Source organism: Stenella coeruleoalba, assembly GCF_951394435.1.
Source record: "Stenella coeruleoalba genome assembly, chromosome: 16".
Lineage (NCBI taxonomy): Eukaryota > Metazoa > Chordata > Mammalia > Artiodactyla > Delphinidae > Stenella > Stenella coeruleoalba.
This window is the reverse complement of record NC_137162.1, coordinates 81,622,323-81,763,454: the sequence shown is the minus strand read 5'-3', so window position 1 is coordinate 81,763,454 and position 141,132 is coordinate 81,622,323. Positions and strand designations below refer to the sequence as shown.

The 141,132-nt window shown below is 48.4% G+C and overlaps 5 protein-coding genes and 1 pseudogene across 6 annotated transcripts; 4 read left to right on the top strand and 2 right to left on the bottom strand.

The window, feature by feature from the left end:
* Positions 1–6,313: 6,313 nt before the first annotated feature.
* Positions 6,314–55,703, top strand: TRIM67 (tripartite motif containing 67). Its single transcript, XM_079899624.1, has 10 exons — positions 6,314–8,042; positions 40,615–40,710; positions 42,300–42,422; positions 43,502–43,612; positions 45,031–45,190; positions 46,691–46,836; positions 49,623–49,761; positions 50,849–51,152; positions 52,887–53,049; positions 54,197–55,703. The coding sequence occupies exons 1-10, from the start codon at positions 7,008–7,010 to the stop codon at positions 54,260–54,262; spliced, it is 2,343 nt and encodes a 780-aa protein (XP_079755750.1). The 5' UTR covers positions 6,314–7,007; the 3' UTR covers positions 54,263–55,703.
* A 7,220-nt stretch (positions 55,704–62,923) lies between these two features.
* FSAF1 (40S small subunit processome assembly factor 1) lies at positions 62,924–83,991 on the bottom strand. The gene is made up of 7 exons (XM_079900427.1): positions 83,833–83,991; positions 81,366–81,709; positions 67,107–67,163; positions 66,023–66,118; positions 65,819–65,905; positions 65,202–65,254; positions 62,924–64,160 (listed from the first exon to the last, which is right to left on the bottom strand). Exons 1-7 carry the CDS (start codon positions 83,918–83,920, stop codon positions 64,022–64,024), a joined length of 864 nt encoding a protein of 287 aa, XP_079756553.1. The 5' UTR covers positions 83,921–83,991; the 3' UTR covers positions 62,924–64,021.
* A 201-nt stretch (positions 83,992–84,192) lies between these two features.
* GNPAT (glyceronephosphate O-acyltransferase) lies at positions 84,193–115,196 on the top strand. The gene is made up of 16 exons (XM_079900426.1): positions 84,193–84,285; positions 91,946–92,128; positions 97,306–97,482; positions 99,406–99,535; positions 102,797–102,924; positions 103,620–103,695; positions 103,946–104,097; positions 104,245–104,375; positions 105,842–106,065; positions 109,415–109,657; positions 111,083–111,162; positions 112,027–112,167; positions 112,444–112,543; positions 112,628–112,721; positions 113,213–113,274; positions 114,732–115,196. Exons 1-16 carry the CDS (start codon positions 84,208–84,210, stop codon positions 114,773–114,775), a joined length of 2,043 nt encoding a protein of 680 aa, XP_079756552.1. The 5' UTR covers positions 84,193–84,207; the 3' UTR covers positions 114,776–115,196.
* A 5,043-nt stretch (positions 115,197–120,239) lies between these two features.
* On the top strand, positions 120,240–120,840 carry LOC307175129 (transmembrane emp24 domain-containing protein 2-like; annotated as a pseudogene). Its single transcript has one exon. The product of its transcript is annotated as a transmembrane emp24 domain-containing protein 2-like (transcript).
* A 4,582-nt stretch (positions 120,841–125,422) lies between these two features.
* EXOC8 (exocyst complex component 8) lies at positions 125,423–128,596 on the bottom strand. The gene has a single exon (XM_079899858.1). It carries the CDS (start codon positions 128,432–128,434, stop codon positions 126,257–126,259), a length of 2,178 nt encoding a protein of 725 aa, XP_079755984.1. The 5' UTR covers positions 128,435–128,596; the 3' UTR covers positions 125,423–126,256.
* A 107-nt stretch (positions 128,597–128,703) lies between these two features.
* Positions 128,704–140,916, top strand: SPRTN (SprT-like N-terminal domain). Its single transcript, XM_079899859.1, has 6 exons — positions 128,704–128,846; positions 128,978–129,252; positions 130,272–130,371; positions 134,243–134,371; positions 137,086–137,353; positions 138,596–140,916. Exons 1-6 carry the CDS (start codon positions 128,844–128,846, stop codon positions 139,327–139,329), a joined length of 1,509 nt encoding a protein of 502 aa, XP_079755985.1. The 5' UTR covers positions 128,704–128,843; the 3' UTR covers positions 139,330–140,916.
* The last annotated feature ends 216 nt before the right edge of the window (positions 140,917–141,132 follow it).

The window sequence follows — 141,132 nt, the reverse complement described above, 5'->3', positions numbered from 1 at the left end:
TTTATTCTTCACTCTCTGTTTCGATTGCTTTTTCTAGGACCGCAACGCTCCTTAACTCGGGTGTTAGAGGTCCATCCAGATTCTCTCTCTGGATTTCAGTTTTACATTTCAGGAAGAAAAGATTCTCCGATTGGCCTAGTCTGGTCAGGTACTACCCTTGGACTAAACAATCGTGCCTAGGTTTGGGGTCCAGTTGTAGTAGCATGGCTGGTGAGAACCTACTATGGGCGTTGGGCCCCTCCTTCAGTTTCACCATCTCCCAGGCCAGTCTGTGTTGCTGTAAGGATCAGATTAGAGAATATATATGAGAAGCTGCCATGAAAATGGAAAGTACTGTTACAATTTTCACGGCTGAAATGTGTAACCGTAAGGAAATATTTGAAGCCCAAATTGCTTTTGTGGTAATATTATTAGTTTCCATGCATTATAAAGATACCCTAGATATATAGAGTCCTGTAAATTGGAATCAATTTGCTTCTTCTGAGATTTAATTCTAAACCTTTTGCTTGCAAAGGATGCAGTGAGAGAAGGACAGGCTTTCCAAGAACAGGTCTCCTGATTTATAGAGAAGAAAAGCCTAGAATTGGAGGGAGCAGGGAGAGACACAGAGACAGTCATTATTTGGCATCCAAAAAGTTAACAGAGGAAACTGTTAAGCACCAGTCAAGGATGTGTGAAGGGGAAAGTGGCTGGATTTTAAGTTTCCTCTATAGAATCTGTCTTCTAGAAAAGAAGCTAGTTGTACCCCCTGGAGAGGATGCTTTGTGCCGCTAGTGATAATTGCTCCTCATTAACTTGGCCACAAAGAAGCCGTGTGCTGTGCATAGAGGTAGATGTGGTTGCTTTCTTCTAGTTAAATGCTAATTATTTTAGACCATACGGTTCTTGGGCTGTAGATTTTTATTATTAAATTTCCTGACTCCTCTTCCATTGTAAAAAGCAAACAAATAAACAAAAGGTAACTCAAAAGAAAAATATCATAAGCTTTCATTTAAAAATGTGCTTCAGGGATTCTTACGCTTGAGAGTACAGCATCTGTTTTTAGGTGATAAAGCTTTAAATTCCATTCTATTTCACACTTAACATTCAAAGGGCCAAGTAGATTGATTGTTTTACTTGTAACGCTGTGTTGCCCAGAGTAAATTGTTTAACCTCTCTGTGCTTTTTGAGGAGGAGAAGTAACATCTTACGTCTTGAGTGTTTCTGGGACTTTAAGCATAAAAACCATGCTAGAGCATAAAGTAAGTCATGACACAGTGTTTTTCTCTGCCTTGATGACAGTGCATCACAGAATTTTAATTATTAATGTGTTGTTCAGATGTGTCCAAATGCTTCCCTTTTAAAAGAAAAAAGGCAATGGAAAATGGAGTAACTGGGATGACACTAGAAATTAAACATAGGGCCACCTTTCTGAGATCTGTAAGTAGTTCAGAATAGAGATGGAGGTGATCAAGGAGGAAAGAACCAAGTAGGAATAATCAGGTTAAACAGTAAGAAGATCAAGAATAAATAAAAGGGACTTCCCTGGTGGCTCAGTGGATAAGAATCTGCCGGCCAATGCAGGGGACGTGAGTTTGATCCTTGGTCCGGGAAGATCTCACATGCTGCGGAACAACTAAGTTAACGAGCCACAACTACTGAGCCCATGTGCCACAACTACTGAAGCCCGCACAGCTAGAGCCCATGCTCTGCAACAAGAGAAGCCACCACAATGAGAAGCCCACGCACCGCAATGAAGAGTAGCCCCAACTCACCGCAACTAGAGAAAGCCTGTGTGCAGCAAAAAAGACTCAACACAGCCAAAAATAAATAAAATTAAATCTAAAAAAAAAAAAAAGAATAAATAAAAGATGTTAAGAGAAGACGTGCAGGGGTGTGTGTGCGTGTGCACACACGCACACACACCCCAAAGAACAAAAACTAAACATATTTGAACCTCAGAATTAAACAGAGAAAATGTCCCTGTGGATCTGTTGACATCTTCTACAGGAAAAAAAAAATTACTTCTACCAGAATTTTTCAAGGAAGTGTATGCGGATGGATATTCTTGAACTGACAACCAGTCAGTTGGTCCACAAAAATGGATAACTTAGTCAGAGCCAGACAATGGCAGAGGAAATACACCCGGGAAACAAGATAGACATGATCCCAATCCTTGAGGAGCTTCTTGTCTAAAGGAGAGAGATACATAAACAAAAATAGCAGTCAATGATAGGGCTACAGAGGAATAACACAGGGTCCGTCCAGGAGCTTATTAGAGGTGCACCTAACCTGGAGGGTGGGGGAGCCTGGGAAGGCAGAGAATTGCACGTTCAATGGTCCTGGGTGAGGAAATGCTACCGAATCCAAGCTCGCTCTGCTCGCCGCATGACAGGCCAATAATCAGAGATGAGGTGTTGAGGCAAGGAATACTACTTTATTCGGAAAGCTGGCAGACTGAGAAGATGGCAGACTAGTGTCTCAGAAGAACCATCTCATTGGCGTCTGGATGCCAGTTTCTTTTATAGAACAGAGAGGGGGAAGAAGTGAGGAAGTAAAGTAAAAAGGCCATTTGTCTTGCAAAATACCTCCTGGAATGGCCAGCCTCGAGGAGGGGATATGTTAATTTCTTCTTTCCTGCAGGCATCCGCAGGTGGACAGCGTCTGATTGTCTCCCTGTGAGCTGAACAAAGGCACTTTAGTTTAACATTCAGGTGGAGGGGCAGGGTTCCCCCGAGGCAGGCCATTATGTATGCCAATAGCTATAGACAATACCCTTTTAGTGATTATAGCAACAAAAAGCAATGAAGAGCAAAGGTTAAAGTAAAAGAAACAGATCCAACATGGAGTCAGATTTTGTTCTTCCCTGTTACAGAAAGGGAGCATGGACTTCTGCATTCCTGAGCTCCCCTAGACTGTCCACCAGTAACTGTGAGGGAAGTCCTCATTAGCAACTGTGGTTTAAAGGAAAATGTTTTGAACTTGAAGTCAGACCAGTTCTAGATCCACCATTAAAAGTTGTGAGATCCTGAGCTTCCTCATCTCAGTTTCCTTGTCTGGAAATAATAAAATATTTCCATGATTCTAAGTGACTGGAAGCTGCATTATCAATATAATAAGAAATTCTCAAGGTAAGCATGGAGAGAGAAGTATGTGTCAATTGTAGTATACCTCCCAATTTCAGCAACATTAAAATGTAAAAATACATACATCATAAAGTTAAGAAAATGTGGTGATCTTCCAGAGTTGTTGTGAGGATTAAATGAGATTATATACAAGAATATAATTTCACACTGTGCTGTGGACTGAATGTCTGCATCCCCCAAAATTCATATGTAGAAACCCTAACCACCCATGTAATATATTAGGAAGGGGGGGCCTTTGGGAGGTCCTTAGGTCATGAGGGTGGCTCCCTTGTGAGTGGGATTAGTGCCCTTGTAAGGAGAGACAGGAGAGCTTGCTCTGCCCTTCCTCTCTCCATGTGAGGATACATAAAGAAGGTAGCTGTCTGGCATGGAGGAAGTGTGTTCTCACCAGACACCAGACCTGCCAGTGCCTTGATCATAGACTTCTCAGCCTCTAGAACTGTGAGAAGTAAATTCAGTTGTTTAAGCCACCCAGTCTATGACATTTTTGTTATAGCAGCCTGAACAGACGAGGACACACTGTCAAGTCCTACAGTGGAAGTATTATTACTTGCCTCACCATCTGCATGAGACCCAGACTTTAATAAAATACTAATGACTTGAAAAAAATGGATATGCCGTTCAATCTTGGGATCAAATTTCTTCATAAGAGTCATTTTTATTAAGGACGTTATATCATTCTTAACAACTAATATGCAGAGGCTTTTAGAACTAAAAGGAAATTTAAAGTTCAATTAATTCTATCCTTAAATTTTATAATAGTAAAAAACTGAGGATCAGAGAAGTAAGATTGCTTTTCTGTATACACATGGTACATGACTCCGTTGGGACAGAAAGAGGACTTTTTATAGACGATGTTGACAACCGTTAGTGATTATGGCTATGGTGAACTCTTGGAATCGCTGTGTAACCTCAGCTCCTACACAGCAGCTGAAGGATGCCAATCCCCCCAGTAAGCAATGCCTTAGCAACAGTGCGGTACAAGGTTAAGCTGATTTAGGGGGATGGGATTGGGGGGGATGGGATGGGGGCAGGTGGGAAAGGCATAGGTGGAGAATTCTGAAGTATGAGATGAGCTTCCTCCCCATGGGAAACAAAATCATGCTCAGTCTGAGGGACAGAGTTGCTGGAATTGTCGGTCCTTCTGTACAGGGGTGTTTCCATACCCCTCCAGGAGCCCTCCCCCCCCCCCCCCCCCCGCCCCCGGCAAGCCGTCTGAAAATGACAAAGCAGAGGAGGTCTCTCAGACACATGACCACTGGTTGGGGTGGGGAGTGAGGCATGTCTGTTCACACTAGAACCGTAAGAGGTTATTATTTTCTTTGTAGTCACCAGGAAGGCTGCGTTGGGTTGGGGTGAGTGATGACATTGCTAGCATCCCAGGAAGTGCATTTGCGAATGATTCAATCACATACCTACCTACACCCATGTCCCCCCGCCCCGGCCCCCCTCAGCAGCGTAGCAACGCTATAGCAACTCTCTTATCAAAGCACTGCAGGCAGGACGCAGCACTTTGTGCCTCTATCTATAGAAGGCAGATGAGGATGGGGTTGTCACCATCCCCCATCTGGGGATACTGACGCCTGGTTACATCATTGTTCTAAGCTCCCTGCAGATGACGAGAAGTCCAGTCTGTTGTTTTAACTCTGTGTTGCTCTATCTGGCACGCGGTTGGCCTGCTCTTCAACTTCAAGACAAACTGGAAACAGGCTGCCCGACAGTGGGCAAAGCTGAACTGGAGAGTCACAGGATTTTAGAGCAGGAAGTCGGGTATGCAATCTGTGTTTACCTACAACGACTTCCTTGAGTTCTCAACACAGAAGTATCATTGCAACCGTCGCTGACAGATGCAGGATCAGAGACTAGGAAAGCGTAGTCAGACCGCTCAGGGTGGGGGGACTGGTTCGTAAAGGAGCTGAGATTCCCACCCGGGATCCTGACTCGCAGAGTTCTGTCAGGGCCGCGTCAGCACGCCTCCCCCCCCAGGGGTCCCCCTGCGCGCGGCCCCGTCCCCAGGCACCGGGCCTGCCCAGGGCTTCGGCTCCGCGCCCGGCGCTGCGGCGCCTCCCCAGCCTTTGTTTGAGTGCCGGAGAGCCCGGAAACAGAGAGAGGCGTGACTTCAATATTCCTGTGGTTTTTGAGCAAGCGATTGCCTAACCTGTGTCTGTCTCACGCCGGCGTGAAGCGTAGGCAGAGCCGGCTGCGCTGCGAGCGCTTCCCTGGGCGCGCGCGGGCTCCCCACCCATCCTTCCCCGTACACCAAGCAGCCAGGGCCGCGGGTGGGAGGCTCTCCTCGTGGCTGGCGTGGCGGAGCGTGGAGATCTTTTTCATTCATAAAACGAACATCCCCGCTCGCTGCCTTCCCGCCGGCCTCATGCCGCGCCATCCGCGGCCGGGCAGGCCTGGGTCCCGAGGAATCTGCTCCGAGGGCCAAGGGACCTAAAGTGGCCCTTTGCGCGTTCCGCCGGGAAGCCCCATTTTATAAACCCCGTGTCGTGTCCTCCCGCTGCAGAGACGACTGACATGGATCGCGGAGGGACACTCGCGACTGAAGAGACGAGATGGCTTGTGGTTCAACTCACAAGTAAAACCTCACCCTTTGACTTCAGGCTGTCCGACATTTTGTGGCTTGCATTTTTTGGAGCGACGGTCAACTGGGCTACCTCTCCATTTGTAAACAACCGGCTTTCTAGGTCCCTGTTGTCCCCCTTTTATGGCGGCAGGTGGGATCAGGGGAGTGGGCGGGAAGGATGCTGGCAGGGGCGGGGCGGGCCAGGTCGCTGCGCTAATTCAAGATGCGCCCTCCATCCAGATAAGAGCTTGCTGTTAACAGCGGTTTTCTCTGCGAACCCTTAAAATTGCCCCAGGACTCCCCTAGCAGCGAGAGGCGAGCCCTCATTCGCCGAGCGGGCCCCCCTCGCCCCTCCTTTGCCCCCTCCCTGCCGCTCCTCTCGGCCCTGGAAATTACAACTCCTCGGCGCGCGGCGCCGGCAGGAGGCGGCGGCGGCACGGAGACCGGAGGGGATTCCCGAGCCAGCCGGGCGCTCGCCCTCCACCCGCGGGCCGCCGCGTCGTACGGCCAAGGTCACAGGCGCCGCAGGAGCAGCGGCGGCGAACCGGAGCAGCAGGGCCGTGCTGGCCGCGTAAAGAAGGCCCCGGGGCGCGTTCGGCCCGCGTCGGCAGCGGCCGCAGAGAGAGGCGAGAGAAGGTCTCCGGGCCGGCGGGGCCCCCCGAGGTAGTCGCGGGCGCAGAGGCCCGGCAGCTGAAGGCCCCCGGGTCGGCGAGAGCGGAGCTCGGGCTCCAGCGTCGGCTCCCGGGCGCTGTCCGCCGCCTCGTGGTGCTGAACCCAGCCGCGGGCCAAGAGGCCTGCTCGCCCGCCTTCTCACCTACAGATCGCCCGGACTGGCGGTGGCCACCGGCCAGGGCAAAAGGGGCCCCTGGGCAGCTGCCCACTGCACCCGAGGGGCTGAAACAGGAGAGCCAGCGAACCTCAGCCCGGCAGCCGGTCCTCATGTGGAGAGGAGAGGCGCGCAGCCGCCGGTGGCGGCGCTACTGCTGATTCATCCCCTAGAGCGTCTCGCAGGCCACCGCGAGGGCAGCCGACGAGCTCCGGATTCTGGCCGCAGGTTGCAGCCGCTGGTGCAGGAGCCTCGCGGGCAGCAGGTGAGGACCCGCTCTCCTTCCTCTTGCCCCCAGTCATCCGTGGGCGGTGGCCACAGGACTGAGAGAGGGGCGTGCCCCCGGCTTGCAAAGCAGTCATGCCCGTGTGACGCGCCCGCCTCCCCCTCACTGGTGCTAGCCACGCTTGCTCGCCTCTGCCCGTCTCCGGGGCTTGGGCCGTTCCACCCTCCGCGCCGAGCCGCTCTCTCCGCCGGCGCAGCGATGGAGGAGGAGCTGAAGTGCCCCGTGTGCGGCTCGCTGTTTCGGGAGCCCATCATCTTGCCATGTTCCCACAACGTCTGCCTGCCTTGCGCCCGAACCATCGCGGTGCAGACCCCGGACGGCGAGCAGCACCTGCCCCCGCCGCTCCTGCACTCCCGGGGCTCAGGGCTGCCCGCAGGCGCCGCCGCCGCCGCCGCGCCCCCTCCGGACCACGAGACGCCGGCTGGCCCGGCCTGCGGCGGCGGCGGCGGCGGCGGCGGGAGCGCGGCCGGCGGCGACCACGCGGACAAGCTGAGCTTGTACAGTGAGACAGACAGCGGTTACGGCTCTTACACCCCGAGCCTCAAGTCCCCCAACGGGGTTCGCGTGCTGCCCACGGTGCCTGCGCCGCCCGGCTCCTCGGCCGCCGCCGCCCGGGGCGCCGCCTGCTGCTCGCTGCCCTCGGCCTCCTCGAGCTCCATCACGTGCCCGCAGTGCCACCGCAGCGCCTCCCTGGACCACCGCGGCCTACGCGGCTTCCGGCGCAACCGACTGCTAGAGGCCATCGTGCAGCGCCATCAGCAGGGCCGCGGGGCCGCGCACGGGGCGTCCGCAGCCGCTGCCGTGGCCGTGTGCCAGTTGTGCGACCGCACCCCGCCCGAGCCGGCCGCCACGCTCTGCGAGCAGTGCGACGTGCTCTACTGCGCTGCCTGCCAGCTCAAGTGCCATCCATCCCGGGGACCCTTCGCCAAGCACCGCCTGGTGTCGCCGCCGCCGCCGCCGCGCGCGCCTGCCGAGGCCGCCTCTGCGTCTCCAGGCGCCGCCCAGGGCGCCCCCAGCGCAGGCGGAAGCTGCAAGAGCCCGGGTGCCACCGGCGCCGGAGCGGCGGGGGGCGGCGCGGCCCGCAAGTACCCTACGTGCCCTGACCACGAAATGGAGAACTACAGCAGGTACTGCGTGAGCTGCCGCGCCCCGGTGTGCTGTTTGTGCCTGGAGGAGGGCCGGCACGGCAAGCACGAGGTGAAGCCGCTGGGGGCCGTGTGGAAACAGCACAAGGTGAGCGCCCGCGGGCAGGGCACGGGGCGCGGACGCCAAGAAAAGGGCGCTCCCCTTCGTTAAATGAGCTGCAAGTGCTCTGAGCTGAGTGTTGGAGATGGGAAGGGCACGGAAGGACGACACCCTAGGTCCCCTCGCGCCTGAGGCTTTATGATTCCACCCAAAAGTCGTCTAGAATGCAGAAGCAGGACTCGTTCACTCCCCAAATTGACGAATAAATTACCTTGATGGCCCCTCTGGGTTTATGACACCTAGGGCCCCCTTCCTCCCTCTAAAAAGTTCATATTTTTTTTTCTTTTCTTTTTTTCTTTCTTTCTTTTTTAAAGTACAAGTGTTACCACCTGCTTGCAGGAAAATGTCTGATGCCACCCGTGCTTGGTTAATCTTCTCTGAAGGCAGGAAGGATTCTATCCCAACCCTCAGTGAGGGATACACTATCTCCCTTAGAGCAGAATTCCCATCAGCTTCTAGAGCAGAAAGTTTCCTACTCTCTCAGCTAGTCTCCAGCACTTTCTAACCCCAGAATGCCTCTCAGCTTACAGGGAAGATGTAATTCTTCATGCGCTTTATTTGAGACTTCGGGCGTGTGCCCTGTTAAGGAGGGAACCCACTGAGAGACCTTCTCTTCCTGGGACTCCAGGTGGCAGGAGTGCGGTGGAGTAAGCACTTAGTAGGACAGCCAGGCGCACTCATCGGCAGGCTGCTGAGGGCCATCTTTCCGGGGACTTGCCTGCAGGTGCCACCTCCCAAGTGGGAAGGAACAGCCGCTACAGGCAACTCGCACACACTTGTGGTGGCCAGTGTATCCTCATAGCTGACACCGAAGGAGAGAAGCCTTCAAACTCAGGGCAGGCCCTCGATCAGACCCCAGGGCAAGAGTGGGGTCAGCTTTTCTAACATTCACCTTAATTTCCTACTCAAAGGCCAGGCCGTGCAACTGGACTCACTGCCGTGGTCAGTGATCCGGGTCCTTTGTTCAAGGACTCCAGCTGCAAATTTGGACGTTTATCATTCAGTATCCTCTTTCCAGTAAACTCTTACCCCACAAAGAGGCAGGAGATCTCCAACTAGCCCAACAGGAAGTATGTATTCTGACTGAGGAGGAAAAACACGGGAAAGTAAGGCAGCTTGCCATGGTCCTCTCATATCATCCAACTGGAAATGGACAAAAAGGGGAGCATAGATGGGAGGAGAAGAAGGGACCAACCATTCATACTATAGATTTATTACATACAGTTCCTGTATAATTTCTGCTACAACATGCCAGTTGTTACTGTAACTCAACATTTTCAAACAAAAAAATTAGGCAAGAACAAATGAGGAACACTTCAGAAATCCACCTCGGAAAGGGAAATTTGCATAGTAGTTCAGAAAAGGGCGATCTGGAGTCAAATCCCTAATTCTAGAGCAGCGGTTCTGATTTGGGAACAGTTTCACTCCCCCTCCAGGACATTGCCAGTGTCTGGAGACAACCCTGGTTATCCCACTTAGGAGCTGCTACTGGCATCTAGGGGTAGAGGCCAAGGAGGCTGCTGAACAGGCTACAGGGCACAGAAAACCTCCCGCAAAACAATAACCCAGAAAAATATCAACAGTGCCTCTGAGAGAAACCCTGTTGTAAGTTACACAGACCTGGATCCAAATCTCAGCATTTGTAATTGACTGGCTGTAAGCGTTAGGCACAGTTTGAAGCCCACTGAATAATATCTAACTCAGATAATTGTTGTTGGGAGTAAGTATAATGCTGTACGTTTGGGCTCTAGCACAGTACCCAGCTCACAGTAACCGATATGTATTATTTATCATTATCGTTATTATAGTGCTAATACCACCAAACTTGCAGAAAGCTATAGGGCAGCAGCAAAGAGTACTTCTTTGACCTCAGTGACTTGGTAACCTGGTGAACACATGAGCTGGTAGTGTTTATGTTGAGTCCTAAAATAGCTTGGAGCTAAACGAGAATGTCTGCTGAGTGAGTTATTCATGTGATATGTTGTTGCATATTGCTTCAGGGTAATTGTAGCTGCCTTGCTTATTTCATCTTTCAAGTGAAGAGAGTCCTTTTACAAATAAAGAACTCTTTTGCAAAGTGGCTGTGATCAATTACCAAGACAAGGTTCACATTCAGATGTTCGGAGCTGGTAAATTTTCGCAGCCTAGAAGGCTAGAACGAATTCTGGCCGTTGCCAGCCAAACTTTTAGACTTAGTGAAGAGTGGAAACCAAAACGCGTTGAGATGAGTTTGCAGTCTTAAAAGAGATTAAGCCTCTTACCTGGAAAAGCGAGTTGGATAATGACCAAATGGCTTCAAGAACCAAGATCAGGCAGGGAAAACATTGGTCATCCTTGATTTGGTGTCCACAGCAGTTTTATAACATTTCTATCTGAGGAAATATGGAAAGAATATGTGATATTTGCTCAATAGAGTGGGACAGTTATCTGTGGGAAACACAGCTAAGCAGAATCTAAATGTCTCGATTTAATGCCACGTCTTCAGGGAACTAAGACATCCTCTTAAGTCCAGAAGGAATTCTCTGAGATAGTTTTGTGAAAAGCTGTTTTCAAGAATGAGAAGAAGGTCTGCTGTTCTCTTTCAGCAGGTGCTGTTTTTCTACAGAAAGGGCAATCATTCAGTGCTTCTTATGAGCATCTCAACTAGGGGCTGGAGATCAAAAGATAACAGAGGGAGCCTTGATGGACCGTTTGGTCTTGCTTTGTGGGCAGGCGTCTAGACCACCACTGTGAGCTGTGAAGGTGATTACTTTTGAAAGATAAACTAGTGCACTCAATTTCACACTCCCACCAGGGCAGTCTAAGTTCTTTAGTAAAACTTAAAAGTCTCTGGATTTTGTCGTTCTTGTCATCGTCGTCGTCTAAAAATCCCAGGAGCCATGACAAAGCTTGGTACACTACCAGAACGAGAATCAGGACAGAAATATTTCCCTAACATCCCTGGCTGGAGAAGCCTTAAACAAAGCTTTAATTCCTCTCTAGCACGACTGGAGCTTGCCATCTAATTAGTGATTCTTAGGGAGAGAGACATGTAAGTGACACTGAAATCTACTTTGAAACAAGATTGATTATCACTTTTCAAAAAAAGTGTAAACACACTGCTATATTTAAAATGGATAATCAACAAGGACCTACTGTACAGCAGAAGGAACTCTGCTCAATGTTATGTGGCAGCCTGGATGGGAGGGGAGTCAGGGGGAGAATGGATACATGTATAGGTATGGCCGAGTCCCTTTGCTGTGCACCTGAAACTATCACATTGTTAATTAGCTATACTCCAATATAAAATAAAAAGTTAAAAGAAAAAACAACAGTGTAAACACTTTAGGTCTTGGCCAAACACATTTTTAGATGATTCTCCTGGAAGAGGATTAATAATTTCAAAGAACTTCTGATGTGAAGAAACTATATGTTGTGAAAGATAGGACAGGGAAGGGAAGCTTTCCATGAGTGCTTTTGTCTTTTTGCCTATTGATTGTGGAATTCCAATTTTCCTGAAGGAAAGGGTCCAGAAGGAGAGGGTCACTGTGGGATGTACCTCTTACTAGTGTGACATGTCACAGAATGTCGGCAACCACTGTAATTCCTGCTGGGTGCAGGACTCTGAATTAAAAGTGCTTAAAAGTTGATTCTGGAACTGAGGAAGGGACCGCTGGATAAGCCCTTCCTCAGAAGTCTTTTGAGAACCATGGACAATAGAATAGAATCAAAACAAAAATCTCATTGTACCCCAGGATTACTGTTCCCAATGAGTCAGCACTTCACAAGAGCAAAGGAGATAGTGAGGTCTAGAAATCACAGGAAAGCCAGGACTTCCTGTTACTCCCATGCCCCAAGGACCTGCCAAAGGATACTTGGCTTCTCAGAAGCCTGGTCCTACCTTATTTTATCAGAGAGACAAAGAAAGGCTTTTAGTCTTTAAAGCCTCAGAGGAAAGACTTCCTCCATTAAAAGAGATAACACGTGAATGCCCAAAGCAGAACGTGTAATCATAACTGTATACGATCATAAGTATACTTATTCGAACATTTGTAGTACATCATAACACAGGGAATAGATGCGCTTTGTTAAGAATTAGAATTACAGAGGTAGAGATGTAGAAATTAAATACCAACCCCAAATTCCAGTTTGCAGAGAAAAAACATTTCTAACATTTTGGAGTTTTTTCTTCTAGAATTCTATTGTATATTTATTTTGTAACTGTCTTTCTTTTTTTTCGTCTAATCATACCGTACAAATATCTTTCCTGTCAGTTAATGAACATCACTTTTCCGTTGTAAGGATTTATTATGTTGCTTGATCCACACCCTGATGCTGGGCTCATCTAGGTGTTTTCAGTCTTTTGCTGTTAGGAACATTTTTCAAGTTAAATCTATGCCTTTCTTCTTAATAATCTCCTCAGGTTACGTTTCTAAATATGGAGTTGCTGTATCAAAGGAGAACTGTCTTCCAGACATCTGATGAACGTTGCCAAATTGCCTTGCAAAACGTTTATACCTATTTTTTCTCCCAACAGCAAAATTATATAAAAAATTAAAAATTCATGTAAACAGTGACCATTGGGGAAAACAATAAGGTGGATTGCCTTGTTTCTAGTAATAACTGTTGGCTACTTTCATTACATTATTGTTAGAACTACTTTTTAAAAGGGGATCACAAGTATCTAGATTTTTATATTTTTAACTACCAGTTAGTGATCTGCCTTCCCTCAAAAACTGCTTTAATAGGCATAACTAGTGCCTAAATAGCCCCTTTTGGATTTTAAGGCCCCTGAAAAGACCAAACCTTCGGGGCCCATCTAAGGCTCTTTAAAAAGAAATTTTTTATTTCTTTATTTTTATTTTTGGCTGCATTGGATCTTCATTGCTGTAAACAGGCTGTCTCTAGTTGCGTCGAGCAGGGGTGCGCGGGCTTCTCATTGCGGTGGCTTCTCTTGTTGCGGAGCACGGGCTCTAGGAGCACAGGCTTCAGTAGGTGTGGCATGTGGGCTCAGTAGTGGTGGCTCGCGGGCTCTAGAGCACAGGCTCAGTAGTTGTGGCGTGTGGGCTTAGTTGCTCCTCGGCATGTGGGATCTTCCCAGACCAGGGCTCGAGCCCGTGTGCCCTGCATTGGCAGGCGGATTCGTAATCACTGCGCCACCAGGGAAGGCCCTAAGGCACTTTTGAGTGGGGTCTGAACAGGGAAAAAGAGGGTTGGGTAGAGAGAAATGCTTGGCAGAAATCTTCTGGGAGGTCTGAAGTCTCTATCTCTGTGGCTAATCGCTGCAAGCCGAGAGTTGCTAAACAAATCCATCGGGGCCCTCAGAGCATGCGGCATGGAAGTATGCACCATCTGAGTGCAAGCCTGGATTTTTTGAGATGTTGAGTCCTTCACCAACTCTGAAGCTCTGGGAAATGAAGTGCATAGGCTGGCTTCTGTTCCATCTGCCGCAGACTGACAGAACCAATGGCAAGTCTGCTTAGACCCCTGGAAACGTGCGCTGACTCCAATAAGTAGTGGCTGCCGCGTCTTCTGAAACTACCCTGTGTTAACATCACCACTGTCTTTAAAGCCACTGGGGCTGTAGCCTGCCTTGTGCTTGGATTTAATTCCAAGGAGCTCAGTAATTCAGGAACAACTATTAGAAAGAACCCCTGTGTTACAAGCTTTGAAGTACATGCTTTCCTCATCATTCCACACATCTGGAAAACAAAAAGTGGGTTTGACAGAAGGCAAGAACCCATAACTTGAATTGCTTTTCTCTTCTCTTTGAAGATTATTTATGGAGTATCAGGGTTCCGAATTGAGGAGGACCTTAGAGACTGTGAAAGGACAACCCCACGTGACTACTGCAGGATGTGTTTCCTAGTGTACGCTCTGGTGGTCACTCCGTGGCTAAGCTGTTCTATTTTTAGCCTGCAGTGGGAGGTCCTTTATCTGGGTCGAGATTCTTGGTGGATGGGACCTTACTTGTGGATGTCAGTGAAACGGACTGTCCTAGAGGAGAGGGATCTCTCAATCTCTGAGACTGCCTAGAGGGGTCAGCAAGCTGGCACACCGCCTGCTTCTGTAAATAAAGTTTTACTGGAACGCAGCCATCCTCCTTTGTTTACCTTTGGCCCATGGCTGCTTTGGGCTCTAACGGTTGCTTTTGGTAGAGTTGAGTACTTGTGACCAGAGATCGGCAGCCTGCAAAGCCGAAAATATTTACTCTCTGGTTCTTTATGGGGAAAAAAATAAAAATAAAAGTGCCGGCTTCTAGACTAGGACCTCGCGACTCAAAGCGAGGTCCGAAGAGTAACAGAAGCAGTGCCGGGAGCTCGCTGCAGATGCGGACTCTTGAGACCCGCCACAGCCCTACCGACTCATGGTTTGAATTTAGCAAGATCCCTAGTTGATTCAGATGGACGTTCAAGTTTGAGAAACCTTAACGGGAATGCTTTGGGGGCTCCAGGGCGCTGGGCCCAACACTGTAACTGTGCAAGTCATCTCCAGCAGTGGGAAGTGGACTCTAGGGGGTCCTGGAGGTTTGAACCAGTCTTAATTACTCTGGGAATCTTCAGGTTCACCAGATTCTGGGTGCTGGGAGGCAATATGGTGCTCAAAGACCACCTGACCCAGAGGTGGGCGGGAGCCTCTGAGGGGTGGTGGTGCTGTCTGAGCCCTCCTGGGCCAGAGCGTAGGTGACTCATGAGAAGGGAATTCTGGGCAGACGCTCTTTGCTGCTTCCCTGGGTTTGAACAGAAACGTATATACTGCTGTTCGTATCTCTGGGTTTCCTTTGGGTTGTGTCTTCGTCGTTCTATAAAGGAGCAAAGCGGGCGCTCTGTCCACTCTTTAGGCAGTTTTAAAGGTCCTGGCCAGAGGGTGGAGGAGGTTGGAACTCTCAGAGCCGTGAGGCCTGAAGGAGCAGGAGAGAAGCAGGCAGGTATTGCGGGGCTCTCATGAGTTCACCCCTCCCCGCCTGGCATTGCGCCTTCCTAGGGTAGCCCGGTTCCTAACAGAGACCATAAACCCAACATCCTCCTTTTGCAGATGAGGAACGTGAGGCCGAGGGGCTTGCCACAGTTGCACAGCAATTTGTGAAATGATTCTGGAAAAACATGATCGATTCCTCCCTTGTACATTTTGATGAACTATAAAAATAACAGGATGCTCTGTGTATCTGAACAAAAACAGGTGCCTAGAGCATTCCCTAAAGAGTAATGAGGTATGGAAAAAATACAGGGTTAGCGGACACCTAGTCTAGACAGTGGGGACAGAGAGTAGGGCAACAGCCCCTCCCTTATTCAACGGATACGGGCAGCAGAAAAGGGAGATGAAAGGTTGAGGAGGACACAGTTCATCCTGTTCGGAGCAAAGAGGATAAAAGAACTTGAGTGCTGGAGGGAATCTCAAAGATCAGATAGCTCTGTCTCTTCATTTTTCATGTGGCTGCAGAGGGAAGAAGTGGTTTGCAGGGAAGGGTAGTCAAAGGATCCACAAGGGACAGAAACAGGTGAGGGAGTTGGAAGGGGTCTAAATGACAGATGTAACAGACGGGAACCTGGACCCCTCCACAGGAGGGTCTGGGCCTTGGTCACATGTCCTCTGAAAAGTCTATCCAGGCTGTGCATAGTTTAAAAAACACAGGTCAGGGTTGTGTTAGGAAAGTTTGGCAAATGTTTGTACTTATCCAATCTCCCAGTTCTTCCTTGTCGTTTGATTCTGGGTGGTAATCCATAAAACCAAGAAACCAATAAAACATGAGTCATCATAAGTGACAGTCCTCTTTAAAACAGAGGGTTGTGGCTTACATCACTCCATAAATAACGCGTCACCAAATGTCTGGCTACCTATCCGCTGAGCTGTGTACCCACAGGACCAAAAGTCAGCTCTGGCACTCACTGAGGATAACTTAAAAACTGATGATGCCTCTTGACCTGTAAGTCGTTTCCCTGAGCTTATGCCGCGAATGAGTACTTATTCTTCAAGCGACCTAATTCCTTATTCAGTCAACACGTAAGTCTTCAGTGCCGGTATCCTACCAGGCACCACTGTAAGCACCAAGGCCATGGAAGGGCATGTTCTTTTCCCTCAAAGAACAGAGATCCAGTCACAGGAGAGAGAAAATCAACACATGCATAAACAAGTAAATAAATTGGAGAATTTCGGATAGTAGTAAGTACTAGGATGGAAGTACAATAATGTGATGAAAAGCAGTTGGGCAGACTTCTTCAGGGCGAAGGTTGGAAAAGCAAGACTTGACGATTGGCTGAGAAGTAACCAGCCCAGCACACTTCTGAAGGCAGCTCGCTTCACAGGGACAGGAAGAGCCGAAGAACCGAGAACGGGAGTTGGGGGACCCCCACTGCGTCTGAAGGACAGAAACGTGCCTTTGCAGTACAGTGAAAAAGGTGGATAAGGTACAGGAGCAGAGACACAGGGAGGGTACAGATGACGCAGGGCCTGGCAGCCCACAGGGAACAGATGGGATTTTATGGTAAATGCAAAGAGAGGTGACTAGAGGACTTTAACCTGGGGAGTGATGTTTATTTTTTTAAATATATACGTATTTTAAATGTATTTATTTGGTTGCACTGGGTCTTAGTTGTGGCACGTGGGCTCCTTAGTTGTGGCACACAAACTCTTCGTTGCAGCACGCACGTGGAATCTAGTTCCCTGACCAGGGATGGAACCTGGGCCCCCAGCATTGGAAGCGTGGAGTCTTAAGCACTGTGCAACCAGGGAAGTCCCCTATTTTTTAAAAGATCTTTCTGACTGCAGTTGGGAAATGTGTGGTAGGGGGACGAGAGTAGGGGAAGGAAGACCACTTCCGAGGCTGTGAGAGTCACTTGGGCTGTAAATATGGGGGCTTGAACTCGGAGGGAGGCAGCAGGAATGGAGAGAAGTGTATGCATTCACATGCTGCCTGGGGTTCTCTGAGCTTCTTGGACTCGTGGTCTGATGTCTTTTATTATTTTTGGAAACTTTTTGTCTATTATCTCTCTCGATGATTCTTTTGCTCTGCCCTCTGTCTCTCATACTTCTGGGATTCCAATTACATGTGTGTTACGTTGTTTGATATTGTTCCACCGTTCTTGGATGCTCTCTTCTTTTTCCCGTAGTCATTCTTTTTGTCTCTGTTACAGTTTCATTCATTTCTGTGGACCTCTCTTTTAAGTTCACTGATTCTTTCCTAGGCTGTGTCAAGTCAACAGATTAGTCCCTTTCCATCTTCTCAGTTGTCCTGACCCTTCCCCAGCAATAGGAAGCCTTGAATGGTCTGGACCCAGGCCTGTTTCCTGCATCTTCTCCAGGAAGATTGGGTTTTTTCTTTTCCGTATCTCCAGCCACGTGGGATCTTCACTTTGCTCGGGGGGGAGGGGAGGAGTGGCTTAAGGTTTTTTTCTGGCGGGGATAAGGGTCCTGGTAGGGCTTTGTACTTTCCTGTGGTGACTGTCACATCTCTCCTTCAAGCCAGCTCTGCGGTGCAAATGTTTCCCTTTTTTAATCTAGTAGGCACTTTAGATTGTGCAAATGGTCAGGTTCCACTTTTCTCTTTGGTCGCTAAAATGCTTAGAGCCAAATATTTTGTGTGTACACAATGGATGTAATTATGTTATAAACTTTGAGCCTCATTTCTGGCTCCATTTTCTGCTCCCACCCTTGGTTTTCTTTCTTTTAAGTTATGCAACCTTGAATTCTGTAGACCCTTGCAAGCTGCCTTAAATCCCTTCTGAACTAACTAGGTTAATAAATAAATGAGTCGCCTGCTTGAATAAAACCACAGGGAACAAGAAACTTCTGGAAAACCTCATTAAAGTAGTCCCCTACTGGGACTTCCATGTTGATCCAGTGGGTAAGACTCTGCCCTCCCAATGCAGGGGGCCTGGGTTTGATCCCTGGTTGAGGAACTAGATCCCACACGCATGCCGCAGCTAAGAGTCCGCATGCTGCAACGAAAATCCTGAGTGCCGCAACTAAGACCCGGCGCAGCCAAAATAAATAAATAAATATTTAAAAAGAGGGGAAAAAAAAGATAGTTCCCTGCTTCTGAGCAGTGCCCAGTCACTGTTACAAAAGCTAAATACTGTTTGAAATGTTCAGATCAAGAAACAGGGACTTGCCCAGTCACTGGGACACATGACTGTTCCCTTCTCCCTGTTAGTCCCTTGTAATAAAGAAACTCCAAAATGACTGGTGTTGACAGCAGGATCATGTGTCCGGGTTCACATCCTTCATGTGAATATCACCACATACCTCCGTTCGTTTTGAGGGTGTGATTATCACCTCTCAAACTGGCTTCCTGTACGCGGATTTGCAGCTTATCACTGATGAATACTTGTCCTCCACACAGCCAGGCAGGGTTCCACCCCTCTAGCTTGTTGGGAGTATGAAGACGTTCAGAGGGGAAGTCAGGGCACGTTAAGGCCAGAAGACCCTGCCGAGGGGTGTCAGGAACCACGAGAGCTTTGAGATTTTTGCCTGTGTACAAGCTAACATATGCTCTTGCCGCGGTTCATGGATGTGGGCAGATGTGAGACTCCTGGGTCAGAGTTGGAAAACAGTCTTATCACTCACGGCAGCAGCAGCAGTCAGAGAATCGGCATGTCTGTGCCATTTGCCGGAGCCCAGTTCCCCCAGGGTGATGTGAAGAGAGCCAGATGACACCCCCACACACAGTAGGTTGCATTACAGAAGAGAGGAAGCTCAGCTCAGGGAGGCTGAATCTTCTGTAACATGCAGTGAGCACTGAGCTCTTCGCTCCAGAGGGAGACAGCAAGTCCAGTTCCCAAAGTTGTTTCTGCAGACATCCTTGGAAAGGTAGCCAGAACAAAGAGCAATCAGTGCCTCGCTGACGACACTTGTAAAAACCAAGAGAGCAAAGTTATCTTCCAACAGGAAGATTAAGTCAAAACGCAGGTAGTTCCTCAAGTGATTTCTGCTTGTATACATTATGGGTAACGTCTCCAAGCTCCTCTGGTTCTCCGAACTCCTCGCTTCGGTTGGGGTACCCAGACCTCGGGGTTTTTTCTGGATGGTGTGATGGCGATGGTGGTGAGGAAGGTGGTGGAATGTCTGTGGTGTGGGCCACAGGAAGTCTGAGGACAGCTAAGGTGGCTTTCATTCCTGAGTCCATTTGTCTCCTCTGGCACGTGAAGGACAAACAGCATCTCATGACTCTGTATGATGCAACTGAAACGTTCCACTGGACGAGCATGCCTTGGGCACCTGCTGTAACCCACAGGCTGTGCCGAGGGCTGTGGATGCACTTGAAACAGGCTGCAGGGAGCTCACAGACGCCTGGAAGAGGGGATGACTTTACTCCAACCTAATGTTTGCACAAACAATATAAAAAAGTGGAATAAGTGCCACAGTTGTCACGTGAATAAACTGATGAGGGACGAGACGGGAGAAGGAAGTTAATCCCGCCTGGAGATTTGCAAGGGGAAGGGGAAGGGGTAGTGAGCGGGAGGTTAAGCAGGAGATGGTGTGTGAGCTGGGGTCGTGAATGATGGGTAGGAGTTTTATTAGTTGGGAAAGAAAGGAGAGACTTCAATATACAGCACTGTGTGAGATGTTAAAAAAGATACTGAAAATCGAGTTCCTACTTCAAATAGCTTCTTATCTGCTGGTCGAGCACCAGGGATGAACGTACATTCACACGAAGCAGAGGGACCTTGAGAACCACGACACCACTTCTGATAAAAGTGAGGGAACTTGAAATACCCATCTTTTAGCATCTGAGACTCACAGACAACATTCGGGATCTGGAGAGAGTGGTGAGAGAACGATGGGAGAAATGGATTCCAGAAGCCACATGTAAAGGGACAGCTAGCTTGAGAGTCTAAGGAAGATTTAAACGTTGGCTTCATTTAAATTTCAGGGAAGAACTGGGGTAGGCTGGCTATAATCCCTTTGAAGGTTCTTGTAAATTTGCTTTCTTTTCCCAGGTTGTTATATTTATCCTGTTTGCCAGTAAAACCTGGCAGCAAAACCCTTTTGAACATCTCGATTTGCTTTGCTGAGTTAAGAGGAGAAGGGGGCCAGAAAAGAAGTGAGGGAACTGTATGGGAAAAGAAGGAGTAAGGCAACGGCGGAAGGAACTTGGGAAAAGGTTGATAAAGACGGCGATCTTGCACTGGTCATTAGCTCGAGCCTTTCAGAGGGACAGGAGGGCCCGTCTCTCCATTTCCTCACAAGAAATAAAGAGCAGTAGCAGAGCGCAGATAACTGGGGCTAAACCCTAAGTGTTAATGGGCGCAGAGCAGAGTCAGATCGATGGCAGACTGCAGGGAAGGCTGTATGGAGGGGACTGGAGCTGAGCTGGGTTTCAAAGTGCTGGGAGGATTTGGAGAGGTGAAAGGAAGGAGGTATCCAGACAGGAAAGGAGCGTGTCCTTTTTGTGTAATTTGATCATGGATAGAAAGCTCTAAGACACGTCCTCATGATCGTCACAAAAACCATCCTATTATGGTTGCCGGTGACTGGAGTTGGCCTGATCCCAGTGAAGAGGCAGTTTGGGTTACGGGTGATAAAAAACATCACCTGGCTTTGCCCCGTGTATGGCCTTTGTACAAGTACAAAGTCAGGATTCTGGTCTGGGGAATTTGTGCGCCCACCATCCTATCCCAGGCTGGTTTGCTACCACTGGAACATGATCTGAATGACTCTTTTTTTTTTTTTTTCTTGCAAATACCTCTTTGAGATCCTGCTTTCAGTTTCTTTTTTTTTATAAACGTATTTTGTTTATTTATTTTTGGCTGCGTTGGGTCTTCGTTGCTGCACGCAGGCTTTCTCTAGTTGTGGCGAGCGGGGGCTACTCTTCATTGCGGTGCGTGGGCTTCTCACTGCGGTGGCTTCTCTTGTTGCGGAGCACGGGCTCTAGGCGTGCGGGCTTCAGTAGTTGTGGCATGCAGGCTCAGTAGTTGTGGCTCACGGGCTCTAGAGCGCAGGCTCAGTAGTTGTAGCACACGGGCTTATTTGCTCCGCGGCATGTGAGATCCTCCCGGACCAGAGCTCCAACCCACGTCCCCTGCATTGGCAGGCGGATTCTTAACCACTGCGCCACCAGGGAAGCCTTTGTACTCCCAGTACCCAGCAGAGCAGCTGGAACCCAGTAAGCCACGAGAAGCATCAATTTAATAAGTGAATGGTGACAACACCAAAATGTATTCTAATATCAGCACCGTAAATGACTATTCCAGTGGGGTCCCTTTTAGCTTCATGGAACAGAGTGATTCATGCAGGAGGGGGCACTCCAGGGAACAGTGTGGAAAATGAGGGCAGGAGGAATTACGCATTTTTCTGGGCCCCTTATTGAAGAGAGCCATTCACGCTCATTAGCATAGCACACCCCTCCCCCATTAGATGAGCTAACGGTTTTGGAAACAATCAGCTGATCTAGTGGGACGACAGAAGCCAGCTGGAAATATCGGTGGGATTTTTCCCAGATGTTAGCTGTTACATCTTGTCCGGAGAACAGATCGAGTCTCAGTTTACTAGACTGCCATTCCCGAACTCTTTCGTGCTCCCGAGGTAGCAGGATGCGTCGAATAAGAACGTTCGTTTTAGAGACGACTCTCCTAAAACTCTACCGCTTGCCAGGGAGTGAGATCGTGCATTTTGAGAACTCATGACAGGGGACTTCCCTGGTGGCACAGTGGTTAAGACTCCGCGCTCCCAAGGCAGGGGGCCCGGGTTCGATCCCTGGTCAGGGAACTAGAGTCCACACGCATGCCGCCACCAAGAGTTTGCGTGACGAAGAAGCCCGCGAGCTGCAGCTAGGGAGCCCACCTGCCACAGCTAAGACCCAGCGCAACCAAATAAATAAATAAAAGGAGCTCGTGGCAGCGCACACCACAGAGTACGTGCTCGGTGAAAGAAAGCCAGAATCATAATCGGCCCCACATCGTGATTACTGTGAGTGTCAAGGCCAAGCACGGTGGGAAAGAAGAGGCGACTGTTTCAGGGTCTGAGGTTGTTCCCAAGAGCCCTCTTGTGGGAGGGCTGAGACGCAGCCGTCACCCTAATGACGCAGTTGTCCCTTGCTGGGCCTCTTCACCACACCACATGAACAGGTGCCACAGAGATCTATCCTAGGACTGCCCGGACCAACCTTCTGGTCGCCACTGACTGATATCATGGGAAGGATCTGGATTGAAATCAAGAGCTCTGGGTTCAGTTTGGAGCTGTGTCTCGAGATAGGTCTCTTAATGTCTCTCAGCCTCAGTTTCCACACTTGAAAGGTATGAGGACGAAGCGAGATGAAGTAAAGGTTCGCATGGCAGCTGCAGGGCACTCAGTTTATTGTAACCCCCGACCTCTTTCCTGAAGGAATAAGCAGCTTGGCCGCGTCCCCTCTTCTCTAAAGAACCCAAAGCCCACTTTATGGTGTAGAGAAAGACTGTGTGTAATATGATTCCATTTAGTGAATATATATGAAAAACATGTGTTAGAATAGGAGTAAAAACTGTGCATAGGGTACTAGTTTCCTGGGGCTGCTGTAACAAATTATCACAACCTGGGTGGCTTGAAACAACCAAAATTTATTGGCTCACAGCTCTGGAGGCTGCAAGTCAGAGATCAAGGTGTCACAGGGCCACGCTCCCTCTGAAGGCTCTGGGAAGCCTTGATCCAGGCCTCTCTCCTGGCTTCAGGGGGTGCCTTGGCCTGTGGCCACATAACTCCAGTCTTGCCCCTGTGTGTGTGTGTGTGTGTCTGTGTCCAAATTTCCCTTTTTCTAAAAACATCAGTCATACTGGATGAGGGGCCAGTCTACCCCACTATGACCTCATCTTAGCTAACTACACCTGCAGTGACCCTGTAAGTCACATTCGGAGGCACTAAGGATCAAGACAGTGAAAGACAATCGCAAGTTACCAACCAGGCAGAGGAAGCCGGCTGTCTCCTCGTACCCTGTGAAAATGCTTGGCTGGATTGAATTTGAATTGTTTTCGAGCAGAGACTAGGCACTCTAAGGCGAGTGGGAGTTCAGATTCCGGTCGTGGGTCGGGGAGAATGAAGGTTTTGAGGTGGGAGAGGGGCTGTGGTGTTGGGTGGACAGCGAGGGCCCTGGAGACTCTGGGTGGAGAGCAGGAGAGGGGATGGAGGAGAGAGGGGGCTCTCAAAGGGAGCCTTGGCATCCTGGCGACTTTTCCCTGAGCCCTTATGAAGATCACCACAGTCAATTATGTTGAAAATATTAGCCATCCAGGGTTATAGTAAGAAATGGTATTTTTGCATCAAGACATTGTTCTGGAGTTCAAATGTCCTGAATCAGAGGGCATTTGGGGAAAGAGCAAGTGACTCTCTTCAGTTGTAAAATTGCTTAGCTGCCCAGGGTAGAAATTTCAAATGAGATCTTAGTAACATATGAATTTTTTTAATGAAAGTAACTTTATTGTTTTGTCTAATTATAAAAGAATAATATGCATTATTTTTAAACATTCAGACAATACAGAGGAGATGCAAAGAAACATGTGAAAAATCACCTCTACTCTTACAATTCTTACATGTGTGATACACACACACATTTATATAATTACCTTAATAGCGATCATATATATGTATATAATTTTTAAATAAATGAGCTCTTCTTACATGTGCTTTTGGAATAATGTTTTTCTTTCCGTTGAACAATCTGTTATGGAGATTGTCCTACATCGATATAGAAACACGTTGCCATTTTAATGGATGTTGGGTATTCATTCATGTGGATAAAACATCACTGATTTAATCATTATTCCTGAACATTTAAGATCATGTACGAAGTTTTACTATTTTTAGTAATGCGATGACCGCTCTTGTACATACATCTCTGGATGCTTTTATCCTAGTATTCCCTTTAGGATAAAGTCCTATACAAACATTAAAACATTTTAGGGATTTATTTCTTACCTTTCCCTGAAATATGAAGCCAGGATCTTGTCTTTAAGGAGCAATTCTTGGGACTTCCCTGGTGGTCCAGTGGCTAGGACTCCACGCTCCCAATGCAGGGGGCCTGGGTTCGATCCCTGGTCAGGGAACCAGATCCCACATGCTGCAACTAAGAGTTCGCAAGTTGCAACTAAGAGTTCGCATGCCGCAACTGAAGATCCCAAGTGCTGCAACTAAAGACCAGCGCAGCCAAATGAATAAATAAGAAGCAATTCTCAACCGCTCTGTGTCTCCCCGGGTGCCATCTTCCTCTCCTGCCCCTCTCGCAAACGCTCTTCTGCCAAACCTATCGCACTGGTGTCGGCAGCAGGACGGAGAGAGAAGGCAATGGTAGAAGGAGGGGTTTGGTGACCCAGGGGAAGGAAGAAAAAAGTCACGTGTTTTAATGTGTTATTTGATTTTAATTGTCACAGCTAAGTAGGTAGTATAATCCCCAGCATGTAGATTCTAATAAGAGAGGAAGAACTTGCCCAAGAGCATATGGCTAGTAAAGGAAAGCCAAAGTCTGCCTGACTCCAGAGACCGTTTTGCTAGATTTAATTATTTGTTCAAAATATTTTCTGCTCTCCTTGTGGGAAAGCTGTACTTCTTTCTCCATTGATATAAGGCTGGGCCGTGTAACTTGCTCGGGCAAATGAATGATAGAGGAAGTGATGTGTGCTACCTCCCAGGAGAAGCTTTAACAACCAAGGTGTGTTTCTGCTATAGCTCCTTTTCCTCTGCTATGAGGTTAAGATGTCTCAAATATGGGATACGCTCCTCTAGCTTGGATCCTGAAACAAAGAGGGCATGTGACCTGCAATGCGCATCCAGTGTGAGCAAGAAGTAAACCTTCATTGTTGGAAGCTTCTGAGTTGGTGGGGGATGTTTGTTACTGCAGCTTACCAAGCTGAGGCTATCTAATACAACCACACTGTTTCCATTTCACTTTCTTGTGTCTCTTGCCTGAGCTAGGCCCTGGTTATTGGTCAAAATATTTCTATCTTTTCCTTTGGTTGCAGAAGAATGAGGACACGGTTTTTTGTTTTTTTAATTTATTTATCTTTGGCTGCTTTGGGTCTTTGTTGCTGCACACGGGCTTTTGCTAGTTGCAGCGAGCGGGGGCTACTCTTTGTTGTGGTGCGTGGGCTTCTCATTGTGGTGGCTTCTCTTGTTGCGGAGCCACAAGAGCAGGAGAGGAGTCTGCAAAGGCTTCTGGGGATGCCAACGTAGGGAGATTTCTGCAGACAGAGACAAGCAGAGGGAGCTGTGGGTCCCATGGAGCAGTCTTCTCCTTGCAAATGTCCAGGAGAAAGCAACACCTAGAGAACAGCGATTTATAAGAAATAAAAGACCAGTGTGTCTTCTCTTTTTACAACCAGACCAGCACTGCTGGCCTTGCTTTATACAACTTCCAGGAACCAAATAAATCGCTTTTGCATTTTTGGCCTCTTCATGGAGATTAAGGCAGATTGTCCCAGCCCTGATGGAAGATGGAGGCCAGGGCTGTGAGCTGAAGGAAGTAGCCCACCTGGAGGCAGGGAGAGGAGTGTCTTCCTGGGGACTGGGTAGGGGATGGGCATGGGGTGTGGTGCTTGTGGGCTGTGTTGTGGAGCCAAAGAATACTGGTTGGGAAGGACACCAGCTTCCTTTAGAGGATGCTGAAGGTCTCTGGGTCTCTTGGTCCATGGAGCAGACTTTTGGGAGGAATGTCTCAGAACGCACCTGGAGCAGCCCTGCCTGACAGACAGGAGGACTAGCCCTCACCATAAGCTCATGGGCTTCAGTAGTTGCGGCACACGGGCTCAGTAGTTGTGGCTCACGGGCTCAGTTGCTCTGCGGCATGTGGGATCTTCCCGGACCAGGGCTCGAACCCGTGTCCCCTGCGTTGGCAGGCGGATTCTTAACCACTGCGCCACCAGGGAAGCCCCAAAACACTTTTTTAAATTTAGCAGTGTTCTCTACCAAATCCATACCTAGACTTCTTTCATACTTGATTTTTATTTTTTAATGTGGGCTTTTTTCCGTGATCCCTCAACCATAGAGAGACAGGCGTTCCCTGTCACACATACAGCTCCTGGAATCGGGCATGCTGTCTGGAGGTGACTAAAGGATGCCTTTTTGATTACTTGGATCTTCTCTGAACTTCTTGTCTTTACCCTGAACCTTTTTCTGGATAGTTTCATTTCGCTTAAAATCCATGTGTTCTCTTTTGAGAGAAACATAAATCTAGCACTTCCTGAGCGAGTTTGAAATGACAGTATGAGACACGTAGTGTACCTCGCAAGCTTGTTTTCCTCCTAATATCTCTACGTGGTTAGTGACAAATGAGGGCTGTATAATCCTTTTTGATAGTGAGTTACCCCCAAAGTGTAAGAAGTGAAGTTCCATGACCAGTCTGACGTTACATTGCATGTCGGATGCAAAGCAGAAATGGAGCTCTGGTACTTGCTTCTGATCCTTGGTTCATTTTATAACTTCTCCGCCATATTGTCCAATAAAAAAATAACTAATTAATGCATCTGTTCAGCAAATACTTATTGACTATACACCGATAGCTCATACAGAGATGAAGCAGACCAGGGTACCCATCCTGTAAGACCACACAGCTGAGCAGAAGAAAGGGTAAATGCATGATGGCAGTCCAGTATAATGAGGTGTGGGGTGGCATGGGGGCCCAGAAAAGGAGCATCTCCACCGGCCTTCAGGGGGTGGCATGGAGGGGAAGCAGCATGAGAGAGGGACGTCTGAGCTGAGTTTTGAATGATGACTTGTGGGTGCTGGCAAAGCAAGGGGGAGACCACATCAGGCAGGTGAACAGAGATGCAAGGGTGTCGAGGGATGGAGCAGACTGGCAGGTCGTGCCGAGGTGGCTTGTGTCTTGAAGGTGGTACAGGCTGCTGCCCTTGCCTGTTCACTCCTACAGGAACTGACAAGCCCACGCTCTGGGGGGGACATGGAATTTCCAATTATTCTGGATCTGGTTCCTGCATGTGTGAGCTCTTGAGGGTCATTTGTAAATTTATTTATTTATTTATTCATTTATTTATTTATTTTTGGCTGTGTTGGGTCTTCACTGCTGCGCGCGGGCTTCTCATTGACGGGCTCTAGGAGCACAGGCTCAGTAGCTGTGGCTCACGGGCTCATTAGTTGTGGCACACGGGCTTAGTTGCTCTGCGGCATGTGGGATCTTCCCGGACCAGGGCTCGAACCCGTGTCCCCTGCGTTGGCAGGCGGATTCTTAACCACTGTGCCACCAGGGAAGTCCCTCTTGAGGGTCATTTGGCACTAACTGACTCTCTTATCAGAATGGGATGCAACCGTGTGCGCATGGGTACATGCAGTGAGGTAGCCAGTTCCCTTCAGGCCTGCCTCATTCTTGACCTCAGCGTTAAGTCCTAACCAGAGAAGTTTGGTTGGTGGCTCTGAAAGATCAATACTGGCAGCTTAAAGGTCCCTGTTGACGAGCTGAACTGCTCCCCCTGCACACCTGGGGCAGGAGCTCACCGAGAACCTCTGAGCTGTCAGCATTTTGGGGAATCGGAGTCTGAAGCCGAGCTGTGGTCAGGGCGGAGGAGAGGCCTCTCGCCATCAACCGTCTCCAGAGGGACTGAGCTTATGCAGCTGCAGCATGAATCACTAATTACAACATAGATATCTTTGTGTTTGTTTAGCCTTCTAGCCAGTTAGAGCGAAAGAAACCAACTGTGGTTCACTTGAATTGAAGAAAATTTACTGGAAAAATAACATGCTTGTTTCTAAGCATTTCCAGAATCCGAGGGAGCTTTGAGAGCCATGTTCAAAATTACAACAGGGACCACATACAGCCCTGCGTGTTTGCTAGCCTCTGTTCTCAGCACCTCACAGGTAGCGGCTCAATCCCACGATAACACCACAAGGTACCTCCTGCAGGAAGAGACTAAACAATTCACCCAAGGGCACAGAGGATGTGAGCTGGGATCCAAAGCTGGCATTCAGGTTCCAAAGGCCTTCTCGAGCCCTAAGAAGCAGGAGCTACAAGAATGGTCTCCTCCCGGGAGTCTGGTCAGGGACCTGTAGAACAAGTGCCTGTATTTCTGCGTTCCTTTGCCCCTTTCTCAGTTTTGAGTTCCAAGGAGCTGACATACTCCCAGCTAGAGCAGGGCATGTGCCTGCCCCTTGTTGGGTGACGACAGTGGGACTGGGGCCATGATCCCAGTCCTACCAGATGGTACCTGGAGGGAAAGAGGCAATTTCTCAAGGCAAAACAAAAGTATCGTTAGGAAGGTTAATGGACGGCCAACAGCAGGGAAGCAGCGGTGCCTGCGATGGTCTGGAGAAGCCCTGTCTGGGATCTCATTATGCTCAGAACCCCCGTCCCTAGAGTGTCAGCCCCTGAGCCCAGGGCTCTCCACGCAGGCTCTCTCTTAAACCTTGGAATAGCCCTTGGGGTGCACATCACTGCCCCCATTTCCAGTGAGGACACAAAGGCTCACACAGAAACTTGGTCACATAGAACCAGGCTTAGAGTTCAGCCCTTGACTCCATAGTCCAGTCCACGCATGGCGAGGCTCCTGGGCACGCGGCTGGCAGGTCCAGGAGCTTAGTCCGCTCTCCGGCCTGGTTAGCGTGAGGCTGAGCCGAGCTTCTGGGGAGCTTTGCCCCCGTCACCACCTCCCGTCCGCCAAAGCCTGAGTGGCTGGCTCGGCGGTGGGAACGGGGGATGTCAAACCAGCCACCTTGTGGTCACACCTCAGCCACTCCTGGCCTTTTCCCCCCGTTGTCAGGGTTCACAGCTCTGTGATCTCAAACCTCTGGGAGGGAAGAGCCCTCCATCCCCTGGGCCACCCTGCATCCCACCCGCCACTTTGGAGGGACCGAGGGAGGAAAGTCAGAAGGTATCCAGCTCTAGTTTTACTCAAGTCAAGTGGGGAAGGAGTGGTGCTCAGGAGATCCCACCAGGGCGGGCCCCCCAGGGAGAAGCCCCGGGAAGAGGCCCCGGGCCCAGCAGGATGGGCAGGACGGGCCAGGCGGTGAGGCGGGGTCGCCACAGCCGTCGGAGCCCCCGGAAGTCAACCTAGACACCTCCCGCTGCACACCGGGGCCCCGCCCGGGGGAGCCAAGACTCACCCCTGCTTCTCTGCTGCCCCAGAGCACAGAGCACTAAACTCAGTCAATCCACAAGCCACGCGAGCGAGCGCCTGTTGTGTGCAGGCCCCGCGCTGGGCACACGGATGAATTCACGTCTCACTGGAGGAGCCTCGCTCCACTGAGGGCCAGGGGACAAGTAACTAGATACCAGACAGACGGTGACAAGGACTAAAATTGGGGGTAAGCAGGAGGCCAAGGGGGAGCAGAGGGGAGGAGGACCCCACAGACTCATGGAGTCCGGGAAGACTTCATGGATAAGGAGAAGTGCACCTGGCCTTGGGCAGGCTGATCCAGGGCTCCAGGTGGGCGTTGTGAGGGCAAGGGACGGCTGGGACAAGGCTCACAATGCAGGGGGGGAAGCGAGGGGAGCGGATCTGCTGGAAGCCAGGGTCTGGGTTCAAAAGCCCCAGGGAGGGCGGAGGTGCTGACCCCCCACCAGCACACCACTGGGCCTCCTCAGCTGTAGGTGGCCGACGGGTGCCTGTTGACGAATCAGCCAGTGACTGGGTGAAGGTCTCGACGGCCAGGCTGCAGGGTTCCCCTCTTGCTCAGCAAGAGCCACAGGAGAGGAGACCTTGAGCCCCAAGGGCCAGGAGGAGAGAGAGTCCAGCAAAGACGCCATTTCTTACTGAAGGAGGAGTGCATTTCCAGGCAGGACAGAACAGATCGGGGTCTACCCTGGTTTATGATTTAAGCAGGACAGCTGTGAACCTCCCACTTTAAACCCTTTTGTATTAGTGTGTGATGTGAGTGTATCAAGGTACAGTCGCCCCGCTGTATCTGAGGATTCAACCATCTGTGGATCAAAATTAGTTGAGGAAAAAAATTCCAGAAAGTTCCAAAAAGCAAAATTTGAGTTAGCCACATGTTGGCAACTCTTTTCATAACATTTACATGGTATTAGGTGTTTTAAGTAATCTAGAGATGGTTTAAAGTATGTAAAAGGCTGTGTGTGGGTTACATGCAAATACTACCCATTTTATGAGGGACAGTTCTGGAGGCCAAGTCTGAGATCAGGGTGTCACACGGCCCTGAAGTCTCTAGGGAAGGATCTATTCCAGGCCTCTCTCCCAGCCTCTGGCAGTTGCTTGCTTTGTGGTAGCATAACTCCGATCTCCACGTGGCGTTTTCCCTCTGTGTACATCTGTCTCTGTGTCCACATTTCCCCTTTTTATAAGGACACCAGCCACATTGGATTAGGACCCACCCTAATGACCAAATTTTAACTTGCGTACCTCTGTAAAGACACCGTCTCCAAATAAGGTCACATTCTGAGGTCCTAAGAGTTGGGACGCGGACACATCTTTTTAGGCGGCCATAATTCAACCCATAACACCTCCCCTTGAGGCTGCCCAGGGTGCAGCCTTGAGTCGGGAAGGGCCGCGTGATGGAGAGGTGGCGCTCTGGCCGTGTTGCTTCTCTCCTGCTGCCAGAGGCCTGTACCTACACACGCCCACGAGGCCCATGTCTGCCGAATCCGCAAGGCCAATTGGGCTGCTCATCTTACCGGGCATATGAGTCTTAAACAGAAGATAAACCCAAGAGAGGAAAGTTCCGAAGCTCCCCAGGCAAGTGACAAGGCCAGGAGGTCACCGCTGTGTTAGCTGTTGGTGTCCCAGGGGCTGGGTCCTTGGGACCCCCTGGCAGGAGGGAGCATTTGAGAGGAGGCGGGGAGGGGGCCTTACCATGGGAGGGTGCGGGGCCACCTGCCTGGGCGGAAAGTCAGTGGCCACAAGTGCCCAAGCCTCTCAGGAGGGTGCTTCGAAGGTAGTTTCTCTGCTTGTCCAGGAGCCCCTGACGTTTGATTTTCTTAGACGAGCTCTCCACATCGCTCTTTTATTACTGCTGTTCTGTCAAAGGATTAGGACACTTTTAACTCATTTTAGGGATCATCGTCACCCACGAATTTGAAAAGCCAGCACCTGTTAGTGAGTGGAGGAGGAAAAGGGGGAGGAAACGTGCCTTGGCCCCATTTCACAGCCTCTTCCTCTGTGCTGAGTGAGCGTGCCAGACACTCGGTGAAAATTCGGCTGTCCTTGACCGTGTGCCCCAGAAGCGCGGGAGCAGGGCGGCTAGCTCTCCTAGCGCAGAGGCTCTATGCCCAGTGGCTCCTAATCGCTCCCCCCAGAGCCCCGGGAAGGCAGTTAGGCTGAGGGCCAAGGAATCTAGCTTTAGGGACAGCGGAGTGAATCGCTGGCCGTACCCTCCGCAGATAAAAGCAAATCCTCCTTTTATTCTCCCCCAGAGTGCAGCTGCTTACGTGTTCCGCCGACCTCTCCATTCTTGCATTACACAGCCTCCCGGTGTAATAGTGTCATACTGTGATTTATAATAAGATATATATTTGGTCTTCATCTCGGTTCCTGGCACAGAGCTCCTAAACCTCTAGGAATTTCCTAAGTGATGAGGGTGATAAAGTATCTTTCATGATGAGGTGATTGTTGGAAACCCTCAGGTAACAGAAGGATGGACTGGTTGCCAGGGGAACGACCGTGTGAGTAGGGGCTGTAGCTGTCAATCCCCCACTCGGCCCTCCTCCCAGCCTCTGGGGAGGAGAGATGGGCTGGCACTTCCATCAATCACCGATGACCAACGACTTAATCACGCCTGTGTAATGAAGCCTCCATAAAACCCCGAAGGGATGGGGTCCTGAGAGCTTCCGGGCTGGGAACACGCGGAGATGTGGGGCGAGGGCATTGAAGCTCTGTGCCCTTCCCCAGACCTTGCCCCCTGCATCTCCTCTGTCTGGTCGTTCCTAGTTACATCCTTTTATGATAAACTGGTGATCTAGTAAGTAAAGCGTTTCTGAGTTCTGGGAAAGTAATCAAACCCAAGGAGGAGGTGTGGGAACGTCCTATCTCTGGGCGCTCGGCGGGAAGCACAGGTGATAACCTGGAGTTGCGATTGGCTGAAGGCGAGACAGACCTGCGGGCTGAGCCCTTAACCTGCGGGATCTGGCGCTCTTTGCAGATAGAAAGTGTCCGAGCTGAGTTGAATTGTAGGACAGCCGGCTGGCACCGGAGAATCGCTTGGTGTGGGGAAAGAACCCACACGTTGAAACTGGCGTCAGACTCATAAAGAGAAACGTCTTTTTGAGCGCTGTGTCCTGTGACTGTCCACATAAACCCCTTCCACCCCTCCCACCCCTCAACTGCATCAGGACGCGCCCTCCGGGTCCTGCGGTCCCCAGCTGGTTGCCTCTGCGCAGGGCTGGAGTGGGAGTCCTGACAGCGCCTCCTGCTTGCGGGCAGGGGCGGGGCGCTACGCCTCACTGCTGTGCCGCCACGTCACCAGGCTGAAGGGGGCCTTGCTTTGACACTTCGGAAGTTGCTGTGGTTCCCTAGGCAGCTGCACGTTTGAAACGTTAATGGAGGGGAGATGGAGAAAGTCACTCGACGGACAGGCAGCCTCACCTGAACAGGAAGAATGTGAGTAAAGATGCCGCCAGGAGAGGACGGACTGTCCCTCCCCATCAGCCCGCCTACGGACGGTTTGGCTGGAAATCAGGGTTTCTCCTTCCTCTGTCTTGCTTGAGTATCTGAAAGGCAGCCCAGTGCTAGGAGCAATGGCTTTGGGTTCGGAGAAACCTTGGTCGGAGCCTTAGCTCCATCCATCAGCTTCTAGCTGTGTGACTTTGAGCCTCGGTCCCCTCTTCTGTAAAATGAGGAAAATGCTAGCACCCCCCTGGTGGGTTGTGAGAAACCAACAAAATTAGACACGTTATTTGGTGTCGGCATTCAGTGAACGCTGTCTGCCGTCATCACCGTAGCTACTGACCCAGGTCATGAGCGTCAGAGAGCTGTACCGGGGCAAGAGAGGGGAGGCCACAACACCAGGGGGCAGCCGGGTCCAGGCAGCCTGCATTTTACCCTGTGGCACGAGAAGCACCCTCTTCTGGCCTTAGGGGAGGGTCTTCGTGGGGTAGATGTTAGTTCTCTGGGTGGGTCCTATCCTGGTACCTGTCCTGCATCCTCAGTAAGGAGCTGAGGACCCAGGTGGGATCAGACCTTCAGAGGGGTGTGCCTTCTGGTCCCTCCGTGTGCTTGGCACCTGGCCCAAGCTGGGAGTACGGCACTGCATACGCCCAATACGACTCCATCCAGCACACAGGCCTCTGAAGTAGCAGACGTTGAACAGTTCATCTGTCACATGGGAAAGGAGACTAGAAGAGATCAATTCAGTTGCCAGGTATGGCAGGCTGCATAAAGGCCCCCAAGGATGTGCACGTCCCAACCTCCAGAATTTGTGACCATGGCACCTTACATGGCAAAATGGACTTTGCAGGTGTAATTAGATTAAGGATCTTGAGGGGAGGAGCTTATCCTTAATTGCTCAGCTGGTTTAAGGTCATCACAGGGGCCCTTGTAAGAGGGAGACAGGAAGGCCACAGTCAAAGGAGATAGGAGGACAGAAGTGAGAGGCTGAGTGATGCAAGGAAGGGGCCACCAGCCAAGGGATGTGGGTAACCTCTAGAAGACGGAAAAGACAAGAAAAAAGGTCTCTCGGGGTTTCCCTGGTGGTCCAGTGTGTAAGACTCCACACTTCCAATGCAGGGGTGCCTGGGTTCAATCCCTGGTCGGGGACCTAGGATCCCGCATGCAAGCCACAACTAGGAAGCCCACCTGTGGCAACAAAGATCCCACGTGCCACAGCTGAGACCCGGTGGAGCCAAAATAAATAAATATTTTAAAAATAAATGAATAAATAAAGCCAAGGGCATGTTTTTAAAAAAAAAAAAAAGAAAGAAAGAAAAGGGGTCCCTCCCTAGAGCCTCCAGAAGGAAGCTGACAGCTTGACTTTGGCCTGTAAGACTCACTTCGGACTTCTGGCCTCCAGGACTATAAAAGAATAAACCAGTGTTGCTTAGGTCCCTGAGTTTATCGTAATTCTTGATAGCAGCAACAAGAAGCCAATATACAGTGAGAACCCACAACACGAGGGGCTGAATAAGTCTGCGGAGTCAAGGGAGGGTAGAGCCCCTCGGAGTATCAGTCCTGGGTGGGGACTGTCGGGGACCATGGAGGCTTCGTAGACGGCATGTCTCCATATAGAGGTTCTGGGGGTTGGAGGTGGCTTCAGTGCACAGAACAGCGCACTAGATTAGCATCTGGAGACCCCCATTCAAAGCCACCTCTCGTTACTGGCTCAGTGGCCAGAAACACAGTGAGCCAGTGGGGACAGGAGCGGATCCTCTGAGCTGTTTTGCCTACGGGGACTCCCCCCGAATCTGGGTCACATCCACTGAAGAGAGGGGCTGCCTGCATCGCCCCTGGAGCCTCGTTCTCCTGCCAAAAACCCTTTCTGCTTCTGGGGGACCCTCAGTCTACCATGGAAGGGGCCTGCCACCCGGCAAATATTCATCTGATCGCTCTCTAGGTAGACGTCTACCCGAGGCCCACCCTGCTCCGCTGGACCCCTAGCATCAGTCCTTCACACCTGTGTGACACATCCTTTACAGCCTGGACCCTTGGATGGGGGCAGGCTGGGAAGGGGGATCCTGTAGGGCTGGGGTCTCACGCACCCTGTATGGGTCGTGTCCTCACCCCCTCCAGAGCCTCCATGTGCCTGTCTCACCCACCTTCTCCTGTTCCCAGGTGTGGTCCCTGTGGGTGGGATAGTACCCTCTCACGCAGTCTCCAGCTTTGTCACTGCATCTGCTTCAGTAGTAAGGGCACCCGAGGCCCCCTGCCGTGTCGCTGCACCTCGGTTTAGGCTGACCACCAGGGCAGTCGTATTTATCTTGGTTCCTGGCCTCTTGGCGAAGGGCTTTTCCAGGGCTTCAGCGGGGCTTTTGCAGCCATTTGTGGTAGCAGGTGGATCAGGAAAGGGGAAGCAGGCCTAGGTGGAACCCTCTGGTCTTCCAGAAGAGGCAGGGAGAGGGAGGGCGTCGGAGGTTCTGTCAAGTAGGACTAAACTGGGGCAGGATCCGTGCCAGCGGTTAACTAGAAACAGTTAATACCCAGAAGTCGTGAAAAGAGCTCTGATCCGCAGGGCAGGGTTGGACTGCCAGTGCCCAGGACCAGATGGGGCTTCATACCCTAGAAATGGCGGGTCCAGAGTGGCCACATGGCCGTTTTAATTAAGCCCAGCGTGTAAGGGGATTGAGACGTGACTAGCTCGGGGCAGCTAGTCAGACAAAATCTAGAACAGAATCCATCCACTGACTGGATCTCTGCGGAGCACATTCTAGGTGTGAGGCCCGTGCTGCCTGTGCAGAGGTGCACAGGACAAGCTTGCAGGGTGGCCGACAGGACAGGGGAGCAGACGCGTTTCCCCTGGGCTGCCCATCTCAAGGAGAGTGAGACACGCCCTGGAAGGAGTGCCAAGGGCACGTTCCGTTTGGGGAGGGAAGCAGAGCATCAGAGGAGGTGGCATTTGGTAGCCATCTCTAGATCCTTGGTGCCTAACGTCTGCACTTCTACTGGGTAATCCTGATGTCAGAGAACAAAGACGAAGTTTAAAAGGAGGCAACTTGGGACTTGCCTGGTGGCGCAGTGGTTAAGAATCCACCTGCCAATGCAGGGGCCACTGGTTCAAGCCCTGGTCTGGGAAGATCCCACATGCCGCGGAGCAACTAAACCCGTGCGCCACAACTACTGAGCCTGCGCTCTAGAGCCCGCAAGCCACAACTACTGAGCCCGCGTGCCGCAACTACTGAAGACCGCGCACCTAGAGCCTGTGCTCCACAACAAGAGAAGCCACCGCAGTGAGAAGCCCACTTACTGCACTGAAGAGCAGACCCCGCTCGCCACAACTAGAGAAAGCCCGCACGCAGCAGTGAAGACCCAACGCAGCCACAGATTAATTAATTAATTAATTTTTAAAAATAAATAAAAGGAGACAACTTAGGGGCTTCTCCACAGAGTCTGTTTCAAACATGAGAATTATTTCTGAAAGGTCCTAGTTGGGTAATTTAGATAATTCATGTCTTGGTCTGTTTGGGCTGCTATAAGCAAATCCCATAAAACAACAGAGATTTATTTCTCACAGTTCTGAAAGCTGGACATCCAAGATCCGGCTGCCGGCCAACTTAGTTCCTGCTGAGGCTCTCTTCGGGCCTTTGCAGACAGCCACCTTCTCACTGTGTCCTCACGTGGCCTTTCCTCAGTGCAGTGGAAGGAGAGGGGGAAAGCGCTCTCCCATGTCTTTTCTTTAAGGGCACTGATCCCATCATGGGGCCTCCACCTATGTGACCTAATTGCCTCCCAAAGGTCCCATCTCCTAATACCATCATACTGCAGGTTAAGGCTTGAACATGTGGATTTGGGGAGGACACATTCAGTCCGTAACAACCCATATATGATGGGTTGAACAATTGAGAGGATTTCGGGAAAGCTTGGGCTATATTTCTAAGCATAATAGTAAGAACTCGTATGAGGTAGGGGTTGTTATTCCCACCTTACAGGGGAGGACCCTATAGAACAAAGAGATGAAGCATCTTCCCAAGATGCACAGCTAATGAATGACAGCGCCAAGATTTGACTGTACTGGCCCAGAGTTCTCTTGCTTAATGCAGTATGAGGCCCTCTAACACCATCCAGAATGGGAGGGAGAAGGGAGAAAGCTACCCCACGTACCTAGAAGCTACTCTTTCGGGATGCAGGCAAAGATGTGATGCTAGGCCAGGAAGCAGGTGGTTTGGCCCACTTGGAAATACATTTTTAAGCTGTCTGTCTAAACTTAGAGACTCTGCAGCAATGTAGTTCTAACCTTAGAGGAATAAAAAGGCATAAAATACAATGTTTGATTCAAGTTAAAATCCATTCAGTCATTTAAAAAAATTTATCTTCGGTCTGGATACTTCCTTTCTTTCCAAGAGGATAGTATAACCAACATCCACAGAGACAGAGCAATCCATTCTCATTTCTCAGACAGCAGGCTCTTCTCTCAGACCAGAAAGACACAATTTTCAGTGTCCCCTGCTGGCCCCAAGGTGGTCCCTGTGGAAAAGAGGAAGAGCATGTTTCAAAACACTGAAGCCAAATACGGTATGCTGTGAACCCATAACACGTTGCCAATAAGTGAACCACTTGTCCCTTGAGAAATGGTTTCCACCTTCGCCGCCCAAACCCGGACCCCTTTGCCACTAGAATAACCAGGTCCAGTTTCCACAGTGCTGTCACCTGGGCAAGGAGAGGTGTCTCGTGGCCACATCACACAGGAAGGAACTGGGGTCAAGAAAGGGTCAAGTGTGTGCTTGTCGGGACATCCCTCGACGGCGACCGGACCTCACATGGGTGTCCGGGCTCTTCCCGGAGACCAGCAGACCGGGCACAGGTCTCTGTGCAGGCGAGCACCCTGCTGGGCCGGGGCCAGACAGCGTCAAGAGAAAGCAGAGGGCACGTCTGGTGGGCCTGGAGCCGTGTCTACTGAGCTGTGAGATCATTCCCCTTTCAGCTGGGCGTTTGCCTAAGGTCCCTGGAGGCCTTCAAAGATCACTCTGTTCTGGGCTCCTTGCCAAGGTCCTGGGTCTACTTGCCAAGCAGGAAGCAGGTCCACAGGCCCTGGGGTGGGACGTGCTGCGGGGAGGCCAGGGCTGGCGGGGACAGAGCCCCGCTGGCTCCAGTTCCCCGGGTGAAGGGAAGGGGACTCTCACTAATGCAGCCTCTCGCCGGAAAAGGTGGTCGCCGTGGCGATGGATCTGCAGGGACCTGTCTTAGCTTAGCATCCGCTTCTAGTGGAGCAATTGCTTTGCTTTGTATTCAGCCAGTGAGCAGTTTTTGAGCCCCTGCTTTGTGCCAGTGCCTGGCTAGAAAGACAAAGACAAAAAACAAAGTCCCCGCCATGAAGGATTGTATAGGTTCCTGGGAATCGGTCCCTCCTTGGGGAGGGAAGGGGTGCAGCCTCAGTGGGCCCTCTGCTCTGGGTGACTGTGGTGGGGAGGGAGGTGCCCTTCTTTTCTGGGCACTGATGATGGGCCTGAGGGATGCCGGCCTCTCCGGCTCCTGCTGGGCACGGTTATCAGGGACAGGCTGAGCTGCCCGAGGACCTGGACCCCTCTAAGGACGGGTGCAAAGATCTGTGCTACCCAGGGACTTCCCTGGTGGTCCAGTGGTTGAGAATCTGCCTCCCAGTGCAGGGGACGGGGGTTCAATCCCTGGTCAGGGAACTAAGATCCCACACGCCACAGGGCAACAGCCCACGCGCTGCAACTAAGACCCAACGCAGCCAAATAAATATTAAAAATAAAAATTAGGGCTTCCCTGGTGGCACAGTGGTTGAGAGTCCGCCTGCTGATGCAGGGGACGCGGGTTCATGCCCCGGTCCGAGAAGATCCCACATGCCGCGGAGCGGCTGGGCCCGTGAGCCGTGGCCGCTGAGCCTGCGTGTCCGGAGCCTGTGCTCCACAACGGGAGAGGCCACAGCAGTGAGAGGCCCGCGTACCGCAAAAAAAAAAAAAAATTAAAATTAAAAAAAGATCTGTGCGGCCCAGAACAGCAGCCACTGGCCAAACATGGTGGCTAAAAACTTTAAATAAAATTTAAATCCAGTCCCTCAGTTACATTAGCCACCTTCAAGTGCTCAGAGCCACCCATGCTGGTGGCAGCTGGATTAGAGCAGACACAGAACACGCTGCTGTTCCTGTAAGGTCTACTGGATATTCTTCCTGCGTGGATAATTGCAGCAGAAAGTGGTCCACGCCGGGTGCCCGTGGAGGGAGGGGCCTACACCAGCTGAGGTGGGGGGCATGGGGAAGCCAGTGGAAGAAGGAAGAGCTTCTCCGGAAGCCGCCTCTCCGCTGAGCCACACCTGAGGCTCCCAGCTGTCTCCCAGCAGGACAGAGCCCAGACCTCACTTGACCTCACCTTGAACGCTGGTGACCCTGGTCTGAGGCCCCTTCCTTCTCCCTGTGTCTCCGCATCCACTCCGTGGCTATGTTTGTACCATCCAGCGGATCGCAAACTGCATCAGAAACCCCTGGAGAGCTTGTTAAAAGACAGATTCCTGGGCTTCACCCCCAGTTTCTGATCAGTAAGACAGGGGTGAGGCTGGAGAACTTGCGTTTCTAACAAATTCCTGGATGATGCTGATGCTGTCAGTCTGAGAACCACACTTTGAAAACCATGGAGATGGTCCAAAGAATCACATTCATTGACTCAGTCATTCAACCAATATTTGTTTCATGCTGCCATGGGCACGGTGCTCTTTCTGTATGTGAGCAACCAGGCAAGGTCCTTGTTCTGGGGAGCCTACATTTTCAGGAGGAGAGACAGACAGGAAGCAAACCTGTGTTAGGTGGTGATGAACATTATGAAGAATAAAGCAGGGCAAAGGAAGAGGCCCCGCTGACAGATCGTATCTGAGCAGAGACCTAATGGAATATTACTCAGCCATGAAAAGGAACAAAATGGGGTCATTTGTAGAGATGTCGATGGACCTAGAGTCTGTCATACAGCGTGAGGTAAGTCAGAAAGAGAAAAACAAATATTGTATATTAACGTATATATGTGGAATCTAGAAAAAGCGGAACAGATGAACCTATTTGCAGGGCAGGAGTAGAAATGCAGACGTAGTGAACGGATGTGTGGACACAGCGGGGAAGGGGAGGGTGGGGCGAATTGGGAGATTAGGTTTGACATAAATACACTACCATGTGTAAAACAGATAGCTAGTGGGAACCTGCTGTATAGCTCAGGGAGCTCAGCTCTGTGCTCTGTGATGACCCAGATGGGTGGGATGCGGGGTGGGAGGGAGGGAAGTCCCTGAGGGAGGGCATATATGTATACATACAGCTGATTCACTTCATTGTACAGCAGAAACAACATTGTAAAGCTATTATACTCTAATTTTTTTAAAAAAGAAAAGAAAGTGGAGAGCAGGTATGACCCAGCCTTTCTGGCCCCGTTTTTGCTCTGCCCTCAGCTTTTTACTCTGAAACATGAGTCGTGTTAAAAATCAAGGGCACCAGTCTATTCAATAGCAAGATTTTGAAGACAAATTCGATGGTGTGTGTATGTGTTTCATTCAAAAGAAGCCTGAGGCTAACAACTGGGCAGGGTAAGGAGTCCCTAGCGCTAAGGAGGAGGCCACCATCATCCCCTTCCACGTGATGTCTTGGGACCCCCAGTCCATATGGCTCAGGCTCACTTCCAGTTCCTTTCCCCGCCCATCCCGCTCAGGCCAAAAGGCGCCTGTGCAGGGGTGGGGTGGGCAGAGCGTGGCCTGGGACCTGGGATTCCCTCACATAGGCGTCTGAGTTCCTACTGATGGGGGGGCAAAACTGCTACAGCGGGGAGGGGGCCAGACCCAGCCAAGGCTCTGCTTGCCTTCTTGTCCTGGGTCCTGTCAGCCTGAACCAATTAGCTGAATGCTCCTTACTTCTACCCAGCTTTTGGGGTCCAGACAGAAGAGTGTTGGTCAACCAACACTTTATCAACGATTGCTGGAAAAATGAACACATGCAATAGAGTCCAGGAGTCAATAGCGGTCCCTTCGTAAGTGAGGACGGTTCCTGGGTTCTACCCTCTTATAAACACAAGCCTTCATGAGGAAGTGCAGACCAAGTGCCTTTAACACCTAATTTTCCTTTTCAACCTGTGATATCTTTTAGGCCCAACTGTCTCAGGCCTTAAATGGAGTTTCCGATAAGGCAAAAGAAGCCAAGGAGTTCCTAGTTCAGCTGAAGAACATTCTGCAGCAGATCCAGGTGAGCATAGCTCCGGCTGGGAGGGGAGTCCCTGCAGGAGGTACGTGAAGTTTAGCAGAGGAGAGGAAAGGCCCCGTGGCAGGCGCTTTTCAGTGCTGAACATGAGAAGGCCTAATTGTCCCACTGCACGCCTCAGATGTTGCGGACATCACACACTCAATCCACTGACACCCCTGTGACATCTGATAGGAAAGGGATTTTGCATGAACTCAGAGAGAATCCTAGAAAGAGAACTGGGCAGAAATAATGCAGCACTCTGCGTGGCCACGTAGCCCTAGGCGGTATCTGTATGCGGTGCTTTTGTATCAACGCATCAAAATATAAAAGCATCATTTACTAAACAAATGTATTTACTGAGCGCCCATGCTGCGTCACACGCAAGCCCGACGCAGATCAATGAGGCACAGCCTCTGTCCCCAGGAGCTCTGTCTGTCGGGGAGACAGCGTATAAATAAATGCACGCGTGGGGGAACTTTCCCACAGATCACGAACCGTAGAGCATTCCGGTGTCTGGATGGGAAAAAGGACTGAGGGCACTGAATTCCTAAGCAGCCAATAAAAACCATTCTTCCTAATAAGTGAAAGCACAGAATTCCGCTGCCAGGCATTTCCTGTCCTGGTTCTGATGTTTCAGGGACACCGGAGGTATCCGTTGGGTGGGGCAGCTGTAACAAGGTACCATCGATTGAGTGGCTTCAACAACAGTAACTTATTTTCTCATGGTTCTGGAGGCTGAAGTCCAAGATCAAGGTGTCAGCAGGGATGGCTCCTCCCAGGGCCTCTCTCCTTGGTGTACAGATGGCCATCTTCTCCCTGTGTCCTCACACCGTCCTCCCTCTGTGTGTGTCTGTGTCCTGATCTCCTCTTGTAAGGACGCCAGTCAGGCTGGATCAGGGCCCAGCCTGATGACCTCATTTAACTTACTTCTTTCATGGCCCTGTCTCCAAACACAGCCCCATTCTGAGGTCCTGGGGGTTAGGACTTCAAATAGGCACTTGGGGCAGGGGTGGGAGAGAACACCACCAGCCCATGACACGAGGTCTGAATCCAGGCTGACCTGAGTGATGTTGAAAGTTTTTTGTTTTTTTTTTTTTTAAACTGAGAGAGTCAGATCCTACAGCAAGAACAGTGGGTTTTGTTTGTTTTACTGTTTTCTGATTAGAGAAAGCAAAAGTATGTTATAGAAATTTTGAAAAGTAGAGAATAACAGACAGAAGTAAGAAAAGTTCACCAATATCTCAGCCCCTGAGGTGACGCCCTTGCCGTTTTGACATGTTGCTCCAGTGCTTTACACGCACACATGCACGTGCAGTGTGCGGTTACGCTGCACACGCTTGCAGCTGCTCTTCTGCTTCTTCGGTCTCTCTCATGAGCTTTTCCCGTGGCGTTGAAAACCCTCACAAACCCTCATGGTTTGGATGACTCTGATTCACTCCATCCTGTAGATGTGCTGAGACTCACATGTGCACTGTTTCCAGTTCAATAACGGGACAGCTCACCCCGGGACGAGCTTGCTGGTGTGCCCCTGTGTCTCTCGTGCTGGCCACGTTTCCGCGTGTCTTCTCCCTAAAGCTCTGTGCATCCCGCAGGAGAACGGCCTGGACCACGAGGCCTGCCTGGTGGCTCAGTGTGACGCGCTGGTTGATGCTCTAACCCGGCAGAAAGCCAAGCTGCTTACCAAGATTACCAAAGAGAGGGAGAACAAGCTGAAGGTGGGTCCCCGGGCGGCCGATGCCCTCGGTCCCATCACGGCCTCTGAGCCGAGCTCGGGGGAGCACGCAGTGTAGGCTCTGGGTCAGTGTTAGTTGAGTGAACAAACTAATGAATGAACGAACGAACAAACGAATGAGTGAACAAATGAAGGAATGAACAAACGAATGAATGAATGCATGAACGAACGAACGAATTAATGAATGAACGAACGAATGAATGAACGAGCGAATGAATAAACGAACGAATGAATGAATGAATGGGGAGAGGAAGGGCTGAGCAAGTTGGCCCGGGACCTACATACACTTGTGTCACTTTCCCTGAAGCGATCAGCACCCCTGCTCTCCCTCCAAAGCTGGAGGGAGATGCCTGAATCCTGCTGTTTTCAGTCAGAAGGCCACTCTCTCCCATCTTCTCCCGGCCCCTGTTTTCTGTCGAAGGGACACTGCCTGTTCTCATCTTGCAGAGCAGAGGTGGCCACGGCGGGTGACAAGGCTCCGGCTCTCCCCCTTCTTCGGGCTTTCTGATGTCTGGTGCTCGCAGTGGTCAGCAGGGACACCACAGCCAGTGGCCACCGCGGCAGGGGGAGGCTTCCCCCACTCGGCACTGGGTCCCCGGGCCAGGCAGGTGCCCCGTGAACACCCTGCCTTGACAGAAACTACTCACCTCATTGTCTGGGCTCGATCTGTTCTACAGACATTTCCCAACTGAATCAGGAAATGTTACTTTCAAGGAAAGGAGTGTGTGTTGGGGACGATCCATGGTTTACATGCAAAGCAGCCGAGCCCCTTGAGTTTCCACCCAACGCGTGAGACTGGGGCATCGGTCACTAGGAGGGTTTCAGGGGGTGCACGTTCTCTGCTTCTCTAGCCAGAGTTCAGGAAGTTTGCTCTGTGGGGTGTGGCGACCCTGCTTGTTGGGAAGTGGGTCCATTTACCGCCCACGTAACGAGGGCACGTGGAGCTCAGGAACACAGCAGCAGCAGGAGAGGGTGCAAGGCAGCCGGGACCCATGCGCTTGCCGCTGCAGCCAGGCTGCTGTTCCTCGATGGGACAGTTACTAGGGATACTTCTCGTGGCAGATGGTTTGGGACCAGATCAATCACTGCACGCTGAAGCTGCGCCAGTCCACGGGGCTGATGGAGTACTGCCTGGAGGTGATCAAGGAGAACGACCCGTCCGGGTTTCTGCAGGTGAGCGGGCTGGGCATCGTTCCTCCAAATCCACTGCCATGCCCCAGACTAGCCGAGGTTCTAGGAAGGTCCCTCCCACCGGCTTGGAGTTGAGCAGAATCTCCTGTGCTCAGCGATTCCAGAAGACCTAGGTTCTCTTCTTAGCTCTGCGTCTCACTAGCTGTGACCCTGGCTCTGTGTCATCCTTAAATGAGGAGATCAAACATCATAATCCCTAGGGCTGAAATGCCGTGCTTTCGTGCCTCGACTTGAAACCCCAGTTCAACATTTTCCCCACAGATGAGAAAAGACAGTCTTTGCCAATCAAGCTGGAAAGATTGCACAGGACGAAGTGAGTCAGAAGAATCCACGTGACCCGTTCCCTCAGGGTGCGGAGTCCTGCAGGTCTGGGCACGTGACCGCTGCCTGCAAAGCCGGTGCAGCCTCGCTGGGCATCCTTCCAGCAGCCAGTCTGACTCGGGGTCACGAACACCTCTTGGGATCATGTGTGTGATTCAGACGGAAGCTCTGTCCTCCGTCTCTGGGGGACATGATGAATCTCCTGGACTGGTCCCCAGCAAGGGTGCATGGAGCCATGGCTCTACAGGGACACGTGCAAATGTCTGAATGAGCAGGACTTGCCAGCAGAGGAGAACAGAGCTGTGGGTTTGATGCAGTGAGAGTTTGGAGCAGAAGCTGCAGCACAACGTGGAGGAAACACAGAGGGAGGGAGGGAGCTTCACGCTCCTGGGGATGAACGAGCTGCTTTCAGACCCTGGGACAAACCACTAGTATGTTTCAATTTGCAAAGTGCTGGATCTAGCAAAAGAGGTAGAGTGAAGACTGTTTTTGTATATTTTAAAAGTACTGGGCTTCCCTGGTGGTGCAGTGGTTGAGAGTCTGCCTGCCGATGCAGGGGATACGGGGTCATGCCCCAGTCCAGGAAGATCCCACATGCCGTGGAGAGGCTGGGCCCGTGAGCCATGGCCGCTGAGCCTGCGCGTCCGGAGCCTGTGCTCCGCAACGAGAGAGGCCATAGCAGTGAGGGGCCCGCGTACCGCAAAAAAAAAAAAAGTACTGGACTTCCCTAGCGGTCCGCTGGTTAGAACTCCGCGCTTCCACTGCAGGGGGCGTGGTTTTGATCCCTGGTCGGGAATGACCACGCATGACGCGCAGTGCGGCCAAAATAAATAAATAAAGTAAAAGAATTCTTTTAAAAAGTATCATTTGCTTCGCAAAAGTGTTTAGCCTGAAACAGCAAGTGCTTCTTTACGTTTAACATGACTAAGCTGTTAAAAGATGATCTCTGCCAGGGCGTGAGTGGGCGTGCTTAACCACCGCAGCCCCCTGCGCCCACAAAGTCCCTGTCCCTTCCTTACCCCCTGCTACGTTATTTTCCCTTTGCACGTGGAAACCCTAAACTCTGTGCTTCCTTTAAGATCTCGGACGCCCTGATCAAGCGTGTCCAGGTGTCTCAAGAGCAGTGGGTCAAAGGTGCCCTGGAGCCGAAGGTGTCTGCAGAGTTTGAACTGACCTTGGACAGCGGGCCACTGCTGCAGGCCATCCACCAGCTGGACTTCATTCAGATGAAATGTAGGGGTGAGCCGTGGTTGGCCCAGTTCAGGTGATGCTGCTTCTGGAAGAGGCATCCACTCTGCAGCACAGCTTAGTGCCCTCAGAAGACTTGGGACACTGGTGTGACCCAGAGTGGGAGGGAGGGACGCCTGAGTCACAGACCTGGGTTCACATCCCAGCTCAGCAACCCTCGAGCTGGGTGACCTCTGTGGGTAGCACCCAGCCTGGGCCAAACTTTTCCCATTTGTGAAAGAGGATCATTTGTTCATTCTGAGACACCTGTTGAGTGTCTACCACGTGCCGGGCACCATCCCAGGTGCTCAGGACACAGCCGTGAGCAAGTGTACAGACTCCCTCACTAGACGGAGCTGATAGTCAGAGAAAGAAATAGACAACACATCGATAATACAATACAACAGGTAGTGTAATGTAAACTGATAGTGGCAGGTGGGACAAACAAGGTGCCTTTTGAGAAGGGGGCATTAGTAGACATGGGTGTGGGGGGGAGATATTTTGAGGTGAGGAGGAAAGAAATGTAAGGGAAGAACATTCCAGAAGGCCGAGGGGTGGTGAGTGCAAAGGCCCCGAGGCAGGTATAAGTGTTCTGTGTTCCAAGAAGAGCGAGAAGGTCAGAGGTGAGAGCAGACGGGAGAACGTGGTGGATCGTAGCGGTGAGTTCAGAGACCCACAGGGGACACGAGCTAAGGGTTAAGTAAAGTTTGCATAGCTTTCCCCAGGTTACAAAATTAGCAAGTGACGTCCCCCTGCCTCTCCAGAGACGTTAAGGGTACCTTCAGGAGGGGGAATGAAGCTCTTTGGTTTTTTTAGACCCATATGTCCAAGGGCTGAGTGCCACACCTACAGAATCTGTGAACTCAGGAAAATCCTTACTTCAAGATGCACGGCCATTTTTAAACCAGAGACACCCAGTCTCTTGTGCATCTCTGTGCTTTCTCCCATACTCAGTTTGCACCTCCCAGTCTCACCTTAATCGAACTTAGGATACACTTGACTCAAATCCCTAATTCCACGGGTTGACTGCCTGATACTGTAAGATGGCCTCTCCTTCCGGGATCTAGTTCCCTGGGCCTTTAAAACGCTTCCAGACAAAGGTCTCAGTGGGTCTTTGCATTTTGCCCTTCCCGCCCCCGAGAGCATCTTCCGGGCCCCAGGTATGAGCTGCTTGCCGCCCTGTGCAGAGGGTCCGCAGAGGCCGGGCTGCAAGTCCTCACCAGCTGCTCATGGGGCCGAGCCAAAACCAGTGGTTCTTAGTGGGCAGGTGGGCAAGGGGCAGCTCTTCCTCGGGGCTCCAGACCCAGAGGGGTGGAGGCACCTGCCAGGCCTCTCCCTGCCCCAGATCCCAGGAGCCCCGTCCAGGGTTGAGAAGCACACTGAGCTGCGCCCACGAGCAGCCAGGAGGGACGCAGGGTGGCCACCTTTCCTCCTGGGGTGCGGCCGGGTCCACGCGGCCTCCCTGTGCCCTGCAGGGGTTTGTGCACTAAAGCCCACCTGTCCCCGTCACAGTGCCGCCCGTGCCCCTGCTGCAGCTGGAGAAGTGCTGCACCCGGAACAACAGCGTCACGCTGGCCTGGAGGACGCCGCCCTTCACCCACAGCACCGTGGACGGCTACATCCTGGAGCTGGACGACGGAGACGGGGGCCAGTTCCGGGTGAGGCCCCGCTGCTTGCCGGGGGGAACTTGCGCTGTCCCAGCCTCTGCACCAGCCCAGGGGGCTGCCCTTAGCTCTGATGCCACCAGCGAGGGCATCGGCCCCCAGGACGCAGAGCAAGTGGGCCCGGGCTCATGGGATGTGGGGCTTCTCTACCGAGGGCTGGGTCTGGGCAGGCAGAGGCGGCGGCCACAGAAAGTTCTGGATGGTTTTTCTGTGAAGACTGACACAGGTCGGAGGCCGAGGTAGAGCTCCAAAAAGGTGTCCCCCGCGGTACCCACGTCCCAGTCGGCCCAGCAGCACAGTGGTATCTGGTCAGCACCCTCCCACCCAGCACCCCGAAGCCTCTCCCCACCCCCTCGAGGTTCCTTCACACCTGCCTTGCCCAGTTCAGTGATTAGTTCACCTGGCAAGGTGGGAAGACACCTGAGAAATATTTGTTGGGTTGGGGTGACCGTCTACGTTCATGTCCCAAATGATGAAATCTGTGTGGACAGTAAATACGCTTAGCGAGTCACAAGTGCGTCTTCTAGTCTCGGCCCGTGGTAGCAAACCTGGACGGCTCCCCACCCCAAGCCAGCGCCCTAACGCATCTCTACCGCGAGACGGCACACAGTGAAGTTCAGGCTCCCGTCCAGTCGTTGTGCTGACAGGAACACCAGGGCGTACAAACTCGGGGTCTGCTGAGAGCTCCACCTTTCTGTCCCCGAGAGACTAAATAAAGACTCGTTCTAACAAACCAGCGCAGTCATAACAATTCTCACACTTCTTCTCCTGGGAAGTGGCACCCATTCAACGTCTCTTGCCAACGGTCAATATTCTCTTTGTTTCCCTCAACTGGATTGATGCCTATGTCTTGTCTTGTCTTATTTCAAGAATTTCAGAGTTGGGGAAATCACTGCAGTACTCCCTTGGGAATAATTGAGTCCCTGGAGATATGGGCTCTTTAGTGAGAAGCTGAGGTTGCTTTGGCCAGGAATAGTGGGTCACAAACCGGGTCCAGAACCTCAGCCGTTCCGGTCGTGCAAATGAGCTAGGAACTGACAGAGCTCCCTGACTAACCAGAAACCGGGAGGAGAGCTTATGGTTTTGAAACGGGAAGAAAGAGGAGACTGTTTGAGATATTAAAAGAAGCAGCCAGGACTTCCCTGGTGGCGCAGTGGTTAAGGATCCGCCTGCCAATGGGAAGATCCCACATGCTGTGGAGCAACTAAGCCCTCTAGAGCCCGCGAGCCACACTCCTGAGCCCGCGTGCCACAACAACTGAAGTCCGCACACCTAGAGCCCGTGCCCCACAATAAAAGAAGCCACTGCAATGAGAAGCCCGCGCACCGCAACGAAGAGTAGCCCCCACTCGCCACAACTAGAGAAAGCCCGCACGCTGCAACGAAGACCCAATGCAGCCAAAACTAAATATAAAATAAATAAATAAATCTTTAAAAAATAAAAATCAAAGAAGCAGCCACAGGGCTGAACTGAAGATGGCTTCTCTCCTTTGAAGCATGACCACTAACAAAAGCTCCACCCGAGGGCTAGAATTTATGAGAAACCATGGGTTATAGTGGGAAAAGTGTGGACGCTGAATGCAGACAGACCTGGATTTGAACGCTGGCTTCTAAACGGATTAACTGTGATCTTGGGCAAGTTGCCTACCTTCTCTGAGTATCCGTGAATAAAATAATGAAAATAATAGCAATGTCCCAGGGTTGTATGAGGATGAAGATGTCTTATACAGGAACTTTCCTGGCGGTCCAGCGGGTAAGACTCCGTGCTCCCAGTGCAGGGGTCCCGGGTTCCATCCTTAGATCCTGCATGCATGCCGCAACTGAGAAGTCCGCAGGCCGCAATGAAGGTCCTGCGTGCCACAACTAAGACCCTGCTGCAGCCAAAATAATAATAACATAAATAAATAAACGTTTTTTGAAAAGATGCCTTATACAATGCCTGGCACACAGCTACTATTATCAATAACTTGGAAAAACAAATGAAGAGAAACACCCCTAAGTAATCAAGCAGACGTTTTAGACTAAGCTGATGTAATGCCTTAGGTGAGGTGCAAGGCCATGCATCTGGGGGAAGTTAATAGGACAGAGTAAGTGTGAAGGAAACGGGAAACAAAGTAAATGTTCTAGAAAAGGATCTTTGGGGGCCGATGCAGAAATGTCCCACCCTCTGGGGAGGCCAGGAAAAAAGCAGCTCCAGGAGTCCCAAAAGGAGGAGGAAGGTGGCAGCCTCAGCAGTGGGAGAAGCGGGGAAGGAGGTGGAGTGCCCGTCTGACTCCAGAAACGGCCAAGTCAACTTGAACCACCTGCGCCTGGCCACGCCCTTCCTCCATCTGCTTTTTCCCATCATGTGTGATGACCCTTCCCTTTCAAATATCTTTTGTTTTGTTTTATTTAGATGCTTAGCCCATGTTTTTTCTAACTTAATTTCCCACTGGAAACCAATAATCCCCTCTTACTCCAATCGAGAAGGAAGTGGGGTTTTCAGCAGCCCCACTCCCGGGCTCCGGAGTCCTGTCCATCCGGCCTCTCCTCTGCGGAGGCAGGACGGTCTCAGGCAGCATCCCGGCTACCGTGCCTCATACCTTCGCAGGAGAGGGCCTATCAGCCAATAGGAAGAGTTTGTGTCCAACTTGGACGTGGCCTGAGACTCAGCCACCACGTGTCCAAAATCTCCTTATTAATAACTCTTTGGGGATGCTAGCACTCTTGATGTCACCGTGCGGCTAAGAGAAATTTTCCACATAACGGAGGCGCCTGACGAGCCGTCTGGGTCTCTTCCAGGAGGTGTACGTCGGCAAGGAGACCCTGTGCACCATCGACGGCCTTCACTTCAACAGCACCTACAATGCCAGGGTCAAGGCTTTCAACTCCTCTGGCGTCGGGCCCTACAGTAAGACCGTCGTCCTGCAGACGTCCGACGGTGAGCCCTGGGGTGTCTCGGGGAAAACAGATTCAGGCCCAACCCACACAGACGGGCAGACAGACAAGGGAAATCTGTGAGCTGCTCAAGAGGGAGCGTGAGGGAGTGGCGGAAACAGGCGAGTCTGTCTCTTCCAGCCCCGCCCCTGCTCCACTCACTTGGCTCCATGTGCCTCACCTCCCTGCCCCCCAGCCACGAAGGAAAGAGACACTCCTTCACCCCATTTGCTGGAGCTGGGAAGGGAAGCTAGGAGTTGAGAGGCACAGGGAGGCTAAACTCCCACTTCCGAGGGGCCGAGAGCGGGTAGGACGGTCCCAGAGAAGAGAAGGCACGCGGCTGCCAGGGAGGAACCTACCCCTCGAATACCCAGCGCGAGAGCTCAGATCTGAGGCATGCCCACTGCGCTTCATCCTTTCAGGTTTCAGGCAACAAGAGCACGTCGGCGTTCCGCGGGATTTTGATCATCTAAGTCCTTAGCGTCGAGGGATGATGTAGGGGTCCCAGGACGGTGCCAGCCCTGTGTTTAGTGTCATTGTTTATCCCAGCACGTCCTCTGGGGAACACGTGACAGCCTGGACTGTCTCCCAGGGACAGGAGCAGATGATGCTTCCCCCCCCCCAGATGGGTTCACCAGCTGTGTGCCCACGGGGGCCCTCGCCTGCCAGCGGGCTGTGAAGCGGAGCCTGGAGCTCTGGGGCTTTGGTGACCTCATTTCACCTCTCTGCGTCTCAAATCCCCCTCCCACGAGGTGGGGTCTGGATATCTACTCCCCCTCACTCATAACAGTGCCCGAAGCGTGCAGAAGGGGCTTAGAAACCAAGATTCCACGAGAGCATTTAGACTGGGGGCCTGAATGTCTGTGTTCCTTGGCAAGGTTGGGCTCATGGGATTGGGATCTTGGATGAACACAGAGGAGGGAACGTGAGAGTGTGTGTGTGTGTGTATGTGTGTGTGTGTGTGTGAATCGCACAGGGAAGAACATTCGACACTGGGTGCCCGCTTCCTGAGAGATGCCAGCGGGTCTGTGTCTCCGAGCCCAGGTCACAGGCTGCCACTCACCCTGCGCCTCTTGCCCCTTCCTTTGCAGTGGCCTGGTTCACGTTTGACCCCAACTCTGGGCACCGGGACATCATTTTATCCAACGACAACCAGACGGCCACCTGCAGCAGCTACGATGACCGGGTGGTGCTGGGCACGGCGGCCTTCTCCAAGGGCGTGCATTACTGGGAGCTGCACGTGGACCGCTACGACAACCACCCGGACCCCGCCTTCGGGGTGGCCAGGGCCAGCGTGGGCAAGGACATGATGCTGGGCAAGGACGACAAGGCCTGGGCCATGTACGTGGACAGCAACCGCAGCTGGTTCATGCACTGCAGCTCCCACACCAACAGGTGCGTGGGCGCCCGGCCTCCCTGTCGCGGGGCTTAGGGATGAGAGCCCTCCTGCTGTTCCCACGTTCCAGGGTCGGGAATGGCGGGCGGTGTTTTCGGCCACTTTGGCGTCCAGCTTCCAGGGAGAAGCGAGCGCTGGCCCGCAGCGCAGGGGGCGGATCGGACAGAGTCTAGAGCACAGCAGAGCCAGCGGGGGTGCAGGCCGCTCAGCGAGCCCCGCGCCTGGGTTCCGCCGCCCCTCCCCTCTGCTTTCCTCCACACCCGTCAGCCCAGCAGGGATGTGAATCAGCCCGGCGGGAGGTGCGGCACCCTTGGGGCACTCCTTGCTGGTGGCTCTGTCCCGGGCACCCCCAGCACTGCCTCACCCTGAGCCCGGCCCCGGCAGTGGTGTCACCAGGCTGGACACGGGAAACTCCCACGCTGGGGGGACGGGCCCTCTGGGGCTGCCCTGGCCAAGGAACCCACAAGTGGAGGGTTGTGACCCTCAGAGCTGCCTGCTTGCTGTGGGGTTGCCTTCCCAGTCTGCTGAGGGCCTTCTCCCCAGCGGCAGAGGCGAGGGGCCCCGAGAGGCCGACCTCCCTGCACGCCAGCGCTGGGCAAGGTCAGCTCTGGGGGCTCTCGGTGCTCTGGGCCCACCTGCAGCTCTGCAAATGGCCCCAGGGGTCCTGGTCTGGGGCAGGGACTTGCCCGAGGATCCTCGGGGCGGGGTTGGGGGGGGTGGAGGCCGATCGGACCCTCCCACCTGCCTTTTCACTGGCAGTGACCGTCTCTCCAGAGGCAGCCGTGCGCGGGCGCTAAGGACGGCCTGCTAACAGACCGTGCAGGGGCCGAGTCTGGGCCCAGCAGCTCCGTCTCTACTTGCTTAGGCCACGCAGGCGCCCAGATACACTGGGACGGGCGTAACAAGAGAGAGCAGGTGCGGAGCTTTCTTTGTGCCCCATGCTGTGGGAAGCCCCTGGCTCCTACGGTTCCATCTGGGCCCTGGGAAAATGCGACTGTGATCGCCATTTTGCAGATTATGAGATTGGGGCGTAAGGTTGATGCTCAAGTCACAGGACTCATTAGAGGCGGTGTCAGGGTTTAACTCAGGATGCCGGCTCCAGTTCCGGGGGGCAGGGGCGGGGCGGAACGGTCGGGGCTGGGCCGGGGGACCCCGGGGGAGGCTGCCGCTTGGGCGGGTCATTACCGCCACCTGGTGGTCAGCATCTGAACAGCACCAACAGGCCCGCTGCCAGTTCCCTTCCCCACCGGCGGGCTCCTGCCCTGGGGGGCCCGGCTCACCCTCCGGGAAACCTGCCCTCTGAAAACTCCCAGCGAGCGCTGCTCGCCGTTTCCCGTGCTCCCAGCCCACCATCAGCCTCCAGCTGACCAGCTCATTCCCAGTCAGGAAAGGACAAGGATGGTTTGGTGATCCGAGCAGAGCAGCCAGTGGCAAGGCCGGCCGACCTCAGCCCCAGCCAAGGGAGGGGACGGTCCGACGGCCTCGGCCCGCCCGCCCCGGTGCTGCCCGCCTAAGGACCGGCCCCGCCCGGTGGAGGCGAATCCCAGCCACCACGAAATGGAGCCTCGCAGCAGGTGTCAGGAGCGTCACGACGCACGCCCTGTGCCGCGGGTCACCGTGGGATGGCCAGAGCCCTGCCCCGCCGCGGGGGCTGTGTTTTTAGGCGAGGGTACCCACAGCATCCTTTCGGGGATCCTCCCGTCCTCACCTACGTGCCGGGCTCCTCTTCCCAGGACGGAAGGCGGCGTGTGCAAGGGGGCCACCGTGGGCGTGCTACTGGACCTGAACGAGCACACCCTGACTTTCTTCATCAACGGGCAGCAGCAGGGCCCTACGGCCTTCAGCCACGTGGACGGGGTCTTCATGCCGGCCCTCAGCCTCAACCGCAACGTGCAGGTACCGCGCACCCTCCAGGCCAGGGCCCGTCTGCTGCCCCCGGCCCCGGCCCCGCTGCCCGTGGGCCTCCAAAGTGCGCTGGGCAAAGGGGGCTCTAAAGAAGCCGCCCGCGGTGCCGTCCAGGCAGGGAGCTTACCCACCGGCCCACCTGGGCATCCCCTGGAGACGCTCCTCTCCCGCGTGATGTTTTCTTGCTTGTCCGCTTGAAAGGAGCAGAGGCTCTAGGTGGCGGCTTCGGGGCGGGGTGTGGAGGGGGCGGGTGACAGGCAGGGTGGAGAGGGCCAGGGAGGGTGAAGGAGGGAGGCAAGTCCTGCTTCCATGTTCTGGGAGAGAGGAAAGTCGATGCCCCTGCCCGGTGTGGGCCCCGATGGCCCGGGGTGTGCCGGGCCTCCACGTGGCTTTCCCCCGAGAGGAGAGACCGAACTGAGGCGGGACCTCTCCTAAGGGTTCCCTCTCACCCTCCCTGTCCCTCTGGCTCCTGCGTGAAGCAGGCAGCCCCTCAGGGCCAGGCCCAGTCCTGGGGGCTGCGGGGGTACCGCCGGCCCAGGAGGCCCGACACACCCAGAGGCAAAATGGGAGCCCGGTGAGGGGGTGAGGGAAGCTTGGAGAGCAGCGTGGAGCAGGGTGCCAGCCTTTGTTCCCGGCACACTGCTCCTCCCCCCGGGAGGTATATGGGGTGGGGGGCAGGCCTGCTTCGCGGTGCCCACTGACCCTGAATACTGTCACCTACTGATTGATTTGTACCTCCAGTCCTTGCAAAAGGGCTTTGAGGCAGCCTGAAATATGGGCTGTTCTTCCACAGCATTCATAGAACAGATGTAGGGGAGGAAAGAGGGCCATGGAAAGAAAGCAGAAACACATGTAAACCCGGAGCCCCAGTCCCCCGACTGTAAGAGAGCATCAGCCTTGCTGGGGCTCCCGGCAGCGGGGGCGGCGTGAAAGAGGCAACGACCAGCTCCTGGGGCAGACTCCCGGGCCCGATGTCAGTGAGGACGAGCCTGATAAACAGCTGACTCCACAGCACAGAGGAGGCGGGCTGCCGCCCGTGGGGATCCCGGGGCAGAGGGCGGCACAGCTGCTGAGCTGTCTGCGCTCAGGGTTCACGGGCGGCAGCTCCCGCCCTCGCTCACCGCATCTTCTTTTCCAGGTCACCCTGCACACGGGATTGGAAGTGCCAACCAACCTGGGGCGGCCAAAGCTGCCGGGCAACTAGCCTCCCAGGCCCTGCTCTGCACGGCTGCCCCTCACTGCACTCACATAACCCTGAGGGCAGCACAGCCACATCCTGGGTGCAGCCCAGCAGCCACGGAGCATCTCAGAGACCCGCTTTCTTTGGGGGACGGAGAACGATCTGCAGGCTGTGCGCACGGAGGCCCCAGTCAGTGGTGAACACGGGAGTGTGTTTCCCCTCGTTCCACCGGCCGTTACAAATACGAAGAGGGACCTTTCTCAAGGGAGCAAGGAAGTGTTCGGGGTTTCATTTTGTTTCCTGCCCTCCGATTTAGAAGCTTGTCTTTTTGGGGGGCAAGAGGAGAGCAGGCTCTGAGACGTGAATCCTGAGAGCAGGAGGCGGCGGGAGGCGCTCGGGAATCTCGTGGCCTCAGTGTCAAGTCTTTGCTGGACTCCGCTCCTTCAGAGAACCAAGGGTGCAGGTTCCCTTCTCTGCCAGGAAACGTTGTTATCCTTTAGCTTTTCGGTTCTGGAGTCTTCAGTACGTTATGCCACTTGCAGGCCTGATCCAGGATGGATAGAGAGGGATGTTAATCATTCTTCATGATCTTTGCCGCTCTCGTTGAACTGTTGAGAACTTTTCAAAATAGTTTCCTTAGGTCCTTCATTAGTCCACCAACCTCTCTCTCTCTCTTACACACACACACACACACACACACACACACACACACACACACACACACACACACACACACACACACACACACACACACACCAGTCTGCTACAATTCACTCAGTTCTTAAACACAAAAGAAAACACTGGAATCTGAATCACTATGTGAAGAGTCTCCACCTGGTGATGGCTTTTTCGGGAGCTGGCTTCCCACGACGTTCGCTGCAAACCTGTTAACTCTTCCGAGCTCGGAGGCTCTCAGACTCATGAGCGTATGAGATGGGAGTCCCTGGGGAAGTCTCTTATACTCAGTCCACCTTCACTTTGAGACCATCTACTGTCAACGTGAACGCATCATGAGAGCAAAAGGTGGCCCCGATGGCAGGGGAGGCTCTGCCCTGACGGGGCGGCGGGCAGGACTCTGCAGGAGGCAGGAAACAGATGACGTCATGTTCCTGGTCTCCCTGCTTGCCCGCCAGCCCGGGTGTGCGGAGTCCACGTGGCCAGGGCAGGGCTCTGGGGTGAGCCCTCCCCTGCCTGCTGGGAACACTAACCTCCCTTGAGTCCGCAGCCCGCTGCAGGGTCTGAGCCCGGAGCCGGCCGCCGTCCTGGCCCCGGAGCCCCTCCCCCTCCTCCTGGGTCTCTTCTTCCTTGACCTCCACCGCCTCCATCTCCAACTGGTAGTACGCCGTTCTCTCTCCTTTTTGAAAGAATATATTTTATCAAGCATTCTTTTGAGGTCGAGGGGTAACTTGTCTATTTGCTGGATTGGATTTTTATAAAACTTAGCCCGGAAACCGGCACCAACTGTGTTTACTCAGTTCACTCACTTCTACCTGCTAGTTTAGACGCTGCACTTGCTTTCTGAGTCAGCCCGGCCAGTGCTGTGCAAATCCTACCCTCTATTCAGCAGATCCGACAATCCTACCTCAAGCTCCCGCTCCCAGATGGGGGGTGGCCTGCGAGGCCGGCTGCCCCGCGTCTGCAGGAGCCGCCTGGTGCTGTGTTCAAGCCCCCGCCGCCCAGGCCCTGGCAACCACCTGCTCGGTGGAGTCGAGGTCTTGCCCCGTCCTCGTCGTCCGGCAGGTGGCTCCCAGGGCACTCCCGCATCCCGCCCCGAAGCCCTGGCCAGAGCCCAGCAGGTGATGCGCATGGCCCGGCGCCCCGGCCGCCTGCCCCGTCTCCGCTTCCACTGCCCTTCCGTCTCACTCCTGGGCCACGGCCACGGCAGCCTCGGCTTGGAGGGTATGGAAGGTTCCTGAAGGTTGGAGGAACCAGAGGAGGCACAGCCTTCCCGGGGCCAAGGGAGCCGTGGCCGGCAGGGCCAGAGGTCGGCTTTGGGATGTGTCTTTTGGGAAAGATGAGCTTGTCGGTCCCGAGGCGGGCCGGGCCGGTGGAATTGGCTCTTTTCGGTGGAGTCTGGGTGAAAGCCTGGGGAGCTCCCAGGATCATGGAAGCCGTGTGACCATGCGGCCCTGGCCCTGCTTCTTCGGGGAGGAGCTGCTGGGCATCAGCCTGGACTTGGTACCAGCCTTCGGAAAGCCAGCACCTCGGTCAGAGGGAGAATGGGAAAGGGAGAAGGGAAGCCTCTTTAGGGAGAACATGACCTGCGGCTCAGAGAGAAGCCACCGGGACTCTCTCCCCACGGCCGCGGCGGCCAGAGGGGCTGTGAGTGGGGAGCCGGTGAGCACGTGCCTTTCCCAACTCCTCCAGGGGCCCAGAAGCAATACGGCGGATACTGGGGACCGCGTCAGGCTGTCCTACAGCCACCTCTCCTGTCCTCAGCACAAAACACCTTCTAGGAACCAGAACGGACCTCGGGGAGAAGGCAGGTCCGTGCGGCACACCCGTGTTCTTGAGGAACCAGCAGACTGAACAAGGGACTCGTCAACAACTCATGGCCTTGGGTCACCCTCTCGAGAAGCCTGGGATTCAGAGTAGAAGCGACAGGTCACGGGCTTCTCATCTGCCATCGAATTCCCTGTTCCTTTACAATGCGGTGACATGTTTGTACATGAAAAACGATATCAAGATGATGCTTTGGTCGGGCTGGCTGACGGATAACTTGGTATTCGTCTATCAAGCAGTTTCGGTGAGAAAGGAATTCAAAGTAATTTACAGTGTCAAGTTCCCTTATATTGTAAATAACGCCTCCCCCCCCCAAGCAACGTAGTTCTGCAGTTTGTTCTTTGCTAGTGAGCCAGTGTGGTCCAAGTGTACGCCTTTCCTTTTAGAATTAATCTCTTTAAAAATTGTCCAATAGCATTTCACTGCATAGCATCCTAGCTCCTAATTCAAAGCAAGGTAAGACATTACACACAGCCCGGCTTCCTCCTCTGTCCTGTTTGGGAAAATAACGATTCCAATTAAAGTGGGCATCAGTCATCCTGACCCACAAAGGGACTCACCTAAAAACTATAAAACTGTAGATAGTTATAGGCTGAGTCTTCAGCCCTATACGTACGTATCTGTAGTTTCGACAGCAACCTCAGGCGCCCTGTGGCCCACCGACACTGGGGAGGGTCATGCGTACAGCGCAAGCCTGGGCAGAACAGGGGTTCAGAGAGCCATGGGGACAGGCCCATCCTCCTTGCTCTTAGCGCCCAGGACTGCCCCGTCTCTGGTGCCCCTGCCCTCTGCCTACCAGAGCACTCTCAGGAAAGGACCAGGATGCAGGATCTATGTGTACTTCTTCCAGGGATATTTGCTTTTAAGCCTTAATTCTAGTTGCAACTGAAAGGCTTGGTCCCCTGAGAAGGCGGGTTGTACAGGAAGCTGCTGCTGGCCCCAGGGCGCCTGCTGGCCCCAGGGCGCCTGCTGGCTGTGAGGTCCGGAGGGTGGATACAGCCCCAGGGCACTCAGCCTGTGAATGCTGAAACACACTATCACGAGACCCTGGGCGATGCCAGGAGTTCTCAGCCTCAGCACTACTGACATTCGGCAAGGTGGGCGAGAGCGGGAGGGATATTCCTCTGTTGTGGGATCCTGCCCTGTGCACTACAGGACGTTGAGAAGCGTCCCTGACTCACTAGATGCCAGTAGCGCCCCAAATTAGTTGTGACAGGTAGAAGTGTCTGCAGACTCCCTGGCTGAGAACCACCGGGTTATGCTGGCAGTCTGTCACGTGTCCATACGTACAGTGATGCGTGAGGCGTCCACGCTGTGGTCCCCGGAAAGCCTGTACCGCGAGGCTGCGGGCTTCATCTTGACACCCACGAGCAGGCTTTCCCAGGTCTGCAGTGTCCTGCCAGATGGGGCAGGTCGGTAAAAGGAGGGGAGCCTCTCACAGAAGCCAATCCGTCAGGTCTCACTCTGTACTCCCCAAATGTCCCCAACCCACCCCCATTCCTAGAAAGCAAAACTCCTTACCCGTGTTTTTGCCTGCCCACTTTTTGTCTTCCACTTTTGACTGGAAGCAACAGGAACTTCTTCGGAGGGGTGTGGCCTTCAGCTGGTCAAAGAAATCTAATCAGGTATCATCAAAAAGCTATTCAAGGCCTCTGCGGATCCTGGGAAATCTCGGCTTTTCTTTTGCAAGTGAGCCAGGAGCTATTCATTGGTCACGTTCCTTGATCCACGGCTCTAACTTTAAATGGACTGTAAGACAGTGAAGAGTAGGTTTGGGGCAGGAGACCAGGCTCAGCCCCCAGAAACGCCTCTCCTTGAACCTGGTACCGGTGCGGCCAAATCTCTTCAGTGTTTCCGTGCCTCAGTCTCCCCGCCTGAACGTGGGAGCGGCCACACTAACCTACCTCGTCTGGTGTGCTGTGAGGAACACAGGATAACGCTCCTTAGAGAAGAAAGTGGCGCATTTCATCTGTGGAGGTCCAGGCTAACAGCTCACATTCAGAGGACGTGCGGCGACTTTCCCAAGCTTTCTCTGACCAGTGTCTTCCATCCAAGCCTCTTGCGACCAGGAGCACGTGCTGACTACACAGCCGCCTGGCCGCGAGGGGGCAAAACCGGCTTCACGTGAGCAAAGAGGGCAACACAGCAGCTGTTCCCACCGTCAGAGCAGAAGAGCCGTCAGCAGGCTACGCGTCAGTGTTCCCAAAGGCGTCTGCAGGCAGAAACCCCCTTGAAACATGGAAGGAGAGTGACCGCCTTCCTGCCTCCTTGGTTATCTTAGTTCTGGTATCTAAGGGGTCTCCCAGCCGATGATGTGTCTCCTCTGTTTCCAAAGATCTCAGCAGAGGGAGCGGCTTTGAAAACCAGCGTCTAAGTGTGGAAGGCGGGTTAGGCAGAGGGGCTGCTGTCATCACAGGCTGGGACTCACTTGCACTACCTGGCAAGGGGGGGCTCCTGGCTTTCGCGATGAACCATGCCGACTTGAGTCAGGAGGTGGGAGCTGAGAGTCCAGGCAAATCTCTACGCCGCGGGAGGCATCGCCTTCTCTCAAAGGGCACGGCTCCCACAGGGCAGGGGCTGCCTGCCCGGGTCCCGGGAGACCCAGGGGACTCTCGGGCCAGCAAGGTGGGCGCTGGTCCCCAGGCCAGGCCCTCAGGAAGCCTCTGAGGAGAGTCCAAGACAGGCTTCAGGTGTGGAAAAGTGACTGCTTGTGGCTGTGGACGCAGGAGCGTGGCGGATGCTTCCTGGGGGAGGCTGCAGCCTGGGGAGGGCCTTTCCGACTCCTCACCTGGTGGCCCGGCGGCCCAGACCCCGGGGTTGCTCAGCACCAACTGGAAGTGCAGAGTGAGCAAGGCAGAAAACGTGAAATGCATGATGTAGAATTGCTGCTTTCACACTAAGCTGTTGTATCAAGCATGAGAGATGTGTGTCTAACGTTGGCAAAGGAATTTTAAGAGTAACAGAAAGCGTTGTGTCCTTGTTTCGGCTGTCGACAGAACCTGCGTCTTCCTGTCTGTGTTTGCCCCGCTCTCTCCCTCCCCCCCCTCCCCCACCGGGCCCGCTTTCTGTTGGGAGCTGTCGGCATTTGGCGGCAGCTCTTGGTCCCGTCGGTGTTCACGTTCCACTGGAAGCACGGAGGGGGGAAGTGGGGGGAGGTAGGCAACTTTTTTCTAATTTTTGTATTGGTATTCCAAGCGTTTGTATTTTTGAATTGCAGACACTGTGTCTCTGGTCCTTGGGGGTTGGCTGAACTTCGTGTATTGCCTTTTGGAAAACCTGAGTTTTACCGCAGTCGTAAGCAGATTTGAAATAAATTCTTTTGACACTGCCAACAGCTGAAAGACAAGGTATGGTCTGTGATTACTGCTCAGCGGCAAGGTCTGCCTCTCTCCAAAGCGGCCTAAGTGCCAGCTGGATGGGGCAGAGACTGTGGGGCGGGGTGGAGGGACCCCAAGGTCAATGTGCTTCTGCGGCGTGCGCCCGGGAAATCGTGAAGGGATCACATTTGACTCTCTTCTATAAGGTACCATCTCAAGCAGTCCATGGAAGTCATTTTTGCAAGAGGTAATAAGGCTGGAAATTGATAACAGTTAACATATGGTTAAAGATAAATTCACATATGAAAAATCGATCATGGGTTCCAGTGGAAGGTAAGACTTGGGGGAAACGTCCTAAGTGACCTGGGAGCATGAAGGAGACTGACCGGCCCCTTCACCCAGACCGAGCCTGGTGTCTGACTGCAAACTCTGTGCCGCCTTCACTTCCCTCAAATTATGCTCCCCAAGAGCAGCCATCTCCAGTGCCCCCCCCAGCCCAGGACCTGGCCTCAGCCCTCAGCCACCTGCCAGACCACCGAGTGCTTCAGCAGGGTCAGGGGCAGTCGCAGACTCTGAGAGCGGAGGGCAGGACGCCCCTGAGAGAGAGCTCAGTGCCCCCCCAGCCCAGGACCTGGCCTCAGCCCTCAGTCACCTGCCAGACCACCAAGTGGTTCAGCAGGGTCGGGGGCAGTTGCAGACTCTGAGAGCGGAGGGCAGGACGCCCCTTAGAGAGAGCTCTTGGCATCAACACAAAGAGAAGGAAGCAGAATCAGGCCAAGGGAGACTCAGCGAGGGCCTCACACAACTGGAGTCGTTCAGAGCTGGGATGACAAGCCCCTCACATCAGGACTTCCCTGGTGGCCCAGTGGCTAGGACTCTGCGCTCCCAATGCAGGGGAGCCCGGTTCAATCCCTGGTCGGGGAACTAGATCCCACATGCATGCCGTAACTAGGAGTCTGCATGCCACAACTAAGACCCCGTGCAGCCAAATAAATAAAAAATATTTAAAAATAAGAAAAAATAATACCCTGTCTGGGCGCTGCCCAGACACTCACCATTAGCGCCCTTTCCTCCTTACCCTAGACTCCCTCCGCCGTCACCCAGCACCTGATTCAGACCCTCATCTCCTGCGGGCCCCTGGACCCTTCGCAGTCCAGGGTTCCGGCACTTGTGTGTTTGCCACCCACACTGGGGACAGGGAGTACGAGAGACACATGGGTGACCACCTGGGCGCAGACAGACCCCTCCCTGGCCCCTGGGTGCCGGCAGCCCCACCGGCTCTTGCTGGTCAGGCTCAATCACCCCTGTGGGGTGGTGTCTTCTCGTGCAGGCAACAGCCTCGGTTCAGTGGGACACAGCTGTGCTCTCTGCTTCCCTCTTTGCAAAGTAGGGGCGCTAGGTCCACAAGGCCAAGAGTTTTGGGGACGGGAACCTTGAGTTCCCTAAGCGGGTCTCCGGGAGCAAGGGCAGGCGGGAGTGTCGTGTGGCACCAGGACCGATCCACGCGATGTGCCCACGACCGGGGAGACGCTCTGCGACGGGGGGAGGGCGGTGAGTATGGAAGAGACCGTGCGCGAGGAAGCTCTTACCCAGCGCACCCAGGCCAGGGCTCCTCCCTCTGTGGCTGCTGCCAGACGACCCTTGTCTTCCACGGAGAACCGTTTTCCACTGTCACTTCTCTCTGCTGCTAACCTTGCTGGAAGGAGGCTCACCAACAGGGAGATAAAAGCACAGTCTTATGCGTGATCATCAGTCCTTACCGTGCAGGTTGCTCGTAGCCTCTAGACCTCTGAGTGGTTCCAGAGCGCCCCGTGGTCACAAAACTGCTCTGTAAGTATTTAAGAGGTGAAACAAAAACAAGGAAAGCAATTTGTACTAGGAATTTGCGTGCTTTTCCAGAATTGACTAGCCTGGGGCTCTGGTCCTGAGTCCGGCCAAGTGCTCAGTTATCTGAGCCACTGAAGCTCATGGGCGGTGAGGTGAGGTATCCCGGCTCCCTGCAGATAAAGAGAGGGCGTTACACTGGGCCGGTGCCCACTCCACTAGGTTATTTCCAGCTCCTGAGATTTTTCCTAGGGCTTCTGCCATATTTAGGATCTTCTACACCTTCTTAAAAAGTCCCTCTTGGGCTTCCCTGGTGGCGCAGTGGTTAAGGATCCGCCTGCCGATGCAGGGGACACGGGTTCGAGCCCCGGTCCGGGAAGATCCCACATGCCACGGAGCAACTAGGCCCGTGAGCCATGACCGCTGAGCCTGCACGTCTGGAGCCTGTGCTCCGCAACAAGAGAGGCCGCGATAGTGAGAGGCCCACGTACCACGATGAAGAGTGGCCCCCTGCTTGCCGCAACTAGAGAAAGCCCTCGCACAGAAACAAAGACCCAACACAGCCAAAAGTAAATATAAATTTTTTTTTAAAAAAGTCCCTCTTAAAAACTGCCAGAATATACACCCTAACGAACACTGCCTTTCAAAGTGAACCTGAAAAATAAAACAGTGACAGTGTTTCACTTAATAAAACATTTCCAATCTTGCTTCAATTCAAAGCATGTTTTGAACAATGGCAATGCCTTCAGAGTCAATGTATGAGTCGCTTGAGAAAGTCAGCCAGCAGTGAAAAGTACCCCTCTGTTTTCACCAAAACTTTATTATTTGTTAGGCTTGGATCTCAATTTTTGGCACTGAAAACAAAAAAAATTGAAGACCTTTTTTTTTTAAAGTTCCACAAGCTTTGAGAAGTTCCAGACACTTTCAACAAGGGCAATATTATTTTAAAATATATATATGATTACCCCAGGTGATGACTTAGAAGCAGATAACATTTGCTTAACTCATCTGTTGTGTTATTTAATAGTCATGGTCATTTTTACCACAAAAGTTGTATTTTATTTATACGAGTTCTTACAAAATAGAGTTTATACACTTTGGCTGAAAATCGAAAATGCTTTTCCCAAAAAACAACTGACATATGATCACATTCTTAGTTCTTTGATGATATAGTAACATTAAATCATTTTTAGAAAATTAAAAAGCAATTTTAAGCTAATTATTAGCATCTACAAATCCGTAAAATTATGAAATATCTACAAGCAAATGCACAAAACACCAGTGAAAGTGAAACTCGAGTGAACCTTGATGGAGAATATTAAAACATTCTTCTCAATAGTTTTGAAACAGGAGGGAAGGGGGCAGGGCACAACCTTTAAAAGAATGACATAGCCCGAGGACACGATATAAACTGATTAGAACCAAATGGGTCCAAGATGGCGGACGAGTCGACTTCCACTAGACCTTGAGCCTCAGTATACGCTCACTGTAACACATCAGCAAGCTAAATGACACACCCACAGGCGCCATGACAGTTCCAAGAGCGACCACAAGGGTCAAAAAGAGGGCGGCGGCCCAGTTCCTGGAAATCCCCGCCCCTTCCCCCAAACAGCTGGAATACTCCTACCACTCATTAGCCTATGAAATGACCCACCCCTATAAAAACGGACAACCCCAGACCCTGGTGCCACTCTCGCCTTCTGAGATGGCCAATGCTCTGTGGGTGGAGTGTGTGTCTCTCTAAATAAATCCACTTCTTACCTATCTCTTTGTCTCTCGCTGAATTCTTTCTGCGATGAGACACCAAGACCCTGAGCTTCATGAAGTCCTGAGACCAGGTGTGTGACCTCAGCTGGAAGCCTGTGGGTTCAAGTCCCAGTCTGAGTTACACGGTTTCAGTTTTACTTCAGATTCACATTACAGTTGTGGCCCAACATGGTTATCACCAAAAAAAAAAAAAAAAAAAAAATCAGACACTTCAGCAGATAGAAATTTTATTATTTCAATTTGATTCTGTTCCCTAAAATAAAAGAGCAGTCTATGAAATATGAAATAAATAAGAATAATCTGGAAGTCGTGTAGGGGTCCAGTTTCAGTACACTGGCACTTTCCCATTTCTCTCTTTATTTTATAAAGTACTTCATTTAGCCACTCTGGAAGAATTTATTTTTTTGATATCAACTTGGCTCAGAATCAGTGTCCCATTTTTGAATTTTCCAACCTGTCCAATCCGTCCACTTGACAAAATACTGGGAGCCGATTTCTTCTTTTTGGATTTCCTACATTTAAAGTGAGAGGAAGGTACTATAGTTAAGCTTATACAAAAGGATTTCAGCACCACCAACCAGGCCACCGAGGTCTGGCCCTGCAACCTCCTGGCCCCTCCCATGCAAGGCCCCCACCCCACTGCAGCACCACTAGCTTCCTGCGTCCCTGAACATGCCAACTGCCTCCTGCCCTAGGGCCTTTGCACTGGTTTCTTCCACGTTGAATATTCAGCTACCAGATCTTTCCGGATCTTCCCCACTCAGTTCTCGACTCAGATGCGGCCTCCTTAGAATGACACACCAGCCCACCCTCAGTGACGTTCTCTCACGATGCACTATTTCAACCTCCTCACAAAACCTGCCAGGACCTGACATGCCCTTACTTATCTGTTTAGATGTTTTGCTGTGTTTCTCTCCCTAAAATATAAGCTCCTCCAGGGCGGGGACTCTCAGTGTGATCATGGCTGTGCGCCCAACACCTAGACACCTATGTGCCGGCGCACAGTGGGCCCTTGACAGACCACACAACCAGAAGAGATGACCACCTTCCAGCATGTGCAAGCTCGCTAGGGGTCCAAGAAAAAGCTCAAGACAAAAGTGGATTTCGAAACAGTAATTTGAGGAGAGAGAAAAAGGTACTTGAACAAAAGCTAAGAAGCAAGCAGAAAGGCACAAAATCAACACCCCATTGCTCAGACCACGGCGCTCTGCCTCATGTGGCCATGCAAGTGCGGGCAGCACAGGCTCTCTTAGGAGGGGACAGAGGTCTTGCTGGAAACGTCAGCCTCAGCTTTTCCACTAGTCACTGCACATGTCTGGTCTTTGAAAATGGGAGACTGGAGAAGGTTCCTAGTTCAATCCTGAGGGAGTTGTCTGATCTTGGACAATTTACTGAATCCTGTCTCCCCCCTCAAGGGCTGACTTAGGATCAGGAGAGACAGTGCACCACTGTATCAGGCTAGAAACACCACATCAGTTCAAGGTATCATGTTCAGAACTAACCAATGGATTTATCCACATCATTCCACCCGAGTACCTGATGGTATCACTCACCTGTCTTCCTGTCCTTTCCTCTTCTTTTTCTTGAAGATATCTGTGTCCTGGGCCTGATTTCACAATTAAAGAAAACATATGTATCAGTAATGGAGATTCAAAAAAAAGGCAAGAGGTTTGTGACCAAAAGCCACAGAGATATCATTTATTTTTAATATTTTTTCAAGTAGGCATGTTAATTATACAAAGTTTCATCCTAAAACCCTTTCAAGACTGTGAAAGGCCATTCAGAGAAAACAGACAGGAGAAATGTCAAATCTTCCATTTTAGGCGAAAGGGAGGGAGCGTAACATCTATTCCCCTTGTGGTTTTTCAGAAGCCCGTGTGTTCTATACAATGTAAAAGGCAAAAAAAAAAAAAAAAAAGACTGCATATAGGGAAAAGGTCAAAGTAGCTCCCAGTACCTGAACAGGAGTTTGCTATTTCAAAGCAAACCTTTCAGGTAAATAAGTCAGATTATGTGGCTGGTATCACAAAATGTAGCTGACTTGAAGAGAGGGTAAGAACAGTCATCTAACTCTAGATTTGTTGCTGTCTAGACTGCTTTCCAAGCAGCGGGGTCCAGCAAATTGCAACCACCTTTCTGTTCTAGTTTAAGAAAAGGCTATCACACCTACCGTTCTCTTTACTTTTTCCTTTGCAGACTTTTTTTCTTTGATTTGCTCCTGCAAAACCTTGTAATTCACATAACTATTTTTGGGAGGCTGAAATGAGAAAGGACACCAAGCATCATTTCTGACTTGGCCTTTGCCCCCGCCCTGCCCGGGGCGCCCCCCTTTGCTGCACCCCGTCTGCGGGTGGGAGGCAGAAGCAGCCCTCACCTTAGCGCCCAGCATAATGGCGCGTCCCTGCTCCAGGACTCTCTCCTTTCCTTTTCCATAACCTGTGATCCCAAACCGGTGCACTTCCAAACGAGCCTGCAGACACAAAGCACAGTCAGGCCCAAGTGCCTTCCAGAAACTCCACAGAGGAAACACAGCCCTAGGAGTGCTGCCTGCCAGACACGATGGGCTACATGCCCAGCACTTTATGGAGGACCTGCAGGGGCTACACCTCGCAAGAGTGCTGTCACGGTGTGGTTTAAGCAGCCTTGTGGAGTCTCTCACAAAGGTCCATAGCCTCCCCACGCCATTCTCCCACACTGAACGCAGGCAGTCGAAGCAAAGACTTATCTCCACACAAATTAGTGACAAAACGAGGGTGACCCGCAGAGCTCTGCTGTACTTTAGGATGTGCCCTAAAACAATACTACCCATAAAGGCAACAACTAAAAGTACCTTCCCAAATACATCTACTCACACGTGGAAACCCTTTATCACAGCAGCTTCAAACACAGGTCCATGTTCTTTCTTTAAAAACATATTGTAGAAGAGAAAACGTCACCAATACCCATTCTCGGCAGCTGGATTACTTCCTGTCTTTTTTCTCACACATTATTTTTAAATTTTTATTACTATTATTTATTTATTTATGTATTATTTTGGCTGCGCCAGGTCTTAGTTGCGGCATGTGGGACCTTCATTGCGGCACGTGGGACCTTCATTGCAGCACATGGACTCTTAGTTGTGAAATGCATGTGGGATCTAGTTCCCCGACCAGGGATCGAACCCGGGCCCCCTGCATTGGGAGGGTGGAGTCTTAACCACTGGACCACCAGGGAAGTCTCTCCCACACATTTTTAAAGCCTAGTCACAACCACAGAACACACACATCCTTGCTTTTCCTACTTACCATTGTATCATTGACACTGTAGTCACAAAGCCGACATGTTTTAAACGACTGCACAATGTTGAATCAAGTAAATGTAGTGTGATGTGCTTCGCCATTTCCCCAACCATTGGACAACATGTAAACATATGCATTTTTGTTACAAAGCTGAAAAATTAAGAATTTCAAAGCACGTACCTTTTCTAAGTTAAATTCTTGCACATCCACATCTTTCTCGAGGATACTAGTTTTGGTCTGAAAAGGAAAAGAAAACATTCTTATTAAGGTCGTCTGTTCCTTACAGCATCCATCACACCAAGAGCATACTCACGTTTTTAAAAGCCTTGGAACTGGCCCAGATGCCTAAATAGCAAACAATAGTACCTGCTTGTTGCACAGAAGCCTGATTAACAGCTAATGGAAGACAAATGGAGAAAATAAATGTAAGGTTTCAAAGTTTAAGAAAAGACTGACGAGAAACTAAAAAAGAAAAGAGAGTAAGAGAGAGACCAATGTCTGTATCTCACACACCAAATGTGGGAAACTCTGTATGGTGGGGGGTTTAGAAAAGGATAACTCAGCAGAATTTTAGAGGGTAAAAAGGTCATATTTAAATAATTCTCAGGAATTCCCTCGCGGTCCAGTGGTTAGGACTTAGCGCTTTCTCTGCCATGGCCCGGGGTTCAATCCCTGGTCGGGGAACTAAGATCCCACAAGCTGGGAGGGGAAGGGAGGGAGGGAGGGAGGGAGAAAGAATTCCCTCTTTTCTTCCCTCCTATCCAGCCATTGGAATAATGGCTAACTCTCTTAAACTCTCTTGAGTTGAAATTTTCTTTCAGGAACATCAGATTTCTAGAAATGATGGAGACTGGGTTTATAATTCCCCACAGAAAATAATGATACTGGAAATGCCATCAAAATATGTGACTCTTTGCATCAATATATCCCCTGGCTGTGGTTACCAATCCATAGAATTGACCAGAAGTTTGAGACTCAAGGAAACTATTGTCAAATCTGGCCAAGGACAGCGGTCTCTACTCAACCTCAGGCCATCCCAGCCATGCAGCATCTAGAAAAGCAGTCCTGGCCTCTGGCTCGGAGGAGCAGGGTCTGTGCGGAGAGCAATAGACAGGGGAATGGCTTGTTAAAACCCTTCTGCTTGTAACCTGCCTTCACTGGTTAAGCTCGTTTTAGTTATTTTGTTCTTTCCTTTCCCCTCTCTTTAACTGCATACCTACCCAGCTTCTCGTAGCCTAGTTGTTTTGCAGGAATTTGGAGTCAGCTCCTGCCAGGGCGAGCTGGCTAAGGATGGCCAGGTCATCAGCCCTAAAATGGGCCTGCGCAGGTGTCCGAGGAAGGGCCTTTTGAGGTCAGAGGCCAGAAAGCTCCGATCACGCTGAGCACCTCCATTCTGAACACAGACGCCTGTGACCCAGATACGCCTGCACAGAACACCGATTACCTCACCTTTTCCCCTTCCTCCGATCACCCTTCCCCACTCCTAAGACCACCATGCTTATCCCATAAAGACCCCAGCCCCCTCGCTGTTGGGAGGCGGATCTCAGACTTGTTCTCCCATCTCCTCACTTGGCTGCCTCCTGAATAAACTGTAAACCTCAGCATCTACGCGTCTGGCTTGCTGCACGTCGGGCAAATGGACCTGGTTCGGCAACAGATCCTTCTTTACAGAAAAAAATTCTTGGATAATTATCATGATGCTGAGTCTATTAGCATGATCCCCACCACTACCTTAACTTTAATTTCTACTTTTAGCTTTGAAACCACTTTAGTACAGTATTCACAATGCAGCACCTGCATTTAGAAATAATCAGTGGTCTCCCCTGTCTTCTTTCCCCTACCCTTACTGTGGTAGGGGGCACTAGTGCCTACAGGTAATACTGGGTCCTCCTCCACTTCTAGGCTCACAGGAGAACTGGGCTTTGCTGCCTACCTGAAGTTAGGCACGGCTACATGACTTGTTTTGGCCAAAGTGTGAGCAGACGGAAGCATGCCCCTTCCACATGAAACCTCTAAGAGCCTTCATCGGGACTTCCCTGGTGGTGCAGTGGTTAAGAATCCGCCTGCCAGTGCAGGGGACACGGGTTCGAGCCCTGGTCTGGGAAGATCCCACATGCTGTGGAGCAACTAAGCCCGTGAGCCACAACTACTGAGCCCGTGAGCCACAACTACTGAAGCCCACATGCCCTAGAGCCCGTGCTCCACAACAAGAGAAACCACTGCACTGAGAAGCCCATGCACCGCAACAAAGAGTAGCCCCCGCTCGCCACAACTACAGAAAGCCCGCGCGCATCAACAAAGACCCAGCACAGCCAAAAAATAAAAAATAAATTAAAAAACAAAAGGCTTCATCAACTCCCCTTCTCCACCAAATGGTGGAGCCCCTATCACCCTGGGCCCCTAGAACAGGACGGCATGGATCATAGCCGTCTGCCCTGACAATCCTGATGAACACGTAACATGAGAACAAGATGAACTTTTGCCTTTAAACCACTGAGATGTAGGGACTACTTGTTACGGAACCACTGTCTCACCTATCTTGACTGATAAAGCCTCACTGTCCCATACACGAGAGAGAGAAACGTTTGGAGATTGTGAGAACTTGTCTGTCAGGTAGTGAAGAAGAAAGCAAGCTATAAGAAGCAGACTCAGACTGAGTACCAGACTCAGTGAACTTTCTCATGGGCTGACTTGCTGACCAAAAGTATTTTCTCCTGCACTGGTAAGATTTTTCTTCTATTAGTTACCCTGTCCAAACTTTGTCCAATTAGAGAAGAGTTGGGTAAATAAACACTCTCTTTTTAATTATGCCAGCAGTTCTGGGAATATTGAGAAATTTTTTCATATCTTCTTGAGCGTAAATTATTTCAATTAGATTACTTTCTTCTTAATACCTATCTGACACTCGATATACTAAACACTAGGGGACATGGTACAGCTAAAGGGTGATGGACTTCAGGGCAGCCCTGGGGTACGGCAGAGATTATGAGGGCAGTAAGAACCCGGGGCAGGGACTTCCCTGACAGTCCAGTGGTTAACACTCCATGCTTCCAACGCAGAGGGCGCAGGCTGGATCCCTGGTCGGGGAACTAAGATCCCATGTGCCATGGGGCGTGGCCAAAAATAAATAAATAAATAATATAAAATAAACATTAAAAAAAAAAACAAGAACCTGGGGCAATAACTTGACAGAATGTCTTTATGTCTAGTGACGCTTCTGGTGCAGTACACTTGTGTTCCTCAAGAAACAAACAGCGTAACTAACCTACATTCCCTCTTGCTTGTGTAGTAGCTGGGCACACAGCTTTTAAGCCAGAAAGTCTGGGGTCTGAACCTGAGCTCTAGCACTTATTTCACATCCACAATCCTTCATCTGGAACCCTGAGACAATTCAGATGGTGATGCTGTGAATATACTGAATACTGTCCAAGACAGCAACCCGTAATTAAGCGCATTCACGTTTCTGCAGCAATGCCCATGAATATTCACGCCCCATGGAACCAACAGAAATAACTCTTAAGCCTCACTTCAGTTCAGGTCGGGTTTTACTGCCAAATAAATTTGCACCAAACTTAAAAAAACAACCTAGCTTGTGCTTTCCAAAGCTCTGGGGTTTTGGAACTGCAGATATGGGATGGTGGGGTACCTGCTTAAATGCAGGCAAAGAGCTCAACCTCTCTAGGCGTCAACCTCTTCTGCGAAATGAAGACAGGTCACGCTGTGAAGACCTAATGAGATACCGAACGAGTTAATGAATGTAAATAATCACGGTTAGTACACAGTAAGCACTCAGGAAATACTGGTAACTCTTTACTCAGCAATTCCTTACATGTTCAGAAGCAGCGTATGCGTACCTCAGTCCAGGCCACAGGATCCAGGCGTCCCTTCTGACCTACAGTACACTGTTCTATTATTTCTACTATATCTTTCTTGTCTCTTTTCTGTGGAGGCCATAAGGTTCATGAGATGGACCAGTGTTAGGGGTGGAACAATCACATCGATCAGACACACCTCTGAAGGCCAGACAATACTTGGATCATTTTAAGCTACACTTGACCCTTTCATTTCTTAAGAGCACAGGAATTTTCTTCCTTATAGGCAGCCTTGCACTCATTAAAGAGTGAGTTCATCCACTCAATCCTCAAATCACAAGTCCAGGCCACCCCATTTTGAACCTGGACCCCTGCAGTAATCCTCACTCGGTCCCCTCATGCCTCTGGCTACTGCTCACCTATGATCCATTTACCACGCAGGGGCCAGAGCCATCTTTTTAAAATATAAATCAGATCACTTCATGCCCTTGCTTAAATCCTTTGGTGGCTTTCCATGTGCTTTAAACTAACTCCAAAGGCCCCATGTCTCCGAGGCCTGGTGCGGGCTGGCCTCAGCCTGTCTCTCCAACAGCCCACACCTTCCCCCCTCCGTCCCCCTCCCCCTTGTCTTCTGGCTCCTGGAACCCCGCAGGCCTCTCTACAGCTCAGGGCATTTGCAAGGCAGCTTCCCTCCCCTGCATTACTCTGCTCCCTCCTTCCCCAGCACCCTGCAACAGAGCATCAGCCTCAAGTCACCTCCTCGGACACCTCTGACCACTGGCTCTAAAGGAAGTTCTGCCTGTTACTCTCAGGACCCTGTATCTTTCCTTCAGAGGGTTTATAGCTCTTTTTAAGTATATTATTGATATTAATTTATCCAGGGTTTGCCCAACCCACCAGTAAACCATACACTCCATGAGAGAAGAGGGCTGTACCTTGTTTACTGTGGGATCTCCTAGGCCTGGCAAGGAGTAAGCACCCAATTATTTGTGGAATAAATGAATGAATAAGATTTCTGGGCAGACTACATCTATAGAGCTTTACAAATGGGACATGATCAGGAAGTTCACTTGTAGGTCAGCTATCTGGAATGGGTAAAATATTAAACAAATGGTGACCAAGTTCCCAGATAACTCCATTAAAAGGGGTTCTGGTCAACAACTCCGATGCAGGGGGAAGGGTTTCCCACACATGGGAGCAACGGTCCCACACAGTCAGGTGTCCTACAGTTCAGTGCTACTCTGACACTATCTACCAGAGACGGCACAGGTTCCGCAGGTGAAGGGGCTCAGTCCTACAATACCGTCCCCACTTCAGAGGCCAAATGCAAGCCCAGGTTGTTACCTGTAGTACTTCTAACAGACCGCCTACAGACTGGAAGTTCTCATGACCCCCTCCTTGGGTTCAACTAATCTGCTAGAGTGGATCATAGAACTCAAGAAACCCGTTTACCTCCTAGATCACCAGCTTATTCTAAAAGGACATAACTCAGGGACAACCAGATGGAGGAGATGCAGAGGGCAAGGCTCGTGGGAAGGGCGAGGAACTTCCACACCCTCTCCAGGTTCCACTCTCCCAACCTGGAAGCTCTCCAAACCGAACCCCGTCCTTCTGGAGTCTCAGAGGTTTCATCACATAGGCATAATTGAGTAAATCGTTGGCCACTGGCAACTAGCCCCTTTGCCCTCCCCAGAAGTCAGGGCATAGGTTCTCTAATCACAAGGTTGGTTCTCCTGGCAACCAGTCCCCATTCAAGGACGCTTTCCAAGTCATTTCACTAACACAACAAAAGACACCTTTACTGTTCTCATCGCTTAAGAAATTCCAAGGGTTTTAGCTCTGTGCCAGAAACAGGGACAAATATTTAATATTTCTTATTATAAATCGTCATATCACACCTACGAAAACCTGTTTCAACACACTATGTAGTTTAATCATTGTTTATTGCACAAGCCTAAATTCTGGGAAAAGAAGGTCATTTACTTGCCAGCACCTCTTGTGTTCTCGAGAATACTTCAGACAACAGAGGGCAACAGGAACTCACATGGAGACTCGACTAGTGGGGGGAGCCACATAAATGGAGAAATAAAAGGAAAACAGAAATAAAAAGAAAACTTCAAAGATGGAGGCTGTCATTATTTGATCACGTATTTTTGCGGACCCCATGTCTGCACTGTCCTACGGTGACTTGTAAGTCTTCAGAGAGCAGGGGCCACGTGTACCTGTTCCCATGTTGCACAAACTCTTAGCAGAGCACTATGTGTCTTAATTACTCCAATGGTCTATCCTTTGCCTGACATGCCCTATACCCAGGATATGCCATAACAACTAGCCCTATATTAATTTGCAGTTATTTATATGTTGCAATGTCAACATTCTAAAGTCTTTTTATGGGCGTATGTGTTTTTACTGTGTTCACATATACTGTCTCCTTAGCCAGACACATTCACATTTTCAGAAGATAAACTTTAAAAAGGAGAAAAGGGTCAAGATGGCGTACTAGGAGGACGCGGGGTTTGTGTCTCCGCACAACTAGGGCACCTACCAGGCAACGGTGGGGGACCAAGGACACCTAAGGGGACAGGAGGAACTCCCAGCAACCGGGCAGAACGTGGGGCATGCGGGGAAGTGAAGGGGGAGGAGAAGTGGAGGCGGGACTGGACTCGAGGGGCAGCTGGGGGAGGGGAAGGGATCCCACGCCCGGAGGGGAAAGGGGAGGGACGGTTGGGTGGGCAGAGGATCAAAAGGGAGCGTGGCCAGGCTTCCTCTGCCCACTTGGGCCCCGGGGAGCCAGCTGAGATCCCGGGCCTGATCCTCTGCCCACCGAGGCCCCCTCCAGCCGCACGGGTCCTGAGGGAGTTGGGGGGGAAGGGGGAGCAGAAGTAAAGGCCGGACCTCCAGGACCGGCACCCCTGAGGGGCAGCTGGAGGAGGGAAGGAGTTCTCATACCTTCTCCCCTCCCCGCCTCCACGGAGCCCACCCACGGTTAGGGGTTCAGCACTGACAGGGGAGACCCTCAGGGGAGCGGAGGAACGGAAGGGAGCGCGGCCAGCGCTCTCCCTGCCCACTCGGGCGCCAAGGAGCCTGTTGGGCTCCAGGGCCTAATCCCCCGCCCTCCCTCGGCAGCACAGAGCCCAAGCCCCGCCCCTGCCCCCCACCCGGGGCCCCGCCTCTACACCCACTCCAAGACGCCCTCCAGCTATGCTGAGCCTAAGCGCCACCCACACACCGTTACCGAGGGCCCGACCTCCAAACCCCAGAACTGCACACTCCGGAGGCCCCCTAGGGCCACGCTGCCTCTCCCCCAGCAGAGTTCAGGTGCGAAGCCTGAGGCTCCGGCCCGCCCTAAACCCCTCCCCCACCTAAGGTCCACCTCCCACCACCCCTCCCCCCCTAAGCTCTGCCCCCCCCATAGCCAAGGCCCTTCCCGGCCTTTCTGTTTTTCCTCTTTGTTTTTTCTTTTTTCTCTTGTGGTTCTGTTTTACCTTGTTGTAGCTGTTTCAATTCTATTTTTATTTTTCCTAATGTATTTTTTAGCTTTCTAATTTTATTTTCTTTTTTATGCTTTGTTATTGTACCACTCCTTTTTTTTTCTTTTCTTTTGCCGTGCCACACTGCTTGCAGGATCTTGGTTCCCAGGCTGCGGGTCAGGCCTGAGTTCCTGTGGTGGGAGGGCCGAGTCCAAACCGCTGGACTAACAGAGAACCTCAGACCCCAGGGAATATTAATTGGAGTGAAGCCTCCCGGAGACAGGAGGTCCTCATCTCGGCACCGAGACCCAGCTCTACCCAACTACCTGCAAACTCCAGGGCTGGACGCCTCAGGTGAAACAACCAGTAAGACAGGAACACAGCCCCACCCACAAATAAAAATGAGACAACAAAAACTATGTTACAGGTGAAGGCGCAAGGTAAGAACCTCGAAGACCAAATAAATGAAGAGGAAATAGGCTACCTATCTGAAAAAGAATACAGAGTAATGATAGTAAAGATGATCCAAAATCTCGGAAACAGAATGGAGAAAATACAAGAAACTTTTAACAAGGACCCAGAAGAACTAAAGAGCAAACAAACAGTGATGAACAGCAAAATAACTGAAATTTAAAATACTCTAGAAGGAATCAATAGCAGAATAACTGAGGCAGAAGAACAGATAAGTGACCTGGAAGATGAAATGGTGGAAATAACTGCCAGGGAGCAGAAGAAAGAAAAAAGAATGAAAAGAACTGAGGACAGTCTCAGAGACCTGTGGACAACATTAAATGCACCAGCAATCGAATTACAGGGGTCCCAGAAGAAGAAGAGGAAGAGAAAGGGTCTGAGAAAATATCTGAAGAGATTATAGCCAAAAACTTCCCTAACATGGGAAACAAAATAGTCACCCAAGTCCAGGAAACACAGAGGGTTGCATACAGGATAAACCCTAGGAGAAACACACATATTAAGCACACAAAGAAAAATTAAATTCAAAGAAAAAATATTACAGCAGCAACGAAAAGCAACAAATAACATACAAGGGAATCCCCATAAGGTTATCAGCTGATTTCACAGCAGAAACTCTGCAGGCCAGAAGGGAGTGGCAGGATATATTTACAGTGATGAAAGGGAAAAACCTACAACCAAGACTACTCTACCTAGCAAGGATCTCATTCAGATTTCACAGAGAACTCAAAAGCTTTACAAACGAGCAAAAGCTATGAGAATTCAACACCAAACCGGCTTAACAACAAATGCTAAAGGGACTTCTCTAAGCAGGAAACACAAGAGAAGAAAAAGACCCACAAAAACAAACCCAAATCAATTAAGAAAATGGTAATAGGAACATACATATCGATAATCACCTTCAATATAAATGGATTAAATGCTCCAACCAAAAGACACAGACTGGCTGAACGGATACAAAAACAAGACCCACATATATGCTGTCTACAAGAAACCCACTTCAGACTTAGGGACACATACAGACTGAAAGTGAGGGGATGGAAAAAGAAATTGCATGCAAATGGAAATCACAAGAAAGCTGGAGTAGCAATACTCATATCAGATAAAATAGACTTTAAAATAAAGACTGTTACAAGAGATAAGGAAGGACACTACACAATGATCAAGGGATCAATGCAAGAAGAAAACAAGTATATATATTTATGCACTGAACATAGGAGCACCTCAATACATAAGGCAAATGCTAACAGCCATAATAGGGGAAATCAACCGTAACAAAGTAATAGTGGGGAGACTTTAACACCCCACTTACACCAATAGACAGATCATCCAGACAGAAAATAAATAAGGAAACACAAGCTTTAAATGACACAAGAGACCAGACAGACTTAATTGATACTTATAATAGGATATTCCACCCAAAAGCGGAAGAATACACTTTCTTCTCAAGTGCACACCGAACGTTCTCCAGAATAGATCACACCTTGGGTCATAAATCAAGCCTTGGAAAATTTAAGAAAACTGAAATCGTATCAACCATCTTTTCCGACGAACTCTACGAGATCAGAAATCAGTTACAGGAAAAAGAACTGTAAAAAACACAAACACATGGAAGCTAAATATTGCGCTGCTAAATAACCAAGAGATCACAGAAGAAATCGAAGGAAAATTAAAAAATACCTAGAAACAAATGACAATGAACACGACGATCCAAAATCTATGGGAGGCAGCAAAAGTAGTTCTAAGAGGGAAGCTTATAGCAATTCAAGCTCACCTCAGGAAACAAGAAAAATCTCAAATAAACAATCTAACCTTACATCTAAAGCAACTAGAAAAAGAAGAACAAAGAAAACCCAAAGTTAGTAGAAGGAAAGAAATCATAAAGATCAGAGCAGAAATAAATGAAATAGAAACGAAGAAAACAATAGCAAAGATCTATGAAACTAAAAGTTGGTTCTTTGAGAAGATAAACAAAATTGATAAACCTTTAGCCAGACTCATCAAGAAAAAAAAGGGAGAGGACTCACATCAATAAAATTAGAAATGAGAAAGGAGAGATTACAACTGACACCGCAGAACTACAAAGGATCATAAGAGACTACTACAAGCAACTCTATGCCAATAAAATGGACAACCTGGAAGAAATGGACAAATTCTTGGAAGGTACAACTTTCCAAGACTGAACCAGGAAGAATCAGAAAATATAAACAGACCAATGAACAGGTAATGAAATTGAAACTGTAATTAAAAATCTTCCAACAAACAAAAGTCAGGACCAGATGGTTTCACAGGTGAATTCTATCAAACATTTAGAGAAGAGTTAACACCTATGCTTCTCAATCTCTTCCAAAAAACTGCAGAGGGAGGAACATTCCCAAACTCGTTCTACAAGGCCACCATCACCCTGATACCAAAACCAGGCAAAGATGTCACAAAAAAGAAAATTACAGACCAATATCACTGATGAACATAGATTCAAGAATCCTCAACAAAGTACTAGCAAACAGAATCCAACAACACATTAAAAGGATCATACACCATGATCAAGTGGGATTTATCCCAGGGCTGGAAGGATTCTTCAATATACGCAAATCAATCAACGTGATACAGCATATAACAAACTGAAGAATAAAAACCATATGATCATCTCCATAGATGCAAAACAAGCTTTTGAAAAAATTCAACACCCATTTATGATAAAAAACTCTCCAGAAAATGGGGACAGAGGGAACCTACCTCAACATAATAAAGGCCATATATGACAAACCCACAGCAAACATCATTCTCAATGGTGAAAAACTGAAAGCATTTCCTCTAAGATCAGGAACAAGACAAGGATGTCCACTCTCGCCCCTATTATTCAAGATGGTATTGGAAATCCTAGCCATGGCAATCAGAGAAGAAAAAGAAATAAAAAGAATACAAATTGGAAAAGAAGAAGTAAAACTGTCACTGTTTGCAGATGACATGATACTATACATAGAGAATCCTAAAGATGCCACCAAAAAACTACTAGAACAATCAATGAATCTCGTAAGGTAGCAGAATACAAAATTAACGTACAGAAATCTCTTGCATTCCTATACACTAACAACGAAATATGAGAAAGAGAAATTAAGGAAACAATCCCATTTATCATCACAACAAAAAGAATGAAATATCTAAGAATAAACTTACCTAAGGAGGCAAAAGACCTGTACTCAGAAAACTATAAAACAATGATGAAAGAAATCAAAGATGACACAAATAGATGGAGAGATATACCATGCCCCTGGATTGGAAGAATTGAGACTGTGAAAATGACTATACTACCCAAAGCAGTCTACAGGTTCAATGCAATCCCTGTCAAATTACCAATGGCATTTTTCACAGAATCAGAACAAAAATTATACAATTTGTGTGGCAACACAAAAGACCCCGCACAGCCAAAGCAATGTTGAGAAAGAAAAACAGAGCTGGAGAAATCAAGCTCCCCTATTTCAGACTATACTACAAAGCTACAGTAATCAAGACAATATGGTACTGGCACAAAAACAGAAATATAGATCAATGGTACAGGACAGAAGGCCCAGAGATAAACCCACGCACCTATGGTCACCTAATCTATGACAAAGGGATATACAATGGAGACAAGACAGCCTCTTCAATAAATGGTGCTGGGAAAACTGGACAACTACATGTAAAAGAATGAAATTAGAACACTCCCTAACACCATACACAAAAATAAACTCAAAATGGATTAAAGACCTAAATGTAAGACTGGACATTATGAAACTCTTAGAGGAAAACATAGGAAAAACACTCTTTGACATAAATCACAGCAAGATCTTTTATGACCCACCTCCTAGAGCACTGAAAATAAAAACAAAAATAAGCAAATTGGACCTAATTAAATTTAAAAGCTTTTGCACAGCAAAGGAAACCATAAACGAGATGAAAAGACAACCCACGGAATGGGAGAAAATATTTGCAAATCAAGCAACAGACAAAGGATTAATCTCCAAAATATACAAACAGCTCATGCAGCTCAATATCAAAGAACCCAATCAAAAAATAGGTGGAAGATCTAAATAGACATTTCAGCAAAGAAGACATACAGATGGTCAAGAGGCACATGAAAAGATGCTCAACATCCCTAATTATCAGAGAAATGCAAATCAAAACTACAATGAGGTATCACCTCACACTGGTCAGAATGACCATCATCAAAAAATATACAAGCAACAAATGCTGGAGAGGGTGTGGAGAAAAGGGAACCCTCTTGCACTGTTGGGAATGTAAATTGATACAGCCACTGTGGAGAACAGTATGGAGGTTCCTTAAGAAACTAAAAATAGAACTAGCATATGACCTAGCGATCCCACTACTGAGAAACCGTAACTCAAAAAGACACATGTAGGGACTTCCCTGGTGGCGCGGTGGTTGGGAGTCCGCCTGCCGATGTGGGGGACAAGGGTTCGTGCCCCGGTCCGGGAAGATCCCACATGCCACGGAGCGGCTGGGCCCGTGAGCCATGGCCGATGAGCCTGCACGTCCGGAGCCTGTGCTCCGCAACAGGAGAGGCCACAACAGTGAGAGGCCCGCGTACCGCCAAAAAAAAAAAAAAAGACACATGTACCCCCATGTTCACTACAGCACTATTTACAACAGCCAGGACATGGAAACAACCTAAGTGTCCATCAAGAGATGAATGGATAAAGAAGATGTGGTACATGTATACAATGGAATATTACTCAGCCATAAAAGAAATGAAATTGGGTCATTTGTAGAGATGTGGATGGACCTAGTGTCTGTCATACAGAGTGAAGTTAAGTCAGAAAGAGAAAAACAAATACCGTATATTAATGCATATATGTGGAATCTAGAAAAATGGTACAGATGAGCCTAGTTGCAGGGCAGGAATAGAAAGGGAGACGTAGAGAACGGACATGTGGACATATGGGGGGAAAGAGATGGTAGGACGAATCGAGAGATTAGGTTTGACAATAAGTACACTACCATGTGTAAAATAGCTAGCTAGTGGGAACCTGCTGTAAGGCACTGGGAGCTCAGACCGGTGCTCTCTGATGGCCTAGTGTGGTGGGATGGCTGGGGGGAGGAGGTCCAAGAGGCAGGGGATGTGTGTATGCGTATGGCTGATTCACTTGGCTGTGCAGCAGAAACTAACACAACATTGTAAAGCAATCATACTCCAATTAAAAAAAAAAAAAAAAGAAAGAAAGAAAAGGGGAGAACCACCAAGGAAGCTAAAAATTTCATCAAGTTGAGGAAGTCCAAAATGTAAAACGAGTTGAGGTTCCTGAGAAAAGCCAACTACAATGAAAAGGGATTCTTTGGAGCAGAAAGAAGAATAACAGCCTGCTACACATGTTCCATTATTAAGAGATAGGGAGATGCAGACTCATTCAATGACAACTTTTTTGTCCTTTCTATAAGAAAGAAAACTCTCTATTCCAGAAAGATGAACACGAGTTGAGTCTAAGCAGAAAGTGAAGACCGAGACCTTTGAGGAAACAAGGGAGGGTGCCTAGATGCTTTATGTCGGTTAAATTCTCCAAACACATAATTGTATTGCACAACAGTGCTTTCCAACCTTCTTCACATCATGGCACACAGAGAAAATACTAGTATGTCTGGCTCACTGCGGTACTCTGTGGTAATACCAATCTTTCTGGAAGCTCCCTGGCTGGCCGGCTTGGGGGCTCTGGCTGCAAGGGCCAAAGGAATCCATTTCTTGGTCTGCCTGTAACAGTTCCCATTGCCCCAGTATTTGGATACTGTAAGAATTGGAAAGCTGACCTAGAATCCTAAAATAAAGGTAGATATGGTTACAGAATGTATTAATAATCTTTGAGGAAGAGATGCTGGTGAGCTTGACATAAAGTACTAACTAAATTCTAGAAAAGATGTGGTAAACACCAGTCACTAGCACGTGTTCACATGTTCATCAAGAATACGCAAGCCTAACTGTCTTTGTAGTGGGTTGAATCGTGGTCTCCAAAAAGAAATGTCCATGCACTAATCCCCGGGAATCTGCAAATGTGACCTTATTTGGAAAAAGCATCTTTGGAGTGTAATTAAGTTAAGGATCTCACGATAAGATCCATCCTAGATTTAGGGTGGCCCTAAATCCAATGACGGGTGTCCTTCTAAGAGAAAGGCAGGAGAGTTGAGACTCAGACACCAGGAAGAAGTCCATGTGAAGACAGAGGAAGAGCCCAGAGCTCTGCAGCCGCCAGAAGCTGGAAGAAGCAAGGAAGGACCGTCCCCCAGCAGAGGGAGCGTGGCCCAGCCAACAACATGATTTGGACTTCTGGCCTCCAGAACTGTGAAAGAATACATTTCTGTACAGCAGCCCCAGGAAACTAAGACAATCCTCTTTCTTTTTATGACAGACAAAAGTGTACAGGACATGGGGAAAGCAACAGATATGTGACGTCTGGATTTTTGCAATGAATTGGACAAAAACTTGTGAAGAAAGTTTGGATAAGCAGCCATGCCTCTCTCAGAGACTGAATTCTGAGTCAGACTTACAAGTTCAGCCTGAGATTGCTGCTCAGCAGTCACACTGCTTTCCATCAGAATGCAAGTTCCTTGAGAGAAAGCAGTTTTTGCCTTTTGTTCCCAGGGCCTAGAACAGTGGCAGGACAGCATCAGGGTTTTCACCACGAAGGCCAGCTCATTACCTTTGTGTTCTCGTCTTGATCGGGCTTCTGTTTTCTTTTTCTACTTCTGCTGTGAAATTCCACCACTTCTACTGGTTCCCTGTCGTTCCTCAGGGGAGAGGGGGCTACTGCAGAACTAGAGACTACAGGTCCTGAAGGGAGACCACCAGGGGTCACGGCGGGAACACCCTGCAGCTCTTCCTGGAGTTCCTGGAAGAAGCTGGAAGCGCTCTTCCTCTGGCCTCTGACAAGAGATCCAGGTTGGAGATCTGGCTCTGCAACCAAGGCCCCTGGGGTCCCCATATCTCTTTTCTTCTCTCTTTTCTTTCTGATCCTTTTCTGCTCTGCTTCATCTTCCGTCTCTCCTGTTCGTTCAAACACAAAAGGAAAAATAAGCATTTTGTGTTTCAGCTATCACTAATACCAAATCACGCGAATGCACGTGTACAGGTGCCACAGCTATAAACATGCAGAAATACACACAAAGACAAAAACTATTTTTCTTCCAAGAGGGTCGTATTTGCACAATTTATAGAATCCAAAGTGCACAGTCAGCTTTTCCCAGGGAACTATATTTACGTCTTTGACTCTTACTAGCACAATTACTTTAGTCCTCACCTTGGTCCTGACTGTACGTGTCATCATCACAATACCCCAGAAACTGGTAATCCCTGTTGGCTCACACTTTGTAATAAAAATGTTAGTACATCTGCCAACTGCAGCCAGTGTTTCTTTTTTTTTTTTTTTTGCGGTACGCGGGCCTCTCACTGTTGTGGCCTCTCCCGTTGCGGAGCACAGGCTCCGGACGCACAGGCTCAGCGGCCATGGCTCACAGGCCCAGCCGCTCCGCGGCATGTGGGATCGTCCCAAACCGGGGCACAAACCCGTGTCCCCTGCGTCGGCAGGCGGACTCTCAACCACTGCGCCAACAGGGAAGCCCCAGTGTTTCTTTTTAACACTTTCTAGGGTTACAGGTGGGGACCGCGGTTTTCCTATTTCCTTTCACGGTTATGAATTAAGATGAACCTAAGACAACTGGCTTAATTCGAATGCCTTTACTTTCAACTAAATCTCCACACCTCCCCTTTGTTTCAGCTGCTCAAACTCTGACCAGTCACCTGAAGGTTCTGACAAGAACTCTAGGCCTAACGACTCACCGACAGTATGACTATTACAGAGCTCTCCAAACATTAGCTATTTATGTTTGTCTATTTTCTCAGTCTTTTATTCAGTATATATGTATTAAGAGTCGACTAACCTTTGGCATTAGGCATATACAAATGAGTAGATACAGCCCATGCCTTCAGAGCTCCAAGCATAATTTCCAGGCTGTGTTAACACGACCTATATTTAGGATTTTGCAGAATAGTCCTTTCCTCTAGGACTTCTCAAGGTCAGAGGCTAAGTCTTCTCTGTCTTCCGACATTCCCAAGGGCACAGAGATGCCCTGTCCACAGTTCAAGTCGATAACAAGTGCAGGGGTTGGAGCCAGAGAGTGTAGGGCTTGGAACCCAAGCTCTGAAAATTACTAACTGGGTGAACTTCAAGTTTTTTAACCTTTAGTGCTTGTTTCTACAATAATGGGATCTGTCTTGTAATAATGGTATTAATGACAACATCTATTTCATAGGATTGTTGTGAAAATTAAACGAGTATATACCTGCAAAGCATGGAGTGTATGGTAAGTTCTCAATACGATTTTAGCTATTATTTTTACTGTGTAATGAGCTTAGAATTTTGAGCAATGGCTCCAAAATAAAACAGCAACATCACGCTACAAAGTTAAGAAATACGTTTGGCCTTTAAAGGCACTAATGCCTAACGATTATCTTTGGTGCAGGAACAAAGGATGTCACCTTCCCTGGGGCAAATTCTTCAGAGTGTGTGTAACGGTCTCCCTACCCAAGTGCCAGGAGTTGCCAATCTTTAACGATAAGCTCTTTTATCTTCCTCTTCCCCAGTCAAGATAAAAGAAGGAGAACATAAGTCAGCCAACTTAGGGATGACAGGTCATGAAGAGCTTCCTGTGAAACCGCCCCCCGAAGTCCTTGGCAGGGGACACACTGAAGGATGAGATCTCCACATGACAAGGTGGCACCAATGCCCGAGGGTCAGGCGAGTCTGGGGGGTGCGTGGGGAAAGGGGGCTTCCCGGAGGAAAGCGATTCAGGGGAAAGGGGTGCTATTTCGAGAGCCCGAGGTCCTGCGAACACCTCCCCGGTAAGTCTGAAAGCCTTGGTGCTTCCGACACGCAAGCCGGTCCCCACCGAAGGACGAGCTAGGAGGTTTAATTCATAAAAAACGCTCAACAGACTCCGGTCGCGGGTGAGGGTGATCTCCGACAGAAGCGAGTGGGGGACCCACTGTCAGAACCGGGTCGGACGAGCTGAGAGGTGCTCGACGTTCAAGAACCTTTAGTCGCGGAGGTCGGCCCAGTTCCGGGCTGCTCAAGTCCGCTCTCCACGTGGGCTCCGAAGGCCCGTACTCACCAAAGTCGTAGAGGTTCTGGAGCAGAACGTCCAGAAGGGCCTGAGAACCGGGAGGAGCGGTGGCGTCTAGCGCTGGCTGCTGCGCCATCGTGGGGCCCAGCCGGTCGTAGCGGGACAGCGCAGAGCGCGCGGGACTCCGGGGGCCCGGCGCCCGCTTCCGGGTTCCGATATGCCGCGCACGCGCGCGCTGCAGGTCCCCGCGCGGCTTCCGTCCTGGTTAAGATGGCGACGCCCGGGGTCCTGCGGAGGGGCCGCGGAGGGTGCTGCCGCCCTAGGCGAGGTCGGGCCGCCCCGCGCGGAAGAACCGCCCCCAGCAGCACCCCAACCACCGCTTAGCTAAGAATCCCAGGCCACGCCCGAGACAGCGGCCGCAGCATGGATTCTTCCAGTTCGTCTAGCTCTTGCTTCTCCGTCGGCTCCACCAGTCCCGGCGCTGTCGTGCTCCTCTACTCGGTATGCGCCCGGGGGAGCGAGGCCGGGGCGGGGCCGCGGGAGAGGACCCCCTTCTCCTGGTCCCGGGTTCCTCCGGGCCGCGACCCAGGGCCCAGAAGAGTGGGTCCGAGCCTCCTCCCCACCCCCGCAGGAGGGGTTAGGTGCTTGATTTGGTTTCTAGGGCAACGGGTATCGCTGCGTGTGGGAATGTCCGTGTGCTTTTAGAAGTTTCTCCTGGTGATGGTTCCGCTGGTTCCCTCCCGCTCGTTCCTTCCCTTCCCCTCCACCAGGCGTTGGGCCTTCAGAACGCCCCTGACACGGGAACGAGGCGGGGAGAATTGGAGTGTCTCCATCTCTTGCGAGGCGTGTCGGGCTACTTTTCGGTCGAACCCGAGGAACCTGCGGGTCTGACTCAGCTTGAGGTAGCCCGTGGCTCCCCACCCCGCTCTTTTGCAGCTGTGATATTCCCGGGAAAAAAAGTATTTGGCTTGTCTGTGGGCATTGAGTTTCTAAGACTTTACGTTTATCATCTAAGAAGATTTGGAGTTCTGGAAATTTGTATTGTGTTTCTGTTCTCTGCCCATCATTGTACTTTTTCCACAAGTCATTTTGGAAGAGAGCTAATGCCCCCCGGCCTCTCTCCAGTTCACCCCCCAACCGCCTCTTCTGATTTTAACCGGTCTTTTTTGCCGACGGAATGTTGGTCACTCAGAATTGTCATGAAGAAATTACGAGGTGGAAGCTTTGTAGCCCTCAGTATTTCACAACCCTGGGGCAATTGACTTTTTTTTTTTTTTAAACCAAATTAAGCTTTATCTACCTTAGGAGGAAATAAAAGAATGCATTTTAAAGTCATGTTACCAGTGTTTTGGCTTAAATATAATGTTAATTTATGTAGGAGGGTCATAACAGGGAAAACACAAGAGCAAGATAAACAAAAAACTCAGTTTCAGAAAAGAATGTATATACCTATGGCTACCTTCAAATTGGGAGACCAGTGGAGCATGGGGAAACTTCTGTTCCCTTGCTGTCAAGAGCTCTGGGCTTATGATGGCTGCTAATTGCCCACTTTCCCAAGGTTTATCACTTGGACCTCTCTCTTCGTTGACCTCACCGCACAGTGCAGTGGTGAAATAGTTCGACCTCAAAACGTAGGGAAAGAGGGTTGCTGTGTAGCTCTGACTTCCCATGGGTAGTTTTTTTCAGCCCTCAACTGGTTTGTGAATTACAGCAATTTTCCACGTGTGTATTAAAGGAAAGAGTTGGTTTTTTTATTGCCCCATTCACCAATGATAAGACTTTGGTCACCTTTTTCACGTGAAAAACTAAAGCAGTTAATTGCATGTAAGCCGTTACTGCTTCTGAAGCTGGATAGCCGCCCTCACTCCTCTTGTGACAGCAGTCTTTTAACTTTCATGTTAACCTGAACTTTTTCTTACTGTTTCAGACTGTCCTTATTTCATTCCTCGGCCACACTCTTATTGTGCAATAGTCTAGTCTTGGAGATATTTAAGATACTGCTGCTTGCAGCAGACATTGCAGCTGTAGGTACTTACAGTGTCCTAGTCAGTATTCTCAGTGTGCAAGATATGGAGGTTAAAGATCCAGCCCTTGCCTTTAAGGACCTCAAAGGATGTCATGAGAATAAAGGAGTAATCGCAGCTAAGTGAGATAAGCCCAGTGATTGAAGCATGCACAGTATATTGTGGGACGGCTGGGAAGGAGGGCCTGAGCTGTCTGGGGACTTGGAGAAGGCTTCTCAGAGAATGTGACACCTGAGTTGAGATTTTGAGGTATGAATGGGAGGTGAGGGAGAGGAAGACTGTCGTAGGCATCAGTGTAAGAAGACCACTCCTTGGCATGTGTGGGGGAACCAAGATAGGTAAGGGTAGAATAAAGGGGACGTGAGAAACGAAACTAAGGAAGTAGGCAGAGGATATTTCCTAAAGGAATTTTATATGTTTAAACGCCTTTCAGGATAAAATTTTCATTCTATGGGACACCATTTAAGGATGATTGGATTTGTATTTTTGAAAGTCTAAGAAGACTACTAGGTTTCTGGCATGATTATGTGGGTAACCTCTATTATTGATACTTAAGCAGAGGCTGTAGAAAGGGAATTCGTTGGAGAAAGGAATCTGATACCGGAGGAATCTGAAGCGTGGAGGTCAGTTAGGACGCTGTTGCAGTAATCCAGGGAGGTGACGAAAGCCTGCAGTGAGGCAGTGGCCGTGAGTCTGGGGAGGAGGGAGACGGGTGAGTTAGTGTGTTATTCAGGACAGTTGAATGTGGTAGCTAAGGAAGAGGCCACAGTCTGAACTTGACTCCCGTCTCTGCGATCTGGCAACTGGGCGGATGCCTTTCACTGATAAAGAGGAAGAGGATGGGCTTCCCTGGTGGCGCAGTGGTTGAGAGTCCGCCTGCCAATGCAGGGGACACGGGTTCGTGCCCCGGTCTGGGAAGATCCCACGTGCCGCAGAGTGGCTGGGCCCGTGAGCCATGGCCACTGAGCCTGCAGATCCGGAGCCTGTGCTCCGCGACGGGAGAGGCCACAACAGTGAGAGGCCTGCGTACCGCAAAAAAAAAAAAAAAAAAGAATACTCAGAACTCAGCACTTCCTAATTATTTTACTAAATTTTCCTGTTATCCATGCTCTTGAAGTTATTTCCATCTGTCACGCTGTAAGGTGGAAATCCTAGAGAACGGTGGCTCCTTGCATCTCCTCCCAGCTCCACATTCAGTGAGGTCATATTGGTAGCTTGAAATCTGCCACGGTGGGAGCGTGTATACCCCAGAAACTGGCAGATGCTATAAATCAGGGCTCTCCCATAGTTGCACGTTACCAGCATGCTACTGGTGGTGTCCCTAAGTGAACTTACCTTGTGTATTTGTTGTCCATCTTTCCTTCAGCTCCCTCAGGGTTCCTTGTCCACCTTGTTCATGCCGTGTTCTTAGGCTGTAGAACAGTGCCCTGTATGTTTGGGGCTGTCAGTAACTGTTGAATGAATGGATCCACCAGAGCAGTTGAAAGGGAGGTACAAGGAGAGGCCTGTTTAACTAGCAATAAGGAGAGGCCCACTCTGCAAAGTAAGATAGGGGGACAATCGTTCACGTCATTCTTCTCACTTGGCCTCCTCATTGTATCGTGCTCCTGGGTGAGTATTTATTTTATGATGGTAAATACTTCTCCAGCACGGCGTAGGGAATGCCAGTTAATGAGCAGTAACGCTCAACCCTGGCTGCATGTAGGAATCGCTTAGAGTACTTTCAAAAATACTTTTGATAACCCAGGTACCACTCCCAGACCAAATTAATCAAGAATCTTTAGGGGGGCCTGGGCATCAATATTTTAAGTTCCCCGAGTTATTTTAATGTGAAGCCTGGGTTAAAAACCACTGGATTAGACATTGAGTTAGACCAGATTGGGAGAAGTTGGAGCTTTAGACTGTGAATATTGGAGAGCTGTCATCAACAGGGCTCAAGAAGTAGCTTCATTTAGTAAGTTATTTTTTCACTCCACAAACAATGATTGAAGGACTGGGAATACGAAAATGTGTAAGACACATGACAGGGAGCTCACAATCTTGTAGGGGAGACACCAAAGACAAGTTTATTGACGTATTCTAGATGAAAATGTGATGAGGATTCCCTAAAGGCTTAGCGGAGAAGGTGACCGTTTTGGTCCTGCGTTAAAGGGAGAATCTGGACATGGTACACAGAGGAGGTGTACAGAAGCTGTGGTTGATGGCCGAGGGTTTTCCAGGTGAACGGTGGCGAACGGCCATTTGTAAGTGCCCCGTCTCAACAACTGGTACCACCATGCACAGGGTTACGGACAAAAGAGGGTGTGTCTGTCTTGGTTAGACAAGGCATATCCCCAACACATACCACAATAGCACGCATACAACAGATGCTCCGGTGTTTGATAGGAATGCCATTCTTAGAGGTGACTTGAACAAAGCTGCGGGAGCCATGAGATGTCATAGCTTGTTGAGGCAACTAGGTCTTTGTACGGCTGGCTCGTGTGTTAAGAAGTGTGAGCTTGATCCTGCAGTTACAGAACCGTGGAGGGATTGCAGATGATCGCAGCTGGCAAGGTTTTCAAAGGACACATACGTGCTGCTCTGCCTTGCAGGTTCTTGTTCTGAGGACGCCCCCCCTCCCCTCTCCCCCTTTCCTCTCTCCTCCCCTTCCGTACTCCCCCCCCCCCCCCCCCCCCCCGCCTCCACACCACAGACACCTCCCCAGCTGATTCTGATCCTTTTCTGTTCCCACACCCAGGACGGCTAAATGGGAAGTCTCTGAGATCTTTCTTGTCCCTAAAATTATATCATTTACAATGGTAATTTGTGGCATTCTACCAAGTCTGAGCCTGTGTAACTTATGCTATTACTTCATTAATGAGAACTGTGAAATTTGAGGTTCTTCAGCCTTAGAAGCAGGAGTATGCAATATGTTACAGCGACTGCAGTTTTACACCAGAATTCCAAGCTCGAATATTTTCCCCTCATATATTCTCTATACTTATATACGTGGGCATAAAAATGTTCACATTTGCGTATTTTACATGTTTTACATGCTACCCTTTTATACTTAAGCTCCTTATAAATGCTCTTTGCTTCTGTCTGTATTCTCGTTGTGCCCTAACGGTGGTCTCAGTTTTTCTGGGTTTTTTTATTACCTTAACATTTAGTCGGTCAGTTATTGATCAATTGTGCTATATTCCAAACACAGCTAGATGATGGAAATGCAAAGAGGACACAAACCGTCCTGCCCTCAAGGTAATTGCATTTTAGTAGGGAGACAGACATGCAAACGATTACATGTTATGGGACACATACCACAATAGACGTATGTAGAAGGTAACGAAGTCCTGATGAGGAAGGGAGAGTAATTCCATCAGGGGAACTCAAGGAGAGCTGTCACAGCAGAGTGATGCCAAGGCAAGGGTGACAGGAACAGAAGGGCGTTCCAGGCAGAGATGGACACGTGCAAAGGCCCAAAGGCATATCAACGAGGGACTGTGTTAGGGAAATCAAATCACTCACTGTTGAGTGGACCATGAGTGTGGTGGGAAGGAAAAGCCAGGTCATAGAGGTTCTCATATGACGCCAGAAGTGGCTTAGGTCTTGTTCTGAAGGAGGTGAGGGGTGTCATGTAAATATTTTAAGCCAGAATTGTGTTTTAAAAAGGGCACATGGTGGCATGGAAGACTGATTCAAAGGGACAAAACGTAGGCAAGGAGACCAGTGAGGAGGCTGTCGTGATAAAGAGCACAGGCTGGACATGTGAACGAGGAGTAGACATGATGGATACTTAAAGGCCGTGTTAGCAGGATGGAACGGATTGCATGTAAGGGATGAGGGAGGAAAGGTCTAGAATGATGTAAACACAGGGATGTAGATGGTGTGGGGTTATTGATTGAGATTTCAGGAAAGTAATCAGCTTGTAGGACTGTGCAGAGGAGAGATGAGTTCAGTTTTGGAAAAGCTGGATGCGAGAGGAGGACAGGGCAAGGGATTCAGAAGCATAAATATTTGAAACCAGTTGAGTAGGTGAGAGTACTCAGCACTGTGTGGAGTGAAGAAAGGAGGGATGGAGATGTTAACATATACTAAAGGAAGTGGGAGGAAAGAAGACATATTTGTAATTGGGGGAGGAAAATTTCCCCCAGGTTGAGAATCTCTGGATTAGAGAAATGAGGTGGGGTTTTTGCTGTGACAGAGTCATGAATTAAAAACCACAGTAGGAACATTTCAGAATAGCTGTAGGTAATGAAAGGAGGGAGTGCTTGAGAACGGTGTCCCACGGTGCGGAGGTCTAGGAGGAACGAAGACTTGAAAGAGGCCAGGGTCTAACGATTAGATTTGAAAGAAATATTAATGTCTGTTACGCTCTTTATAGTAGCAATGAATGAAAAAAAGAGTCCAAACATCCAACATTAAAAGTAATATCATGGGAGAAACTTAAATGACATGGAGGAGTGTTTATAACATTAAGTAAAAAGAAAATCAGGAGACAAATCAAAATGTACGTGTGGTGAGGGAGGGACTCTTCACAGGCACAGAAAAAAGCATTCACTGAAATGGTCTCTGGCTCATTGGGAGACAGTTGATTTTAATTTTCTTCTTTGTGCTTTTCTGTATCTCCTCAGTTTTTATAATGAACATGTATCACTTTGGTAATTAAAACATTACATTAAGAAATTAGGGAATACAAAGGTGACGGTGCAGCCACTAAAATATTTTAAAACAATATTTAATATAGGGAAGTATTCAGAATACAGTTGATAAGGCAAGATAAACTATATTTGGTAGGGTCCATGTTTTAAATTTAAAAATATGTATTTTTATATCTATGAATGGAAAAAATAAGGGAACTAGTAAGTGTTACGAGTAGTTATTCCCAGGGTGTAACACTGTGGGCAGTTTATCTTTGCTTGTATGTTTCCACGTTTCCAAATCTTCCATAATCAGCATGCTGAGTAGTATAGGGTAGTGGTTAGGAACAGGGTCTGTGAAGCGATAAGGCTTCAGCTTGAATCCTGTCTCTGTCCTCTGAGAGCTGTGGGACCTTGGCTGAGTTATTTCACTTCTCTGTGCCCTGGTCTCCCCACTGTGAAACGTGGTAGTGATGATAACTCCCTCACAGGTTTGTTGTGAGGATTGACCCTTCGTATAGGTAAAGTTCTTAGGACAGTGCCTGACGCTTAGGAAGCAACGACGCATGTTAGCTGTACTTATTATTACTACTATTACTTTTATCATCAGAAAAACAAACTTTTAAGAATTAAGAATTCAGAAGTCGTTGGTAGCCTAATAACGAGCAGTTTCAGGGGCTGGTTGGATAGAAGCTGAATTTCAGTCGGTTGAAAGGAGAAAAGAAAGTAACACAGCAAAATACAGACTGCACCGTAGTAGCTTATATGGGAGCACTTTGGTCTTGAGTTTGCACCCATGTAGTTTTATTTGATTTGACATAATCTTGACTCTGATGTACGCTTTAATTTTTAAAACTAAGAGAGGCAGACAGAACAAGTTTATTGGTGTGATTGACGAAATCTGTAAAGTTGATCAGATTCTCTAGAGCCTAACGTCCCACCTTTGCTATATTTGTTAACTTTCATAAAGGGGCACTGGCTTTATAAAGGTAGCAATCAGAAATATGATAATAAAATATTATAATTCAACATCAATTCATTGATCCTAATAATAGCTACATTTCTTTTTCTTTTTGGTAATTTTATTCTTTTTTTTTAATTTTTATTTTTGGCTGCGTTGGGTCTTCGTTGCTGCGCACGGGCTTTCTCTAGTTGTGGTGAGTGGCAGGCTCCTCTTCGTTGCGGTGCGCGGGCTTCTCATTGCGGTGGCTTCTCTTGTTGCGGAGCATGGGCTCTAGAGCGCAGCCTCAGTAGTTGTGGCGCGCGGGCTTAGTTGCTCCGCAGCATGTGGGATCTTCCCGGACCAGGGATCGAACCCGTGTCCCCTGCATTGGCAGGCAGATTCTCATCCACCGGGGAAATCCAATAGCTACATTTCTTTTTCTTACTATGTGAAAACCTAACATCGGAACACTCTGCTCTTGTTCTATGTCATAGAATAAAAATTTTGGCTAAGATGAAACCTTACCAATGTAGTTTTACAGCATGTGCATTACTTTCTTTCATTTGCCTCATCCACAGAAGGAACTCAAAAAGTGGGATCCGTTTGAAGATGCTTTGGAGGAGAGGAGGCATGTCAGTGACCTGAAATTTGCCATGAAATGCTACACACCTCTTGTCTACAAGGGAATTACTCCTTGCAAGCCAAGTGACATTAAATGTAGTGTTCTCAATTCTGAAGAGATTCATTATGTCATTAAACAGGTAAGTGATTTCCTCTTCAGCCATAGCCAGATTTGTTCATTGTCAGCAAGTTCTCTTCTTGATTCTATGAATTTATTTTGCTATTTTTAATGTATCTTTTTAGATTCTGCTATATTCAGCACATTCATCAAATGTTTATTGTACCCATAATGCATCTTAGCCCCTTTGCTAGACATTCTGCCTAATAGCTAGTTGAGCAGCGTTCTTGACCTCATAAGTGTATAGTCTAATAGGGAATGATGACAGTTGTGCAGGCAATTACAGTGAAATATGATACAAGACATGCTAATGGGAGGCCAGTGTACAGGGGCATTAATTAGTTATAAGAGCAACTAATTTTGTGTAGGGAGTTAGAGAAGTGACTTTATAAATGAGGCCTGAAAGATGTTTGGGGGTTTTCCAAGTGAAATGGGTGAAGAAGAGTGTTCCTAGCAGGGCAAATAACTTTTTCCCTGTGGTTTTGAAACCTCGTGGCACATTAGAATTATTCGGGGAGGGGCTTCCCTGGTGGCACAGTGGTTAAGAATCCGCCTGCCAATGCAGGGGACACGGGTTTGAGCCCTGGTCTGGGAAGATCCCACATGCCGCAGAACAGCTGGGCCCGTGCACTACAGCTAGTGAGCCCGCGAGCCACAACTACTGAGCCCGCGTGCCACAACTACTGAAGCCCGCGCACCTAGAGCCCGTGCTCCACAACAAGAGAAGCCACCGCGATGAGAAGCCCGTGCACCGCAGCAAAGAGTAGCCCCCACTCGCCACAACTAGAGAAAGCCCGCACACAGCAATGAAGACCCAACAAAGCCAAAAATAAAAAAATAAATAAATTTTTTAAAAAATAGAACGTTTAAAAAAAAAATTATTCTGGGAGCTTTTAAAAATCCCTGTGCCTACGTCTCACCCTCATACCAATTAAATCATAATGTCAGGAGTGAGAAACCAGGCATCCGAAGTTTTTTAAAAGCCCAGTCAATTCCAAAGTGTGGTGAGGTATGGGAACCACCAGCTTATTTTAAGGCAAAGAGCACATGTGTGTTCGTGGTATTGAGAGGTGTTCAGTGGAACCAAGACTGAAGAGAGCAGAGGAGGGTGATGACAGGAACTGGGCTGGAGAGGAGAGCAGGCCACGTCGCGAAGGGCTTTGTGAACCGTCTGAAGGAATTGGATTTATCCTACACACAGTGCAAAGCCATGGAAGGGGTTCAGGTTGCAGTGTGGCGTGATCAGTTTATGTTTTAGAAACACCGTTGTGCTGAAGGAGACGGGAAGGCTGTGTGTGGTGCTCCTGCAGCAGTCCCTTTGTAGGATCGTAGCTGCCTGGACTGGTACGTGGTTATAGAAACAGAGAAATGGTCAGGTTTAAGAAATGACCAGTTGGGTGAATGAAGTGAAGGAAAGGAAGAATCAAGGCTGATAGAGCCATTCACTGAGATAGGGACTTAGAAGAGGGCTTAGGAGAGAAGCTGTGCTCTATTTTGCACACGTCATTTGAGGACATCCAGATAGAGGTCCTTGGCAGGCATGATCGGAGCTCCCCGACGGCGGGCTCTTCTATCATATCGTGCTCCTGTGCCTTGAGGTTCACAGAGAGATCCTGCTTCTTTGACTTTTCACTGGAGGTTAGTCCGGTTTGTGGCCTTGGGAAGATTCTTCATTTTGCAGCGGCACTGGGGTTGGGGGCTGCGTCACACGGCTTGCGGGATATTAGTTCCCTGACCAGGGATGGCACCCAGGCCCAGACATGACAACGTGGTGTCCTAGCCCCTGGACAGGGATGAAACCCGGGCCCAGACACTAACAGCGCGGTGTCCTAGCCCCTGGACAGGGATGAAACCCGGGCCCAGACACTGACAGCGTGGTGTCCTAGCCACTGGACCAGGGATGGAACCCGGGCCCAGACACTGACAGCGCGGTGTCCTAGCCCCTGGACAGGGATGAAACCCGGGCCCAGACACTAACAGCGCGGTGTCCTAGCCACTGGACCAGGGATGGAACCCGGGCCCAGACACTGACAGCGCAGTGTCCTAGCCACTGGACAGGGATGGAACCCGGGCCCAGACACTGACAGCGCAGTGTCCTAGCCACTGAACCAGGGATGGAACCCGGGCCCAGACACTGACAGCGCAGTGTCCTAGCCGCTGGACAGGGATGGAACCTGTGCCCAGACACTGACAGCGCGGTGTCCTAGCCACTGGACCAGGGACGGAACCTGGGCCCAGACACTGACAGTGCGGAGCCCTAGCCACTGGACCGCCGGGGAGCTCCCAGGAAAATTATTTGTTATCTTTATTATTTGCTGTCTCTTTTATTCTGATTCGGACATATGACCTATGCTCTTAATCGTATTGTTGTGATCTGTCTTGGGGAATCTATTAATCTTGTCTGACTGAACTTATTTCATAAGTGAAGTCAAATTCTCTCTCTCTCTTTTTTAAATTGCTGTATTTCTGGTGCCTAGCACATAGTACACATTCAATAAATATTTCTTGAATTAATGAATGGAAAAAAAATACTTTGGTCCTATCCCCAGAGATTCTGGTGTAATTGGTCTAGGTTAGGACCCAGGCATTTCTCTTTTCTTCTTCTTCTTCTTTTTTTTTAAGTTTCCCCATGTAATTCTAATGCACAGCCAGGTTAAGTGTGACTGATTTAAGCCAGTGTTTTTCAGACTTGAACGTACTGCTGAGAAAAATCATATAATCGAGGTAGATTGGAATTATTATAAATTCTTGATTACGCAGCACACTTGGGCCCTCTTTGTTACCCAGTCATTGATTGTTTCCCTAGGAAACTCTCTCCCTTTCTCCAAAGTGGCAGTTTCAGTTGCCCCATTCTCCTTGAACCTCCAACCCTACCTTCTCCACTTACTCTGGACAGATGACTTTTCTTCCTACTTCACAAAGAAAATTTAAGCCATTATATAAGTGAGAGCTGTTTCAGCTCTCTGAGATCAGGCCCCTAATTTACCTGCATCTAACACCCGTGATTTTCTTCTTCCCTCCTACTAGAATGGAACAGGGATCCCTTCTGTTCGAGTTTAATCCCTACCCTACTCCTTTGCTCCGAATTCCACCTCCCCCCTCCTCCTTGGGAACTTTGCTTGTCGTCTGTCCCCTCAGTTGTCTCAACTTCTTCCTGTTATCAGCTCTTTACCCTCAGCATTTAACATGCTCACTTCTCTTCCAACTTAATTAGACTTCCTTTGACCACATTCCTTCTCTACTTACTACGCATCTCTTCCTTTCCCACTTCTGCTCTGCTCTTTGAAGAAGTTGGCTGTGTTTTCTATGCTTGTTGCCCTACTTTCTCACCCTTCATGTACCGCTCAGCTCACCGGAATCTGATTTCCAACCCTCTGTAGGAGCTCTTCGCAAGATGGTGAATGACCTCCTTCTTCCTCGTGGCAAAAATCAACCTCATTCAAATCCTGGATAGCTTTTGGTACACGCTCTCTCCATTCCAGGACACCACACTCTCCCACTTACCCACCACATCTTTTTGATTATTTCCCAGTTGTCTTTATGGGCTTCTCTTCTTTGCCTGTCTCTTTAAATGCTGCAGTTCCTCAAGATTTTGTTCTAGCCCCTTCTTATCTACCCACTCACTGGGAGTTTTATTTATTGCCAGAATTTTAAGTACCCTCCTTATGCTAATATCTCCATATTATAATATTACTATATAAAAATAATATATTATCATAAGTAATATAGATAATTAGTATCTATTGCTTCAGCCCAGATCTCTTTTGAGTTTCATACATATATTTTTACAGTTTATTGGGTATCCACTTGGAAATTCCAGAAGCACTCCGAAAGCATTCAAGATGTCTACCTCAAAGTCTTGGATCCACCGCACCCCTGTACTGTGTGTATTCCCCCCTCCCACCCAGATTGTCCTGTCTCTAAGAATGCCCCCCCCCACATATGCTAGTTGCTCAAACGAAAAATCTGGATGCCGTCTTCAGCTTCTTACTTTCCTCTCACACGCTCCCAGGCACTAAGAGCTGCTGATGTGCTCTGCTGAAAATGATGTACCCTCCTAAAAATAGCGCTGGTCTACCTCCGTCCACCCCTGCTGCCACTTCTCCAGCTGAGGCTGCCTTAACTTGCAGAGTGCAGTAGCAGCCATTGAGGGGGCTTTAGCCAAGGAAGGATGTGATGACTTCTGCGTATAAGAGACTGCTCAGGCTTGTGACATGGACAAGAGACTGAAGAGGGGCATCACTGGGGACAAGGAGTTGTAAGACCGCTGCTTCTCTCAGGTTTCCAGGGAGAGGGGTCTGTAGGGACAGCACATCAGTCGGGCAAATGAGAAGCCCAGGTGCACAGAATAAGAGGCCAGGCCATTCTCTTCTCTGCTTTCCTCCAGTGCCTTCTGAACAAGCCGGCCTTTTCACCTGTGTTCTTCACCTATCCAAGTCCTTCCTGTCCCCAGGGGTCTTGGCTTTCCCACTCCCCAGCCTTCTCAACCGGCTCAAACTGGCATGAGCATTTTCTGTCTCGAGGAAGGTCCTCTCCTGGCAATGTATTCTTTCTTTTTAATGCTCCAGTTCTCTCTTTCCCTTCTGATCCTGATTCCTCAGATGTGTAGGCTGTGCGACTTCCCTGGTGGTGCAGTGGTGAAGAATCTGCCTGCCAATGCAGGGGACACAGGTTTGATCCCTGCTCAGAGAAGATCCCACATGCCGCAGAGCAACTAAGCCTGTGCGCCACAACTACTGAGCCTGCACTGTGGACCCTGCGAGCCACAACTACTGAGCCTGCGTGCCTAGAGCCCATGCTCCGCAACAAGAGAAGCCACCGCAATGAGAAGCCCGTGCACCGCAAGAAAGAGCAGCCCCCGTTCGCCGCAACTAGAGAAAGCCCGCGTGCAGCAACGAAGACACAACGCAACCAAAAATCAATCAGTCAAATACATAAATTTTAAAAAAGACAGTTGCAACAATGTACTGAAAGTAACTACTAAGTGTATGCTCTCAGACACTAGATCTTGAGCAACAACTTATTTTAGAGAATTTGGATGTAAGCTTAAACTATATCAATTTAAATTAAGAAAAGAACATACCATTTTGAGTTATATAATAACATTGGTCCATTTGGAACTGGTCCTACTGATTTGAGCAAAAAGAATTTTGACTTTTTTTTTTCAGAAATTTATCCCTGCTTTCCCTTTTCTTGTAGCTTTCCAGGGAATCCCTTCAATCTGCCGAGGTCCTGCGAGAGGAAGCCTGTGGCATCCTGGATGAAATGAACCACAAACTGCGTCTGGGAGCCATTCGGTTCTGTGCCTTTGCCCTGAGCAAAATATTTAAACAAATTTTCTCGAAAGTGTGTGTAAATGAAGAAGGTATTCAGAAAGTGAGTATTGCTTGTAGAAAAGCAATCTCTTCTTCAATCCCTCACAATTCATTCAGCTCAAAGGCATCCCGCTTTGCACTCGATGAGCAGGCCCTGGTTAGCAGGTGGCCTCCAGCCTGAGCAGAAGAGACTCCGCCTCTCCGCGGGGTGTTTTTTCCTTTTACCTTCAGATCTGCAGGCTTCAGACAAACTAACGTAGTCACTTAGTTACAGACTTTACAGACTAACCTAATGTCAGATGTTCATAGAGTTACAGAAGTCGTACAAAGAAGTTCCACATATTCTTCACCAAGATTCCCCTACAACATGTTCTCTTTCCTTTCCTCACACACCTTTCTGGTGTGTTTTCCCTATAAACAAGGACATTCTCTTATGGTGTAATTATCAAAATAAGCAAATTAACATTGACACAGTGCTGGTAATACAGATCTTATTCATGTTTCACCAGCCGTCCCAGCTGTGTCCTGTATAGGCCAAAGAAAGTCCTGCATCGTGTGTTACAGTCAGCTCCCATATCTCTTTAGACTCTTTCAATCTAGAACAATTACTTAGGCTTTGTTTGTGTTTCACGATATTACTTTTGAAGAAATCAGGCCAGTTATATTCTAGTGTCCCTTGATTTGGGTTTGAGATGCTTTTTCGATTAGGCTCAGGGCGTGTCCTTCTCAGTGTATCAGCCCAGAAGCACGTGGCCTCCGTTTGCCTGTTCCTGGTGATGGTCACGTTCGTCACTTGGCTACCGTGCTCCTCGCCAGGCTCTTCGCCCCTGTAGAGTTACTCTTTGTGCCCCTGTAATTAATAAGTATCTTGGGACAAGACACTTGAAGGATGCTTCAGTACCCTGTTTTTCATCATACTTTCCTCCACGCGTTTTTACAGCCACTGATGTTTTTTGCTTGAATCAGTTATTACTCTTACGATTGCCAAGTGGTGATTTTTCTAATTCTGTCACTCCTGTCATTTAATTGTTTACTTTTTTCTGAAAGTAAGAGCTTTCCCTATGAAGATTATTTTTATTCATTTGTTTTTAATACCTTTCTTCTCTTACTAGGAAGCTCTTACCTTCACCGGCCTTCCTCCTCATACCTTTTAATGCTTTGTTTTTATTCAGTCATTTATTTTGCTTCCAAGTATTTCTTCCTGCTGTGACTGATTTCTAGATTGCTGACTTACGTCTGCACCTCTGTCGGAGAACGTTTGATACGGTGTTGGGAACGGGGACTGTTGCTGGCTATGTCTTGTTTGTCGGTAGGTTATGTATTTAGATTTCAGGAAAACAGACACACGTTGACACAGTGGGTATTTTTGAGACTGACAGCCCGAGGAATGGATCGGGAAGCTCGGATGCATCCCTCCCTGCTACAAGGCGCCCCCTCTCCCTGACAGTAAACCCAGTGCATAAATAGAGAAATACTATCCCTTTCCTTGGTCCTAACAATTTGTAATTTTCTTTAATCTCCCTGAGAGAAGTTTTGTTTTCTCTTCCTACGAACTACCAGTCAGTCTAGAGCGGTGGCTGACAGTTGACTTTTTAGTTCAGGCTGACAGATGCAGTCGTAGCTCCACCGTGTATTAGAGGCATGACTATGTCACAAATGAGGAAGCTAAGGCTTAGGCCTTATGTACAAATACGTGGTATTAAACAGTGCATGTAAAATGCTTAATATGCTTCTCAACTAATAGCTGTTAGTGATCATCACCATTATTATCATGATCCGTAAAATTTATTTTTGCTGTCCTTGCGTTATGGGAGATTATTTAACTAGAACTCTGAAATTAGTTTTGTGCACGTGGTCGGGAGACAGAAAAGCATTACTCGTATTCCCTCTGTGCATACGCACAGTCTTCCGTTTTCTGATTTAAGATAGCGATTTTAATAATATGAAAGCTGAAATTATTCAAAGTGTAACATTTGTTTTAAAGCTACAGCGAGCCATCCAGGAGCATCCTGTTGTTCTGTTGCCCAGTCACCGAAGTTACATTGACTTTCTGATGCTGTCTTTTCTTTTATACAACTACGACTTACCTGTGCCGGTCATAGCAGCAGGAATGGGTATGCATTGGTTTTTTCCCTTTTTTTAATTATAAAAATTAAGGCATTCACGGGAATGATTTTAACAGTGCCGAGGTTATTTGAAGAAAATGATGAGAATAGCTTCTCCCTTCTTTCATTTATTTATTTATTTTTGGCTGTGTTGGGTCTTGGTTGCTGCGTGCGGGCTCTCTCTAGTTGGGGTGAGTGGGGGCTGCTCTTTGTTGCGGTGTGCAGGCTTCTCATGGCGGTGGCTTCTCTTGTTGCAGGGAACAGGCTCTAGGCACGCGAGCTTCAGTAGTTGTGGCACGCGGGCTCAGTAGTTGTGGCGCACGGGCTTAGCTGCTCCGCAGCACGTGGGATCTTCCCAGACCAGGGCTCCAACCCGTGTCCCCTGCATTGGCAGGTGGATTCCCAACCACTGTGCCACCAGGGAAGTCCCTCTCCCTTCTTTCTACAAGTCCCAGTGTTTAATAGGTTGGATTCTGTTCTCTGCACTGTGCTTTACTGTGCCTACCCAGACATCAGGAAGCATATATGCACATAGGGTTTTTGGTCCAGGTTGAAAAATGAGATTATACGACCTGGATGTATTACCTGCTGTTGTTTTTGTTTTTTTTTTTTTTTTTTTTTGCGGCACGCGGGCCTCTGTTGTGGCCTCTCCCGTTGCGGAGCACAGGCTCCAGATGCGCAGGCTCAGCGGCCATGGCTCACGGGCCCAGCCACTCCGCGGCATGTGGGATCTTCCCGGACCGGGGCACGAACCCGCGTCCCCTGCATCGGTAGGCGGACTCTCAACCACTGTGCCACCAGGGAAGCCCTGTTGTTATTTTTATTTGGTAATATATCAGTGGCTATCTCTGTAGGTCAATAAATAGATCTAAATTCTTTTAACATGGTTTTCAATTGTGGTCAAATGCACAAAACGTAAAATTCACCATCTTCAGCAGTTTCAAGTGCACATTCAGTAGCATTAAGTTCACACTGTTGTACTGTCATCCATCCACCTTGCAAAACTGAAATTCTGTCCCCATTAAACGCTTAACTCCTCATTCTGTTCTCCCTCCAGCCCCTGGCACCCAGCACTCTCCTTTCTATTTCTGTGAACCTGACGGCTCCAGATACCTCCTGTAAATGGAGTCAAACAGGATTTGTCCTTCTGTTGCTGGCTTATTTCACTCAGCGTGATGTCCTCAGGGTTCATCCATATTGTAGTGTCTGTCGGAATTTTCCCTTTTTCAAGGCTGAATAATATTCCACTGTATGTATATACCATATTTTGTTGATGCATTGATCCATCCCTGGACACTTGGGTTGCTTCCACTTTTTGGCTCTTGTGATTAGTGCTGCGGTGAGCATAGGTGAACAAATACCTGTTTGAGTCTCTGCTTTCAATTCTTCCAGGTGTACACCCAGAAGTAGAATTGCTGGGTTAGATGGTAATTTTATTTTTAACTTTTTGAGGAACTGCCATACTGTTTTCCACATGCAGTCACTGCACCATGTTACACTCCCACCAGCAGGGCACAAGTGTTCAGTTTCTCCACATCCTCTCCAACACTTGTTATTTTCTGTTTTTTTAGGTTTTTTGTTTTTCTGTTTTTAATAATAGCCGTCCTAATGGGTGTGAAGTGGCAGCTCATCGTGCTCTTGATTTGCATTTCCCTGGTGATTAGTGATGTTGAGCATCTTTTCATGTGCTTTTTGGCCAATTCTATATCTCCTTTAGAGGAGTATTCAAGTCCTCTTGGTTGTTTGTTTTCTTTGTTGTTGAATTGAAGGAGTTCTTTATATGTTCTGGATATTAACCCCTTATCAGATATGTGATTTATAAATATTGTCTCCCATTTCACTCTGTTGATTGTACCATTTGATGAGCAGAAGTTTTTAATTTTGGTATACAGTCGGCCCTCTGTATCCACGGGTTCCGCCTCCATGGATTCAACCAGCCATTGATCAAAAATATTCAGGAAAAAAAAACTCCAGAAAGTTCCAAAAAGCAATACTTGAATTTGCCATTCACAGGAAACTATTTGCATAGCAGTTACATTGTATTTACGACTGTTTACATAGCAATTGTATTAGGAATTATAAGTAATCTGGAGATGATTTAAAGTGTATGAGGATGTGCCAGGTGATATACAAATACTCTGCCCTTTTATATAAAGGACTTGAACATCCAGGTGTTTTGGTATCCATGGAGAGTCCTGGAACTAATGCCCCACAGATTCCCCCAACCCCAGGGGCAGCTGTAGTCCAGTTTATCTGTTGTTTGTTTTATCTTCTGTGCTTTTGGTGTCATATCCAAGAAATCATTGCCAAATCCAATGTCATGAAGTTTTTCCCCTATATTTTCTTCTAAGAGTTTTATTGTCTTGGGTCTTATATTTAGGTCCTTGATCCATTTTGAGTTAATCTTTGTATGTGGTGTGATTTTTTTTGGTAAGGTTCCACCTTCACGTCTAACATTGTTACTGCTGTATAATATTCAGGAGTGTATATGTATCATAATGTGGTAGTTTTGCTGTTACAAACAAGCTTTCAATATGTTTTCATATTAGTGCTTTTATTTCTGTAGGATTGATTCCAAAAAAGTAGGATTGCTAAGGCGAATAAATCGTTTATCATCTCCTTTCTGAGCTAGCCAGGAAAGCTGGGGTCCAAGCCTGCACCTTTGCTAATAGACACAGTAAGCAGTAAAGTAGAAACTGCCAGGACCTTAAGCACTTAGAAAGCGTTTCCATCTATATAGACACGTGAGGACGTTATTGGAAAATTAGGGGAAAATGAAAAGAACTGTTCTAAAACAGGTGGTAGAACTCTTTCTCTCATTCTGGACTTGCTTTTCTTTTCTAATCTGTGCCACTGAAAGAAGCGTGGTATTTTCACCTGATGGTTAAAAAGGAAAGGTGAGAGCTGGTTTGGCCTGACTGTGCAGAGCAGGGAGGAGGCACGTTGATCTGTCACTGAGGTCAGCGGCACTGCTGACTAAGGCAGTTGGCATGGTGGCATAGTTGAGGCTGTCCCATTGCCTGCTGCTGCCCCACCTCTAGCTGGTCTGGTTGTAAATGCAGAGGTGCGTGGGGAGTGGGGTGCACAAGGTAACCTCCCAGCCAGCACCTGCCGACAGAGTCCCTTCTTTCCTTAATTCCATTAGATGCTTCTTCTTAAGATTAGGGGTGTCTTACATACATGAAATCTATCTTAATAGAATCTGAGCTGAGATATTCATAGAAAGCTTCAAGGTCTGCAAATCAACATTAACCGTTGTTTCTTTCGTAGACTTCCTAGGAATGAAGATGGTTGGTGAGCTGCTGCGAATGTCGGGGGCGTTCTTTATGCGGCGGACCTTCGGTGGCGATCAGCTCTACTGGGCGGTGTTCTCTGAATATGTGAAAACTATGTTACGGGTAATGCAAATAATAACCGACTACTTGCAAGCTGTGTTTTCTTTTCACTGAAGTTTGCTCTAAGATCTTACTTAAATTTGTGACTTTTTCTTCGTTTTTGTTTTTTCTTTTGTTGCAATAGAGACTTTTTTAATATAAATTTATTTAGTTATTTTTGGCTGCGTTGGGTTTTCGTTGCTGCGCATGGGCCTTCTTTTTAGTTGCAGCGAGCGGGGGCTGCTCTTCGTTGCGGTGCGCGGGCTTCTCGTTGCAGTGGCTTCTCTCATCACAGAGCACGGGCTGTAGGCGTGCGGGCTTCAGTAGTTGTGGCTCACGGGCTGTAGAGCGCAGGCTCAGTAGTTACAGCACACGGGCTTAGTTGCTGCGCGGCATGTGGGATCTCCCCGGACCAGGGCTCGAACCTGTGTCCCTTGCATTGGCAGGCGGATTCTTATCCGCTGCGCCACCAGGGAGGCCCTAAATTCGTAACTTCTGAATGGACTGCTTAGCTGGTTTTTCCCCCTCGAGGAATGTGCATAACCTCCGCAATCTGTTTCCTCTGTGTGACTCTCTTGTCTAAGTTTCACTGTGAGCAGTGTTTGCTCGGAGGGCTGGGGAGGGAACTCAGGAAAAGGAATCAAAAGAAGCATTTATCACTTTGAGAGTAGGCAATGGGTTTTGTGTTTGTTTTGTTGGTTTGTGTTTTCTCTTTACAGAATGGTTATGCTCCTGTTGAATTTTTCCTCGAAGGGACAAGAAGCCGCTCCGCCAAGACACTGACTCCAAAATTTGGTAGGTTCCTTACAGACTGAGGGAAAACACAAGCCCAGAGGCTCCAGGCGTGGTGTCATCGTAGCTGCTGAATAGAACTTGACACTTTGTTTGCAAGATGTTCTTTACTTCATAAGTGTAACTGTTTCTTTAAGTTCAACTGTTTATATTTCTGGGCTTGGTATATAATGTATTCTTTTAGTATCTTCCTGCGGCCTTGTTTGCTTTCCTTTTCAATATGTTTGAACATCATTTCTCCGTCCGTTTACAGGTCTTCTGAATATTGTGATGGAACCGTTTTTTAAAAGAGAAGTTTTTGATACCTACCTTGTTCCAATCAGCATCAGTTACGATAGGATATTGGAAGAAACTCTGTATGCTTATGAGCTCCTAGGGGTTCCTAAGCCGAAAGAATCTACAACTGTACGTAAAGGATAGCCAAGCTTGATCGTACTGGAATTTAAAGAAATTAAATTTCTTTAAATTTATATTTATTTATGATGTACTTTATACACCAACTGATTTCTGAATGTATTCCTGTTTTCTTTTCCCCTGTTGTGATACTCTCAGGGATTGTTGAAAGCCAGGAGGATTCTCTCTGAAAAGTTTGGAAACATTCATGTGTACTTCGGAGACCCTGTGTCACTTCGATCTCTGGCAGCTGGGAGGATGGGTCGGAGCCCGTATAACTTGGTTCCAAGGTGCAAGGCCTGTGTTTTCATAACTGACATAGAAACAAGGATGAATATCTGAAAGTGTAAACTGTGATTCTTGAGTTGACCGCTTCCAGCACTGAAACTTGGTTATCTGAGATCACACCCCGGAGAAGCAGAAAGCTTCAATTAATATGTTCGCCGGACACTTAACTGCAGGATATGTACATTAAACATTGCAAAGCCAGACAGTGCTCAAACAAACAAAACAAAACACAAAACCCATTGCCTGCTCTCAAAGTAATAGATGCTTCTTTTGATTCCTTCTCCCCAGGCTCCCTCCCTAGTACCCTACTGACTTAAAAGTGTGAAGAAATAAGCCGTTGTTAACAAGTGCATGTATGGGAATTGCTGAGCACTATTGGTAGGCCAGCCAAAGTATCTACTAAGTATTGTTTTTGATCCTAGAAAGGATTGTTTAATAACGAATGGGAGTGAGTGCCTGTTCTCAAGAAGGTTATAGTTTTGTGGCAGGGAAATGTGTTAGCTTCTTCCAGCGTGCAGCGTGCAGGTACACATACACATGTGGGTTTTCTCAATGTAGAGAAACACACCCGCAGGAGTAAAGGAGACCGATCGCCTGCCCAGCCGGGCTTCCGTGACCGCAGCATCATTCATGATTCATCTGTAGCGCCAGTGGTCCCACGGCAGCTGGCAGCCTTGCTCGCAGCCTCATCAGCTGTCAGAGGCAGATGTTAGCTTTCGGCAGCCACAAGCTTTCACTTGGTCCATCTCAAGTTGGCCAGTTGTATCCATTACCAGGGAGTCCTCATTGGCTACAGCTTTCACGCTAAGCCACCTTATGTGCCTGCTGTTAGGTCCTATGCATATATCCTTGCTCCAGCCAGCTCTGGGTAGGTTCTGGATATCATCTGACTCAACGCTGGGTGATTCACGCATGAGGGCTCTGTCAGGCAAGGACCGAGACGGTGCCTAGCAGGTGCCCTGAAGCTTCTCAGAAGGGCGGTGTAGCAGTCAGGCCAGCGGTACAGCCTGTCGGTACAGGCATGAGCAGTTGCCAGGCATATCATATCATCACCTGTTAGGCGTGTTCTACAAGAGCCGTGTTCAAAGCCCTGTGGATTCTCAGGAGACAGAGCAGTTCAGTCCGCGGGAGGAGGCATCGGTTTTCACAGAAGAAGTGATGTAGCCCACTGACAAAGCAGCAGCAAGTGTTTTTTGTCTGTTTGCTTTGGCCTGGAACCAGGGGTAATAAAACCAACCCTCTTGCCTTGAGTATTTTTAATCACCTCTCAAGAGCATAGCCCAGAGACGAATGGACAGATCCCACTCTAGTAAAGTGAAAGTATATTTTTGCAGCGTGACCTGAGAGAGTTCAGTTGGCAGAAAGTATGAGAAACCTTCTAAAGGGTCTGTCTTCTCCCATTCCCTTCTCCACTCACATTGTCTAAGTAGCAGAACTGTAATGGGTTGTTCTGTATTCTTCCTTTTAGATATATTCCTCAGAAACAGTCGGAGGACATGCATGCCTTTGTCACTGAAGTTGCCTACAAAATGCAACTCCTGCAAATTCAAAACCTGGTTCTGAGCCCGTGGCCACTAATAGTTGCTGTTCTGCTTCAGAACCGGCCATCCATGGACTTTGATGCCCTATTGGAAAAGACTTTATGGCTGAAAGGCTTAGCCCAGGCCTTCGGGGGCTTTCTCACTTGGCCTGGTATGTATGTGGGACATATGTGGTGATAATGCTTGCTTTTTTTATTTCTTAATTTGGAAAAGTTGTAGCCTAGACGTGAAAAAAAACCCATATAGGACTTTAAGCAAAGCATTGCTCAGAGAAAGCAAGCCTAATCTGTTTTTATCGCTCTAGGACATTGAACGTAGCATATCAATTATTTGAGAAGAATTGTTTACACGTCATTTCTCCCTAAGGAGGCTCTGAGTAGACAGAGGACCAGAACACCCTCCCTTGCTTCCTAGCAGAGTGGAGAATAAATAATGACTCTCTGTGCTCCACATATTCTTCCCTCTACACCCACCTCTTTCTTTTTCTTCTTTTAAATTTTTTTTTAAATTTTTATTTATTTATTTTATTTATTTTTGGCTGCGTTGGGTCTTCGTTGCTGCACGCGGGCTTTCTCTAGTTGCGGCGAGCGGAGGCTACCCTTCGTTGTGTGTGGGCTTCTCATTCTGGTGACTTCTCTTGTTGTGGAGCACGGGCTCTAAACTCGTGGGGTTTAGAGTGCAGGCTCAGTAGTTGTGGCGCACGGGCTTAGTCACTCCGCGGCATGTGGGATCTTCCCAGACCAGGGCTCAAACCTGTGTCCCCTGCATTGGCAGGTGGATTCTCAACCACTGTGCCACCAGGGAAGCCCCTACACCCATCTCTTTCTACCACATTATATTTGCAACCCATTTGCCTCACTGGATTGTAAGGATTAAAGGGCTGGTCTTAGAGAACTGTATACAATTCTCTGATAGTAACAACTTTGTAGAAACCTCACTGGAGTTATGAAGACTATGCCGGGAGTTTGGGATGTATATGACAATAGTTAGCTTAAGTTGTTTTCAATCTCTGCTTTAAAATTGTAGAGACTGCAATTGGAAATGCAGTCTTCTTAAGACCGGATAATTATTTATAGTCAGGTATTTACTGTCCACTCATTAAACCCATACTGAGTACCTAGTGGGTGCTGGGAACTCCCAGGGGTACAAAGATGAACTAGATGCAACCCTTGTTCTGGAGGTTCTGCTGGTGTGTAGAAGACAGGGTGGGTAGTAATGTGTAAACTAGTAGAGAGGGCTCAATGACATAAAGACAAAGAGCTACGGACAGATTGCTGGGGCTTACTGAGACTGCTGTGTAGGAAAGGGCCCACGCGCAGGGAAGATTTCATAGAAGCTACTTGAGCCCATCTTGGTGGGACGGTAGGAGCTCTTCAGGAAGACAGATGGAGAGGAGCGTTGTTAATGTAAGGATCAGGAAACATGTGATGGCGGGTGTGACAGCCCCGGGCATCCCTTGAGCTGCTGGCGGTTGGTAACATTAGAACATTGGCTCTGGGAAGGGAGTGATGGAGGCGGAGATGTGGACAGAGGCTGGATCATAGAGGCCTGCTGCCTGGGATCTAGACTGGAGTCTGTAGGTCACAGGACGCAGACGTGGGTTTTAGGCAGCAAAGTGTGAGGGATTGGCCTTTAGCAAGCAGCCCGGTGTCAGGTTTTTTGTTTTTTTTATAGGGTGGTATGTTTTTGTTCTTTTATTTTGGCTGCACTGAGTCTTAGTTGCGGCATGCAGGGTCTTAGTTGCAGCTCCTGTGCTCGGTAGTTGTGGTGCAAGGGCTTAGTTGCCCCGTGGCATGCGGGATCTGGTTCCCCGACCGGGAATCGGACCCAGGGCCCCTGCATTGGGAGCATGGAGTTTTACCCACTGGACCCCCAGGGAAGCCCCCTGATGTCAGTTTTAAAGATGGACCACAGTGGGGAGAAACCGGTGGCAGGGAGACAATTGAGCAGGTTGCCGTGCGTAGATAAGAACTCAGGAAGCCGAGCCAGGCAGCGGCAGAGGGCGGTGTGGCTGAGAGAGGCTGGGAGGAATTGCCAACAGGAGTGCCGGCCAGTTGAGTGTTGGTCACCGGGAGGGAAGTAAAGATGAGTCCGAATCCCAGTATTGTTAACGGTCTGATGGGAAGCAAAGGACATGTGGACTGCAATACAAGGCAGAAAGTCGTGAAAGACGAATGTTCGGCCCAGAAACGTGTGAAAGCAGAGGCACCTGTCTTTCTAAGGTGTTGGTTTTTCAAGAGGGGATAAATATGTGGCCAGTTCACGGCGAAAAGTACCTGTGCAGCTGCCACGACAACTCCAGTTGTTACAAAGTGAGAGCCGCTTGGTATCCAAGTACCAGAAGTCACGTAGTTATCAAACACTATTCCTAATCTAGAACATGGTATGTATATTCGGTTCCTTTTTGCTTTTTTACCCAGATTATCCCATATATTCTTAAGCATTCTGCCTAGGCCTTTTTATGATATACATGTCATTATATGTACCTGTCACATAAATCATCTTGTATTATATGTATGATGTCATGTGCTGCACCCTTACCTCGAGCCAGCTGAGACAAGGCAGGTTAGCCCAGAGCGGATGTGACGAGTCCGAAAGGAGAACCGCAGCTCCCCCTTGTCCCTTCCGTGACACACGAGCAGCGCCCCTGCCTGGCACACCTGTCAGCCAGCTGAGACAAGGCAGGTTAGCCCAGAGCGGATGTGATGAGTCCGAAAGGAGAACCGCAGCTCCCCCTTGTCCCTTCCGTGACACACGAGCAGCGCCCCTGCCTTTGGCTCGGGTGAGCAATAAAGGTATTTCCCTTATCAAGAGTGTTGTTAAATATCACCGTCTCTTTATTAGACTTGTCATTCTAACTCCTTGGCTATCTCTAGGCCAGTGTAGTGTCAGGTGATGACTTACCGGGAACTGTTACGAGCCTGCCTCTTCAGTTATCTTTGATGTAGGAAAACCAGAAAAATCTCCTCAGCGTCCCTCTGTGCTCAGAGAGACCTGAAGCTAGAAGAGTGCCTCTCTGGGCTGCCCTCGGGTTTACCTGCAAAGTTGTAAAGCGATATCCTTGCCGTCTCGGAATTGGTCTAAGCGAGGTGTGTGTATGTGTGTGTGAAGCATGTCTTCCTGTCTTAGTGTTCTTAAATTCCCATATATGTGATTTTCTTGTCCTGTACCTTGCAATTACAAAACCTTGGTTCCTGAGGAAGTGTTGGTTTTCAGAGTGGGAAGTGATGTGCATTTCAGAATGGCTGACAGATTGGGGGTAGATAAGAAAGCATGTTACATGTCCTCAGAGAGAGCTGATTTATGAAAGAGTGCTTTTAAAATATCCTTCACATATGGTATCATTAGCCCAATTGCTGGAGCCTAAAACCCGTACCTGGCACTCGAAAATAAACGTGTCGGGTTAGTAGCGTTGATTCGTACTGAGCCTAAGACTCCCAGCAGTAACCTTCCCATTTCTGTGCCATTTGCCTGAATGAATTGTCTGTGTGTGCGTGTAGATAATGAACTTGCTGAAGAAGTGGTCCAGTCCAGCCTTCTTCTGCATTCCAACATCGTCAGCCTCATCAAAGACCGGGTGACTCTGAAAGTGGACTCTGGAGGCCCAGAAGTGGTCGATGGGCTTGTCTTCCAGCACGTCACTCTGCTCGTGTGCTCGGCTTACAGGAACCAGCTGCTCAACGTTTTTGTCCGTCCTTCCTTAGTAGCTGTGGCATTGCAGATGACGCCTGGGTTCAGGAAAGGTAACCTTCGGGAAGGTGGTCTTGAGTTTTGGAAGAGACCTGGCCGTTGAGTTCCGTATAGAGAGCAACGTTTGAGGCCTTCTGTTACAATGCTCTGCCACATGCCTGCAGCCCACACACCAGCAAGGGATGGGACCTCTTCTCAGAGCTCATTAGGTTTTTTTTCCCCTACATACCTGGCCATAGAATTTGGGAATTGCAAGGGACCTAAGAAATCATCTCATCTCAACCTCTCCTTTTATAAATAAGGAAAGTGAGGCCAGGGATTCCTGATCCCTTAAGGATCTGGGACTAGAGCACAGCTCCCCACTTGCTGGTCTGATGCTCTTTTTCTGACGTCACTTCCCGCATCTGACAGAAGCAGACAGGGCGGGTAAACGGTCCAGCGGTGTGTGAGTGCTCAGCACACGGTGGCATTCTGGTCGCACCGAGGAGTGTAATAATGAGTAGAACTTTTTTTCACAGAAACCTGTAGTCAAGGCCAGGGGTTTTCTCCCCGGGCTGCACCTCAGAATTTTTGGAGGCTGAGTCCCATCCCCAAAGGTTTCTGATGCAACTGGCGGGGGTGTGGGCCAGAAATCGATGTTTTTGTTTTTGGCTTTTCAAAGCTCTGTAGATAATTATAAGGAAAAGCCAGAGTAGAGAAACACTGAGCTCAGCCACAGACCTTTAGCCTTGGAAGGAACCTCAGAGGTCCGGCGTTCATGCCCTCATTTTATGTATGAGGAAACTGGGTCCCAGAGACGTCAGACAGCTTAGTTCAGGACACAGAAAGCTCAAAGCTTGATCTTAGTTCTGTCTGAGGCTTCTTACGTTGGGATTTGTCCACAACTGCGGGGCACATATGTGGTCTTCTAGAGTGTTTCAGTGTGAACACCCTGAAATTGGAGGCAACCGTTTGTGTCCATATGGATGTATATTTTTCTAATGAGAAAATTCACGTCAGAAAGCTGGTCTGTAGCCGACGGTCAGGGCAGACCTACACGCCCGAGGGATAAGACAGTAGTCTCTATGATTGTGTGCCAGTGTGTCCTAGCGCTAAAGGTACAGTAGAGACATCAGCAGATATGAGTGTGGAAGGGAATGAAGGAAGCCATTCCTTTCCTTCTCTGCTAGGGAACCACGTACAGGGGAAATGAAGTGCCCTGGCTTCTGCGGAATGTGGCCTCTCGCTCGTTACCAGACTGACTGGTTAGAGACCTGGTTGTAATTCAGTCTCAGCCATTGAAACTACGCTAGCCTGTAGTTTCTCTGTAGGTAAAATTTGGATTGGCTATAGCTTCCTTTGGGGGCCTTAATTCTTGTCCCTGGTATATGAATAATATGCCTTTAAAATACTGCATTTTGGAGTATCATGGACTTCTTGGTACTCCCTGAATGTTTAAAGAGCAGAGTTGTAATTTTATGTAATGAATTTATTTCCAGAGGATGTCTACAGTTGCTTTCGCTTCCTATGCAATGTTTTTTCAGATGAGTTCATCTTTCTTCCAGGAAATGCGCTAAAGGTAAATCCTTCCTGCCAAAGAGCAGGTGTGTTTGCGGAGTGAGTTCTGGAAACGTTAGGCTTGGATTCACGGGGGTGTCTTCCCTGCCTTCAAGGCTACGTGCAGCAGAACAAAAGAGAAACATGGACACTCACAGTTCAGCAAACTCTGTTTTAATTCTTGGTCAGGCTTAATCAGTAATTTAGGGATTATTTGGTGAGAGGAACCAACTCTTTGAAGCATCGGCGCAGCCACTGTAAATAGACCAACAACTCTATTTCGTTAGCACATTTAGCAACCCGCACACTTTCCCAGCACCGCTTGTTAGGGTGAGTAGGCCCTTTCGCTTTGCCATTAGAGAACAGTGGTCCTGCCTGGTGGTGCAGACAGCAAGTGAAGGATCGGGCTCCCAGAGCTGGACTTCTGGCTTGCTGGGCTGGGGGCAGTGCCAGCATTGACAAGTGGGTTAAGTGTCTGTCCGTTAGGCTGAGGGCCACAGGTTTTATTCAGTAGGAAATGAGGGCAGCCGTTCTCAGCATAACATGACTCTCAGTACTTTTTGGACTTGCTACATGCACTTCTATTCAAGAGCAAGGAGTATGCTCGTCAGTGCAAAGCGAAGGAGAATCTGTGGCCCAGGTGATGATTTCTGAGGCTCATCAGGTTTTCGGTGTTTGCTGTATTTGAGGTTCAGCATTGTGAGTGTTGGAACACTGCTGCTCTCCTCCTGTCTGACAGCCACAGCAGTCCGGGAAGGCTTGCAGAATTGGCTGGTATTTCCCTTGTTCTGAGGGCACAGGGCTGCACATGCTGAGCCCAGCAGTGGATCGTTGACCTAAGTTAGAAATTAGAGGGTGCATTCTGTCTTCTCCCCTCCCCTTGCAGGACTTTGAAGAAGGCTGTTACCTGCTTTGTAAAAGTGAGGCCACACAGGTGACGACAAGGGACATCCTAGTTACAGAAAAAGGAAATACTGTGCTAGAGTTTTTAATAGGACTCTTTAAACCTTTTGTGGAATCTTACCAGGTGTGTAAATCTTTCGCAAGTTCTCCTTCATCCTCCCATAGCAAATATAACTAAGACTTTCCTACCCTGTACTTGTTTCTGGTCTGAAGAGCAAGTGTCTTCCCCAGGTGAAAGGTAGAACTTTTTTTGGTGGGGATCAGGGGGAGGTCTTAATTCTGCTCTAATATAAAGTATCGTTCTGTCAAGAGCGGCAGGTGTAAAGTTATTTACTCTTCTCCGGTATTTGGCTGCTCTGTTTCACTTTCTGTTCCTCTCATCCTCCCTCTTAAAAATCAGATAATTTGCAAATACCTCTTGAACGAAGAAGAAGGCCACTTCACTGAGAAACAGTACTTGGTGAACGTTAGAAAATTCACAGGTCAGCTTCTCCATCAAGGTGAGTCACACCTCTGTGGGTGGTAACTTCTGTTAGTTGAGCACAGAAAGGAAGCCACTAACTCTCCCTTTCCCTCTCTTTTAGGTGCCTCACAGTGTTACGATGTATTATCCTCCGATGTACAAAAGAATGCCTTAGCAGCTTTTGTGAGGCTCGGTGTGGTGGAGAAGAAGAAGGTGTAAGTAACTGTGCACGGTGCCCAGGGTGAGCTCAGGGGCAGCGACAGCTCAGAACAGTTGGGCACCAAGTCGAGAGAGAGATGTGGGAATGCAGGATCTAGGAAACATCACATCATGCTTCACTTATCCGTGTCCTGATTAGCTAAGTCACTCTGAGTTACCATGCGAATTTTATTGTGGGTGTGAATAAAAACCACATTGAAGCAAAGAAAGAAAGTGCTTTAGGCCAGCATTTTAGCTTCGACCTAATATGGAAATTTATAGGTTAATTATAAGAAAAATTGGGGGGCGGGGCATGGTGTGTGTGTGTGTGTGTGTGTGTGTGTGTGTGTGTGTGTGTGTATTCTTACATATATATACACACAACTTTCAACTATTTCAAACGAGCCCTGAGGAAGACTGTTTAAAAGTAGTCTTACTATATAAATGATGAACGTTGTCTTTTCATCCTGGTTTATGCAGTAAGAAAGCTTGTTACTTTTTCTCCTAGAAATAATGATTGTATATTTACTGTGAATGAACCGGCCACAACAAAGTTAGAAGAAATGCTTGGTAAGTGCTGCTTAATAAAAACATGATGGTTTGCACGTTGCACTTATCAACATACAGTAAAACAAGAAAGGATGGCACTAAATGCTTTATCAAAATGAACAGCAGTAGAGTTTTAGTATACGCAGAGAACTATTTCTGTCATCTAGAATTTTCTCAAGGAAACTAAGGAGAAAACTAGCAGAGAAGACACAGCAGGCATAAAATAGGCGGTCTTATACAACATAAAAATGATCAGCTCCTGACATAACTCATCAGGGTCCACGATCTAGACCTTTCCACCTAGTCCTAGTGAGCATCAAGAAAATTCCTCTCGTTTTGGTCCTTGGATTCACTTGCTCCCTCTCCACCCTCAGATCTCTTCTTTCCCGTGAGGATCGGGATCAATGTCCACATCATATATAGACTCTGAACTTGAAATTGGGGGCTGATAGCACATCCTTAGGAGAATAACCCAATCCAGACTCTTCTGCAGATCCTATCAGCTTATAAAGAAATAGTCCAGTCCCAAAAGGCGAGGCCATTTGTTTATGGTATACAGTAAGAGTCAAGACTTTTGATATAAACAGATTTTGAAGGTCAGAGGAGGTAGAGAACACTTCTCATAGGAATGATGGGGTGACTTTAGAAGGGGAGGGTGTTAGCTTTTGAAAAACATAATTGCTGATTATATTGAAAAAGCACTAGCTCACTGAGTGGATATTCTTACAAGTAGTATTTTTGTACCTAATCGTAACTCAGTACACTTGTCAAACCTGTATAGAAGAGCTATAGATAGATGTCTGCTGGGATTAGGGGAAAACCAGGGCAGGCGTATGGTCAAAGGAGAGTCATTGAAGAAAAAAGTATAGAGGGCAAAGGTATGGTTGACAGAGAGAGGGAAGGTGAAAATGCTAATTTCTTGTTGAAGAAAATACGTAGGTTGAAATCCCAGTCTTTTTTTTGGCCGCGCTGCGACTTGCAAGATCTTAGCTCCTTGACCAGGGAATGAACCTGGGCCCTCGGCAGTGAAAGCGCAGAGTCCTAACCACTGGACCTCCAGGGAATTTCCCCCCAGTCTTCTATTTATAGTATGTCTGAACTTTCAGAATACGTGACCTTGAAACTCGATTTTGAATTTGGTGAGAGGGGCATAAACTAAAACAAACCCCGAAGCCCTCGTCGTGAGGACGACGGGATTGAGTTCTTCCTCTCAGAAGGCAGATACGTGAGTGTGAACGTACTAGACCACGCTAGACATGAAGTTCGGGAAACATGGCTGTGGGGCTGGCCATGCCCATCGCCTCTGCGACACCACTGCTTCTCCAGCGAAGGGCACTGCTGTCTCCATTGGTGCTTTGTCAGTCTGTAAAACTCTGCACAAATGTCATGTGTTTCTCTTTTGCCAGTGCCTAAACAGTTGTACAAGGAAGGGCAAACTCAATATCATTTCATGAGCCGTCTCTGTCTTTCTCCCTTAGGTGGTAAGACACCAGTAGGAAAACTGGCAACTGCAAAGCTTTAATGATTGCCAAACGGTTACGGAAAAATTGGTCATATAATTACTGTCATCCAAGGACGCGTATTACAACAAAGAGGGAAGCAAAGGAAGAGACCCATCTTCTTGTCCTTCATAAGCCGTCAAGAACGGCGGGCTCAGTAGAGAGGAAGAGTGACCAATTTAAGCAATCCGTGAAATCTCCACGTTGGTTAAAAAGGCATTTGTGTCCAACTCCGTGTGTGTTTTAAAATAAAACAGGCTTTCGGAAACATGTTTGGAAAAACAAAACCCAGCTCCTATTTCACTAATACTTTTTAACTTATTACATGTATTAAACTGTTACGTTGACTTCTGAATTAAAGTGCAGCATCGAGTCTAAAGGCTCTGGCTATCAAAAGAAAACTACTAGAAAGGGCATATCTGAGACTTCTCCTGGCTTTCTTTAATTAAAGTTGCCGCAAACAAGTGCACGTTTGACAGAGATCTGTAATGTGGTAGCTAGCTTACAGTAAATTTTGTCACCCAAGGGCCTTAATCAATACAACTGAATTAGAGAAAGTACATGGAACAAAGAGAAGTTAGGAGAAGTATCATAAATAGGCTTAACAATTCAAGGGAAGAAAAGCTTGAAATAAGGTGGGTGAACAGCAAAAACCTTGACAGCTAGCCACCACTGGAAGTGACATTTAAGCTGAGAATTAGGGTGAGAGGAGCCAGTCCTCGAAGTGTGGGGTTGAGGTGACAGGAGGTATCGGGGTGGGTGTGCAGAAAGAAGAGTGATCGAAAGGTCTTGGGATTGGTTCCAAAGGACCTGAAATGTGGCTGAAACAAGAGTCATGGGAAGTGAAATTAAAAAGAAAGGCAGGTGTATTCGTCTGCTTGGGCTGCCATATGAAATACTACAGAGTGGGCGGCTTACACAGCAGAAATCTGTTTTCTCACCGTTCTGGAGGCTGGAAGTCCAAGACCAAGGTGCCAGCAAGGTAGGTTTCATTATGAAGCCTCCGTTCTGGGCTTGTAGGAGGCCACCGCCTTGCTGTGTGTTCACATTACCTCTTTGTGCACCTGGAGACAGAACAGTCTTCTCTGCTCTCTATTCTTAGAAGGGCACTAACCCTGTCAGATGAGGGCCACACCCCCATTTACCCCCTCTAGCCCTAATTTCTTCCCAAAGGCTCATCTCCAGGTACTGTCACACTGGGGATTAGGGCTTCAATATCTGAATTTGGGGGCCACCATTGAGTCCGTAGCAGCAGGGCTCAACATCTGTAGTGGCTTAGAGACTCTTGTAAAACATTTGAACAGGAATATAAGTGCCATGGGAAATGCTGAAAAGTTTCTCGACATGTGGTTGTAGGACTATCTGTATGCAAATTCCTGGAATGTGCGTTTGTTCCCCAGAGGCCAAACTGTTTCTGCTGCACATTCAGAATGGAGAGCCATTGCTGTAGTCCGTGTGGGGGGCAGAGGGGCCCTCCGTGTGGCTCTGCTTGTTTCGGGAGCCAGAGAAGGCTGGCGTGTGTTGAGGCCACGTAAGAGCTGAGTCAGTTGGGCTGTTCCTGGCTGAGGGCTGTATGGCACGCCAGCCGAACGGCACCGAGCTGCTGCCCTCCAGGGAGACCAGAGCAGTGGGGAGGCGGGGTCCTGGCCAATCCTAGCTGCGTAGGCATGCCTTACAAAGAATCCCTGTACACCCGGTTTGGTTACTTGTTCTCTTCTCATGCCATGAATATATGTGTTGAAGACTAAGGTGACTTTTATCTACTTTGAGACCTGTTTGTAATGCGTTTCAGGTTTGGGGACAAAGACCTTGGAGTTTGGGGTGCACGTGGCTACAGACTTGTCTCCTGGCCAGCTCTGGCATCAGAACCACACAAGCAAGCAGACAGGAGAGGTAGGAAAACGGGGTGCAGCCCAAAGCAGATGAGGCCTTGCAGCAGAGGGAGACAGCTGTGGGAGGTGGCGGGGGCACCCTTCCCCTCTCAGTCTCCTCAGACCCTCCCAAGTCACCCAAGTCAACCTAAAGTCTCAGTCAAAGAACAGCACGCTTCATATGCTGTCAGAGCTTCAAAGCGTGCATCCTGTGCCCTGCCGCACAAGAGCTCCTGCACACACCGCAGTTACAAGCCACACCGCTGTCCCTAAGGCCTTCGCCTCCACACCCCCGCCCGACCTATAGATTCTGGAGCTGCCCCTGCTTCGAAGCAAGTAAAAAGAAAGACCCTTAGCATCTGGTTTTCCAGGACAGTCTCCCATCCAAACAGTATAATGTAGCAGCTAAGAATGCAGGGTCCAAAGCCCAACTGACTATGAAATCCAACTCTGCCGTACAGTAGCCCTGTGTTATGTGTGATTTGCTTAGACTCTCAGAGCCTCGGTTTCCTTATGCATAAAATGGGGATGATGCTAATACCTCTTGAGTTGTGAGAAACGTGTGTCAGTGAAATGTTTCAAAGAGTCCTTGGCAGCAAGTGTAACCTGTTATTACTGCTACTCCTGACTGGGACAAGCCCTCCTTGGCTTCTCAGAGTAAATGAGATTGGGTGCTTCTGGAGTGGTCATTATGGCCATAGGCACTGGCATCCCTGACTTAGAGCAGGTCTCAGCCCAGCTGTTCAGCCCAACAGCATTATGGGGTGGTGCATTGCTCCATCCCTCTCTCTCCTCTCTCTCTCTCTCTCCTCTCTCTCTCTCTCTCCTCTCTCTCTCTCTCTCTCTCTCTCTCCCCCTCTCTCTCTCTCCTCTCTCTCTCTCTCTCCTCTCTCTCTCTCTCTCTCCCTCCCTCCCCCCTCCTCTCTCTCTCTCCCTCTCTCTCTCCCTCTCTCTCCCCTCTCTCTCTCTCTCTCCCTCTCTCTCTCCCTCTCTCTCCCCTCTCTCTCTCTCTCTCCTCTCTCTCTCTCCTCTCTCTCTCTCTCTCTTTCTCTCTCTCCCTCTCTCTCTCTCTCTCCTCTCTCTCTCTCTCTCTCTCCTCTCTCTCTTTCTCTCTCCTCTCTCTCTCCTCTCTCTCTCTTCTCTCTCTCTCTCTCTCTCTCTCCTCTCTCTCTCTCTCTCTCTCTCCTCTCTCTCTTTCTCTCTCCTCTCTCTCTCCTCTCTCTCTCTTCTCTCTCTCTCTCTCTCTCTCTCTCTCTCTCTCGTTCTTTATTTAAAATCACCATCCTGGTGAGACCCAGTATATATATGTGCTATATACACATGTGGATGAATATTTCTCGATGTTTTAGTTTTTCTCCTTATGTGTTTTTCTTTTCCTTTTTCACCGCTCAAATAATCAAGCTTCATTTTCCTTGTCTTGGGGGAAGTTAGCAGGGGGGTGGAAGGCAAAAACATCACCCACAAAATGTCTCCCTCTTAGGCTTTTTGGCTTTTGTTTTCACTGATTTAAACCCAAGGCAGAAAATGGGATTTTCAGGAAGAAGCAGGGCCCCAGGAAAGGAGCAGCGGGGAGAGATGCCTGCTTCCTGCCCACTGCCTCTCGCCTCCTGCACCTGGCCCTGAAGTTCTTCAGAAAGAAAGAAGGTCTTGGGGCCGGGGGAGTTGGGAGCGGTTTGTCCTGAGGGACTCCATCTACTGTTGAGTCCAGAAATCGACGCTGGGTAGGGGCCGAGGGCGGCAGGCGGGGTAGGGTGGGGAGAGCCAGCATGGAGAACCCAGCCCCTGGGGTTTGCCCGAGGGCCACCTTCATAGTGACAAGGAAACCACATATTCTTAATAGCCTCCACGCGATAAAAGATACTCTGTAAACGGGACAGTCAGACAAAAAGAGAGCTCAGGGAAAATAAACATGAAAACGGGAAATGAAAAACTCAGTAGAAGGTTGGAAGATGAAGACATTTCTCACAAATTAGGGCAAAAATAGATGCTGAGATTCATTTGATAATTCAACATGCATTCCTGACCTAAAAAAATTAAAACCACAACTCTTAGTTAACTGGAAGAGATGATCACTTCCTTAACATAATGATCAAAAGCCAACATCAGGCTCTGAGGGAAAAAAAACAGGAAAAACACTTCTAGTAGATACATAGCTGGTATAATTTCTAATTCCTTGATATTAATATCAAGCAAAAACTATGATTTAACATAGTTTTGGATGTTCAACTTAATATAGGATATGAAGAGAACTCCATAAGATGTATAAAAATTTAAGAGGCAAAATTATCCTTATTTGGGTGATGTGATTATATACTGGAAAACTCTTCAAGATTTCATTCACAAAAGCATTACAGATGAAGTACCAAGGAATAAGCTCACCAAGAAACGTGCAAGATCTACCTGAAGAAAATGTGAAAATGCTGCTGAAATATGAAAGTACACGTGCATAAATAAATAGGAAGATTCAAAATTATAAAGGTGTCAAATTTCCTTAAATTAATCTACATTCGATATGATTTCAATCAAAATGCCAACTCTTTTGGAGGATGGTAAGGAGTGTCATTAAATTATTCAAAATGCAATTTGAATAATAAACATGTAAGAATACTTAGGAAAATACTGAAACAGCAGAAGAATGAGACCGGTCCTACCAGTTATTAAATTATAAATCTACAATTAAGACAGGTTGATAATGGCACAGAAATCAAAATATCAGTGAAACAGAACATAGAGCCAAAAATGTACCCAGATGCACATCTAGTACAACTATAATAAATTATTAAAATGGCATTTCAGGGCTTCCCTGGTGGCGCAGTGGTTGAGTCTGCCTGCCAGTGCAGGGGACGCGGGTTCGTGCCCCGGTCCGGGAGGATCCCGCGTGCCGCGGAGCAGTTGGGCCCGTGAGCCATGGCCGCTGAGCCTGCGCGTCCGGAGCCTGTGCTCCGCAACGGGAAAGGCCGCGGCAGTGAGAGGCCCGCGTACTCCCCCCCCCCAAAAAAATGGCACTTCAAGTAAGGTGGGGAAAAAGAAGCATGATTCAAAATTACTGCAGCAATTTGCTAATTATTGATAGTTGTGGGAAAATGGGATTCTTACATCATTCTTTAAAACAAATTACAGACGGAGCAAAATTTCAAATACTACAATATACTAAATTGCTAGAAGAAAAGCATGAATGTTTTTGGAATCCAAAAGCGAGTAAGGCCTTTCAAAGTCTCACCGAAAACAGGAATCACACAGAAAAAACACAGATAAGTCTGGCTTCATAACAGATTAACATATACTGTACTCCAAAAATAAATAAATAGATAAATGAATAAATGACAAACGAGGGGGAAAATACCTGTAATACTTAGTACACATGAAAAATTAATTTCCTAAATATACTATAAACTACAATATCATAAGACCAAGATCATCTAAGAAAAGAATGGCAAAGGACAGACGTAGGGAGCTTAATAAAAAAAAGAAATACAAGGTTGCTGAATGTCACTCATAAAACTTACAAGCAAAACTTGGTAAGTTTTTTTCACAGATGAGTAAATCTTATTACAATCGGAATATTCTGGAGGCCGCAGTCCCGGTCCTGGGTCCTGGCTTCGGGCCCAGCGCCACCATGAGGACGCTCGCTGAACTGCTGGCCGCCCTCCTGGCCACGGCCTCGGGCTACGTCGTCAGCATCGGCGGGCATGCCAAGGAGTGCTTCTTCCAGCGGGTCACCTCGGGCACCGAGATGGGCCTCATCTTGGAGGTGGCCAAGGGCAGCTTCCTGGACATCGACGTGGAGATTACAGGGCCTGATAATACAGGAGTTTATAAAGGAGACCGGGAGTCCAGTGGGGAAATACACATTTGCTGCTTACATGGATGGAACATAATAAGTTTTGTTTTAGCAATAGGATGTCCACTATGACCCCCAAGACAAAGTGATATTCACAGTGGTAGTGGGGAGGCTCCAAAAGGACAGGACGTGGAAACAGAAACTCAACAGAACAAGGCAGACGAAATGATTAATGAGCTCACAGTGGCGACGATGGCTGTAAAGCGTGAACAGGAATACATGGAAGTTTGGGACAGAATACACAGAGCGATCAATGACAACACAGAGAGCAGAGTGGTCCTTTGGTCCCTCTTTGAAGTTCTTGTTCTAGTTGCTATGACACTGGGACAAATCTACTACCTGAAGAGATTTTTCTGAAGTCCAGAGGGTTGTTTAAAAAGCCTTTTCCTGAAGATCCCAAATTCATAATTCACTGTTTACCAAACATCCTGGTCATAATAATGTCATTAGTTTCTCTGTTTTTATTTTCTGAACTGTACATTCACAGCTTCTGTTTCTTTGTGATTAACAGATATTGGGGGAAAACACTTTTTTGGGAAAGTTATAGTGAAAATTTGACATGTGATTGGCATGATTTCACATTTGAATTCTTCCTTCATTATACAGGTCCTTCCAGAACTCAAACACTGTGAGTGGAATATAGGTGTATAGTCCTTACTATATCTTCTTTCCTTTTGTTTTCATCATAAAGTGCAGTTTGTTCAGGATAGTACTTTACTAAAAATGACTACATTCTTGGGATCCCTTATCCTGCAGTTCAAGTCATTAAAGATTCCTTTTGTTGAGTCCTTACCAGAAACAACAATCTGAATCTTGACATTTTCTATCCAGCCTAACCTTTTTCCCCTTTAAAGTTTTACTTTGAACCTTAGAACTCAATCACCTCCACTTAAAATTGTTGACACAAGCAGCTAATAACCATTTTTTGGTTTCTGCCTAACCTTGTGAGAAGTCTCTGTTAAAGCCAGTTCTCTGCGTGGTGCAGTGAACGGTGGTTCTTTTTCTATGACGGCACATACACTTTCTCTATTCTTGGCACGTAGGAGGTATGCATTCACGTAATTGGAAAAATTTGGATTTCTGATGCCAAAGGGTTAAAAGCCTCTTGGATTTCTTTGCCACTATTTTATTTTTGATCGGTGGCATTTTGGCCACTAATCAGTGTACTGAACGTTACTGTCAGTACTAGGGTTTTTGTTTCTGTTTTTTTTTTTGGCTCTTTCTTTTTCGGCACATGTGAATCTTGTTTTGTATGAAACGAAATGATGTTCTCTTGGTCTCTGATGATGGGTTTAAAATTAAAGGATCATCCAGTTTTGGTGTGGGGTGATCCAGGACCATGTTGTGACTGATGTATATTAGTTATTTGGACATTTTCTTTTTGGATCTTTGCAAGGGGAAAACTACAAGTAACGAGTTTTATATAATTAATTTAAATTTGTTACAGGTTTTCATGTTCAGGATAAACAATTTTTCAACCTTGGGTGAAAATACTTGCAACAGTTTTAAGGTGACTGTGTTTTACCTTGGGACAACTGTTGCATGCCAATTTGTGTGCGTGTGTGTGTGTGTGTGTGTGTGAAAACACTTCAAAATTGAGTTAAAAGATGTAAATTATTTGCTCCGAGGCATGTGGGATCTTCCTGGACCAGGGCTCTAACCCGTGTCCCCTGCATTGGCAGGCAGATTCTTAACCACTGCACCACCAGGGAAGTCCCATTTACCTAAATTTAAAATGTACGGTTTGGCCGAGCAATTTCTAGAAATGTGTCCTAAGACACAGTCGCACAGGTAAGCAAAGATACATGCACAGAGAGCTTTTTTCGGGATTTTTGGCAATCCTGGAAAAAACCTGAAGACAGCAAAGTAATTGGAAAGCGCGCAATCCTGACAGATCCATTCATTGTGATTGAGTGCTCTTCAATCACAGAAAAATCCAGCCCGGTGAGGTACTGATGTGAGCAGTTCTGAGAAATATTGAACTGGGGGCACTCGAGTAGGAGCAAGAGGCTCAACAGTAGGTGCCGTACAGTCCAATTTCTGGGGAAAAGATGTATGAGAAACTCTTACAAGTGGCACCTATGCTGAGGGGGTCACCGGGGGCTCAGGCAGGATGACGTGGACTTTTTACCTCCTGCCCTCTGCATGATGGAAGCTTCCTTAGTAGGGATGAGTTAGACACAGCGTTCCTCTCCTCAAATCTCTAGCACATCTGCAACGGCGCTGTGACAGTGACATTACTCCACAAGACTGTCCCAAGCACGCACGCGCTCCTGCCGCATGTCTTTGCTCACGCTTGCACGCCCATCTTCCTTGCACACCTAAATCTCTTCCCCTCTTCCAGGACCTGCTCCAAGGCCAACAATTCCACAAGGCCTTTCCAAACTCCTCAGAATAACACTGCTCTCATCCTTCTCAGCATTCCCATGGGACTTAAACTGCGACACGCAGGTTTTTTGGTCGTTTTTTTTTTCCCAACACGGTTTGCAATTATTCAATTATTTATTGATAAACGAATTAATTTTGCTGAATTTAATTTGCAACAGTTTTGCCTTTAATTTGCTAATTTATTTTTTCCAAGTTTTTATTCTCTATTTTCACCAATTTTTAAGCATATTAAGTGAAAGCATGCTTAACTTTCTTTTGTCCTCCCCACCCGCATTTTAGTCAATGTGAGGCATAGCATTCGTTAAATACTGTTAAATCAATTATACGTGATAGTTCCCGCAATATCCACGTATTATTTAAAAAAAAAAAAAAAAAGAAGATCCTTGTCATTTATGATCCTAGTTCCTAGGTCATATAGCCCACATTATATTTTCTTCACTTAAAGATGTGCAGATGGTATGAAACCCACTTTTTATATTTTTATTTTTACTTATTTATTTATTTTTGGCTGCGCCCCGTGGCGTGCGGGATCTCAGTTCCTTGACCAGGGATCAAACCCACGCCCCCCGCACTGGAAGCGTGGAGTCTTAACCACTGGACCGCCAGGGAAGTCCCTAACACCCAGTTTTTAGAGTAAATTCACATTTTGTACATCTGAAATCTCCCACTCAAGGGAATCCTAAAAAGTTGCCATCTGACTTAATTCACTTAATTCTGATAGTAGCAGAACACTTACTTAAATAAGCTAACAGTTTTGTACCTATTACTCCTCATATAGAAAAACAAAAACTAGAAAACAACCTAGGCTTTTAAAACATTTCAGTAACATGAACATAACAATATTAAATCCTCATTAAAGAAAATAAATATAACATTGTAATATCAATCGATTTTATCCAGTGTAAGAAAAATGTTCAGCTTTATTTTGGTAAAACATCTCAGATTCCCTCAGATCACAGCATACCAATAAGCAAAATGTACACATACTGATTTTATAGTACACGTCAAGTCCCGAATTCCCAATCCCAGGAAAGCAAGTTGCAAAGTACAAGTGCTGATGACAATGATAGGTAGTGTTTTAAACAAAAATAAGTGAGTTTTCAGCACTTAAGTGAAATGAGGCTTTTATCGAAAACAGACTTAATTCCACAGGGCATCTTTCTTCAACACTAATTAATTCAATCAAGTCTGATTTCAAGCTCAAGTGACAGTGTTATCTTCAAAGCAACCAAGACAAGGCAATCAACACTTAAGTGGTATAATACCGGATGTACGATATTTTTGGGCAATCTCTAACCGCATTCCATTTTCAGACCTTGTTTTGGTGTCTAACTAAAGAGAACTAGAGAGAAGAGCTCTGACCCCACTTGGAGGAAATGCAGCGAAATGCTCTGTCCTGGCACAAAGGCACGTTGCAACATCGATGGTCTTTAATCAACTTCCCACACTAACTGATTCACCAACAGCTTAATTCCTCCCGCTACAACTTTGATTAAGGAGCACACAACTTTTAACAGAAGAAAGTTCTGTACTTCCAGTTTTAAAAAGCAGACAGTTCTGTGAAAAGGCTACCATTTAAATAGCATCTGAGAGCATACGCACTGAGGTTTTTAACACTTCATGCCGTAAGAGACGTTTTCATTTCAGAAGTATCATTTCATGGACCCAGCATCAAATATTGACACAATACATGTTTCATACAATATAATTTTGGAAACTTTAAGTGGCACAAAATAATCATAAAATTTTTATCAAATTCAAGTTTCCAGTGATCTTAAAAAACAAAAAGGCAGATTATAGCTGTTTTTGTTCAACTGAGATATCCAGTTATGGTTATTATCTAGCAAATGCTAAAGTTATGTGAAAAAAAGGTCAAAGAAAATCTTTAACTTTGATAATTTTCAACCTTTTAGATATGCACAGCTAAATATAAAATGAGAGGCTCGTCTGGCATATGAGTAATTAAGTCAAGGAGCTTTACAACCCTAGCCTGCTATTAGAAGCTATTTTAGGTTTTACATAATTCCCAGAGTCTTAATACCACTATTTTCCTTCAGATAAAAGAAACGACCTTTTGAAGTCATCGGCATCAGAAATGACACTTAGGGACAAGAATCACAACCAGAGTTAGGGGAAAAATGGGTCTTAGCAGTTTCTCTCCCAGTATGAGGAAGGCCAGATAATCAAGATACAATGGATGCAAGTTTAGAAACCTAGGGAAGCTCAAATTTCTTTATTTTTGTTTACTAAACAATCTGAAGTAAGCATTATATTCAGTTTGAAAAACAAATAAAATTTAAAAATAAAACAAGAAATATGCAGCCTGGAGCATTTTAGGAGTCACCAAAGGTTTTTCCCCTCCTTCCTTTGGGCACACTGTCTCACTTATCTGTGAGACGAAAAAACACTTACCCTTAGCCATGAAAAGCTATCCACTTAGCCACGAAAAAACAAAAACAAATCTCTGCTCAAAGCAGTCATACTTAAGAACAACTTCCCTTGGGGTCTGCATAGGATTTTCCCTAATTTCCCACCCACCCAGACCCTGAAATCTGAAAACTTTTCTTCCACTTGCATGAAGTCTGCGCCACTATGTGTAACCCACACAAAAAGCGCTGTCAGGTTCTTCAATGTGTCTTGTTTATTTTTTTTAATATGATAAAAGGGAACTTCAGACAACTCAGAAATATGTTTAAAAAAATTTGATGATAGTTCTTAAGATTTTCAAGTAAATGCTCCCAAATCAAGTGTTATCAACCTGCTAATTGGCAGCTAAAAATGCTGAATCATTTAAATTACGTTGGAACTGCGTTTATGACAGCTTCCTCTTGTGCTCTGTAAGGATTGGAGTACTCAAGTCCACACACTAGCTACCTTCATGAAGGAATTCTTTTGACCAAAGTTTACCCTAAAACCAATGTCCTCAACTCCTTTCTTTCCCCCAAATTGTTCAAACACATTTTAAGGTGTGTAAGTATAGGGCACAGGGTGTTTTATACGGCACAGTACCCTTTAAGAAACCTAACATTTTTGTGAACGGGGAGACATTCACAACATACTTAAACTCTGTATTTACAGAAACTGTTTATTGGCGCTGCACAATCTGCACTGTGAGAACGTGTGTCGTGAGTCAAAGGATAAGCTGAAATGCTATAGTGTGACGATATATGCATTAGAGAGCTGCATAATTTAAAAGGAAAGCATATATTTTAATAATTCCAATGTTTTCGTCATATGGCCTTAACTAACATTTTTTTTCTTTCTCCTTGTGATTTTGCACTTCTATCCGAGAGGGCATCTTTTATTTTTAAGACATGTTTGAGACTATAAAGAATACGCTACTGCAACTTAATATAAATAATCCATAAGCAATATACACGGATACACATAAACAGGTCCAGGCATCAGACCACTGACGTTGTACTTTCGGGATTCACACGCATCAGTCTCGATGCATTTCTCAGGTCCTGGAGTTGCTTGGCGGGTTTCCCCACACCCTCCTCAAACCTTTTCTCCACCACGGGGAGGACAGTTTCATACAGAAAGGATGCATTCTGCCTGATAAAAGCCTTCTTCTCTGGATCCTGCTCACATCGAAGACTGTAATCCACGTGCTGAACAGCAACCAAAATGATTTCCACCAGGCTCTCCAAAAGCACCATGTGCAGCTCCGGGAAATACAGCTTCAGGGCCTCTTCCAAGAAGCCCATGGTCTGTTTGGTGAAAGCAACCACCGTGTAACTGAGGTTCACCCAGCAGTCATCCCCCGTGTACTGCTCGAAGTTACCCACTCCACAGCTCTTCATCTCCTCTTTGAGTTTCCCCAGGGCCTCTGGAGTCATCAAGTTCATCCTCCTCCACATCTCCTCGGAGTTGCGATGCTTCGTGGCTTCGATGATGATTTCTTTGTAACTGTGTAGGGCCCCTTGGATGTCTTTCACCAGGAGGGCGTGGATGATGAAGGTGAGGTCTAGTCCGATGTCGCCCAGCTGCTGACAATGCTCCTTTGCCACTTTTACACACTCAGCCGCCGTGGAGAGGCTCTCCTTACTATCAAACACCTGCTTGCTAAAAGCATCCACAAACATGCCCATGGCTGACCTCGCCCAGACCACAAAGGCAGAGTAGCAGCCGCTGTCGGTGCCCGCGAAGTCCGTCTCAAATTCCCTGGCGGTCTCCAGAAGGCTGGTAAAGAAGACGTGGCAGAGCTTATGAATGTAGAGTAAAGTGGCACCTTCAATGCGAAGCTGGCGTATTGCAGTATGCACAGCTGCTGCCCTGTTTCTCAAAAACAGCTCACAAGCCTTCGTGCACTGGCCAAGCCGGATTAGCTGAGAAACCGCCCGGCGGGTAGCCTTGGGACCACCTCTCAGGGACCGATCCGGGGAGAGTTCAAACACTAGCACCTCAGTGAGCTGGCGGACACGCTCATCCACTCTGGCCCTTAGTTCTTTCACAGGAGGTGGGCTGGGCTTATCTTCCAGGTAACGGTTCAATTTATCCAGCAGGTCGACGGCCCCTTCAAAGTCCCTCTGGGCAATACAGACATCCAGGTCTTCAGGCAATTCCTGGATCCATTCCACTGAGAGGTCCACCTTCTCTTCTTCTGCCTCGGGAACAGCTGGTTCGCCGTCGTCTTCGTCCTCAAATGGGTTGCCAGCCTTGGAAGTCACCTGGGGTGGCCCTCGAGGGGCAGCTGCCTCCTCCTGTCCCCTGCGTCTTTTTTCACTGAGGGCCCTCTTGGTTTCCTCCAGCACTTCCAGCCACTCTCGTTTGATTTTTGCGTTTTCCGCTTGAAAAATACGGCTCTCAGGAAACATGAGCAGCTTGAACATGTCCTTCATGGGCGGGTTGTCCTTGACATTGACCACGGCCAAACCATCCAGGGGATAGAGGGCGTTGTAGCGATACATCCCCCGCCGCTGTGGCAGCCAGGTGGCCACCAGCAAACAGTCGTTCATGAGAAAGCCGTGCACCCGCTGCAGCTGGGCCATGTGGTCCGCCTCGTATTCCACCAGGTCCCCGTTGTACACCAGGTACTGTCCCGGCGTCTCCAGCAGGTGCCTGCAGCCTTCCACCTTCTCAAGCAGGGTGGTGAGAGTGCGCTGCTTTCCTTCCTCGCCTGGCCCAGAACTGTCGCGGGAGGCGCCCCCGGGGCTGGGGAAAAAGCCAGCCTGGCCCCGGAGGTGGTCGCGGACCCCCGCGCCGCCTCCCCCCTCCTCCCCTCCGGAGGCGGCGGCGGCCCCCGCGGCGGCGGCAGCCGGCAGCAGGGTAAGCGGGATGCTCTCCAGGCTGCTCTTCTGCTCGGTCAGCAGGTGACTGAGCTGATACATCTCGCTCTCCAGGTAGGAGATCTCGCGGGCCGTCTCTATGAACTGCCGGTAGTTCTGGTAGACGTTGCGCTTCAGGTTCTGCGCCGTCTCCTCCGCCAGCGCCTGGATGCGCTGCCGGTGCTCCTGCAGGTCTCGGTCTCCGTCCGACTGCTGCGAGAGCTGCTTCACGTACAGCCGCGCCTCGAAGCCGCCCGACTCCAGCTGCCGCCGCAGGCGGCTCGCCCCGCTGTCTGACATCGCCATCGCCATTTCCGTCCGGACTCACGCAGTCCCTGTCACTATCGCCGTCGTCCGTGCCGCCGCTGTCGAGGCCCACCCAAGCCGGGTCCAACTCCAGGGCTGCGGAAGCAGGCTGCAAGAGAGACGAGTACGCCTGCGCCCGCGTATGAACTTCAGGCACTGCGCCTACGCAAGAGGCCGGGCGCAGGCCTTGCGCCTGCGCAGCAGCGCCAGCGGCCTAGGGCGCATGCGCCGGAGAAGCTATTGCGGAAGCGAGTGGAGGGCGGGGCAGAGAGACGTAGGTGCTGCGCCAGAACCGAGCGTGACGTTAGTGTTTGACGTTACTCGCGAACCGAGAAGGCGGTAACCAGGTTTCTGAAACCTGCCTCCGGCTCAAGCCCTGGGAACCCAAGTTTTGAGCCCACTGGGACGTGCTGTCATGGTGAGTTCTTTTTTCTTTGAGCCCCAGAAGCTTTACTTCGGCGTCTGGGACAAGTTCCGTTCTCGTTGTCGGGGCAGTTTGTCTGAGTCTCGCGAGATCGGTGGGCTGACCCGTGGGCCGGCATCTCCTAGGAGGAGCTCGACCCGGCCGTCCGAGGCTCCGGTACGTGGAGTCCCCCGGCAGCCATGGATGAGGACCTGGTTTTGGCGCTGCAGCTTCAGGAGGAGTGGAACTTGCAGGTCTTGGAGCGCGATCCGGCCCAGGAGCCTCTGTCTCTGGTGGACGCGTCCTGGGAGCTGGTGGACCCCACCCCCGATATTCAGGCCCTGTTTATGCTGTTCAACGACCGTTTCTTCTGGGGCCATCTGGAGGCGGTCGAGGTGAAGTGGAGCATGCGAATGACGCTGTGAGTCCCGAGCCGCGCCGCGGGCGGGGGGCGCCGGCGGCCTCAGCTGGCGCTGAGGAGCTGGGGGCAGGCGGCCCCTCGGTCCTGTGTCCCTTCCCTGCCCTTCTCTGTCCCGCCCAGACAGCGTCAGGGGAGCCCTGTGGCCCACCCCGCGGCGGTTTGGCTGGTAAGGGGACGTTCCTTGGCGTTAGAACGATGAGCTGACCGTTTTCTGATGGGGCTTACGGGAGCGCTTTAGGACCCAGGCGGGAGAAGCAGCCGGAAGCTGACCCCGGGAAAGGAGGCCGGGGCCGCGGCTTGCTTTCTTCCCCGGGACGCGTGCAGTCTCTGCCGGGCTCGGCGGGTACCGCCGCTGGGCCGCGAGCTCGCGGGTCAGGGTGGGGAAGGGGCGGCGTTTCCCCACTTCTGGGTCCAGGGGATCTTCGGGGCGGGGGGCGGCGGGGTGCGTCTCAAAGCAGCCCTTTCCGGCACGCCGAGTCTGGGAAATGCCGGCTCCAGGTAACTTGCTGCTGCGTACGAACGGAGTTGAGAAGCTGACAGTGCGGTTCGAGGCCACCGCGCTTGCTCTTGGATGGAGGCGAAGCGCCCTGAAGTAAGAGATGAAGGTACGACACGGAAGTGTGTTTCTAGCGCCATGCTGCTGCGTATGTGGGTTTCCTCGACACTTCTGGACACAGGCTGCTGGAGACCTGGCCGTTACCGCCACCGACGACTGACCGACGGTGGCGTTTAGGGAGGAGGCAGGGAGCGGCAGAACGGGACGGCCTTCTTCGAGCTCTTACGGCCCGGCTGGGGTTCGGGGAGTCCCTGCTGCTCAGGTGCCTCCCTAACTGGCGCGGAAGGCAGGGGCCGCCCCTCCGAGCGGCTGCGCGTGCGCTCTCGAGAGAGAGCCCCTCCCCCCCGCCCGAGAGCCCTCTCAGTCTGGACCGTTGGAGAAGGAACCGGCGGTTGCCCTTTCCCGTCCGCTTCCCTTTCGCGTATCTTTGCTAAGCGACCGTTTTGTGGTGGTTGTTTTCCAGGTGCGCTGGGATATGCAGCTACGAAGGCAGGGGCGGAATGTGTTCCATCCGCCTCAGTGAACCCCTCTTAAAGTTGAGACCAAGAAAGGATCTGGTGGAGGTATTCTTTGCGTGAACCCGATGCTTAGCTCAGTAATTTAGAAACGCTTGTTACTGGTTTAGACTGCTGTAAATTAATTTGTGCACGTGAGCAAGAAAAAACCCGTTTTCCCTCACTGCGAACTTTTATTGTGGGGCACATAATAGTGATTACCTTATATTCTTATCGTGTTTCGAAAATAGAGGCTTTCAGGTAAGTCACCCAATGTGATCTTTACGGTAATCCTGTTTATGTTCACGGTGTGTTCTCATTTTATAAATGAGATAATCAAGGTTCAGAGAGGCAAAGTGGTTGGTTTAGAAGCAGAGAAAAACTTAGGATCCAGATCTTTGTATTGAGACACACAGATTCTCCTGTGTTCAGCCACCATGGTGTCCTCCCAGGACGTGTAGCTGACTGGCAGAACAAAGCAGCGTGACGGCACGCTGCGTATCTAGAGCTAGTGGTCACTCCTGCTAGCAAAACGGAGCCGTGGGAGCTGTCAGAGTATGTTTAGTGGAGTCGAATAGTTGCCTGAAGATCCCCAAGACACAGCCAGTGTGAGTGGTCTTGCCCCAATTATATCACCTGCAACATACGCAGTAGAGGGCATAGGTGGTAGAGAAATACCACCTGTGGTATAGGTGGATGGGAAATAAGTTAAAACATGCTTGGAAATATGTTTTTAAGGGTAATAAAAGGTAATGGGTTTCACAACAATGTGAATGTACTTAGCACTACTGAACCGTACACTTAAAATGGTTAAGGTGGTAAATTTTACGTTACTTTTTTTTTTTACCACAGTTTTAAAAAGGTAAATAGCCACTAAATGTAAAATGGTACAACAGAAATAACCCAATTAATAAGAAAGAAAGGAATAAAGGAACAAAGCCCAGATGAACTAAAGAGAAAGGTGGACATAAAAACAGCAGTTATTATGTTAAATGTAAATGGATTAAACACTCCAGTTAAAAACATGAAACGACGTCCTAGATTAACAGAGACATGCTTAAGATAAAGACACACATGTTAAATATAAAAGGATGAGAAAAAGCATATCATCTAAATACTAGACAACAGAAAGCTGCTGTGGCTTTATTAGTATTAGTTTAAAGATTTTAAGGGAGGGAGTTCTACTAGAAAAAAGGGAGACATTTTATAATGATAGAATAATCTATTAAATAAAAACACATAATGACCCTAAAAGTAATAACATAGCTTTAAACGACATGAAGCATCAATTAGCAGAAACAAAAAGAGAAATAATCAATCCACATAGTTGCAGATGTTAACACAACTCCGTTGGTAATTAAATGAATAAGCAGAAAAAAAAATAGTGAAAATGAAAAAACAAAAGTTGAACAATATGATTAACCAGATCAACCTTACCAGGAGCCCTAATTGGAACAGCCCTAACTGAAAACTGCTTCATGAATATTTGTTGCATAAATGATTAAATTAACACGTGAACAGTTTTTATCTTTTTAAGGTAATGGGCAAGAAGAAAATGGGAAATAGGTGCTAATGCTTCAAGTGAGCATTTGCTGTTGGCAGAAAGTTCTAACATCAGATCAGGAAGGTGGACAGAGGAAGAATAGGGGGACTCTGGCCCGTATTGAAAGTAGCTGCCTACATTATAATCAGTAGGACTCAGAAAAGGAAAAGACTTAAACTGCTTGAGGAGGTCAAGAAAAGCTTCAGAGATGTGGATTTTATTACTAGTAACATCACCACGCCTACTGCGTGCCGGACTACCCTGGTTATTGTAGCGTTCGCCTTTACCACAGCCCTGCAAGATTAGGGTATCTCCATTTTAAGGGTGAGGGGCAAGTGTAACTTGTCCAGGGTCACGTGGATCACGAATACCAGATCCTCGCTTTAGGCTCTGGATTCCCTGGCCCTAAAGCTCTTGTCCTGTCCCCTTAGAACTGTTACCACTGCAAACTAAAACATGGGGGTGAACCTGACAGGACAGGTTGGATTCTCACATGTACACATAGTAGAGGAGACTATCTTGACAGAAGGAACGGGAGTGCTGTGAACAGAAGCGAGGCCACTAAACTTACGGCATGTTTAGGAGCAGAAGTACTTGTTTTTGGCCAGATATAGAACAGTGGTGGGAAATAGAGGTATTTGGGGACCATGCTGTGTAGAGCCTAAATGTGGAAAATGGTAGATATATAAAAATAGAAGTGTTCAGTACAATGCCATGTCCCATTTTCGAGATGTGTTTAAATTGGACCAAAAATCAGGAACCTAAGTAGTTTCTCCTTTCTGAGAATAGTTATCATTATTTTAGAATGTTGAGAGACATCTGAAATGTAGAATGGCCTTTGACTCTAAGTCTCAGTAGAGTGGCATTTTCTTGAAAAGATAGAGTTGATAATTTTAAAGGGATGGTTTCATAATGACCAAGTTAAAATGTTTGATTCTCCCATTTTGCTGTTCAGCATAATTTTGTAAGACTAAAATTCATTAATGCCAGTCTAGTTCTTCTGATGGAAATTCTTTTTTTCACAAAACTATGGAGGATTATGAAAAAGGTATGCTTTTGAAGACCTTTATGATTTTCACTTTTTGTATTCACTTTTTTTTAGAATAAAGTATGAAATAGCAGCCTTAAGTGCTTTTGTTAACTTCGCACCTAAACTGCTGCATCCTTGGTGTGGAATGAGCAGGTTTTACTGTTTGTTTTAAATTTTTACATGATTCAGAATCCCAAAACTATAGAAAGCTGTACACAAAGAAATCTTGATCTCCCCCATCCCTCTATTCTGAACTCTCTACCTACTAAAGGATACTGTTATTAGTTTCTTTTTTCTATCGTTGTTCTGTTTTGCCAATATTTATATCCACTCTTAATGCCCTTCCCACCACATAGCATACTTCTTATACAAAATTCTGTGTATACTCTTCTGTACTTTGCCTTTTTTCATTAAAATGATACAGTCTGTAGCCTCCTCCAGATCATTTCATAGAGAAATTTTTCTTTCTTTTTTATGGCCGCATGGAATTCCATTATGTGGCTCTTCTTTCAACAAGGCCCCTATTGCTAAACACTGTTCTCACTCTTTTGCTTTTGTAAGCAGTGCCACCGAGAAAATACCTCATATGTGCGGCCTTTCATTTTAGTCTGGGTATTGCTGAGTTCAACGATAAATGGATTTGTAATTTTGTTAGATGTTATCAAATTCTCCTCCCCAGGGAGAGGAGAATTTGTACCATTTTGCACTCCTACCAGTGATATATGGGAGTGCTTATTTTCCCTTAGCTTTACTAATGGTGTCAAACTTTAGGAGTTTTACCAGTCTTGATAAGCAAGAAGTGGTATACTAATGTATTAATTTGCATTTCTGTTTTTATAAATGACGTTGAACGTTTTTCACATGTTTATGGATCATATATGTTTCATTTTCTCTGACCTGTCCGTGACATTTGCCTGTTTTAAAATTGTATTGTTGGTCATTTCCCTGTGGACTTTTAGGAGTTCTTTATATTTTAGGAATTAATAGGCTGTGAGACGGTTGCACATATATTTTTCTGAGTTTCTTTTTTCGCTTTACTTATAAAATTTTTTCCCCATACAGAATTTTAAAATTTTCATGTAGTTGGATTTGTCAGTCTTTTCTACTGGATTTTTATTAATAATTAAAAAGGCTTTCTTTGAACAAGAGTTCTTAGCCTGGGACCTACAGAGCTTTGAATATTATAGAGACAAAGTTTTGTGAATGTGTGCTTATGTAAGTTTTCTAGAAAGATCGTTCATGACTTTGTTCAGTATCTGAACGGAGTCTGTGATCCAAAGAAGGTTAAGACCCCAGGTAGAGTAAGTAAATGCATTTTTATTTTCAAAAGCACCATAACAAATTAATTTGACTGTTCTCTGTTTCAGACCCTCTTGCATGAAATGATACATGCCTATTTATTTGTCACGAATAACGATAAAGATCGGGAAGGGCACGGCCCAGAGTTTTGTAAGCATATGCATCGCATCAATCGCCTGACGGGAGCCAATATAACGGTATATAAAGCCACACACATTTTCAATATTCAGCAGTTACTCATTCAGCACTTCCTGAACATAGAGAACTGGGTAGAAACGAATACTATGTTTGAGGATTTTCCACAGCAAGTGAGAGGCCCAGAGAAGCTGCCTGGCCTGTCGAGGACCACGTAGGCGAAGGGCGGCCGCACCAGCGGTACGCTGGTGCCTCCAGCCCCAGCGAGGGCAGCACGTTGCACAGGGTTGCTGCAGGCCTGCGCACCTCTCTTCTGGACCACTACAGTCCGCTCCTAATTTGGTTGCCTCGTCGTGTCCTCCTCCAGTCTGTCCCATATTCTGCCACCATTTCATACGTCATTCCCTTCTTCAGAAGTCTTGATTCGTGTTTCTGCATGATATTGTAGGAGATGGCAGAGCCTGGGGTCAAAAAAGCAGGAAGAGTCAGGTTGCTTGCGTCCAGACGCTGGTGCCACTGATTCACTGTGGGACCCGCAGATTTCTTCTGCGCTTCAGTTTACTCGCGTGAAAGGAGGGTAGTGACAGCACCTACCTGTTGGGTCCCGTGAGGCTTAGAGGAAGTACGTGCAAAACGTTTTAGCACAGTTTGAGTACTCATTAAATATAGTTGTTTTTGTTATTACTGATGCATTTTTTCAGATAACCTTGCTCTTCCCTTTCTCTTACCTTCTGCAGCCGCCCTGCTTATGTCTTAACGTTTCTAACTGGACTTTGCACCTCCGTGCCTGTCCTCATATACCCTCTTCCTAAAAGATGCCACTTCTCCCATTTTCTGTCAACATGATCTCCATCTTTACAGTGAGATGCAGCTTCTCCCTCCTTGGAACCTGCTCGGCAGATGTTTAACCTTTTACACTCCTTTATTCTGCTTTCACACCTCTCACGGGGCGGCTCTTGCCTGTCCTTACATACCTCTGCATGAGATGTGTAGTGCAGTGTCTCTACAGGCGCTTAGCAAATATGGAATTGAATGGAACCAAACAGAAATATTAATTCCTACAAAGATTAAATGCCTTGGTGTGTTTAGATATTTCCTTCCTTTAAAAGGCAACAAAGGCCAGTGTGATGGAAAGCGAGAAGTGCTGACCCTCCGTGTAGTATTCTCTAGCCGTCAGTTTAATTTTCTAGAGAGCTCATTTAATTACCGGACAGAGTTCCTTCAACATCAGGGAAGTGGCTTGCATTAACACAATCACATAAAATCCAGATTAGCACAAGAATTACGGAGTTGCTAGTGTAAAAGACTTAGTTTCTTCATCAGAATTCACACTTTAAGCAAAATCCTAGTATACTTCCTGTTGTTCAGTTGGAAGAGGATATGCCCTTTTATCTTGGATGTCTGTGTGTTTTCATCTAGGAGGTTTTATCAGGTGGACACCCCTTGCTTTCACGGGTTACATCACATTGTAGCACACTCCACCGGGCATCCACATTGAGAACAATTTTATTTTAGTGACTACATTGTTAAAAAGTTACATCCCCAGGCTATAGGAATTACGGCAGCTGCAAGCAAAACAGATCCAGTTCGCTGTGGTCTTTGCCACTGAATTGTTAAGCGGAGTGTTCTCAACATGAGAGAGCGGGCAGGGTCTTACAGGCCTCCTCGCTCCCGGACCCTCTGTCCTTCAGTCTCTTCTGCACCTACCATAATTTGCGTTGTTGGCGTGCTTGCCAAATAATAGAGTTTGTTTGCTTATGATGGAGAGATGGTGATTATGAAACTATTTATCTGTAGAGTTATAGAAAGCTTAGCATTCTTTCCCACAAGGGGACTTTACTAAAGAGTTAAATGCCTTGGTTTAAACAAACAAAACTCATATGCTGTGCTCCTTATATAAACAGTAACGTTTCACTGAGAGGAGGAAAAGGTGCTCAGTCCTTCAGGAGTATCCGTTTCAGACGGTGCCCTGCTGTCCTCAGTACTCCCGAGGTGGGGGGGCTATAGCCGTCCTGTCTGTCTCCTGCTTAGGTTCTAAGTAAGATTTCATCTAGAGGGTGAAACAGACGGATCCTGTTGAAGGACTGAAAAGCACATTTACAGAGAATTTTATTTGACTCGAAGCTTTTCACTCAGCAAACACTGAGCACCTTCCCTGTGCCAGGCGGTAATAGCCACTAGGGGTACAGGCTGAGAACTTCCAAGTCCTGGAGAGCTTTTCACCTATAATCAGATAAAGTGATAGCCCGAAGCCTTATTATGAAGAAATGGGCGGAGCCGGGCGCATGTGCGGGGCGGGTTTGACAGACGCTGCACGAGGTTTGGGTCCAGCATTTACAGGAAACAGTCCTCAGGACCCTTTGTTTACTTACAGGGGAAGATTTCAGCTTGGCAGTGGGAACAATTCTTATTTATTACAGCATTATATAAAATCTTGTCTTTATCCTAGTTTTTCATCGTTTAGAAATAGGGGTTCTAAAACTTTTAGCATTTATAGAAGCTTTTTGGGTTTTTTTTTAATTTTCTTCTAGTCTCACCTTTTTCTATCTTTACGCAGTTTATGAAGCACTAAATTAAGTGCTGCTGTTTCCCATTAAAATGAACTTTTGAAGAGAAGCTAAATATCGTTACTGTCTTTCCCAAAACACAACTTCAGAAAGCTCTTGGAAACTGGAAAGTTGAAAAAGGGGGCGGGGGGCTGCTTATATATTGCTTGTATATTCTCTTACACTTGTTAACCTGCCTGCTTAACGCTGACAACTTCGTCTCGACCCAGGTGTACCATACTTTCCACGACGAGGTGGATGAATACCGGCGACACTGGTGGCGCTGCAATGGGCCGTGTCAGCACAAGAAGCCATATTACGGCTACGTGAAACGCGCCACCAACAGGGCACCCTCTGCCCATGACTACTGGTGGGCTGAGCACCAGAAAACCTGTGGAGGCACCTACATAAAAATCAAGGAACCAGAGAGCTACTCAAAAAAAGGCAAAGGAAAGACAAAACCAGGAAAGCAGCCAGTATCAGAAGCAGAAAATAAAGGTAACTCTGCTTATATGCTCCCAACTTTTCCGCGGCTGTGGCTGTAACGCAGACAGTACTGTCCATCAGGGACCTGGCATTAGGTAAGCTTAAGGATTGTTTCTAGTGTAGACGTTTTCAAGTGTGGACTCAAGGGAAAAAAAAAATCCCGTTGTCCATGAAATGGTGGTAGAAAACTATCCTCTGCTGTATACACATGTGAGTAAAAGTAGAAGTAGTTTCCACCGCTGAAATTTGAGGGTGAAGTCCCTTTCCCTGTCCTGACTCACTGGGTCATTAGGATAGAAACAGAAGGCAAAGACTGTCCGAATGAAAACAGTAATTCAGATAACAATGCCCGGAATAGAAGTCCTAGCTACACCCCTTCCTATCAGTTGGAGTCTATCCAGGTGACTTCTGTTGATGTATGTATTTTCATTGGGAGAATGGTAAAAGGATATGACATGTATTACGCTAGTACTTCATCTTCAGGATTTATCCCTTTCCTGTGCAGTTCAGAGTTACTGCCTTTTTTTTTAAACTTCTTTTAGCTCTGTAATCTCACTTTTTTTTTTAAAGTCTTTATTGAATTTGTTACAATATTGTTTCTGTTTTGTTTTGGTTTTTTGACCTGGAGGCATGTGGGATCTTAGCTCCCCGACCAGGGATCGAACCTGCACCTCTTGCATTGGAAGGCGAAGTCTTAACCACTGGACCGCCAGGGAAGCCCCTAGAGTAACTGCCTTTTGAAGGGGTAACAAGGTTACTAAAGTTAATGCTTCTTCCCTTGGGAAGTTGTGGATTTGATGTGATAAGGACTCACAGACATAAGCTATATTTCTCATATCTGAAGTGTTCATTAGTAAGTTGAGAAGCTATAGAAGAATTTATGTGGAGAGACTTTATGCCCTCAGTTTTGTGAGTTGGGAAGATAAGAACGTGGTAGCAGATTTTTCGCTTCTGGAATGACACTTAAGAATACTAAAAGCAATTTTCAAGGTAAAAGTTACTTTGCTGTTGATGTTTGTGTGATAGAACTGCTTATCTAAATATGAGAGGGTGTTTTTGTCCTTTATGTTTTCTCAGTACCACAGCTTTCGGACTGCTGAGGATTGTCCGTCTCCCGTCAGTAGATAATTACAACATAGTTCTAATGCAGAACAGAAGTAGTATTTCTTCATTTGGAAAAGCTATCCATTAGCTTAATATTTGTTATGGTATTGATTTTGAGCCAAGGAAGAATCGTATTTGCTTCTTTTGCAGGTAAACCGAACAGAGGGGAGACACAGTTGTTAATCCCTTTCAGTGGGAAAGGGTATGTTCTAGGGGGAACCAGCAATTCGCCTTCATCTGGGAAATGTCTCACTTCACATGCTGTTAAAACCCAGGATCTTTTAAATCAGGACCATTCAGCAAATGCCTTAAGACCCAATTCGAAACCTGAGGTGACATTTGAACAGAACGGCTCAAGTGGGAAAACTTCCTTAGTCTCCGCTGCTCGCAGTTCCAGTCACCAAAGTGTTTTAAGCAACTACTTCTCGAGAGTATCGGTCTCCAAGCACAAGGCTTTCAGAAGTGTGAGTGGGTCTCCGATGAAAAGCCTCACGGTTGGTGACATCGCTAAAAACTCGGTCTCTTCTAGTTCTCAAAGGAGGGTGACATCTTCTAAGATATCCCTAAGAAGTCCTCTAAAAACAGTGGCATCGACATCTGTGACTGCACCCCAGGTTGCAGGTGGGCCTGAAGATCAATTCCCAAGTAAACGCCCCAGGCTCGAAGACAGGACTGTTTTCGACAACTTTTTTATCGCGAAAGAGCCAACACAGAGTGGTGGTAACGATCCAAAGTGTGGTTCACGTCCTATAGCTGCAACGCAGAATGCCAGCAGTTCATCTAGTCAGAGCAAGATGGTTCACTGTCCTGTTTGTCAGAGTGAAGTTTTGGAGCCTCAGATTAATGAGCACCTGGACTGGTGCCTTGCAGGTGGTAGCCTCTAAGTCAAAAGCTGAAAACAATCTCTGAAAACTGAGTGGGTCTCACGCCCACCCGCATTGCCTCAGAGCACAGCGTCAGCCGCTCAGGAACTCCTGGTTAGTGCTAAGATCTGCAGATTAGAGCCTAGCTCACCCATATTAAACGTTCTGTTTTATATACACATATATGAGATCGTAACTTAAACTGTTTTATGTCTGAGGGTGCTATACTCACTCGTAGGTGTCCTGTAGCCCAGAGTTGCTTCTGGGTGCATACATGTATAATTTTTAGATACTTTTGTTCTTTCTTTTAAAAGTATTTAAATCTGTTAATCTTTTTAATTTGCATATTTTCCTTAAAATAGTCAGTGAGGAATCCTGTCAGGTGTTTGGTTAAATTCCTTTATTAATATTAAAACTCATTCCCAGAACTGGTAATATTCATAGTATCGGACATATTGACCAAAAATACAACCTAGTTGTCTTCCGGTACTCAAGGCTTTTGGTTTTTCTTTTTTTTTTCTTCAAAATTTTAACAGGAAATACATTTCCTATATTATAAAGATTTTTATTTCTCTGTTTCACTAAAAGGTGGCAGCAGGTTTAAGGTTAAAGTAGGTAAGCAGAGTAAAATAAATGCCTTTTGGAACATTGCTGGTAACAAATAGCCAGTGGAATTCTGTGGGCCAGGGTTGAGCTTTAGCGAAATGACTGGTTAAAACTCAGTACTAAGTAACGGCATATAGAACATAACCAAGTTGCCTAGTTTATGTACAAGTGGACCATCATCTGGAAACAGTATTATGAACCTTAAGCCAAAGTTGAAACCATTTAGGAATACCATTTGTGTATGTAAAAAATTATATTTCTTTTAAAAAGCATTCTTTTCCACGTCCCAGCAAAGGGACAGAGATAGTTTGGTCAGTTTACTTTGTCTCATGGCTCTGCCGCCAGTGTGTTGGCATATTTTCAGGGCCTTAGTTCACAGGTTTTCTTTTTCTTAACTTTGTTGCAACACGACTTTACATCCGTAAGGTGCAGCTGGGTTCCCCGCTGAGTGACCACTACGCAGGTGCAGTTAGAGAGCATTTCAGTTGCCATGAAGTGTCCTTATGGGCAACTCTCGCCAGCCAACACCCACCACCCCAGAGTAACCAATGTTTTCGTCTGTCACCACGGTTAGTTTAGCTTGTTTTTAAACACTATGAAGTAGTACCTTTGTTGCTATGGGTAGCAGAAGTTCAGTCTTTTCATTGCTCTGTAGTATTTGTATGAATGTGCCCGAGTTTATCTATCATTCTGCTATTAATGGACATTGCAATTATCTCCAGTTTGGGGCTGGCCATTCTGAATAACGCTGCTAAGAACGTTCTTACTCATTTCTGCTGAGCATATCCCCAGTCGGAATGCAGGGTCACCAGGTGCATTTATGTTTAGCTTTAGTAAATGCTGCCAGTTTACAGTCCTGCCCGCAGTGTATAGAGCTTGTCGCTCAGCAGTCTTAACGCTGTTGTCAGTCCTTTTCATTTTAGCCTGTCTGGTTGAGTGTTTACGAGTTTTGAATTTCTTAAGCATGAAGTTAAACAATAGTATTTAATAAATATTTATAGATAAATGACTTAAAATGTGTATTATGTTGAATATATACCGTTACACTTTCATAGAGGATCATTTTCTCTACTTCAATTTAACAAATTTTGTGCAGTTTAACACGTTTTGGGGGCGGAGGGGTGCAAAACCGTACAAGGTTCTGGGGCTGTGAAGTAAGTAAGAGCCCGAGTCCTCAAGGAGCTTTACAGCCTAGTCGGGGAGTGAGACAAGCAGAGG

Coding starts and splice junctions, on each gene's coding strand:
- TRIM67 (XM_079899624.1), top strand. CDS start 7,008: ATGGAGGAGGAGCTGAAGTGCCCCGTGTGCGGCTCGCTGTTTCGGGAG. Junction 45,191..46,690: donor CATTCAGATGAAATGTAGGG/GTGAGCCGTGGT, acceptor TCCCCGTCACAG/TGCCGCCCGTGCCCCTGCTG. Junction 49,762..50,848: donor CGTCCTGCAGACGTCCGACG/GTGAGCCCTGGG, acceptor CTTCCTTTGCAG/TGGCCTGGTTCACGTTTGAC.
- FSAF1 (XM_079900427.1), bottom strand. CDS start 83,920: ATGGCGCAGCAGCCAGCGCTAGACGCCACCGCTCCTCCCGGTTCTCAG. Junction 65,906..66,022: donor CCATTATGCTGGGCGCTAAG/GTGAGGGCTGCT, acceptor TTCTCATTTCAG/CCTCCCAAAAATAGTTATGT. Junction 64,161..65,201: donor AGGAAAGGACAGGAAGACAG/GTGAGTGATACC, acceptor CTTTAAATGTAG/GAAATCCAAAAAGAAGAAAT.
- GNPAT (XM_079900426.1), top strand. CDS start 84,208: ATGGATTCTTCCAGTTCGTCTAGCTCTTGCTTCTCCGTCGGCTCCACC. Junction 112,544..112,627: donor AGGTCAGCTTCTCCATCAAG/GTGAGTCACACC, acceptor CCTCTCTTTTAG/GTGCCTCACAGTGTTACGAT. Junction 112,722..113,212: donor GTGGTGGAGAAGAAGAAGGT/GTAAGTAACTGT, acceptor TTTTTCTCCTAG/AAATAATGATTGTATATTTA.
- EXOC8 (XM_079899858.1), bottom strand. CDS start 128,434: ATGGCGATGGCGATGTCAGACAGCGGGGCGAGCCGCCTGCGGCGGCAG.
- SPRTN (XM_079899859.1), top strand. Junction 130,372..134,242: donor CAAGAAAGGATCTGGTGGAG/GTATTCTTTGCG, acceptor TCTCTGTTTCAG/ACCCTCTTGCATGAAATGAT. Junction 134,372..137,085: donor TGACGGGAGCCAATATAACG/GTATATAAAGCC, acceptor GTCTCGACCCAG/GTGTACCATACTTTCCACGA.